Source organism: Apium graveolens, chromosome 1 (assembly GCF_009905375.1).
Source record: "Apium graveolens cultivar Ventura chromosome 1, ASM990537v1, whole genome shotgun sequence".
NCBI lineage: Eukaryota > Viridiplantae > Streptophyta > Magnoliopsida > Apiales > Apiaceae > Apium > Apium graveolens.
Window position 1 is genome coordinate 195596325 of NC_133647.1, and position 132642 is coordinate 195728966.

The 132642-nt window shown below is 33.6% G+C and overlaps 13 protein-coding genes across 18 annotated transcripts; 5 read left to right on the forward strand and 8 right to left on the reverse strand.

Moving 5' to 3' along the window:
• Window positions 1–1576: 1576 nt before the first annotated feature.
• Window positions 1577–4186, reverse strand: LOC141675955 (transcription factor MYB15-like). Its single transcript, XM_074482079.1, has 3 exons — window positions 3989–4186; window positions 3524–3653; window positions 1577–2253 (listed from the first exon to the last, which is right to left on the reverse strand). Exons 1-3 carry the CDS (start codon window positions 4119–4121, stop codon window positions 1839–1841), a joined length of 678 nt encoding a protein of 225 aa, XP_074338180.1. The 5' UTR covers window positions 4122–4186; the 3' UTR covers window positions 1577–1838.
• A 1600-nt stretch (window positions 4187–5786) lies between these two features.
• On the reverse strand, window positions 5787–9575 carry LOC141675929 (low affinity inorganic phosphate transporter 1-like). Of its 2 annotated transcripts, none has more exons than XM_074482078.1 (2): window positions 9293–9575; window positions 5787–7569 (listed from the first exon to the last, which is right to left on the reverse strand). In XM_074482078.1, exon 2 carries the CDS (start codon window positions 7545–7547, stop codon window positions 5946–5948), a length of 1602 nt encoding a protein of 533 aa, XP_074338179.1. In that variant the 5' UTR covers window positions 7548–7569; window positions 9293–9575; the 3' UTR covers window positions 5787–5945. The 2 variants fall into 2 exon arrangements, with proteins under 2 accessions (XP_074338179.1, XP_074338178.1); XM_074482077.1 differs by having other exon boundaries at window positions 5787–7572; window positions 9293–9574.
• Window positions 9576–17244: 7669 nt separating this feature from the next.
• Window positions 17245–20429, reverse strand: LOC141723730 (low affinity inorganic phosphate transporter 1-like). The gene is made up of 3 exons (XM_074525611.1): window positions 20380–20429; window positions 19285–19561; window positions 17245–18829 (listed from the first exon to the last, which is right to left on the reverse strand). Exons 2-3 carry the CDS (start codon window positions 19520–19522, stop codon window positions 17463–17465), a joined length of 1605 nt encoding a protein of 534 aa, XP_074381712.1. The 5' UTR covers window positions 19523–19561; window positions 20380–20429; the 3' UTR covers window positions 17245–17462.
• A 5902-nt stretch (window positions 20430–26331) lies between these two features.
• On the reverse strand, window positions 26332–32737 carry LOC141675971 (isochorismate synthase, chloroplastic-like). Of its 4 annotated transcripts, XR_012556600.1 has the most exons (17): window positions 32543–32737; window positions 31933–32139; window positions 31046–31347; window positions 30375–30492; window positions 30146–30262; window positions 29861–30007; window positions 29548–29622; window positions 29398–29466; window positions 28787–28905; window positions 28637–28694; window positions 28369–28479; window positions 28063–28147; window positions 27459–27556; window positions 27145–27237; window positions 26924–27001; window positions 26739–26766; window positions 26332–26665 (listed from the first exon to the last, which is right to left on the reverse strand). XR_012556600.1 is itself a non-coding variant. In XM_074482081.1 (16 exons), exons 1-15 carry the CDS (start codon window positions 32675–32677, stop codon window positions 26948–26950), a joined length of 1785 nt encoding a protein of 594 aa, XP_074338182.1. In that variant the 5' UTR covers window positions 32678–32737; the 3' UTR covers window positions 26332–26766; window positions 26924–26947. The 4 variants fall into 4 exon arrangements, 3 of the variants coding, with proteins under 3 accessions (XP_074338182.1, XP_074338181.1, XP_074338183.1); XM_074482081.1 differs by having other exon boundaries at window positions 26332–26766; window positions 31933–32136; XM_074482080.1 differs by having other exon boundaries at window positions 26332–26766; window positions 32543–32736.
• Window positions 32738–33336: 599 nt separating this feature from the next.
• LOC141676012 (serine/threonine-protein phosphatase PP1 isozyme 3-like) lies at window positions 33337–36584 on the reverse strand. 2 transcript variants are annotated; one of them, XM_074482084.1, is made up of 4 exons: window positions 36154–36584; window positions 34817–35376; window positions 34052–34270; window positions 33337–33771 (listed from the first exon to the last, which is right to left on the reverse strand). In XM_074482084.1, exons 1-4 carry the CDS (start codon window positions 36326–36328, stop codon window positions 33760–33762), a joined length of 966 nt encoding a protein of 321 aa, XP_074338185.1. In that variant the 5' UTR covers window positions 36329–36584; the 3' UTR covers window positions 33337–33759. The 2 variants fall into 2 exon arrangements, with proteins under 2 accessions (XP_074338185.1, XP_074338184.1); XM_074482083.1 differs by having other exon boundaries at window positions 33337–33742; window positions 36154–36576.
• A 1368-nt stretch (window positions 36585–37952) lies between these two features.
• Window positions 37953–40322, reverse strand: LOC141723737 (uncharacterized). Its single transcript, XM_074525623.1, has one exon. The coding sequence runs from the start codon at window positions 40249–40251 to the stop codon at window positions 38281–38283; it is 1971 nt and encodes a 656-aa protein (XP_074381724.1). The 5' UTR covers window positions 40252–40322; the 3' UTR covers window positions 37953–38280.
• A 5262-nt stretch (window positions 40323–45584) lies between these two features.
• On the forward strand, window positions 45585–46249 carry LOC141723744 (ethylene-responsive transcription factor ERF098-like). The gene has a single exon (XM_074525635.1). The coding sequence runs from the start codon at window positions 45631–45633 to the stop codon at window positions 46060–46062; it is 432 nt and encodes a 143-aa protein (XP_074381736.1). The 5' UTR covers window positions 45585–45630; the 3' UTR covers window positions 46063–46249.
• A 4268-nt stretch (window positions 46250–50517) lies between these two features.
• LOC141714768 (xyloglucan galactosyltransferase KATAMARI1 homolog) lies at window positions 50518–52171 on the forward strand. Its single transcript, XM_074518271.1, has one exon. The coding sequence runs from the start codon at window positions 50518–50520 to the stop codon at window positions 51994–51996; it is 1479 nt and encodes a 492-aa protein (XP_074374372.1). The 3' UTR covers window positions 51997–52171.
• Window positions 52172–53037: 866 nt separating this feature from the next.
• Window positions 53038–54639, forward strand: LOC141723755 (xyloglucan galactosyltransferase KATAMARI1 homolog). The gene has a single exon (XM_074525645.1). The coding sequence runs from the start codon at window positions 53089–53091 to the stop codon at window positions 54481–54483; it is 1395 nt and encodes a 464-aa protein (XP_074381746.1). The 5' UTR covers window positions 53038–53088; the 3' UTR covers window positions 54484–54639.
• Window positions 54640–55093: 454 nt separating this feature from the next.
• On the reverse strand, window positions 55094–57895 carry LOC141676038 (uncharacterized). The gene is made up of 5 exons (XM_074482085.1): window positions 57735–57895; window positions 55941–56055; window positions 55734–55823; window positions 55531–55629; window positions 55094–55435 (listed from the first exon to the last, which is right to left on the reverse strand). The coding sequence occupies exons 1-5, from the start codon at window positions 57800–57802 to the stop codon at window positions 55331–55333; spliced, it is 477 nt and encodes a 158-aa protein (XP_074338186.1). The 5' UTR covers window positions 57803–57895; the 3' UTR covers window positions 55094–55330.
• A 10479-nt stretch (window positions 57896–68374) lies between these two features.
• LOC141676055 (uncharacterized) lies at window positions 68375–71259 on the forward strand. Its single transcript, XM_074482086.1, has one exon. It carries the CDS (start codon window positions 69205–69207, stop codon window positions 70966–70968), a length of 1764 nt encoding a protein of 587 aa, XP_074338187.1. The 5' UTR covers window positions 68375–69204; the 3' UTR covers window positions 70969–71259.
• An 8597-nt stretch (window positions 71260–79856) lies between these two features.
• Window positions 79857–81606, reverse strand: LOC141676071 (coumaroyl-CoA:anthocyanidin 3-O-glucoside-6''-O-coumaroyltransferase 1-like). Its single transcript, XM_074482087.1, has one exon. The coding sequence runs from the start codon at window positions 81550–81552 to the stop codon at window positions 80170–80172; it is 1383 nt and encodes a 460-aa protein (XP_074338188.1). The 5' UTR covers window positions 81553–81606; the 3' UTR covers window positions 79857–80169.
• An 11372-nt stretch (window positions 81607–92978) lies between these two features.
• Window positions 92979–94594, forward strand: LOC141723762 (AT-hook motif nuclear-localized protein 20-like). The gene is made up of 2 exons (XM_074525654.1): window positions 92979–93224; window positions 93406–94594. Exon 2 carries the CDS (start codon window positions 93605–93607, stop codon window positions 94388–94390), a length of 786 nt encoding a protein of 261 aa, XP_074381755.1. The 5' UTR covers window positions 92979–93224; window positions 93406–93604; the 3' UTR covers window positions 94391–94594.
• Window positions 94595–132642: the final 38048 nt, after the last annotated feature.

The window sequence follows — 132642 nt, forward strand, 5'->3', positions numbered from 1 at the left end:
TAAATTGCTGCATAATCCTTTCCTAAGCTTTGGTATCCATATTTTGGTTCGGATATGATTTTTAACTTTAATTTGACCTAGTGAACTATCCATTTTTAGGTTTGATATCCATATTAGTTTTATAAAAGATCCATGTACTTATTATGACCTATTTTAATTATTATGACCCATTTTAATTATAGAAACTTTATAATACAATTTTAAATATGAATTGTTTTATTTATGGTAAGTTATTTTTTTGAAAACCACTTATGGTAAGTTTTTAATACAAATTTGAAGTAAAGTTTAAATTTAAACAGATCTATTTATACAAATAATCTCATAAAATATATAACATAAAAATAACATATATGACGAAAGTAGTTCTTAAATAAATTTATCGTAGATGTAACACACTTATTATATAAATAATTTAATCTTTCATAATCATATTATTCAATTTAAATTATATATTTATTTATTTATTTTATTAAATAATTTTTGAAATCTCCGTTGCAAAACACGGGCTTTAAACTAGTAATATTAAAAGTCACACAGGGTGCGTTGTGTCTTGGAAATTCATCAATGACCCACTGCAATGACGGTGTACATGTTCCACACTTAACCATGACTCCACGATAATTATGACTAATCAATTGTTAATGAGTTATTTGTATAGTAATAATCGTAAATTCCACCGGTAGAATGATGTTAATTTTACTTGTGGGTTTGTATAATTGTAATTGTAATGATTTGATGCTTCACAATTTAAAATGCGACCTATTTTTCACCTGATTGTCCCCTTCTTTTTATGTTTAGAGATTAGGAGTAATATTCGAGAGTATCAATACTCAATAATTCGACAATTCCATACAAGCAATATTTGTTGTAATAGCTAATTTTTTTGTGAATGAACTGATACATAATCAATCATGGGGTGTAATTGAGTCGTGCTGAGTCGAATACTATCAGACTCGGTCCGACCTGGAGTCCGATCGAGCCTTTAATTTCAAAGAGGAAATTCGGCTCGTAAAATGTTCGAGAGGCTTGAGTTCGAATCGAAATCTCGAATATATTGCATCAAATATTAACAAAAGTTTGAAATATGATATGTTCGATTCGATTAAATATATAAAATATAAATTAAATATTACTCCATTCGTCACAATTTATCTGTCCAGTTTGACTTTTGCACGTAGTTTAAGGTGCATTGACCGTATAGTTCCGTTAATTATTTTCAATTTTTTTTTGTGAATAAATATTCAAACCTTAAATTTTTATTCACAATTTTTTTTTAAAAAAATAATTAACGAAACTATGCGGTCGATACACCTTAAACTACGTACAAAAGTCAAACTGGACAGATAAATTGGGACAGAGGTAGTATATATTTATATAAAAATATATATGTAATTTAAAATAATATAAGCTCGATAAAACTTGCCAACCTTACAAACCAAATAATTTGAAATTCGAGCTCGGCTCGATAAATAATTCAAAATATTCGAACTCGAGTTCGGCTCAATTATTCCCGATAAACGAAGAAACAAGCTTTTCAAATTGGATGTATCTAGTCAGTCCATACGTTTTATTCAACTTTTCTAATTAATTTCACGTTTTATTCAACTTTTCTAATTTCACATCACCATAATAACCAAAAAGCACAATAAAAACAACTTCAAATTCGCTACACTGGCTGTATAATTTTCTAATTCAGTGGATGGCACTATCTTTTGGCCATTGAAAACCTTTATCCCCACCATAGAGTCTAAAATCTCTATTTTGTTTTAAAGTCAAATAAGAACACCAAACATCACACTGAAAATTCTAAACTACTAGTACTTTTCTAGTGCAGCCCCTTAAAATTCTGGCAAATCTTGCAACTCCCCAGCTCCACTAAAAAGATTGTCCCAGAAGTCCATTTCAGCATCAGCATTGCCACTTTCTTGAAATTTTTGGAACTCCTCGATGCCCGGGAACCCCTCGGACCAAAAACTTTCGTCATTTTTTCGAATTTTTGAGCTCTCCGATGACTCCATGATACGTCTAGCCATGGCTGACGAGTCTGTGACTGTTGAGAGTTCACTAGCCGAACGTTGTGGGCTGTTCCCGGGATTTTCAGATTCCGCCTGCATATTAGCATTCGACTCTTTTTGGACCTGATCAGGAGTGCATTGGTCATTTTTATTCAGCTTCTTCTTCAAGTGAGTATGCCAGACATTTTTTATTTCATTGTCTGTTCTCCCCGTGAGTTTCGCAGCAATTGCAGCCCATCTAGCAAAAAAACAAAACTACATGTATAAGATAACAATTAACAACACAAGTACAGAAACTGCATAGTTTATAATGATAGTGGATGGTAAAATAAACTGAGCACCTCCTGCTGAGTATTTTGGCACACCGGCCTAAAGAGATACCGTTAATTATTCGGATCATATATCGATTCCACAAACGATTTTAACTTGAAATCCCTAAAAAAATTGCGGTAAAATCACAAATCTACAAATACAAACACAAAATCGTAATTTTCATATTTTGCATCATTAAAGCGGAAAAACTCAGTCAAATGTCGTTCTACTTAACTATCTAGTTTGCGGAAATCTCAAATTTCTTGCCGCATAGGCAAGATCCTCCATCAACTCATATGAAATCAAAATCTAAGCAAAATAATGATTACTAAGAAAACAAGACACACCTTAAGTATTGTAAACTTGTTCTCATCTTTTACAAAAAATACAAACACAGAGTACTTGTTTTGATTAGTATGAAATCTCTTTGAATAGATCCTTAAAAGGCCACATCAACAAACTATTGAAAATGTACATTATTGGTTTCATAACATCTCGAATTCCTCACATATCGAACAAGACAAAATACAAAACAAAAAAGTAAAAACCATGCAGCCTAAATTAAGTGATACTGAATTCAATATTCAGGCTCAGCTTTCTAGATTCATTTTAGTACTCCTATACTACAGTGACATGTGAGTTCCTGAAGTATAATTTTCTTCAAGATTAAAAAAATTGCAAATATATGAAATTTTGATAACTTATTGCACGGATTCTTAGCCTGAACATACACTAGAAAGACCGTTTTTCCAATTTCAAATGTGTCTTAAACTAAAATAAACTATCAAAGTGATCAGTTTAGAGTAATCATTCATGTGTTGTGCTTAGATTGTACACTATTTGCGACTATGATGATGACTCCCCATAGAATATGCTACTTTTATTCCTCGTGTTTTGGTATTTGAATTATATATAGAATGATTTTTAACATATCTTAATATACTCATATATAGGCATATAGCAGTAACTTTAAAAGCTATTTCAAATGTCAAAAAAGAACAAGCATGTATATTTAAAACTTTTTCACACTATGAATACATTTTGAACAATTTCTCAAGATAATCAAGCAAATAGATTGATAAAAATTGTCTTATATTTTCCAACAATTGGGTCATTTTCACAATTCTCATGCTTATAGATAAATAGAAAAATACATCATTTCAAGATGAAATAAATAAACAATATAATTAACATACCTATTGCCAAGCTTTTGATGCATCTCAATGATAGTCTCTTCCTCCTCTTTGCTAAAATTTCCCCTTTTAATATCCGGCCTTAAGTAGTTGATCCATCTAAGCCTGCAACTCTTCCCACACCTTAAAAGTCCTGAAGATTTCACCAGTAATAACAAAAGCTGAGCTCCTATATATGATAAATAATATCGATTTCTTGCATATAAAAAAACGCATACATTTACCAAGTACCAACTCTCCTTGTAACAATAAAGAATAACAATAGTGATTATTTGATGAGTACTTTTAGTTCTTGGATAATTATATTATACATAAATGAAAGATAGAAAAAGTGTCAACGAAGTATTGGTGCGGTGATTGAGGTCGTGTACCCCTTAAGGGAGGTCAGAGTCGATCCCTTACATGTGCTTGTGTTATCAATTAACAAACAAGAAACATAGAAAAAGTGAAGATAAGTGTTAAAAATACCAGCTAGTTTAGGAAGAGCCCTCCAGTTGCCATGACCATTTTGTTGAATATAAGAGATGAGAATTTGATCTTCTTCATTGCTCCATGGCCCTTTCTTCAGTCCCATCTTTTCACAGCAAGGAGCTCTCACCATCTTCAACTCATGTGACTCTCTCTCTTTCTCTCTCTCCTCAAGTTGATATATGCTTAGAAAATGGAAAATGTGGGGATACTATGTGTATTTATATTTGCACGTGTACCGGTCAATATTCTATTGCATTTCATATAATTTTATTTAGATTTTTTAGAAAAAGAAATGTAAAGATTCTAGCTATGAGAAATTGAGAATCCTTTGTAAGTTACATTTGAGTATCTAAGTTCTAACACTAGAAAAAAAAATTATCCGATTCCAGCTCATTTCCTCTTCATATTCCAATCCTATTTCCAAATCATGCTTATCTGTTGTGTTTTTTTAAAAAATTGAATTTAAAAAGCAACACATTATATTAAGATTTCAAAGTTTCATTTGAATCTATTGTATTGATAAACATATTCAATATTTATTAATAAAAGTTGATATCTAGTACTCTCTCGATCCCAACCAATTTTTAAGTTTTATGAGAGAACGCATTTTAAGATGAATATAAAGTATAGTTTCATATTTTTTTAAAAAAAAATTCTTCTTTTGAATAAAAATAGAATGTTTAAACTTTTATTCAGAAAAAGAAATTTTTTTAAAAAAATATGAAACTATATTTTTTATTCATCTTAAAATACGTGTCGGACACTTGCAAAACAATTGGGAGGAAGGAAGGGAGTATAGTTTAAAGCTACCTACAAATATTCAAAAGTATTTGGTGGGGAGAGTTATTCAATTAAGATCGTATCTTGTGGATAACAAAAATATTGGTTAAATAATTTGGATTACTTTTTAATATATTCAAATATTCAATCAAGATTTTATAATTTTTTTTGTGGATTTTAAGCATATGTCAATATTTAATTTGGGTTTATTTCTATGAAAACTTTGAAGTGTACACTAGGATTTTATTTTTAAAGAAATTCGATGGATGATTAAAGATTTTAAAATTTTAGATGTGTATATTTTTAATTTAAGTATTCAATATGTATTACAAAAAATATTTTAAAATTTTTTGATATTTAAAACTTTCTAGATTCCCTATAAATTTGAGAATTTGGTAAATTTATAATATTTTTAAGACTTTCTAAAATTTGATTCGAACTTGAGAGAATACTGATTGAGCCTTCCTAACAATATAAAAAAATATTTATCCTTTTGGAATATGTTCAAAGTATGTGATTTTTTTTAAAAAAAATCCACATTTACCTTCCTTAAAAAATTAAATATTAAATTTTGCACACCGTTAAATTTATAAACCTTTTATCAAAAATATTTTTGATACAGGGCCCAACTTTAGAAGTTACAACAGTTTATGTTACAAACTGAATCTTTTTTGTCAGCAAAAGCCCAACTCAATTTCCATGGATTGGCCCAATTTCTCTAGAAAAACTAAATGTTTACTGACCCTTGTTGTACTTGTGAAGATCCCTCGTAGTTTTGTAGGTAAAATTAACATTATTAGTGTTTATAAACTCAGACATCAAGCTTGATTGAATATAATTGTGATTTGGCTTACGATCCCAAGTTCACAAGTTCGAATTCATTAGGAGGCACGGAAGTAAATCGATTGACATGCTCGGTGGGTACTAGTATGCTAGTATTCTTCCGAATTAGTTGAGGTGGGCGAAAGCTGACCCAGATACCGGATTAACAAAAAAATAAATATAAAAGCATGAGGATGCATACAACTTCTCATATATTTGAAAATTAACATGCACTAGTTTATCAGAAAGACTACAACAATATAGTACAACAGAATTACAGAGAGATTTTTTCTTCTTAATATATGTATTGAAACTTCATGCTTTTAAGTATGCTGCATGCTTGACAACTTGATTAAACTGGGACTGTTCTGGTATGTTGTGGCCTTGGCTCCATATCCTCTTCTTCTACATTTTCTTGAGACAGCTCCTCCAATGATTTTCCATTTGATTCGGGCACCAAGAACGTAAACAACATGCCAAGCGCGTTGATAACGCCAAGAACTATAAGGGAGTTCTTCATTCCAATACCTGCAGGATATCCTTTGTCTGTCTTGGTCTTGTCCTGGCTCTGGGATGCATATAGAAACCCGAATGCCCCGACCATTGCCCCAGCTTTTCCAGATGCTGCTGATATACCATGGCACGTAGAGCGTAGCCGTGCAGGGAAAATCTCAGCTGGAACGACAAATGTAGTTGCATTTGGACCAAAATTTGAGAAGAAAAATGTCAGTGAGTACATAACCACAAATCCTATTCGGTTTTCTTTATGAGTCCAGTGATCATATGGAATAGCTAATGCAAACATGAACACTGTCATAAAAAAGAAGCCCATTAATTGAATCTTGAATCTTCCCATTTTATCAATTAATGCCACAGTAAACCAGTAACCTGGAACAGTACTAAAGAGAGCAATGAGAGTTTGAGCCCTTGCAATCTTGTAAACCTCTTCAATTGCATTCATGGTTTTAGCTGGAGGAAGCCATCCGATATTGGTGAAAATGTCTTTCTGGAAAAGATTGGAACTATAGAAAGCGATGTCCAACAAGAACCATGTACTAGTGGTTCCAAGCAAATGAAGACCATGGCGTCTGAGAAATTCTCTGCTGAACAAACCAAATTGTTTCTTTGTTACATCCTCGACTTTGTCTGGTTCTGCAACTATCTCCATTTGCAACACTTTGGACATATCAGAAGCAGCCTGTTTTGCATTTTTGGCCACCAAGGCCGTGTAACGTGCAGTTTCTGGCATTTTCATGCGCCAATAGTATGTCATTCCAGCAGGAATTGCACCAAACATTAAGATTATCCGCCACACATAATCAGCTTGATCAACAGTAGAACCAAGAGCATTATCTTCATATGCTGGAGCTGGGAAACTAGACTTAAAAGACGCGGACACAATAATAGCAAAAATCCCTCCTGCCAAAATTCCAAAGCCCTGCATTGCAAACACAGCTGCAATGAACGCTCCACGAGTCTTCTTATTAGCATATTCAGACATAATTGTGGCAGAAAGAGGGTAATCACCACCAATGCCAAAGCCTAACCAAAACCTGAAGAAACACAATGTAGTTATAACAGCTTTCGGGTTGTCACTAAAAGAAAGGCCAGACGCAATTGAACAGATGACCATGATCATAAGTGTCATTCCATAGACTCTTTTTCTTCCCATTTTGTCTCCAAGCCATCCGAAAAACAGCTGGCCTGCAATCGTGCCAACGAATGCAACACCGTTAACTGCAGCAGCGACGCCTGGAGGCAGTGATCCGGGCTTCTCATAACCATCTACATGGTAGTAAATCCGGCCTAATAATTTCGTGACAAGGGAGATGCAAAACAAATCATATGCATCAGTGAAAAATCCCATTCCAGCAATAACAATTGCAGTGAAGTGATACAATTGTGTCTTGGCCACATCAAGTGCATTAAGCACTCTCAATTCGTCTCTTGCCATTGCTGTTTCAGATCCTCAAACACTGCTGCAAGGAAAAAAACGATACAATTAATCCTTGTAACGTGATAATTTTATAAAGGGATTTTTGACTAAATATCCCAGTTGCAGAAAATATTTACAAAAATACGGATGAACCTCGTATGCAATCGTTTCAACCTCATGTGCAACCGTCCATAAGCGGCGTCCGTATTTTTGTAAATATTTTCATAAAAAGTGATATTTTTGATAAATTCTCTTCCATAAACCCGAAACTAAAATTACATCATATTAGAGTATAACCTAAAGCACAGCAGAAGCCGAAAAAATGATATCAATTTTTCATGAAATAAAATGTATAATAATTTTAACTCGTAAGTTACTTATAAAATAAGTCAAACGGAGCAGTTCCTACAAATTTTGGAGTAAAATATAAGAGCATTTTTTTGTCCGCCTTCTATGCCGGCATGTATGACCCGGTGAGTCCAATCAATTAATTAATTAAAGTGACTACTGACTAAATAGAGTACCTTGAATATGACATATTGGAAGAACATGTTAATAATATAAATTAAAGTAATATTATAATTTATATTATTATATAACCAGCGGACAAGTTAACGTCACATGAGTACTACTGTACTAATACTTGACAAGGAGAAGTATCTTCTACTATATTATTTCATGCATGTTAAATTAAAGCCATAATATGTAACAGCTGTTTCATAAAGATTCCTGTTTCATAAGGCTTTCATCTTAATTGTTTTTTTATCACGATAAGGTGCGGGAGCGGTACAAATTATACGAAAAGATAGAATCGAACAAGTAATATATCGTATACATGATCTCAGTTACCGTTGCTAGGCCAGGATTTCATTAACATTTTCATCTTAATTGCAAATGTATTAAAAGATTTTGATTATTTTATGGAGATTGGAATGGAAGTCAATATATAAGTTTTGTAAATTAAGATACTCCCTCTGTCCCTCCCATTTATTTACACTTTCCTTTTTTTGATGTTCCTTCCAATTGTTTACATTTCAAAATTTTTCAAAAATAGTAAAGTTTTTATAATTTTTAAATTAACTACATCCACTACTTTCCTCCACTATACCCACTTTATACATATAATATTAATCGGTCCCATTACTTTACTCATTTTTTCAACTTTTTTCCACTAATTTATCATTTTTCTTAAACTCCGCGTTTTATTTGGGAGGGACGGAGGGAGTATCAGAGAAGATAGGGTTGTTAAAATATGTTTGGAGGAGAGTGTTTGTTGTTTAAGAATTGATGTACTAGGCATTTTGAAAAGTCAAAAGAATACAGTGAAGCATCTTCTAAAACAATTAAATGTACAAAAAGTTTGTTGACAGAGAAAAGAGAAAAGTTTCCATTGAGGTAACAAATAAAAGGTGACAGACCAAACAGAACCGTCCGAGGAAGAACTTTCTGGAAAAGCAAAAGCATGATCAGGATTGCAGAGGAAAGATCTTGAAGCCTGAAGCTAAACAAACTCAACAAACTCATACTTCTTGTAAAGTATTACTACTAACACCCAAATACATAATCTAATCCATGAGTATCTTTCTTTCGAGTTCGAGTTTCAGCGCAGACAAGTGTATATGTGTGATTAGTAAGATGGACAAGTATGTCAGATTATGAAAATATGGAAACTCTTACAATTCCTACATGGGTGAATATACTATACAAGAATATGATCATGTACATGAAACAAAACCAAGAGAAACATAAAAACTTTAACTCACCTCAGAGAATTCACAAATGTCTGGGGGAAGAAAATCAATGTCAGCAACTTATGCACACACACACAACTACATATATGAATAGATTTGTGATGAGAAGACTACACACTAGGTGTGAGAGGAGAGGTGTTGTAGGAGTAGCGTATGGAGTATGGAATGAGAAGTAGGGTGCATATTTATATAACTCTGAGACTTTGATTTCAGCATCTAAAAAAGCATATTCTGTTATTCTACATGATTTTGTTAGTATAATACAAATTACAACCTCGACTTGGATTGTTACTAGCTGGGAGTTTATAGAAGGGGATTCACACTTGCCATGATTTATAAAATCTCCATTTGGTCAAATTGCAGGACTTGCATTGCATTTGCAATTTGCATGTCCCAAAGCTTGTAGATATTTACTGTTTTGTTAAATATCTGACCTTTGACTCTGTGTGTGCAACTAGAAAACTGGATAAGCTCCAGCTCTTGAGCCACTATGAGTCTATGGCATTCATTTTTTAGCTCGGTAGAATAATAATATAAAATACGAAAAGGGTCTTCCTCTTGCGGTTTTTAAAGAACTGTTTTCTTAATATGATATTATATTTTCGCAATTTATCATGATATGAAAGAAAAATTAATGTTTCAAAAATGGTACTCGATCCACTCTTCAACACGGCTACACACAGGTCAAAATCCGGACCGGACCGGCCCACATTGAAGATCGAATTTTTTCAAAATTAAGGACCGAGGACCGGAACGACTTTATCCGGTCTTGAGACCGGACCGGAAAAACCAGGTTTGGACCGGAAGCGGACTGGTTTGGACCGGTATAATTAATATTTATATATAAAAAAATTATTTGTTACAAATAATTTTTCCTTAACTTTATTTGTTTATTAGGTCACTGCATGCATAAGTAGTAATTATATATACATAAACATCATTGTTAACTTCGTCTCTGTTTTCAACTGAGCCCAACAAACAAAAATGAAGCAAATGAACACGTGACTTAACGTACAAAGTCTTTCAACTTTTATAATTAAAGATTAGAATATATTCTGCCTCATTTTTCAACTTTTATAATTGTCTTTGTTTACGGTAAGAGATCCTTTTTTTTGCTAAAGAAGAGATCCTTTTCATGATAACGGTAAACATTACGAAGTACCAAACAAAATCTATACTATATTGTAATCGGAATAATATTATAAAATTTGATATATGTATTTTGATTGGTTTGAAGTGATCAGGACCGTTGGATTTAAATACTAAAAAAATATTTATTACTCAAATTTTCAGGTTCGAACCGCCAACAACAAATATTTATATTATTATTTATATGCTAACCAAAATTCAGGTTCAAATCCTGCCAATAACAAATATTTACATTATTATTTATAAATATACTAATAAGGTAATGATCCAATTTTTTTATTGAAATTTTAAATAACATAAAAATATTAATGAAGTCATGTATATGGCACAGGTTGTAAAGTTATGTGTTTAATTTGCTTATTAAAGTCAACATTGTAAACTTATGATACTCCCTCTATTTTTTCTTATTTGTCGCTTTGACTTTTGCACGTATTTTAATATGGTTTGACCGGCTAGTTAGAAATATGATTTTAAAAATTTTCTTTTTGTAAATTAAAATATAAGTTGTCTACTTTTATTTACAAAAATAAAATTTTATAAATGATAATTTTAACTAGCCGGTCAAAGTACATTGAAATGTGTGCAAAAGTCAAAGCGACAAATAAAAAAAACAGAGGGAGTAATTATCTAATTTTTCAGTACATCTATGCATACTTTTTGACATATGATAATTTTTTATAGGTTGTAAACTGTAAAGAACCTATGATGCAAAAGTCTGAATCAACTATTCATTTCAACATAAATTAAAAAATAACGCAAAATTAACGTAATTTATAAGCAATTTACAAGATCATTATTTTTTAGTTAAACTTATAATCTCAACACTTGAGCTTAAATTTATTTATAAATTTATATAAATATCCATTTTAATGAATTTAGGCAATCAAGACGTCATGCATCGGTTCCCAAATTTGAATACTTTGTTTTTTTAATTTTAATGTTTGTCAATTTCATAAATTACCCCAAAAGAAACTTCAACTTGTCTCACCTTTATTTTGTGTCTTTTTATTGTGATTGTCTTTTCAATTTATATATTTTTCTGATTCAATATACTCAAAACTAAAAGTCAGTCTCCCAGTGATATTGATTGATTATTAATGTGTACGCGTCAAATAACTCTCTGGCCACAGGAGGTGCTATTCTGGTGGGTCGATCGACATCGGACCCTACCCGGAACGAATTCTGGAAGGGTTAAAAACGGGTCGGATTCCATATTGACCTCAATAAAAAAGGGTGATGACAATCAATCCGTCAATCCAGTTAACTTGAATCCGACCCGCTTAATTCGTAAAATTATATTTAAAGTAACATGTTAAATTCAAAACAAATTTTTAATTTACAGTGCAAAAGGCATGTGTAATTTCCAGAGTTCTGAATTTAACATTTCCCTATATAAAATATATATTTATTAATATATATTACCCCTAATAAAATTTTTCATATAAATATAAACTTATAAAGGTTGAATTATATTTTGATTATTTTTTATATTTTCAACTAATTGTATATATACATTTTAATTAATTATTACGCCATTAATAATTTTGTAATACAAAATATTATTTTTAAACTTAAAAATATATTTTGTTCATTATGTATGCAACACAAACTTAAAATTTTATAAAAGTGCAATGCTTTGATAAATAAAATATTTAATGATATTATTAGTAGATAAAATAATTTATCGAATAAATGAAGTAGCAGGTCGGGTCGGGTGACTTGTTTAAAAAATGGTCGGGTCAGTGTCAAGATTTTGCGGGTCAAATTTTTTTCATGTGTGTCGACATTAAAACTCGACCTAAGACTATGAGATCGGGTTAAAAACGGGTCGATCCCAAATTGACCCAAATAAAAAGGCACGTTGCGGTCAATCCAGTTAACCCGAATCCGACACGCTTAATTCACGAAACTTTTATTTAAAAAATGTATTTATATATATATAAACTTAAAAATGTATTTTGTTCATTATATATGCTGCATAAACTTAAAAAATTATCAAAGTGTAATGCTTTGATAAATAAAGTATTTAATTAAAAATACTAGATAATTTGAATAATTATATTATTAGTAGATAAAATAATTCGTCGAATAAATAAATTAGCGGGTCGGGTAGGAAAGTGACCTGTTTAAAAAACAGGTGAGGTTACTGTCAAGATTTTGCGGCTAAATAAAATATCATTAATTTTGTAGTACTAGCCTAGGCGTATTAAAAGAATTTTACTATTTTTAATTAAAAATTGAGATCTGGAAATAAATTAAGCTACTAAATATTTTTTGCTCATCCTACATAGAGACGACAATGGTTTGAGTTCGGATTGAGTATCATAAATTTCGAATCCAAATTCGCAAGGTTTCGTATAAAATATTTTGTATATGATTTACTCCCTCCGTCCCTCCCAGATGTTTACATTTGGGTGGGGCGCGGAGTTTAAGAAAAATGATAAAGTAGTGGAGAAAAGTTGAAAAAATGAATAAAGTAGTGGGACCGATTAATATTATATGTATAAAGTGGGTATAGTGGAGGAAAATAGTGGATGTAGTTAATTTAAAAATTATAAAAACTTTACTATTTTTGGAAATTTTTAAAATGTAAACAATTAGAAGGGACATCCAAAAAGGAAAGTGTAAACAAATGGGAGGTACGAAGGGAGTATGATTTATGATTTATGAAGTCAACACAAACTCAAAGTTAAATACTGTAGGAGTGATGTTTGGGTTAGATTCTATTACAGTCAACTTTTGGTTGCATTAAAAATATATAATTGGCCCAACCTCACTATTTGGGGTCAGTATTATTGGACTTTTATCGTGTGTCATATTCTAAATATCAAATTTTATATACTTTTCAATAATTGACTTACTTTTATTTGTGAAAACTTTAGTACTAAGATAAATAATGAAATTTATAGGGTGTGCCGTAGGGCACACGTTAAGAATTTGTGTTTAATAAATTATTAAAATTTTATTGAAGCAGAATTTATTAATAATGATGGATTATTATATATACAGAAGTGTCCATCAATATAATTATATACGAATTTTTAGCGCGTAACGCGTGTACTTGGACTCACGCTAAAAAAATTGAGAAAACAAAAATGAATTAAAAAATGTCATTTAAGAGTTTATTGTGTACTCAGCCTTCACAGATGAAAAAATGAAACTTACTTGTCCCTCCCATTTGTTTACAATTTTTGGATATCCTTTCATTGTTTATATTTCGAAATTTTTTAAAAATAATAAAGTTTTTATAATTTTTAAAATAAAATACATCCACTATTTCTCTCAATTATACTCATTTTATATTTATAATATTAATCGGTCACACTACTTTACTTACATTTTAACTTTACTCCACTATTTTATTATTTTTTTTAAACTCCGTGCTCAATTTAAATATAAATATTTGGGAGGGATCAGAGGGAGTATTATTTTAACGTCATGGATCAATGATTGAAGCAATTAGTGAGGCAATTACAGATGATAGAGAAAATATTTTGTTTTCAATTCAAATTATGAAAACAATGATTTTTTAAGCTATAGTTTTTGTAAACTAATCACCCTTGCATACACATCATCTACATGTAAGATATTTTTTAATGTGTTTGTTTACGCGTTGTATTGTACTCTCTCCATCCCATTTTATTCTTCCTCTTTTGACTTTCGGTAATGTTCACGGTAAGTGATTGATTACTAATTTACGTCTAATTTATAATATCAAACATAGTCATGAGTGATCTCGTTGGATTCGTATTTATCAGTGCTTTAATACAGTGAAATTTTTATATTTAATAATAATACGAATTTAAAGATATTAACAATCAAAAATATGCATTGACAAACGTTTGCAACACAAACAGGAAACGTTTTTAGGGACGGAGGGAGTACGTTACATCGGTGAATTTATTGATATAGTATTACGACCTCCTTGTCCGCCTATTTGTTTGGCAACTTGTCGGCAAATTACTGGAATTTTGGTGATGTGTATGGGGTTGTTTGTTTTTACTTATTAGAAATATATACATTATTTTATATTATAAAATTTAGTGATTTTTTGAGAAAATCCAAATTTTTTAAAAAAATTGCTAAAATATTTTCATATTTTAAAAAAATTCCAAAAATACCTTTTATTTGTAAAAATAGTATTTGACAATTTGCACGTGTAATTGAAATTTAACAAACTCATAATTATATCATTGTTGAACTATTTTTTCTTGGATAGACAAGGACAAGATTTTTTGAAAAGTTATATATATGTGATAATCCCCCACTGTTATTTTGACCAATCGACTATAAATATATCACCATAAATTTTTTTATCACTGAATCAATATTATAAAAATTTCACAAATCTGTAAATTCGGACACGATGAACAACAAAAATCAAACTCTCACGTGGAGACTAATCAAAATCCAAATAAATTAAAATTTTATTGAAGAAAAACAAGAATCGAATTATGAATAATAAAAGAAATTGGGGTTTTTTATTGGTGAATTCCGATGAAAATCCATTCGGAAAATAGAGGTGGATACTTCCAAAGATGAGAAAATTTCATGGATAGATAATATTTAATTAAATGATAAATTTACATGTAAACCATAGCTAGAAAACATTTATGCATATTTTAATGAAATTATAAAAATAAGTTTTGTCAATGGCAGTGTTCTAAAAATATTCGATTTTATTAAAAAAAATCGATTAATTTCGGATTAATCCTTAAAAATTATTTGATCGATTTATTTTTTGAATTCCGATGAATATTTATAAATTATATATTTCATAATAAATAAGGTAAACATATTAAATATTAATAAAATATTTAAATACATTTAATTTTTATTCCGATTAATCCTTTCTAAACCGATCATACACTCCCTTTTTGCGGCAACAACACCAAATTAAACAAAGTCCCTAACACCAATTCAACCTTCGTACATACCTATGTACATTCGTGTAATAAAAAAATTTAGATCAAACACAAACTATGTTCCCACTTAAAGTTTGTTTGTGTGTGTTTTCTTTTTAGTTAATCTTTTTTGGTGTGCCTTTATTTTACATGTTTTGTTAAGCTGAGGATGCTGCCGTCTTTTCGGTTCATCCATTTGTCACAGTTCTATGTTGCGTTTTCCAATTTTGCGTATCACGTACGTTATTAGCCTTATTACACGATAGTATTTGTATTTTTGTCAAATGGGCGTTTGCATGCATTATTCGGGCACTAAATTTCAAATAGAAAGGTAATTAAACTTTTCTTAAATGATTTGATTATGAAAATGTCAAAGCCTAACTATGGCAGTGTACGGTAATTTTATATATTAATAATTTATTTTTGTTCAGTTTCAATTTAATTCAATAACATTATATTTCAATAATTTGCCATTTTTAAAAATTGTCTATATAATTTTTAAATTATATTAGAAGTGACCAGTGTTATAAATTTCGGAAATCGGAACTATTCGGTTGATGTACCGACTTACGATTTATCGGACGATTTTTAAAAAACGGATGATTAATCGGCGATTTATCGGGAATCGGTCAAATCGGACAAATATTTTTGACCGATTTTTGAGCGATTTATCGGGAATTTTTGAAAAATCGGCCGAGTTTTATAACAGAGGAAGTGACTTATAAAAAAAAGGGACAAGATTTGGCAACTACCTGTCAATCTCTATTTCTATTACAAAAGCTCTTTATATTGCAAATTATGCCCTTCGTACTTAATAAGTTAATATTACTCACCATCATTTACTTGGAATTTACCTTTGTTAAAATTGTTTTAAATTTAAATTTGATAATATAAATATACACTAAATAATAATTAAACAAATTAAAATATAAATAGGGTTCATAAATAGAGTAGGACTTGCCAGATAAAAAAATAATAAGAACGATTAATCGGTCACAGAGTCTACTAGAGCAGTGGTCCGTTCATAACTGTTACAAGAACTTACTCCATCGGTTCCAAAATGATGTTCCCATTTTGACTTTTTGTACTGTTTATAGTAAGCGATTGACTACTAATTTACGTCTAATCTATAATATCAAACATAGTCATGAGTGATTTTGTTGGATTCGTATTTATGAGTACTTTAATACAATGAATTTTTTATATTTAATATTAATACGAAATTAAAGATATCAACAATCAAAAGTATGCATTGACAAACGTGTCCAACACAAATAGGAAACGTTTTTAGGGACGGAGGGAGGGAGCAATTTTATATGAAACCATAAAAGTCAACTTCTAAAGAAAGTCAGATATGTGTGCACAGTTTGTAAAAGTTTAACAAGTGTGTGGGCTTTTTTGATGTTATCTTGAGTAAGGATAGGGTATGAGTTTGAACAACGATAGTGTAAGAAGAGTGACATCTAAAATTTTTAGATTTTCGCAAATTTCGAAAATCAATATTATTGGGTTGAAGGGTGTGTGTAGTCAGAAATTCCGGTCACCGATATCAAAATTAAATACACTACTATAATTATTATTTTCGATAAGGTCAAAAATGGAATTTACACTATATTTTTTTAGAGAAATATTTTTTTATACATATATTTTAGAAAAATTATAAGTTCGGCGGAGTCCGCCCTCACCGACTATATATTGACTACGTCCGAGGTGCTGATTTACAATCTATTAGCAATTTTTAAAAATTGACCCATTTTATAATTGACATAACATCAAAATTTTATTAATTATTTTATATTAAATCTAAATATTTTCGTCAAGATTTTAAATTATTGTACGGAAGTTATGGTCCATTCAAATCAGAAAGGAAATAAAATCAGTGTAAGAATATATAGGCGACAAGAACCCTTACAAAAACTAATTAATCAAGTGTACTTTTTTTGAAGCCACTAATGAAGTATACTTAACACAAAGGATGAAGTTACAATGTACTTGAACAAATTTTCACACTTAATTAATTAACATAATATAAAAATCAACCGCAACCATATAGCTGGCCTTTATTAATTAACATTCAAACATGTAACTTCCACACACACATAGCAGCACAGCAGCTCATCTTAACTTGTTCACACCGGGACTGTGCGATTAGGAGCCGTTGCAGGAACATCATCTTCTTCATTCTCCCCTGACAATTCCTCTAGCGATTTACCTTTCGGTTCGGGTACTAAAAATGTAAACACCATTCCCAGAAAATTAACAACACCGAGAACAATAAGCGAATTTTTCACTCCGATTCCTGGAGGATATCCTGCATCGGTTTTCTTCGGATCGGGACTCTGTGATGAATAAAGAAATCCATAAGCTCCGATTATAGCTCCCGCTTTACCTGCTGCCGCGGATATTCCATGACATGTTGATCTCAATCTGGCTGGAAAAATCTCAGCAGGCACAACAAAAGTTGTTGCATTAGGCCCAAAATTCGCGAAAAAGAAGGTTAGTGAATACATTATAATAAACCCTATACGGTTGGACTTTTGAATCCAGTGATCATAAGGTATTGCTAGTGCAAACATGAAGACTGTCATGAAGAAGAAGCCCATTAATTGAATAGCGAATCTTCCAACGATATCGATGAATGCCACTGTGAACCAGTATCCAGGGACTGTACTGCATAACGCAATGATGGTTTGAGCTTTGGATATTCTATAAACTTCCTGGATAGCATTCATTGTTTTTGCTGGTGGTATCCATCCAACCGCGGTGAAAACGTCTTTTTGGAACAAGTTTTGGCTGTAGAAAGCAATGTCTAGTAAAAACCAGGTAGAAGTTGTTCCAAGTAAGTGAAGTCCATGGCGTTTTGCAAATTGTTTTGAAAACAATCCGAAAGAATTTCTAGTGTCTTGTGCAATTTTCTCTATTTTCGCCTCTTCTGGCTCTATCTCAACCTGCAACACCTTAGCCATATCATTAGCTGCCTGTTTAGCATTTTTCGCGACAAGGGCAGTGTAACGTGCAGTTTCAGGCATTTTCATGCGCCAATAGTACGTTAAAGCAGCTGGCAAAGCCCCAAACATAAGTATAATCCTCCAGATATAGTCAGATTCTGGGACTGTTGAGGCTAATGCATTGACTTCATAAGATGGTGCTGGATATGCATGGTCAAACGCTGCTGAAACAATTACACCAACAATGCCACCAGCCATTATTCCGAACCCTTGCATGGCGAAAACAGCAGCAATGAAAGCGCCACGTGTCTTTTTATTAGCGTATTCGGACATAATTGTAGCTGAAAGAGGGTAATCACCACCAATGCCGAACCCTAGCCAAAATCGAAAGAAGCAAAGAGTAGTCATCACACCTTTAGGACTATTCCCAAAGGAAAGTCCAGAGGCAACTGAGCAAACAACCATGATAAGTAGAGTAAGGCCATAGACTCTTTTACGTCCCATTTTGTCTCCGAGCCACCCGAAGAAGAGTTGACCTACTAGGGTACCTGTAAGATCGAAGAAAATTGACTTTTAGATTGTCGTTGTTAGGTTTTTTTAGAAAATTTCTTAAATTGATGAATAGTGTTTTATTTTAGTTTAGAATTTACACTAATGATCTGAAAGTGCGGGCTGTTACAGTACCAACAAGGGCGACTCCCGTAGCTGAAGATGAAACGCCAGGAGGTAAGACCCGACATGGCATGGGTGATGTGACACATTGAATTAATTTGGTGCTATTAACTTAAATGCAGGGGTTCAATGTATATTTAGGGAACAAATATGTGACATGTGATATTTATAACTATTTTAGTAACTAATTTTGTACTTTTAGCATTTTCCAACTGACTTATAGATTGTCGTTGTTAGGTTTTTGTAGAAAATTTACTAAATTGATAAATTGTGTTTTATTGTAGTTTTGAATTTAGAATAATAGTCCGAAAAAGTGTGGGCTGTTACATACCGACAAGGGCGACTCCGGTGACTGAAGATGAAACGCCAGGAGGTAAGACCCCGGGTTTTGGAGCACCTACTTTGTGGTAGTAAATGCGTCCGAGTAACTTGGTGACCATGGAAATGCTGAAGAGATCGTATGCGTCGGTGAAAAATCCCATTCCGGCTATAACAATTGTAGTGAAATGGTAGAGTTGAGTCTTGGCAATATCAAGTGCATTAAGCACTTCTAGCTGCTGTCGGACCATGGCTGGCTAGCTTAGTAATTACTCAGATGCACGAACTTGCTGTAATAAAACACAACGAAATCCCTGATTATTCATCTGATTGTTGTAATTTAAGTGATATGTAATTGTTGCAGAGAGATTAAACTTTATCCACTTAAGATTTAGTTTGATACACAATCAGCACTACATGCATGCATGAGTCTAGTGATATATATGGGGACTGGGGAAGTAGTTCCCTTGGCACTTCCTAACACTATAAATTTTTTACTAAGAACCTACTCCCTCCGTCCCACCCAATTTTTTATATTGGGAGACGTGAACTGACAAGCAATTTTTCTTTTCATAAACTGTAATACTTAATTTTTTTATAAATAAAAATATAATGTTCAAATTATTATACAAAAAAGAAGATTTAATTTTTTTTTACGAAAGTACACTTTATAGTAGTCTTAAGATACGTGTCAAGTGAAAAAAGCGGTAAAAAAATGTGTGAAACAGAGGGAGTAAATATAAGAGTAGCTATCCGTGATTTATCCCTCTTACTTTACGAAATATCGAGTGTTCAAATTTTAAATTAAATTCAAACTAACAAAGTGAGTGTGCTTGTGTGTTTAATTATAAAAAACATATCGAAAATTTATATCCTAAATATGCTTTAAAGCAAAAAATAACATTTACAAACGAAAAAATTGGCCACTTTTTTAGAGAAATACTAGAGTTCCAAATATCATTCCCGAAACAATTTCCGAACGTTATTGAAATTATTGTTAAGTATGCAGCACCCCTCTTCCTGAAGAGAGGAGGGAGTATATACAATAGTAAGTCAAATACATACAATTAACTTACAAATTAGTGAAATGCTTAATTGAAATGTATACCTGAAGCTCCTGAGTGATGCTACAATATAGGCCTGACAGATATGATGAACTGAGGATATTTATTATTTTTCTGGCCTGGGGGTCTTATATAGGCGGATAATTACTTTCCTAATTGGTAATCAAACAGCATATAATTAGGCATTTTAGGATATTCCTTCCTTTGTCAACTGCTTCCTTCCGTGTAACATGTATAATTTAAAACTCCATTAGCATATAAATTAATGATTCATTTGTGCATAATTATTAGTTATAAGTACAAGCTATGTGCATTAGCAAATGGTGCATATTTAATATGTTTGACAAATGTAATCAGTTGCATCTGTTTGAGGATAATTTATCAGTGATCTATTTCATTTAGCAAAAAATGAACTAATTTATTACTGATTACAAATATTTATGTGTATGAACAAACAGACCGTTAGGAGCGCTGTCAATACCTAAAATAAGTCGTACTTGTTTGTTAATTATGTGAAATCAAATAGGATAGGTTTTGTATATGTGATACCAGGGTTTATAAAATATTATTGAAAGCATTCTCAAATACCAAGACGTTGATTGGTTATTACGAATTATCTAATAAATACTAATAAATAATGTGATCTTCGAATATTACTATGAATTCTACCTATAAAATTTTATGAATACCACAGTTAGGGTTGGTAATTTGAGTCGGGCCGCTCACGAGATTGTCCGACTCGAACTCGTTTAAATAAACTCGACTCGGCTCGTTTTAGTTAAATGAGTCGAGTTCGGGCAGAGGTCTTGACCCGCGAAATTAAACGAGTCGGCTCGTTTCGACCCGTTAAATAAAACGAGTCGAGTTCTGGTAGAAATTTAGGATCAATTAAATGTAAAATTAAATGAGTCGGCTCGTCCAACTCGTTAAAACCGGCTTGTTTGGCTAAACGAGCCAGCTCAAATCGACTCGTGTAATTCAACGAGTCGAATTAGATCAGAGGTTTAGACTCAATTAATTAAACGAGTCAACTCGGCTCGACTCGATTAACCTCAACTCGAATTACGTCCGACTCAAAAATCGGCTCGTTCGACCAGAATTACAGCCCTAACCACAGTTTTGGATGGAGCATGTATGTGCATCTCTCATGTATAATAACGTATGCAAATGCATCCGATAAGAGTATCTTCGATGTTACAAAATTATTAGCTAAAAGTTTATATGACATGTCAAAATTAAAAATTATAAATATTATGTAAAATTTTATGCACGCTAAAAGCATATTCAATGGCGTTATCTAAAATGATTGTCTAAAATAGTATAAAATAAGGAATATGTAAAATTTTCCGAACATGTAAGGTAAAGTACTATGCTAGAATTGGCTATAATGATTAGTTATATTTTAAAAATATCAAGTGATTATTATTTCAAGTCTCTGTTATAAAAATCGGCCGATTTTTCAAAAATCGCCGATAAATCGCTCAAAAATCGGTCAAAAATATTTGTCCGATTTGACTGATTTCCGATAAATCGCCGATTAATCATCCGATTTTTTAAAAATCGTCCGATAAATCGTAAATCGGTACCTCAACCGAATAGTTCCGATTTCCGAAAGATATAACACTGTTTCAAGTTGATATATATAAAATATTTTAAAATATTACCGTTTCGATAAATTTTAGATAATCATAATTTTATATTATTAAGCTAACAATTATTTGAGATACTCTAGGAATTTATTTATATTATTTTACTCCTAATTTAAAAAAAAAGATATATAATCTGTCACTGTAATAATATTAAATTGGGCTTATTTTAAAAATTAGGTAATCAGGACCGACCCTAAAAATAAGGTCAACGCGTAGGGCATTACTACCTCAGGACACCGATTTTTTTTTATACATAAGTAGTATGTAATAACAATTTTGTGCATTTGTATATTTACATGCATTTGATTGTATTATTTAATATTAAAACAATTTTTTGATTACATTATTATATATTGATTTGAATGTATGTAAAAAAATTCCTTTGCAATTTTGAAAACTAGGGAGCACTATTTTCAAAATTCGCTCAGTGTACCCAAAAACTGTAAATACTGTAAATATTATGTAATGTTCGAACGATTTGAAAAACTAATGAATATCAACTTTTTGGGAAAGAAAATATAAAATAGAATTCAAAACTCCAGTTTGGGATAAAGATAATATATTCTCTCTTCTATGCAGACATTCCCAAATTTATCATATAAAATATTTTTGTAGTATATTACTTAACCTCTTCGAATTAGGTTCTTTGCATTTTTAAAGAAAATATTTAACACGTATTTTAAGAATTTTAATTTTTTTTATTCAATTTTTTAATTAAAGATGAGTTATAAAACTATACACCCTCCGTCCCGCTGAATTATTTATTGTGAGACGGGGGATCGGTATGCATTTTAAGGCTCCCGTAAAGTATGGTTGCCTAAATAATTTTAAATATTTTTTGTTCTTTTAAATAAAAATATAATATTTAAAATTTTATATAGAAAAACAAAATTCTAAAAATAAATTATAGATCTATACTTTATAATAGTCTTATAATATGTGTAAAACATGAGTAAAAAATATGTAAATAATTCAGTGAGACGGAAGGAGTACTACTTATTAAGAATCTTAAATACGAGTCAAGCAGCGAAAAAAGTAAAAAAAAAATTGAAAGCCGGGGAATTGGAGGTGGGGGTTAATTTTTTTATAAATTCTATTTCCATCCTCTATTATTTATTTTTTTCACACATTTCATTCCATTATCCCAGATTAAGCACAATACTATAAGATACAAATACATATACTTAAATACATATACTTAAACAGGCTGGTCACGATCAAACAACTTTTGCGGCAACCTGTATAAGCAATGTGAGATCCGGAGTGAACCCTATAAAAGTCAGCCCTTTAATTTGAATTTGTTTAATTTATTCAAGCACCCTTTGGGCAGATGAATAGTCATATTTAAATATAATTACAATAAAAAAATACATATGCCATCACGTAGATAAACAGAGCCGAGACGAGTTCTGTCTGAGTTGAACTTAATTTTTCTAAAGAGTCGAACTGAACCGAGTTCAATAACTGAGCTGAAAGTGATGTTTAAACTCGTCTCGTATCATGAGATTGTTCACGAACAACCGAGCTGAGCCGAACTCAAGCCGAGTCGGTTGTCCAGTAATAGTTTACACATATTTTTCAATTGATCAACTTTAAATTACTATTTATAATTTTATAAGTTGTATCAAAATCATATACTAGTCTTATTTTACAATTATATACGCGCGCACACTCACACTCTACATTTATTTCTTAATTTATATCATTTTATTTTTCTAGACAAGTTTTAGAAATAGATCCAATTCTATTCTAAATTATTGAGACATTCGTAATTTTAGAAATTGTACATTTTTTTTAGGTTGTCGATGTCAAAGGTATATTATGTTTTAATGTTCTACTTAAATTTGATTTGAATAAATTACAAGTTTTCAAAAGTATTTATCAAAATGGGAAGAATTAGAGATGAATATATCATATAAATAAAATTTGATAATTTTCTTACTAAAGAACTAAGTGTTTAATTTAAAAAATAATCAAAAATTCGAAAACAATTAAATTAATAATAAATAATGAAATAATGCACTAATTAAAATATTTAAATGATTACTAATTAATTATAACTTGTTATATATATATATATAATTTATCCGAGACAAGTCGAATTATCGAGTTTGAGCCGAATTCGAGTTAAACGAGCCGATTTCGAGCCGAACAGACAAAATGCTCTACTCGGCTCGTTTAGTCATCAAGCTCATTCTTATGTTCAAGACCGATTCGTTTAAGAAAACGAGTCGAGGCGAGTTCAATTAAATAAACTGATTCCAAATCGTGTTCATGAACGACTCTGTTCATTTGCAGGTGACCAGATGAATGTACTCATCGGTATCCTACTTTTACTATCTTCTCAAAAATTTATGTATATTAAAAAATATTGATACTATAAAAATTTCTAGATTCATATTCACACCTCATTAATTTTTATATAAATCTCAAAAAAGGATCATTTAGGATAATTGATCACATAATTATTTTAAAAGTTGGAAATAAAAGTATTATGAGAAAAAAATTTCTCTCAAAAAATATTAGTATTATGAGACGGAGAGAGTAATAAATTTATTTTCCCGTACATTATACGACTTGTTTTATATGGATTGAATATGGCTATTAAAATATAAGTTCAATAACCTTATTTGTTTTTACTCATATCTATTATACAAATTTTACATATATGTAAAGTGATATTTACATTGAAATCGACAAAACACGAAAATAAATTTATAAATTATTATAAAATATATTATTTTTTCGAAGGTGACAAGTTTTTAACAGTGAGAGTAGTGGAAAACCCAATGATCTTATATTAATACAAATTATATATATATATATATATATATATATATATATATATATATCTTACGCACAAACCAATAACAATATTAGTGTCAGTTAATTTATGTTTTGTAGGCAAGGTATCTCAAACTTTTAAAAGTCCACTCTTAGACTTTAGACTTAATTAATATTACAAATCAGCTGGAAAATGACTCATATGTTAATTTTTTTTAAGATTGAAAATGACTTAGCCATGTGTGTTAGATAGATTCTTGGTTAGCTTTATAAAATTATACATGGCTGGGTGATTAACATTTATAAATTACAATTAACATGACATATTAGCTTATTAGCAATAATATTGATGTATGTAAATATTTCAAATAAATTTACGGTAACTTTAAATGTATAGGTTTGTTATAATAATAATAATAATAATAATAATAATAATAATATACGAACTATAGGTTTAGTGATCGTTTGTGAGTTTACGACATTGCTAATTTGGTTAATAAAATTATGGAAAAACTCCTTATTTTTTCATTTAGAAAAGTAAAACATGTAGATTTGCCAATAAAAAATGTCTGATGACCTACTTATTAACTGGATAACAAAAAAAAGGAATGATCAATATACATTATATTTGGACTTTATAAACTGTCCAAAATACTTATAGACGTAAAAACCGTCCGAAATACTCGCAAACTGTTTTTGTGAGTATTTTGGACGGTCATCGGCGAATTTAGATATTTAATGTATTTTTATCATAAAATAGGTAATATTTTACGAAACCCATAACAAAACTGAATGTAAATTATTATACAAAAGTCTCAAAATTAAAATAGGAGTTTATCTTATAATTTTTAAATATTATGGGATAAGATGATTATAAAATTATAAACACAAAATTATAATATATTTATATGCAATTTGTGCCTAGTGAGTTCTGTTAATGTCAACGAACACTAATCTACACATTCTATGGATTGTAGACTTGTAGTATTAACATACCTGGACCTTGATCCATGGTCCACAGACAATAGACCCAGGCTGTAGGACCTTGATAGGCCCTTCCTACAAAGTGACTAGTCCAGGCCCATTAAGTGATCAAACTTCATCTTCCACAGAAGCTTAGCCTCAGGCCCATTATGCAGATGTACTGAATATTTTGTTTTGGTAGTTCTGAAATTATCAAAAAAAATAAAAATGAACCTCAGTATTATATAATAAATTAAAGTCGTATTTTAAAATAAGAACTCTATTTTTGGAGATAACAAATTGGGTATTGAACTTGACAAAAATATTGGGTATTAAAAATGTTATAGAAAATGATGCGATATTATAAATTTTTATTGGTAATATATGTATTAATGCATCCATTCATTGAGATCACATTTTGTAAACTTTTTTTTTATTCAAATTAGGAGCTATAGCAATTTTCTAGAACCAGTTCTAAAAGCTCTGATATCATATTAAGAAATCAGTTTTTCGAAAAAGTTAAGATGTTAGATGTTAGAGGACCGCTCTTAGCAATATCTTATATTATTATTCCTACACATAGGAATTATCACACTAAGCTAGAAGGAATATCTGTACACTTATACACGTCTAACACTCAATTAACCTTAGTACAATTTCAACCTGGGGATATATGCAATATGCATCTCCCTTGTCGACTGTAAATAGTATCAGAAATTGAAAAAAAACCAACTTTCCATATCCTAACTGCTAACTGATCACCTCTGTAACTAGCAGTGGAAGATCAAGACGACGGAAGCAGACTGAAGAATGTCGAGATTTACCACTGTCTGGTTGAATGACAAAGAAGACAATGAAATGAATGGCTGGTTTGCTCTTAAGAGTTGGAAGTTCTTCTGTTTACGACAAGGCTGAACCATCAACTTTTGGTTCCCTATACAAAATTAGCTTAGTAGCTACTTGACATATTTTCTGAAATGAAAGTGTCAAAGACCGCAACATTGTACCAAGATAGCAGCTTGATTAGTCGATCACCTGTGAACCAGAATTGATTTTGTGAGAACATAACAAAGAAACTCCTAAAAAGGATGAAAAATAAACTGTAGTTTTTAGAAGATCCTGGTGCTTTCTAATTATTTAGGTTCTTTCTGAGGTTTTTTCTATTCCAGTCATAACGCCTACTATAACCAACCTTGGGCAGTTTACAATCTCCGCTTCATCCTCGTTTTGCATCGAGTGAGAGAGCTTCTAGTTTCATCAACTTGGTGAACTGCAGGACAAGTCACAGTATTGGGAAGGAGCTCTTAGATCAATAAATAAATAAATTTAAATCGATTTAATCAAGTGCTCAAGTTTCGACTAGGTTTCCAAATTGTAGATATAACTAGTGCAAAACATGCATGCTGGAACAACCTGAGATGTCTTCAGTTCCAGTTCTTCCCACTCTTGAGATGAGTTACTTCCTTCTACTATCCCAGTTCCAGCGTAAAATAATGCACCATGTCCCTATTATATCCACATTGTTTTAGCAACAAGATTGCTGAGGAAGTGCAGTTGGTGAAAGTGAAATTATAGAACATTTTGAACAAAACATCTCGGTTTCCTGATTTTGAGAAAATTCTTAACACAACTGATGTTTTATCGGCAACTTGGCATGACCATATATTGAACTAAAATTATAAGAGATTGCAAGTTTACAGAAGAAAATGAGGCACTACTTAGCTCACCTTTTCTACCAAGGCTGACCTTATACCGACTGCAAACTCACTCTCTCCTCCTCCAAACCAACCAACAGGACCAGCATACATTCCTCGGTCAAACATTTCTGTACAACATTACTAATTAGAAGAAGAGAGTAATGAAAAAATACATATGAAGGGTGGGAGTCACCGATCAACATGACAAAAGGGAGCGAATTAGGCTGACCAGGTGTAAACATAAAAGTTTTGAGCTAAAAGTGAGAAACAAAATGTAAAACAAAGAATGGAGGAGCAGCTGAAGTATTATTATTAAGCTACAGATTGCATCTTGTGGTGAAGAAACCTCGTTAACAAATCACACACCGACTTCTTAGCTTAATATTAATCACCTCTGGTTTATCCAGGTTGTGCATCCAGTAAACTATCAATCTCTAGACCAGCTGCATTCGGTAATAAGAGGCCATCTTTTATGCATGTGATTATATTATAGTAGTACTGCACTAGTTATGTTCTCTAACTCAGAAATCTTTAATTGTGCATCGAACAATAATGTCTGTTATGTAATAGGTTATCTCAACTGAACTGGATTAAATTAAGCAAAAATGACAAGCTGATGAAACGGAACACATACCTGTTTCTGTTATTAAAAGTCTGGCTTCTTCTGTCGGGAACCCACAAACTGCAGGACTTGGATGAAGAGACGACAAAATGTAGAACTGGAAAGGAAAAACAATTAGAATTCAACAAGCATCACACAAGCAAATTGCTAACATTTAACGTTTCCTATGGTAAAATCAAATAGCCTATCCAGGAACAGTTAAAGCAGAGAAGAGTATTGTCCAAATTATTAAGCGAGGACAAGTTTATTAAGTTGACAAGTATTACTTGAAGAAACATAAGTAAACTGGAACATGAAATACAGGCACTAAATTTTTACCTCGTCGTCTTCACTTCTCAGTCTCCCAGTCAAATGAGCATAGAGATGCTGAACTCTTCGAAGTTTTCTTATAGCTTTACCTGGTTCAATGAATACATTTGCACATACAGCCTACAGAGCAGAACAATCACATGAATTAGTGCAAGTAAAGTGGTAATCAAAAACTAACAACATAATTGCTTACAGTGAAGCATTTACTGATTATCAGCCGAAAAAAACAAAAAATATGTAGACCTACTGATCATGGTGTGTGCAACTGTACACTTGCCTCTAGTTTTCTTCTTATGCACTCGCGCACTATAGTAAACTCGTGGTGGTCCTTGCGACTGCAAAGAATAGAAGTACAAAATTCATTGAAATTTAAGGTGATCAATTACAGTAAAACACATGGCTAAACATTTTATCATTGTACTAAGACCTGGAAAGTAGCTCTAATTCAATCTGAAGATCAAGGGCCTCCGAGTCTCCTCTAGCTCGGGTTCCAGCTAAAGCTTCACTACATATACTAAGCGAGTCTCGATGAAACAGTTGCTCTGGCTGTTTACAAAGTTTTACATAAGAGATTAACAATACAGCTATCTTACAATTAAAGCACCAAGCAAACACAGAAAATTTCTGGACACAAATCAGTGAAGTAAAAGAAATGTCAATTGTCGATAGTGCTTAATAGACAGCAAGATGCAAATATCATATATGCATGTGTGGTGCCGTGGGATCTCAATATGTGTTGAGTCACCTTCAAAGGTACATGAAGGCATAAAAATAGGTCATGGTATCGGTTATTATTACCAAATGACATAACACAGATCATTTAAAATTGTTTAGTAAGTTAAATCTAATTGTGATCAAGAGTTATCTGAATTGCTAAGACCAGTTACTGGTAATATATTGATTTTCCTCGTCATTTCTCTCCAGAAAAAAGCAAGAGGAACAATTTTACAACTTAGTATCGTAATTTAGTAGTGGTGCCTCCAGAAAGGACACAGGCCTTTTACATTCAGTAAGTTTTCACATGTTGAGTTTACTTACAGTGTTACCAATAAATGCTGGTGCATCAGGAGGCTGAAGACAGAACTGATAAGCATTTTCTCCTTCAACCTAGATATATTAAGAGTGAGAACATATTTAACAGAACAAATCCAAGATAGATGGTTATATGTGTCTGAGAACAAGCAACACCTGTAAACAAGCCAACCATATTAAAGGGTCGATATCAGGAGTTGTCAAAACTCTGCTGCTACGTGCAAGTACGACCTGATTTTCAGCGAAACACTGAGTAATTAATAGCCAATTTTTTAGAATAGTAACTAGAAAGAGGTAAATGATGAATAGGAAAGTAAATGAATGAATACAAATTCACATGTATGACCATCTTGATAATAGAATACAGGAAAGAATAGATATTTGCTGTAATTCGGTTTATAGTTGATAGGAAAACTAATAGACCGTAAGGCACAATTAGGTTGATGTAGAGTAGACATACTTATACTACCTTTATGAGCGATGAGTTCTTCCTGCTTATCATCTGCAATGCCCTATTAACAGAAAGATCCCAATAACTCTTACTTGGAACATGATTATTGCTGACGATGAATGTATTAGGAACTTCTTTACTTAACCTCACAATAGCAGAGGAAATCTGCAACATCCCATAAATTTAATAGATTTTTACACTTGCACAGATTCATCGAAAGTACTTCATTTATATATATTTTCAGTGTATTCCACTTTCATTTTGCTAAAAAAAAATGACACTTTCAGAGCAAGGCTAAGGAACCTGTCGCATTGTGTCTTGAAGTTGGGATATCGCCATTCCAAATGTCCAGAATAGTGCATCATCCCATGCAATAGTTGTAGCAAGTATTGAGCTTCCTTCAAATTCATCAAACTCAACCTGTTATCCAGAATCCAGCCAATGTATCATTAATGAACACTTTTAAGAACTTCAACATGTTGACATGTCATATATGCCAAGTATAAAATGTTGACTGGAAAAAGTACTATACCTGTGGAACCATGAAGTAAAATGAACCAAAAGCCTTCCACTCAGATGATATATGAGCCGTTGCATCAAAGCGGATACCCCCATAAGCACGAATCAACGGGCACTTCTTAGAAAGAAACCTTATAATCAAATTAACATACCAAAAGTTATAGGCTCCATAATTATAAGTCAACGAAAGAAGATTCATAGGATATAATGCATTTTACAACATTGCAAAATTGCAATGTATAACAAGCATGCCTACCCATTTCCGATATGAAGGAAGTTATACTGCAGACAAGAAATTCCCTACTGAATATACTTTGATTCTCTTCATAAAAGATAGAACACACACACGCACAAGCGCTCAAATTAACAAAATTAGTCTTTCTCATTTCTAAATCAGCTTGAAAAATGGTAGAATTTACACTTGATGTGAATTTAATAGATGAGCATTATTATTATGATGTGGATTAAAAGTCAGACCTGTTAGTACCTTGCACAGCAAAAATTGAACTTAAGTTACACATAACTTATATGTTTAATACTAAAAAACTCGTGCTTAGTTAGTTAGTTAGTTAGTTAAGGTCACTGACATTATTCTCATTTATAAATACAACCTCAGCATAAAATTTGAATAAATAATAAAAGCAATAGGATGTTTAAGCTGTCTAGATCAAAATAGAGAAGTACCTCTTAATGGAGCGCCAATGATGGAAGGAGAAAGGACTAATGTGTCGAAAAAATACTGCACATCCCACACCAGCAACACTAACAACACTATCATCATTGTCACTTAAGTTTTCATAATGATGATTACTGTTACCATTAACATGATTCTTATTGCCATTAATATGGTTGTTGCTGAGAAAATCATGAGGAGTGTTGCTGTTTTTGTGGCTTCGTCCTGAGAAAAAACATCGAGGGAGCAACTCATCTTCTTGCTTTTGGGCTCGCAGCCAGTCTATTGCCTCTATTTGTTCCTCTATTCGCACCTACACCATATTATTTTTTGCAGAACACAAAAAAAACGATCTTCGTTACAACTTTGCAGAGTGTTCTAAAAATCGGCCTAGGCACATATGTGCTAGGCGGGTAAAAAATGACTAATTTTCGACACAAATTTTCAGTAAATGGTTTTTTAGTTAGGCGGGTCTTGGCAGTAGAAAGAACTAAACAGAAATAATTTACTACAATTTAAAAAGGATCTGAAGTAGAGGGAATTAATGACTAATTTCGGCAAATGTTCTAAAAACCGGCCTACACACCTATGTGCTAGACGGATAAAAAAATGACTAATTTCGGCAAAAAACTTTAGTAAATGTTTTTTAAGTTAGGCGGGTCTAGGCAGTAGAAAGAATTAAACGGAAATAATTTACTACAATTAAAAAAGGATGCAAAGTAGATAATAAAAAAACAAGGATATAGGAGGCTAAATGGGAGGGTGAGAACCTACCACGTGTCAAAAAACCAATCATCTCTCATCATAACACAACAAAGGCATTACAATTTGCAGATAAATAAGTGTGTTGCAGATGATACCTTAGCTAGCTAGTGTGAATAATTACTGGAATATGTACCTGGAGTCGAATAATACCGGAGTCGAATGGAGGTGGTTTTGATCTGAGTTGATGTAGAGCTGAGTTAAGAGAGTCCATAGCCAATGCAGGAGTTGAAACAGGTGGAAATGACAGGGTTTGTATAGTCCCCAGAGGAGTAGCAATTGATGTTTCTTGTTTCGAACAGCCATTCATCGAAAGCAATGGCCTTAACTGGTTTCTTCTCTGCTACCTCCATTTCATATCCAACACAAGTGGTTAGTCAGTTAAACATTCACAAATACATGTTCAAGAATCTTTATAAACTAACCAATAAGTAATAACCACTTGGTTTATTGGTTTAACGGTATCTCCCTCGCTCGCTCCTCTTGAGGAGGTCGAGAGTTCGAATCTTGTCAAAGACAAGATGTCCGAGTGTGTGTTAATCATCAAAAAAAGGAAGATAAACATTCACAAATATATGTTGAAGAAATTTTACAAACCAACCAATAACAACTTTTATTGGTTTAGCGGTATCTCCCTTGCTCCTGTTACAGAGGAGGTCGAGAGTTCGAATCTTATCAAAGACAAGAGGTGCGAGTGTGTTAATCATCGAAAAAAGAAGGATAAACTTGGTATAAGATGTACATACATGATTATTGTAGATATGGATGGAATGTCTTGCATGAGGAGTTGAAGTTGTATTGGAAGTGGACATGGCAGGGGAAGCAGACCTTGTGGAGCATTTCATAGCTTCAAGCTCTAACAGCCATGACTTCCCTGCCATGTACACTGTATGAGACAATAGATGTACAAAGAGATGAGCCAATTGGATATCTTTTGATATTCTAGTTTATCTTTATAATAAATTAGTTTTGTATTTTAAACATTTTTTTTTTGTCAGGTCTACGTGCACCTAGATGAATTATATCGAGATACAATATCCGTTCCCGGGATTTCTTTTCTAATAGTTTTTGCTTTTGTGTAAAAACTACTTACATTTTCTAAAGCTATGCTTTAACTTTTTGCAGTTTAAATTATATACATTCCTTTTGTAAAGCTATCTAAATGTTCTTGAGTAAATATTGCTTTATAAATTTTATGATATAATGCATAAAACTCAATGTATTTCTTCAATTTTAGTTTCAAAATGTTAAATTATATACTAATCTAATTCATGATTTTCCAAATAATGTTTCACAACTTTTTAAAGGTAAAAAGGTACTCTCTCCGTCTCCCACTATACGTTTCCTATTTTGACTTCACTATTTATGATAAGTTATTGACTATTAATTTACGTCTAATCTATAAGATCAAATATAGTCATGAGTGATCTTGTTGAATTCGTATTTATGAGTACTTTAATACAATGAAGTTTTAAAATTTAATATTAATACGAAATTAAAGATATTAACAATCATCGGCAAACGTGTCCAACACAAGAGGTGTCCAACACAAGTGAAAACGTTTTTAGGGACGGACCGAGGGAGTACCAAATACAATAACATGACATAACTTACAAATTCATGTACATAGACTAACATTCTGTTGAGCAAAGTCTATTTTCATGCATACTGAGACCATGGCTTGTCTTCTCAAAATTGGTTTTCAAGATTAAAACTAATGATTATTACAACAGCCATCCTACATAGCTTCTACTCTGTATGGCCTTACTGTGGTTCATCCCCATTATTTTATTTATTCGAGACTGCTTCAAATGCTTTTATCCTCCTGTACAAAAAACTTCCGATTCCAGTAACATCTGCATTCTGTCCTAGGCACCAGCAGCTGGATGATTCTCTTTCCCGACGATAGCTAGAACATTTAGTCATATACTTGTGCCAATGAATGACTGGAAATGAGTTGGAGTTATATAAGAAACTAGCCAAGGTAATAAAAAAAAATTAATTATCGAGTTGAATCATTAATATGCTACTGAGCAGAACACAAAAAATGTCAGAAACAGATGTAGGTGGTAGGTGCACTTCTGTTTTGAGCCTAAGAATATGCTCTTGCTTAAACAATAGGTTCTATAGTAAATTAAATTTTCTCGATGTATGCATGATAGCTTACCATTAATAATTCTACAAACTATTCTTATTCATCAGTTCAGAAATTTTTCTGTAATTACTATATTCAAAATTAGTCAGTAGAAGATTACCTTTGTTTTGGTGAATGGATTTCCTCGCATTGTACTTAAGCTCCCTAACATAAACTTCGGATTCTTTTCTTCAGGCTTTAGTATTTGGAAAGAGCACAACAACGTTTCATCCACGCTCATCAAAACACCAGCATTATCAAATTCTCCACAGTAGTTGGGGGCTGAGAATATAGTTACAAGTTGTCTATCTGCAAAAAACTCATATCCATCTTCGACTACCTGCAAACATGAATTGATAATGAGATACTGAGGGTTACTAAGAGAGTAACACAACACGAGGAAATGAACCTGTGGATAATGGTTACTGAAGTGACATTCTCTAGTTGAGTTGCTGAACTAAATTTACTTTCTATTTCTTGATTTAAAGCGAAAGTGTGAAAAAAATGCAACAAATGAAAAATAATTACTAAATTTACTTATGGAAATGTTTGCAAATGCAACAAATGAAAAAAATGTGTCCAGTATGTCTGCTGCTTCTCTTCCTCAGAGAAGACGGAACACAACCATCTTTCAGTCATCATTCTGGTTTGTATCGCCCCACTTAATGGCTTTGCACCCTTCCATCTTATCTGATCACATCAATTTCACCAAAAAATCTTTTTAAAGAATCCCAAATAGAACCTTGTAGGTCATCGTATTTTTTTGCAGTGCTTTATAGATTTTTTAGCGGTATTTATGTGATCAGGTAACAATTTTCATGTTTAAATCAGTAACAAGTAACTACGAGTTCATATTTTTGCTCTAATGATACAGAGAAATATATACCTGGTGAGCACGGCATATAAGGTCAAGATCATGCTTTTGAAGAAACTCTGTCACCTTATCGGCACCAAAGGTATAGGATACTCCTCTATCATTTGCTCCCCACCCTTTAAGATTCCTACTAGGATCTGACCACAGTAGATCGCAGAGTAAGCCACTCTCTGGAACATTAACTGGACGCTTTAAATTCCTAATTTGATCTAAACTGTTTAAGTCAGGTGAAAGACCTCCATGCATACACAGTATCCTCTCATCTATGAGGGCTGCCACGGGAAGGCAGTTAAAAGTATCTGTAAAGAGTTTCCATATCTTGACATTGAATCTTCGCTTACACTCATCATAAAATCCATATATGCGATTTACAGAATCACATTCGTGATTGCCCCTCAAAAGGAAAATATTTTTAGGATACTTTATCTTGAATGCAAGGAGAAGGCATATGGTTTCCAAACTGTGCTTTCCACGATCTACATAATCGCCCAAAAATAGATATTTGGATCTTGGAGGGAAGCCACCATATTCGAAAAGCCTCAGTAGATCAGAATATTGACCATGAATATCCCCTAAATATTTCAAAAAGTAATTAAAATTAGACATTAACTTTCTTAAGACAGACACTATAAATAAAATTTTAGCACCAACCCTCTCACAACCTAAAACTGTTAAGAAGACATTTAATTAGGCGCAGGAAATTACATATACCTTAACCATTAATTAAAATTTTAGGGGAGATGTACAAGAAATTTTAGGATGTAAGCCTTCTCTGAAAGGACTCAAAATTCATAAAAATACACGAGGAACTCTACATCATTCGGTCCCAATACGAAGCAAGTGAGGTGACCTTTCTGGGATGGACCAGTATGAAACCCTCAAGCTCAAGAATGAAGAACAAAGACAATAAGTGATGCTACTTCTAATGCTTTTTCCTGGTCAATTTAAAAGACCCAAGCAACTAAAACAATTTAAGAAATGAGTCAAAGTAGAAAGTATAACTCAAAATACTGTAAAACTAGAAACTAGAACTCTGTGTCTGTGCAATAAAGAAGCTAACAAATCCACAATTAACGAGTCAGAATTTATGCGAACAAGTTACAAATATGAACTGAGATACTGACTGTGCAAATAAACTTCTGCTATTAGAAAATCTTGTATGTCAATTCAATTGCCATGGTGAGCTTAATCAAGTCAACTTCAATAACTATCTTAAGAGTATGTATTGGCCAAGTAGCCAAGAAAACACAATTAAGAATATTCAAACACACCTCAAGCATAAACTGAACTTATCAACATCAATACATCAAATAAGCATCATGAAAAAAGATAAGTTGATAAAGATATACCACAAATTTTGATAGGTGCCTCAAGGTCCAAAAGAGTGGGCTGTTTCAAGAACAAATCTTTAGAACAAAGGCAAAGCTGCTTGATCTCTGACTCTTTTAGCAGCACTTGCTTCCCTGCTCTTCCTCTAACTTGTAACAATCTGTTGATTATATCATCAAGAACCAAAGTTTCCATCTTAACTTTAATGAACTTCTTGTACAACAATTGATCAAAACCTTGAAATACAAATATATATAAAGTCAAGTAGGGCTGGACATAATATTGTAACTGGCCTTGTTCTTGGTTGTTAGCATGCTAGTTGGGTAAGAAAAAATAGAAATTTTAATATTGAACTGATCAAAAGGGCAAAGAGGCAAAGAAAGAATAACAAGTGAATAGATTCTTTTCATAATACAGCAGCAAAGAATATGTAAAAGATGGAAAAGTCAATGGTTAGTGATTCTATATATGTAAATTGTGCTGTATTAGCTTTGTGTATCTATCAAGATTGCACTATCTGTTAGGCTGAGAATGACAACCAGTGGTCCAATTACCAATTGTATAATGACAGAGAAAAGTCTTATAGTAGAGAATACTTAAATGCATTACATTTCAAATATGTGTTTATTTATGTGTGCCACATAAAGTTTGTCACAAGCAATCAAGGCCAAGTTGATGTGCAAGCAATTTTTATTTTTATCTTTGGTAGCTAATTTGTGCAACCAAGTTTGACATGGCCTAAACCTTTGATAACATTGACTGGTTCTTTCTCCTAAATTGTCTTTGTTCTGATATATATTTTACTCACCCCTGCAAACTAAAGACATTATAGGAATTTGATCGAAATCAGATAAGATAAATTTTATCACTTCTGTGGTTCATCAAGATATCAAACTGCTGACCTGAAAAAAAACTGCTGACCTGAAAAAAACTGATTCATCAAGATATCAGTGTCCACAGGTGCTGCTAATTGTTCTGTCCAAAATCTTGCAAGGCCTCGTCTTGTGCCTGATGTGGCTATGGTCGATGTGATCGTGATTTTTTTACTGACGGATGCTTGAAGTTATATATTTTTCTTTAGAATGTTCGGTTTGACTATTTAGATGATTGAACTGATGAACTCTCACCATTGCTAAGTAGTGAGTAGTAAACCAATGGCTTCATTAGTTCTTCAAGAACTTTTCTAGATACTTGATTCAGTTATTGGAGGCCTTACTTCCTCTGAACCTTCTCCAGTAATTAGCTTTCCAGTTTGAAACCTAAAAAGATCGTTATTCATTAAATCCAAAAATATTCAGATAGTTCTAGTTATCTGAAATAGAAATGAAAACAGAAATCACCAACTTACAGTGGATGTCTGGTGGACGTTTCACTGCCAACTTGCAGTTGCAAGCAAAATTCGAATAGCTCTACAATGAACTGAAGTTTGTTCTAAATTTAAGCAGTTGTTTCCAGAATCCTTCCGTTTAACATTGATGAAAAACAAAACATAACAAGTTCTGTCGAGAACTTCTCTGACTTGATTGTTTAATGAGGAATGCCAAACACATAATAATGATTCAAAACTGTATTAAGCACCTATTTTTTCAGTCATAAACTAATCTCAAACAGTCATCTCCAGAAATGGCAGCCTCTAAATCTAAGACCATGTTTACAAATGTTATATTCGAGTCCCCTGCTGTTTTGCAGTCCTACACATTCTTTGGATTCATAGAGTGAAAGATGTTACTAAAAATGGCAGCTGGTTTAATTAGTTTCATTGTAAGTTTAAAATTCGTAAAATCTGAAACAGAGTAGAGAAGCAGTAGGACTTTACTACATAAAGATGAACATGATTATTTTGTTGCAAATTTCAGCTTCTGAACAAACAGAAAATAAATCACTGGAAATTATCAGAAATAAAGCACATGCATACTCGGATGTTTACATGCTGGTAATGTTCAAAAACTTTAACTGAGAAATCAGCCTTATTAAGTAGTACGACCTAATGGCTAGCTATTATGTAACAAGTGGCGTTTCGTTTATGATATTCCAACCCGGTTAACTGAAATGAGAATGAGATTTTAATACAAATACAAATTGTATTAAAACCTTATTCCTATTAACTGGGTTGAAATCCCATAATTCAAACGGCCCCTCAGTCTCGATCAATCATCATACCAGACTAGCTTTTCATACTCTTTACGGGAAAGAGCAACTTGCATTGCCATCCTAGGATCGATAGCCCCATCATGATCCAAGAACATGGTGAACAAATTCTTCGAAAATCCACTAAGCAAAGCTACTCCAGTTTGTTTGGCTGTCACCGGTGTGGCACACGTGCCACTGACATTCCAAAACAGAATTTCAGGAACATCATAGCCATTTTTCTTAAACTTCTTCTTAATGGCCTGGTAATCAGTCTCCCATTTATTCTGCGATGCTTGATTGAACTCCATATGACTGAAAACAAAAACCCTCTTAATCATTTCCTCTTTGCTCAGCTTTGCAACAAGAGCAACATTCAGTATCTGATCAAACACTCTCCGGAAATTTGTGTTAGGTCCGTACTGCAGGCTATCGAAAAATTTGCACTTCTCTAAGAGACTATTCCCCTGGATCAAGTGAAGCTGCGGGTTCTGACTGAATGTAATGACTTGACCCTTCCAAGGCCCTTCACTCAACTCCGAAAGTAATAAACCAAGCCCCAGTGTGACATTCTTCGGAAGTGCAGTTATATAAGCCGAAACATCACACACTGCAATACTATTCGATAATTTACCTTTGTCTAACATATCATCCACCATCCTTTTCCATTGCAACTCTGCCACAGTCTCTTTCCCCTCACTCTCACCTTGCAAACAAGTCTTGATTATATCATGAGGGAACAATGCTCCTGCTGCGATTTTTGCCTTCCCTTCTTTGACATCCTCGAGATACTTAGTAAACCTTTCTTTGTCATGCCACATAAACACATCAGTGTAATTCTTCATTGCAACAGATGCAACTCTGTTGTATGCAAGTGAAGTCCATTTTTGTGCACTCATATAAACCTCAGGCAACTTAAGCACCTCACGAAGCGGAACCAGTACTTGTTTCCTCAGCCTGTCTCTAACTCTATACTCATAATGTGCATCCTCAATTCCTTCGTACTCAGGGTAAGATTCACGAGGAAATACTTTCTTCGCGATGCTTCCACAAATGTAGGTGTACTTATCGTAAAATGAATCAAGTGAAGGACACCATTTTGCTGCTAAACTAATTTTATTAGTCTTACCTGAATCAAAGCACTCCATATCCGCCTTCAACATATCAGCAAACAAACTCGAAACATTTTCATACAAGAACTCAAAATACCTATCTCTGTTGTATAACTTCCATAATTTCTTAGCTCTTTCAGCCCGCTTCTCCTTGCGTAAAATGCTAGCCATTTCCCTTTCCACTTTCATCTTCATGTCGTTTGCTTCAACTCTCCCTTCTCTCGGCAACAATTCTCTCAATCTTTTGTCTTTCGCAACGTCTTTCTTACGAGGCTTTTTAGTACCATAAGGCCTCAGATTATTCCGCGCTACACATTGCCTTTTCTTCATCTCCCAAATGCTTCGAATATGTGCCCGTGCTTGTGCACCTTCAAGTAGCAAAAACAATATCTCAAGCAAATCCTTAAGATAACCAAACGAGGCCATGGCCGATAAATTACAAGCTAAATTTTTGTTATGATTCTCATGCAACCAGAGCGCGGCGGTGTAGAAATTCTCCTTATCGGCCTTGCCCGTGCCCTTAACGCCTCGAAGATTACAGATGAGTTTCAGAGTAGTAAGTGGATCATGATCCCATGCCTTCTTCAGTTGAAAACTTAAAGTATGACTTGGAGTGTAATGTGGAACAACAACTTGAAAGAAGAAGTCCAAGCATGGATTGCCCGCGCTCGAATACGCGGGCGATCTGTTCTTGGTTAAGGCCATTCGAGGGTTTTTGCGGTAATCGTATTCGAATCGTGTTATCGTTTGAGTTTGAGATGCCATGCATCTTGTTTGATGTTCCAAGTGTTTGGATGGACAAAAACCTAGGGTTTTAGGAATGAAAGTTTGGTGTTGAGAAGTCAAGGTTGAAAAACCTCGTTTTAGGAGTGATTGCATGGCTGGTTATAAATTCGGTTCCGTCTTAAATGACCTGATTTGTTAGAGGCAGTTATAGTGAAAAAACAAAAGAAGCGGAAGAGTTCTGTAAAATGGGTAGGGTTTAACCTATTAGGGTTTAAGCTATTGGTGATTAGGCCGGACATAAAATGATAAGATTATGATCCGAAAATTTTTCTTTCTAATGTTTATCCTTTTGATATTTTTTTTCCTAATTGTTATGAGATATTTTTTATTTTTTTGCCAAATTGTTATGAGATATTAAGCGTATCAACGTTTGTTATATGGTCAATCTTTCTCAGGTAAAAATAAAGCCTAAATACAGTTAAACCTCGATAAAAAAAATAATCGATAAAATAATAATCTCGCTAAAATAATATTTTTGGAAAATCCCTAGAGACCCCAAATTTTTACACCAAATAATTCCCCAAATCCGATGTTTCATATGAATATTTGACAACCTTCCTAATTATAATATGAGATCCCGCGTGCATTTATATGCGCCCACCAATTAAAATCAACTATGTGTCAGCCACGGCATTTGGTAAATCTTTTGGGGAAGAAATTTGGGGTACCTAGCACTACTCAATATTTTTCCCCGATCCCAACATAATAGACATAGTGTATCTTTATTCTCGATAAAATAATTAACTCGCTAAAATAATATTTTTTTTAATCTCGCCCCTCTCAGTTTAAAGATGTTTAACTTTGGTAAATATAAATATTAAGAACCTTGCAAAATCAACGCCTGTGGAAGGTGGAGTTACCGGAGATCTCTCTAAGTTTATTTTTTGATTTAAGTAAATAGATTCCGGTTGTCATTTCTTTATAAATATTATTATGGATTTGGTGTATTATTACGAATCCCACCATACCATATGTAATGAGAACAAATTTGCATCCATTGCGGGCCCCAAACTTTGCTCATTAAAAAAGATAAAAAATGAATTATTTATATAGAAAAAATAGAAAGTAATTCTAAAAAAAATCTATATTTGTTTGCGATTATATTATATTTTGAATTTGTTTTTATAAAAATACGATTTACGATCGAAATCAACCACATACAACTTCTTTTTGCATATTTTGAAAGATAACTGAAATTTTTTTTTGCATTTGAAATTGTATCGGACTGCATCCGATTGTAAAATCGTATTTTTGCAAAAAAATTATAAAATCAAATTTTTGTAGATAAAAACTTTAAAAAGGTTATATTTTTACAAAAAAAGGTATTATTAAAAAAATCTCAAATATCAATGTCAATATTTATGATGACTTGTAAAACCTAGTTGTCAAATTATTTACAAAAAATATTTTATTCTTCAAAAACAAATCTTTAATAATTTTCCAGCATAAAATTCAATTTTTTTTAAAGCATAATACCTCTGTTATAGAAATCGGTCGATTTTTCAAAAATCGCCGATAAATCGCTGAAAAATCGGTCAAAAATATTTGTTCTATTTGACTGATTTCCGACAAATCGCCGATAAATCGTCTAATTTTTTAAAAATCGTCCGATAAATCGTAAATCAGTACCTTAACCGAATAATTCCGATTTCGAAATACGTAAAACTGCATAATACAAACAATGCCTATTTGGGCTCCATCCATAATAAAGGACCAAATTTTCACATTGGACTCAGTCCAAAATGAATAATAGAAATTCTATTTTCTTTCTAAAAATAGGCATTATTATTAGGTAGTGCGTCCAAACGAACTTCCATTTTTAGCCACACATCGAATTAGTAGTTTGGGACACTCAATACAACCGGCTCCACACACATGTACGGGATCATTGAACCCACAACTCGGAAACTAATTTTGTAGGTAGCCCTGTATCCTCCTACATAATTCACCATAGCCACCATCGACTATTCCATGAATCGTTGCCTCCGTAAATGAATTTCGATAAACGAATAATTTTATTGAATAAATATTTTTTGAAGTTTTTTTAAAAATATATAATCTAAACAGTGTTACAGATTTCGGAAATCGGAACTATTCGGTTGAGGTACCGATTTATAATTTATCGGACGATTTTTAAACAATCGGATGATTAATCGGCGATTTATCGGAAATCGGTCAAATCAGACAAATATTTTGACTGATTTTTGAGCGATTTATCGGCGATTTTTAAAAAATCGGCCGATTTCTATAACAGAGAATCTAAAATGTAATTCGATACAATCTCAATTGTAATAAATAAATAAAAATACATTTTCAGTATAATTACATATTTGGTTATTTTTTTGTTACAAATCGTATTTTTACAATGTTTTTAAAAATATCATAAAATTACAAAAAAAACTTAGAAAAAGTAATATATTGATAATTTTTCATACTTTTTTGGATCTTAATGACCATAATAATATTTTTTGTTAGAGATAAATAAATAATTTAACGATATAGACTAAAATTCTAATTTATAATATTCATTTATCGAAATGTAACTATGGACCTATTTGGCGACCCCGATTTAACTGACTTATTAACTTATAAACCCGTAAATACTTATCGGCGAATGTTTATCGACCCCACTTATAAGTCGAATTTATAACCTGATAAGTTGAATATTAGTAATGACATATTTTTTCTTAACTTATTTTGTTTTTTAGTTTTTTTATTAACTTTAGTTTTAAAGTATATGTTTGTGGTTAAATTTAAAATTCACAAATTAAGATGATTGTATTAAAAAAATAATTTCTTCTAATTCATTTAAGTAAAAAAAATTTAACTTATAGGTAAAATTATCCAAATATTTATATAATTTATAAATGTTCATATACTTATCATTTATAAGTTAATTATATATTTTAAATAATAAATTATATTTTAAAATTTCCTAAAGGGTGTATAATGTAACTGTCACCTTTATCTATATCTAAGACAACTTTGACCCATTTTTAATGCCCAGCGAAGATGGCGCAAATTGCAAACAATACAGAGAATTAATACTCGAATTATAAAATCATTTTTGGAAAATGCTAGAAACCCCAAATTTTTATCTCAAAAATTCTCCAAATCTGATGTGTCACATGAATGGCCGGTAACTTTCCTAATAATAAAATGGTACCCGCGTGCACTAATATGCACCCACGAATTAAAATAAGCCATGTGTCACTCACATCATTTGATAAAAAATTTGGATAAGATATTTGGGGAACCTTGCACTGCTCATCATTTTTCCCCACAAATTAATAACATGATTGATCGAAAGTAGATTAGAGAAACGTCAAATCTCAAATTCGTTCCCCAAACTGTTTTGAAATTATGATAAAAAGAAAATCATGATATATTTTCAAATAATTGTTGATCATTCCTTTTATAAATAGATTAAATTATGTTTTTCGACAGAAAAAATACGCTATTTTCATATATATATGAACACTTCCCGATTAAAATTTTCCACGTGTAATTAATAATTTTAAAATATATTTTAGTACTTATAACATTGTTGATCAGTGGAATTCTCTAGAATAGTGGAATTTTAGAAGAATGTAATTTTTATTTTTGGAATAAATTAGAAGAATATGTTGATGAGTGTAATGCTCTAGATCGAAGCTGGTCAAATTCTAGTCTAACATTATTTAAAATACAAACAAAAGTAAGGAAAAAAGGTCTTCAAGGTCAACGGTCAACTGTGCTGTTTCACAAGACTAGGAGACACCACACAATCCATAATACAAGTTGTGAATTACAATTTACAAAAAGAAACCAATTCTTAGATTCGACCCTCGCTCTTATTTATTAGAACATATACTCATTTGTAGGATATGAATTATACTGTAATTATTAAAATTTAAAATAAAAATTTAATCGCAAATAACGTAATATTGATAATTTGACAATTTGGCATCCAATATTATAAATTGATTTATAGTTAATCATGACAAAATACGGTGACATTTGAAATTAATTTTGAATAACAATTGATTACCCGTATCAATATTCTTTATTTAAAAGAGTAAAAAGTATTTTAGTCATTGATATTAATTATTGAATTTCTAATTTAATATTTGTTACATTTTTCATATACTTATATCAATTATGAAAAAGAATGTTGTTAATTAATTATGAAAGGGGTACGAGAGCTAAGGTGCTCGACTAATACACTAGCTCTTTATTGGCGTCAATTATGAAAACTAATAATACTAAAAGGAAGATATCAAAATTTCTTTTACAATTTTTTTTGACAAACAAAAAATAAATTTTATTAATTTAAACGTAATACAGCTGGGACAAATTCCAAATTTAATAAACATAATAAAAAATTAAGAAATTTAAGTTCTTTGTTCTCTTTCAAAAGATACTTTATTGTGCAACCCAGCTTAAGGAATCAGGTGATGACCTCGCAAGTGAGGTAAGCATGATGCCAGTTCCTTTCACTCTGTAATCTGTATTGCATTATATTATTATTAAATAAAATAATTGTAGTTTTTGTTGCTATCATGTTAGCATTTGTTGTAGCAAATAATGCTTGTTAAAATCCTTGTAGTGAAACTTAATTTTTTTCAAACTTACTTCAAGAACAGCATACAATGTACTAAAACAACCAGGGAACGTTCTAGAAAAGCTTATAAATGATTATTTTAACTGAATAAAAGTTGCAACCACAATTAAAAAAATAAACAGTTTTTCTGCAGTATGCCAAAATGCACCAAAATTATAAATTTTAATGGTTAATAGGTGCTCACGCCCACACAGCCAAAAACCCTAAAATAAAACCAAATACTCTCTCAGTCCCTTCCAATTGTTTACTGGGAAAGTATCTGACACGCATTTTAAGGTGCATAAAAAGTATAGTTATATAACTTATTTTTATAATTTTCTTTTTCTGAATAAAAGTTGAATGTTTTACTTTTTATTCAAAAAACAAAATTGTAAATTTTTTTAACAAATTATACTTTATATGTACCTTCAGACACTTTTTAAAAAATGTAAATAATTAAAAGGGATGAAGCGAGTATTGATATTGTTTGTGTTTGACCAATCTAGTAGTAAGATTGTAGAAATGAACAAATACTTAACACGTGAGTATCACATTAACAATCTTAATTCTTTTTGGCTTCAATTACAAAAGTTAATGCACTAAAATGTACTTGAAAGCCATCACCTTGACCAGAGCCAGATACATTCACTGACTCACATTTTGGTCATCATACAATTCACAGTTGCCAACCTAATAAGGTTCTCTACCACGTGTGCACAAACTACATCCAGATACTTGTCCACGTCAATTTGTAGGGCCCACTTTTCAAACTAAATTTTACCAGAATAATTTAGTTGCTTTCATGTTTCATGCACTTTTTGCAACTATATATAGTGACTATTACTTCCTTCCAACTTCAACAACTTGAGCATGCTTCTCTTGAACAAACAATGAACCAGAATAATGATCCTAGTAACAAGACTGAGCTCCGGTATCGAGGCGTCCGGAGGCGGCCGTGGGGGAAGTATGCTGCTGAAATACGAGATTCAGCTAGGCAGGGTGCTAGGGTTTGGCTAGGGACTTTTAACACTGCAGAGGATGCAGCTAGAGCTTATGACCGTGCTGCATATTCTATGAGGGGTCACATGGCAGTGCTGAATTTTCCGGAGGAGTATGGTTTGCAGAGCGGTAGCCTTTCGGATCATTTTTCATCGTGTTCATCCTCTGCTTCTGGTTCCAGTTCTTCTTCTGCAATGCAAGGAAGTACTGAAGAAGGAAAAGATGTAATTGAGTTCGAGTATTTGGATGATCAGGTTCTCGAAGATCTTCTCGATTTTGACCAGACCAAAAACAACAATACTAACAGAAGGAAGAGCAAGTAAACTTGATTGTCAACATACTTTTCCTCTCATTTCTTCAATATCAATCAGTCCAAGTCATGATTGCATGATGAAATAAACTTAAACATTTTTTCTTAAGTTCTGTTATCTCTCTTCTTCTATCATTCTATTCTTTTAATATATAGTACCTCTGTCCTACGGGTTCTCAGTGTTTACTATTTGCACCTATTTCGAGCTTTTTATAAAATATAGTTTTATAATATTTTTTTTAATTTTTTTTTGACTACAAGTTTAAACATAAAACTTTTATTCAGAAAAAAATTTAAAATATATTATTGAGTTATGTTTTAAAGAATCATTGAAAAGGTGCCGAAAAGTAATGTATAGAATTCAATGTGACAGAGAGAGTAATTAAATAAATAAATTTATTCGTATTTCAGTGACCTCATATATCGCGATTGTTGAATATCATAAGATATTGTCGGGATTTCATGCGATAACTTAAGATCTTAGAGAGACTGATTACTAAATATCGACAGTAATTGAAAATTTGAATATAATCTATACATTTCATATACACGCCCTATTAAGATTTTAGAGTCACTCATTACTTAACATCGACAATTATTGAAATTTTGAACGCAATCCATACATTCCATATACGTATCGGATGCCTGTGGATTGAACTTGTACGATGCAAAACCACATACTCCCAATACGAGACTACAGTAGTGTGTCTGTTGTTAGTTTAAGTTACTGTTTGAGTATATGCATGCATATCAGTTTATGTCCAGAACAAGTTGCAGCTACAAGTATGTCATGATCAATAAGGGCTCTGGTTAGTTTAAGTCACTGTGTGACTAAGAAGCAAGTATACGGGTGCGTAGTGCGGGGATACATGTATTCGGTAAATAAAATAATATGAGGATTCGGGTGCGGGGGATACGGCACATATATTTATTATAAATATATATTTGATGTTATAAATGATGAAATTTATTAACAAAACTAATAGTTTTATGCAAATTGTATTAAATAACTCCTGCAGAAACCTATGGCGCCCCTGATTTGCAAAAAAAGGTTTTTTTTCATAAATATCCAAATTTTATAATATTTTTGTAAAAATATTATAATTTTTAAAAATATTTGTAAAAATAAGTTTTATAATTTTAAAATTATTTTGCAAACACGTTTGCAACTTGATTTTTAAAAATATTTGCAAAATACATTCTGCAAATTTGCAAACTAATATACAACATAGATTACAACTTGAATACCTGAAACAGTTGCACAATTGAAACTAAATGCAACCTATTTATATAATATCATATTTTTGTAAATATTTTGAGAATAAGATGGTATTTTTACAAAAAAAAATCAGAATTTTATAAATCGCAAATAATTTTATAAAAAAATGTATTATTGATAAATTCCCAAAAATATAATAATAAAATAGTAATAATAATGCACGACCGACACTAGAATGATGAGATGACAAAACAAATCAAGTCCTTATCACTGATGTTTTGGTTCTACGTACACCACGACATTAGAGGATCCGGACTAAAGAAGAGCCACATTATTCATTATTCACTGCTCTCTATGTTTGTTCTTTGTTCTTTGTTCTTTGCATTGGGTGTTGCGAGATGGGATTTGGCACGTATTTTTAGACTCTTTTTAATTATAATTTGTAATATATTTTTGTTATGCCACAAAATGTGGTTTATCCTAATTATTTCCAAATTTTTAATATTATTAATTATTAATTCCGATTAATAATTATTATTTAATTCTCAAAATTTATCCTCTCCCTGAAACGAGGAAATAATCAATCACAGTCAATTAATTACGGAAAATATCTCGAAACGATATCTTTCAAATCAAGAAAGATATCACAACGCCAAGATTAAATCAAATAAAATTGGTAATCAAGCACATTAATCCCTAAAGTCTCTTAGGGATAAGCCCAATTTCATAGAACTGTGTAGGCTTGATTCAATATAAGTTGGTACGCAGATATTTTGGCAAAGGGATCCGATACAACGAGATAAATCAAGACACCTCCCAAGTCCAGCCACCCTATTTTTTATAAACCCTGACTCCTAAAATCAGCCACATTCATACGAATTATGCTCTACTATTTCGGCAACCTCCGATTTCGTGTGTTACGAAATTCCTCCAACAACAATTTTAATTATTTTTTCTTCGAAATAAAAATGTGATGTTTAAATTTTTATTCAAAAAAAATCTCAAAAATAATTATGTAGCTATATTTTATAATAGTCTTAAAAAGTGTGACAAATATAAAAAAAAAATGATAAAGAAATGAGTGAGACGGAGGAGTATTAGTTTTCGTGGTGTGATTTTAAGTGACCAACTAATTCATTCGGGCGAGACATCTTTATGTATAGTGTGGGAAGAATGCAGAATCAATTTAAGTAAATTTATTTATAGGTGTTTAAGTAAATACATAACTGATGTAACTTGTGTACCTTAAAATTTTGATTTTGACTAAGGTCCCGTAAATTTTAGATCGCCCGTGAACGGATACACAAGAAGGGACTAACTAGTTAACATTGATGAGGCAAATTCGTCTCGGATTTGCATTAAAACGTGATGTCTCGATGACTACGAGGTAGGGGTGTATGCGGTTCGTATCAGATTGTTTTTGGGGTAAAAGTTGAATCAAATCACGAAGAGCGATTTTAGAAAATTGTCATCCGCAAACGTATTTGCGGTTGCGGTTAACCGCGTCAATTGCGGTTGCGAATTTGCGGTTATTGCGGATCGATTTGCGGTTCAACCACTTATTTTAAAATAATTAATAATTTACAAAAAATAAATTCAAAATATTAATAAATTCAAGTTTAAGTTACGTGATAAATTTACATTTAAAAATAAAATACAAACTAATGCTCCGTGTGAAGTAAAGATATTAAAAACATACAAAAAACATGGAAGCGAGAGAAAAGAAAAAATAAAATGATAAAAAAAATTACATGTTGATTACATTTTCCATTTGTTTGGTTATATATCTTATAATGATTGTGAATCTTATGAACGAAATTTTAAAATTAACCTAAGATTATATAATAAATGCGTATCCTTATTAATTTATATGATATGAACTACATTTTTTGAAATATATTTTATCATAAATATATGTTGCGAGTTGCGGTTGCGATTTTCAAAAATTTAAAAAATCCAAACCGCGAATGAACGGTTTTTAAAATTTAAATCCATAGCATTTCGTGATTATCCACAATATATAGTTCAATTGCGAGCGGTTGAACGATTCGTTTGTACACCCTACTCTACAAGGCCACAAAAGTTGCTTAACAGGAATGACCCCACTCATATTAAGGCAAGGGTTTCCACAATAGGAGGGCAGATCAGCTATGGTTGCTCGCATTGTTTATGTTGGACAGGTATATTCATTATTCAGTTTGGATCAGTTTGGATGTGTATTAGTGAGGACCATTAACATGATCAGAACGGGGCACCGGGGACACGTCGCCCCAATAAAATCAAATTTTATGTTTTTTATTATTAATATTTTTGAAAATATATGAAAGTGTCCCTCAAAATTTAAAAATATAAATGTATTTCCTTAAAATTTATCCAGTATTAATTTCACCCGAAACCAATAATGAGTTCAAGTTTTATAAATGCGATTCGATTTTTAATGATGCGGTTTCGATTACAAGGAAAGAGAAGAACGGAAGATAATTTTTAGGCCACAAGTCCTCGTTTGACATTATCTTTCCGACAATTTACTTAAAGTGCCCCAGCAATACTTCTTTTGTACACTCCGTATAAAGGTTTGTTGCGAGATCTTAAACCAGTCTCCGAATTACCGAAAATCGGACGGGACCTTGGACGACATAAAATAATCTAGTAAAAATAAAAGTATGATAAGTCATGATTACGATTTTTGCAAAAAAAATATGTAATTGAAAATTTTGGTCATGCCAATTGTGGTATTAAAGAGGGTTTTTGAAAAGATTTTATTTATGTTACGGAAGTTCAATTTATTATTCGATAATTTATTCCGGCCGATAAAAACTACCTAAAATTATTTACTACATATTTCATGTCTCGTAATTTTCGTCAATTCAATATCTTCTTCCGTTTACTAATTTTCTTTTATAAAAATAACGTAATTCCCATGATTCTCGTCAATTCAGTATCTTCTTCCGTTTACTATTTTCCTTCTATAAAAACAGCTTAATTCCTTTTTCTCTTGTACTTAACTTTTACCTCTCTAAGCAACAGATTTGATAGATCCTAGAATTCATTAAAAATATTTCATGGGATATGCTTCCAGCAATAAGATGTCAATTTTACATTAACCTTCCAAAAAAAATTGTATTCTTGTTGCATTGAAACTTCATGGACAATTAATCTCTCTGATTCTTGTTAAACACACAATTAGGCCCTGGATTAATTTTGATCCAGCAAACCTCAAACATTCAAGTTTTAGTACAGTTTTTCATAATGGAGAACTGGACACTGCTAACTAAGTACTGCAAGAAACCACTCTGGTTTGTTTTGCTTACTCTTTGTGTTCTTGCATTTTTCAGTCATCATTCGTATTTCTCATACGATACTAAACCGTTGTATTCTAGAGTGTCGAAAGAAGTAGACACTAGAATATCAAAAGGAGTATACAGGGAAGAGGGTTCTAGGCATGAATTTGACGCGTGCATTGGTCGATACATTTATGTTCATGATCTTCCAAGTAAATTCAATGTTGATATTTTAAAGAATTGTACGTCGAGTGTTAAGTGGTATAATAACATCTGTGAATACATGTCGAATTTTGGTCTAGGCCCTGAACTGAAAGGTTCTGGTAAAGTTCTCCAGAAGAAAAGCTGGTATGCGACGAATCAATTTATGTTAGAAGTCATTTTTCATAACAGGATGAAAAAGTACAAGTGCTTGACAAATGACTCAACATTGGCATCAGCAATTTTTGTACCGTTTTATCCTGGCCTAGACGTGGGACGATACTTATGGGATGATGCAGGTTTTGACAGAGATGCTAATTCTATTGAACTGATGAAATGGCTAACGGAGAAATCAGAATGGAAAAAGTTGCAGGGTCAGGATCATTTCTTCGTTGCTGGGAGAATTACATGGGATTTTCGGAGACTTACTGACATTCAAACAGACTGGGGAAATAAACTGATGGTATTGCCTGAGGCCAAGAACATGACAATTCTTGGGATTGAGTCAAGTCCATGGACCAGTAATGAGTTTGCGATACCATACCCTACTTATTTCCATCCTACGCGTGATTCAGAGGTATCCCGATGGCAAAGCAAGATTAAGAAAACCAAAAGGCCATACCTGTATTCTTTTGTGGGTGCTCCACGGCCTAAATCTGAAGATTCTATTCGGAGCATAATTATCAAGCAATGTGTAGCTTCCAGGAGAAAATGCAAATTCCTGGATTGTAATGTGAAAAGTTGCCAGAATCCTGGTAATGTCATGAGTACACTTCAAAAGTCCAACTTCTGTTTGCAGCCTTCTGGAGATTCATATACGCGTAGATCAACATTTGACTCGATCCTAGCAGGGTGCATTCCTGTTTTCTTCCATCCAGGGTCAGCTTACATTCAGTACATATGGTATTTTCCAAAGAACTATACAAAATATTCAGTGTTTATACCAGAGAAGACATTAAGAGATGGGACAAAAAGTATTGAGACTATTCTGAGAGCCATACCAAACAGCCAAGTGAGAAGCATGAGGGAAGAGGTCATTGGTTTGATACCACGCGTTACTTATGCAGATCCTCGGTCTAGTTTAGAGACACTCGAAGATGCATTTGATACAGCATTGAGAGGAGTTATTAAGAGAGTAGAGATAATCAAAAAGGTAACAGAAGATGGGAGGAATGCTAGTGTTGTTGAGTTTCTGGAAGAAGAGCACATGATTGAAAAACAATTGGATAGCCTCTTTAGGCAATGAGCACAGATAAACTTTTCTATTCATTGAGTAGCAAAACAAGAACATTCTTTCCATACTCCAACTTTGCATCTCCTTCTATGCATTCTGAGCACGAAAGGCTCGAAACATTCAAAAAAGGTTAGCACAATGGTTTCAGAATTGTTCATCATCTGTAGCATCAGATTTTTCATCTGTCATTTTTGTAGTTGATCTAGAACTCTAGCTTATCAAGATTGTTGAGTTCACTGAAAAAACTTAATTCAATAATTATTGAGATCTTACCAAGATTGTTGAGTTTTCTCAAAAAATTTATTTGATAGTTATAAAGACTTGTAAAATACTGAATTTCTTACCCTTGAATAGTGTCTTTAGTTCAAGATCCGACAGCCTAGCTACAAGCGAGCAAAACTTGAGTCCAGGCTCCCGAAAAATTTCACTCTCTTGATATAAATCATGTAAATTGAAATTGACTGGGCAAATTATTTCGAACAATTCAAAAATCTCTGGATATCGGTGGAGAGAAGTTTTTATTTAGACAAATATGACTTATAACCTTACAAATGAGTATCGGTTCTTAGGAAATTTTTCGGGGCGGACGATAGATGATAAACTATTGACCACTTGAGCTATCCAACCATGCCCGAATAGCATGTTGTTTAACGGTTTTCGCACGTCAATGTTTACTCTTTGCAAAATCGTATACTTCTTTCTATTTGAGTTGTTACAAGATAACTTATGTTGTTCTAGACACCAACCACATAGATTCTAGTTCTAATACTCCTTAAAATTTCCAATGAATACTACAAATGATTGATTAACTTGTAAAAATCTAGAGTAAATCACAAGATATTTAAAAATACTTGGATTTTGCAATCTAAAATCTTAAAAAGTAATTGAATACGCACAAATATTAAATGCTGTTGGTATCAGATTTTGATGGCTAATCTTGTTTGGCATTTCCGTTAAGTAACTTAGAAGTTGAAAATCGCAAACATTTTTCAACTAGAAGCTCTTATATTTACCAGCAAATACGAGAGAGAGAGAGAGAGGGAGAGAGGGAGAGAGGGAGGGAGAGAGAGGGGGGAGAGAGAGAGAGAGAGAGAGAGAGATCTAATGGAGAATGGTACAATTCTAACAAAATACTGCAATAGACCACTCTGGTTTGTGTTGCTTAGCCTTTGTGTTCTTGCATTTTTCAGTCATCGCTCATCATTTTTATCTTATACTAAACCTTTCGATACGAAAATGGTGAAAGAAACAGACCCTGAACGAAGTGCTAGACGTAGTTTTGATTCGTGCCATGGTCGATACATTTATGTTCATGATCTACCTAGTAAATTCAATGTTGATATTATAAAGAATTGTTCGGCTCTTTTAAGATGGTCCAAGAACTGCGATTTCTTATCAAATTCGGGTTTAGGCTTGGAAATTGAAGATTCTGGTGAAACTCTCCAGAAAAGAAGCTGGTATGCGACATATCAATTCATGTTAGAAGTCATTTTTCATAACAGGATGAAAAGGTACAAGTGCTTGACAAATGACTCGACACTGGCATCCGCGATTTTTGTACCATTTTACCCTGGTCTAGACGTGCAACGATACCTAAAGGATGATCCAGCTTTAAGAAGAGATTCCAATTCTATTGAAGTGATGAAATGGCTAACCGCGAAAGGAGAATGGAAAAAGCTGCAGGGTCGAGATCATTTCTTTGTTGCAGGGAGAACAACGTGGGATTTTCGGAGAAGTGGTGACAGTCAATCAGGCTGGGGAAGTATTTTGTATGAACTTTCTGAAACTAAGAACCAGACGATTCTTGGAATCGAGTCAAATCGATGGAGCAAAAATGAATTTGCAATACCATATCCTACTTACTTCCATCCTAGGCATGATTCTGAAATATTCCAATGGCAAAGCAAGATCAAGAAGATAAAAAGGCCATACTTGTACTCTTTTGTAGGTGGTCTACGCCCTGATTCTGAGAATTCTCTTCGGAGTATGATCATAAACCAGTGTCTGATTTCCGGGAGAAGTTGCAAATTTTTCGATTGCCAGATTAGTAACTGCAAAAAGCCTGTTAATGTCATGAACATGCTTCAAAGGTCCAACTTCTGTCTGCAGCCTTCTGGAGATACGTCTACTAGGAGATCAACATTTGACTCCATGCTAGCAGGCTGCATACCAGTTTTCTTTGATCCGAAGACCGCTTACATACAGTACAAATGGCATTTACCAAAGAATTATTCAAGATATTCAGTGTATATACCTGAGAAGAAATTAAGAGAAGGGACAGTAAGAATTGAGATGGTTCTGAAGAACATATCAAATGACCAGGTGAGCAGCATGAGGGAAGAGGTCATAGGGCTGATTCCGCGCATAATTTACGCAGATCCTGGGTCTAGTTTAGACACACTTGAAGATGCATTTGATGTAGCAGTGAGGGGAGTCATTCAGAGAGTAGACAGAATAAAAAAGAAAGAAGAACATGGGAGGAAACCATCACAAATGTAGTTTGTCACAATAGTCTAATGGGATCAGGTCTAGAGCATACAGGTTACGTATGGTAGTATGATATGTTACAGATATCGTTTGTCCTGCACCGTATGCCTTTTCTAATGTCAGTTTTTTAGCTCAACTTCCTGTAATCTTGTTGGTCACTTGTCTTATATCTCCTTCTGAATTGTTACAATAATTTGCATAATTTCGAGTTTTCTTTGTCAAAAACTCGAAATTAACAAGCTCTTTGTTATGAAAAGAACATAACAAAAATTTTACAATAGTAACCAATTTACTTCAGTGGTGCAAAAAAAGTTCAGTTGAAAGATGAGCATTTCATTTAAAATATGAATGCAACAAAAGTCTAGCAAAAGTAGTACAGTAAGTTGGAAGATGCAAATTTGTTGGTTTGCATAATTTCGTTAGTTATTTTTAATATTTCAATATCCTTTTTCAAAATGTTCACGTCCTCGCATCAAGAAACAACCTCCAACAATTAGTTTCCGATAATTCAACATCAAATTGTATTTCTTAGTTAACAATTGTGAACACATCTTATGATTGATGGCTTCTTTTAAAAAAAAGATAGCTAAACTATTGAACTCCATACAGAAAACTGCAGAACTTCACAAAGAAGAGAATCTCTAAAATTTAAATTATAATTGTTCAATCTCTCTAGGAAAATATTTGAACCTGAACTAAAAATACAAAGGAGAGAAGGCGTGTATTTGGGAATCAAATTAGAATACAATTGCGAAAGAGAAAGCCTCGGCCTAATGTATGGGTACAAAAATAAGTCCTGAGAATTCAGGAACATGAAAGTTGCAACCTCCATCCTCAGCATCTTATGCCATTAATTTCTTTAGTTAGTCTTGCTTTTGGCAGCCACCTTTTTCTTGAGTGTCCTTCTCGGCAATGAATTCTTCATTCCGATGAAGAAGAAAAGTGCCCCGAGAAGAGCTAAATTCTGCAAAAGAGCAACAATTTGCGTTGAGTATTTAGAGATTCAGGCTTATGGTGAATGCAATTCAAGTTGAATGTCAACAAGCTATAGTTACTAACCTGTGTGAACTTAACAAAAAGTTGAGCAAATTCTGCCTTGTCAACATCGTAGTTATAGAAGTCGTACAAGATCGGTGTCAAAATTGCCTGTTGCGTAAGCTAAAACAAAACAAACAAAAAAAAAACACAAGCAAATTGGTAAGGTGGTTCCGTCAATTAGTAACTCAGCTATGAGGCAGAATACAAGCACAGAAAAAGCTTACCAAAAGAATCGCCCCAATAGTGCTTCCAAAGATAAATAGGAGCCCTCCAACACCCTTAAAGGCAATCGCTGCGGCAACAGCTAATTTGATCTGTAAACCCAATATATAAGGAATATCTTTCCAATTATTTGTTTGCGACAACAATCAACAAGATACACAACTCAGGCCAACAGGATTACTAGGATAATATGAGGAACAAAATCTTACTTCGAAATCTGGCACTTTCAGCCCTGTTTGGGTAGTAAAATGCTTTGAGACAGTACGGAATTTTGGGGAGAGGGACTTTGCTGCTGCTCCTCCATCTACACCAAAATCTTGATACCTACAAACAGGAAACACAAGAACTCAGACTAATATGCATAGTCAACGGAAATGAAGTATTTACTAGCAAGAACCAGTAAAACACCTCCTGTGTTTCGAAATATTAGGCTTTTCAAGAAAAATTAGGGGTCTATGATCATTAAGCTTTGTTCAAACAAACAGCATCAAATGATATTCATTCTAGGAAGAGCATCAAGGCTTTCATTAGTGATGAAACTAATGTACTGATCCATTGTAAATCCAGTTTCATCGTATATGCAGAAATACCGCATATTTTGCTACGATAACATAATTCAACAGGCTTCTCATATATCAAAATTTAGTTGCAACACAGACTCATATATCATCATATGAATGATAACTAACACTTGTTTATCTTCTTGATATCATAATTTAGTTGTGACACAGACTCTAAGTAGAATGAGGCTTCCAACAATGTAATAAATAACAGGTAATAAGAGACAACAAAGTAAAAGATGTAAAAGGTAATTATGTCAACCTTGCAAGAAATATACTTTTCAATAGGTGCAACACAATTTTAGTTAATACTTGTGTAAGTTCCTGAATCCTGATTCAACGATCAGATATCCACACTATCCACAATTCCCAACCTAAAAATTTTTTTTCAGAGCAATTTACTAATGCATCCCCTATGCCTAAATACAATAGACAGCAAAATACCAAATGGTCTAATAAAAAAGCATTCATATGTACAAATAAATGATCCTTCTAAAGCACATGCACACCTAAGAATGGCTAAACAACCTTCATTCTTAAAAACTGTACATATTCATTGAAAGAGAGGGGCCGGCATTACTAATGTCCCCAGACGGCAGAAAAAATAGTTTTACCAATGACAACACACAACATGGCCAATAAGAAACCCAACTAAATAACAATTTAGTTAAATTAATTTATAAGAAGCAGCTTCCTACACAATATAAAAATGACTCGAAAACATAAACAAAGATCGCTGCTTTAAAATAACAGATAGCGTCTAACTTTCTTTCAAATCTTGCTTCCAAATTATCAAATTCTTGTCAATACTAAATCTCCCTTCTTAGCAACCATACTTTCACTAAAACACGACTATAACTACCATCCTCCGAAAAGCACTAATCATCCATTTTAACACCCCCTTTAAAGGGTAAACAAACATACCCTCTACATGATCTACAATAAGTCATCATCAAAAACAACCCTTTCAGTCAAACTTCAAGAAAAGACAGTTCAAGAAACAAACCCCACATTCAACAGAAGTTAACAAAACCGACATGAATCTAGTAAAAAGGCACAAACTTTACAGTAAATAATCTAAACTAACTTCAACACTATATTAACTTAAATTCCACTAAACAAGTAATAAATCCATTAAAATCTAAGTAGATCTAATACAAAAAACCCATTAAAGTAGTCAATTTTAAACAAACAAGCATAATTTTCAAGAATTTATAAGTCTAAACAAGTATAAATATATAAATAAGTAGATCTGAGAGAGGGGGGGGAGAGAGAGAGAAGGGGGAGAGAGGGAGGGAGGGAGGAGAGCGAGAGAGAGAGAGAGAGAGGGAGAGCGAGAGAGAGAGAGAGAGAGAGAGAGAGAGAGAGAGAGAGAGAGAGAGAGAGAGAGAGAGAGAGAGAGAGAGAGAGAGAGAGAGAGAGAGAGGAAAAGGGGTTGCTTACTCTTGCCAAGCGGAGAGAATGAAGACAGAAACAAAGAGAACTCTGCCAAGGAAAGACAAAAACGCCATTGATGAAGAAGGGGCTTTCTCTCTCTAGATTCTCTCTCTAAAAGTGTGAGTTTGTGAGAGAAAACAAAGGGGGCGCTGTTTGGAAAACAGGGAGATGGAGAGGGCTTTTATATAGGCCATTTACTTTTAAACTGCTCGAAAGTCGAAATTGTTGATTTCGAGTTGTGTATTTTCTAGCTTTGTCAATTAATTCATCATCATAATTTTAATAATAACTCCTAAAAATAAGTGAATTATAATTTATATCAATTTCAACCGAAGAGTACGTGATAAATACTTATAATTTGTAACTAGTATATAACCCGTGCGATACACGGTTATTTTTATTATTAAATTTTAATTTTAATATATTGTTATAGTATTTGAACCTTATACCTCTTAAAGAATACTTTTTTTTTATAATTTTAATATGTTACTGCCAAGATTCGAACTCTTGAATAATACTAATTTTTAAAAATAAATCTAACGGTTATGACCATCAACCACCCACAACCAAATTTTTAATATTTCATTTTTAATATAATAGTATAGATTTTAAGAATAAATCTAATAGTCAACAACGACCGACAACCAAACTTTAATGTTTCGTCTTTAATATAATAATATAGATTATTTATAAAATTACATATTTAAGAAATTATTTTATCATTTCAGCTTGTGAGTTGGTGATCATGGGTTTGATTGTTGATCCGCACGTGATAAAATATCTCGAGTTTAAATAGCTTATTCTTTTTATCGTTTATAGGCATGAATTCGAGGTTTTCAATTTGATAATTGCTTTACTCCGATATTTGTAGGAACATAAATTTATTTGAGAGATATATAAAATAATTTTTTCAAGAAAAAAGGTATATGAAAATTCTAAATTTCATGGTAAAAGGTTTATTTTTTTACTTTTTGTAAATTTTTAAATTTTATCGTTTGTTTTGATTATTTATGATAATTATTACTCCCTCAGTCTCGGTCAATTGTATCATTTTTGAAACAGTGTTCAGCACGCATTTTAAGATTAATATAAGATATAGTTCTATAATTTTTTTAAAATGAAAAATTTTGAATAAAATTAGAATGTTTAAATTTTTATTCAAATTTTTTAAAAAATATATATATAATTATATTTTTTATTTATTTTGAAATATGTGTTGGACAATTTTTTATAACTAATAATAATAAACGGGAGGGATAGAGCAAGTATTATTTATACAAAAAAGATTATTCTTCAAGTAGACCTCAAATATTATGCTTGTAGCTAGGGGTGTACACTGTTCGGGTTGGGCGGGTTGGGAAAATTTAACAACCCAACCCAATTAATTCGGGTTTTTAAAATTTCAACCCAACCCAAACCGTTTAAATTTGTAACACAAACCAATTTGTATACTTCAGTTTGGTTCGGTTTGGATCGGTTTGATCGGTTTATTAAATATACAAAATTAATATAAAAAATTATTATAAAACATAAGGTTTCAAAATTTAAAACACTTGAAAATAGTTCAAAATAATATTACAATCCTCCATATTGAATAGTCTTAAGCATCTAATTTTCGACATCAAAAGTACTAATTAAATTGCTTACGCTTTAAATATTGAAATGAATCATAAATGCAAAAAATATAACACTAATCAAACATCTATTGTTGTTACGAAATGAACTATGAACACGGATGTTATAAGTTATATTTAGAGTTAGAGATATATGGATTTATGTAAATATCATAAACATAATTTTGGATTAACTTATTAGCATGTACATATATATTTTATTCGGGTTGGGTTGGATTGGTTTAAAATTATCGAAAACCATATCCAACCCAATTAAATCGGGTTGACATTTTTTCAACCCAACTATATATTGGGTTGAAAAAATCGATTTGGTTCGGCCGAAATAGGATCGGTTCGGTTTGAATTGGTCGGGTTGGCCAAACCGTGTACACCCCTACTTGTAGCCGTTGTTGTACCGTTAAAGGACATGCATGTGCAGGCCCATTAACCGAATTTTTTGAAAAAATAAAAGAGTAGACTAAGATATTTGAATAGGGGGCCAATAAAGATCCCCTAAAAATATATTTGATCACAGGGAGAAAACTGAGCTTAGGGGATATTTCATAATCAACCTGCCTCGTTCAATTTTATACGTTTTTTTTTAAACATCTTTCTCAAATTCAAATTCATTATTTTCTGATATTACACTTATTTTATATATTAAATATTAATCAATACCATCATTTTACCACCTTTTCTTAACTTTTCTTATTAAATTACTCCTCTGTCTCTCTCATTTGTTTACACTTTCCATTTTGGGATATCCCTTTCAATTGTTTTCATTTCAAAAATTTTCAAAAATGATAAAAAATTTATAATTTTTAAAATAACTAAATCTACTACTTCTCTTCACTATATCCAATTTATACATATAATATTAATTTGTCTCCCTATTTTACTCACTTTTTTATCATTTTTTTTAAACTCCATATCCAACCAAAATGTAAACATTTGGGAAGAATAGAGGGAGTACTCCTTCTGTTCCAACCATTTTTTACAATTTCCTTTTTGGAATGTCCCATCCGATTCTTTAAATTTCAAAACTTACCAAAAATAATCAATGTGTCCCACCACTTTCCCACTTTTCCTCTCTTTTCATACTACTTTTACTCCACTATCTCCTTTTTATATATTAAAAATCAATGAATCCCACCACTTCACTTACTTTTCTTCTTATTCACTACTTTATACATATTTTTTAACAAACTCTTTCTGCCCAAACCAAATATAAAAAATTGGACGAGACGAAAGAAGTATATTTTTTCTTAACTTCCGTGTCACGGTCGATGTATACAGATGGGCTACTAGAGTGCTAGGCTTGGGTTTGAATTGGGTTGTTCAATTATGGCTGGCTACCAACCTCCAACTCCCCCATTAGCCAGCCAAGCCAGCCATACATATAAATTTAGTAGTATTATATTAAGTCTACTTTACTGTCATAACGTGCTTTTGCTTCCACTCCAGCAGCACCTCTTTATTTACTAACCCAACCACCAAATTCAAAACCATCCCCACGTTTAAAACAAATCGATAAAATTGCGTTCTACTTTTGACAAATCTTAAAATAAGTAATTTATGATTTAAAATTAATAAGTGGTTTAAAAGTGATAAGTAGATGATACTTTTAAGTTAGTTAAGTGTTCGGTTAATTTTATTTATAAGTCAGAATTTTTTTAATTTAAGTGAATTAAAATAAATAATTTTTTTTTTTTTTGCTAAAACTTATAAGTTATAAATTCGACTTATAAATTGGGTCGACAAACACTCATCGATAAATACTTACGGGTTTATAAGTTAATAAATCACTTATTTAGTGGTGGTCAATAATTTTAAATATGATTATCTATATTCATGACTTTTAAATTAACTTAACATTTAAAAACATAAATTTCAAAACTAAAATTAATAAAAAAGTGAAAAATCAAAATAATTGAGAAAAAGTACGTCGTTACTAACATTCAGTTTATCAGCTTATAAGTTATAAATTCGACTTATAAATTGGGTCGACAAACACTCATCGATAAATACTTACGGGTTTATAAGTTAATAAATCACTTATTTAGTGGTGGTCAAACACGCCCATAATCAACTGTAATTTAATCGTTTGATTATTTATATAACGATTAAAGCCAAAATACAAGTTATGTAATTGTCCGTAATGCAAAAACGGTTGTAGGAATGAATTCTGTAATAAACAGTACTTAACCATCTAATTATCCATTTAACGGTCAAAATTAATTAGAAAAAAAATAATTTGGTATAAGTGTTCGCGATGCGGAAACGATTGCCAGAGACCGGGACCCTAAGCAACCTGTGTAGGCGATCACATGCCTTATTAAACCCATGTCCATGCGATGTTTGTTATTTTTTTTATTTTCTTTATCAATAATTTTTTCTCTTCGTCGAGGATATTCTGACCCAGTAATTAGGTTGTGTTTATTTATATAACGAAGTTGTTAGTCTTTAGTTATATATAGGATTTGTTAGCCTTTGCTTTTAAAACCTTTCGTGTATTTTTTTGGTTGGTTTTTCCCGTATAAGAATTTTAATATGTCCGTGATCGTGGAACTGAATTTTTTTGGTTACTAATTCACATATTTTGTTGTTGCTCGTTAAAAATGATATAATAAGTAATGAGTAGTGTTAGGGATCCAAAATTGGTTACAAAAAATAATTTTGAGATGACATGGCATTGGTGATGTGTCATTTTGGACTGCGTGAAGATAAATTCTATTAATTGTATGATTGTACAAAAAGTCGAAGACCAATCATAATACTTCACGTAACATTTTGGAATGATTTTGGGAACCAATTTTTGGTATCTTATTACGAGCAAATGATGCTCACCGATGCAAAATTTACTCAATCATGGTAATATGAATGGTCAAAATTTTGATTTGATATTTATCTTTTTAATGTCCCGTAACAGCAACTCAAACTGTATTCACATGTTAGTTAAAATGTATAGGTGTCACCCTAATATATATATTAGGTAAAAATAATGTCATTTTAACCATATTAGCAATAATTATATATATCATCTATCACATCTTCTATATTTGTTGATCATGTACTCATTAGCTAAAATATTTAGATCATATCAGCGTGAGCTTTCTAGCTTTCTGACATATTTAAACATATAACTATACATACATACATACTTATATTTATATTACATTTAATATATATGGATAAAAAATCTTATTTTATATTTAATATTTTTAGCTTATATAATATTAAGTATAAAAATATTATTTTCTTATTAACTAAATTTATTAATTATTTTGACATACAATTGCATATTTATAAAAATAGTAATAAATCCAATATGATAAAATATAATAAAACTATACATTTTATAATATATAATAGATTTTATTCATTATTATTTTTTCATATTTAAATGTGTTATATATTTTGAGTTTTAATATTTATTAAATTGTAATTATATTCAACATTTTTCATTACATTTATATTTTATTTACACTTTTATTAGATTAAATAGTAAATAAATTTATTTTATCATTTAAAATATGTATTTGAGTATCTGAAAAATAGGTAAAAATAATATTTTTGAATATAGCTAATCATTATAGCTAATACCATTAAAATATATGTGTGCCTGCAGGTTCAACAAAATTATGGATAATGATAATTTGGCTAATCATTTTAGCTAACCGGTGATTGTAGATGCTCTAATTGAAAAAATTGCCTATTGCGAGATTCATTAGATATATATAAGTAGAGTTAATTGTTAAGTCAAGTAGTTTTCGCTTCACTCAATAAATTGTTTAATTTTAATTTTTGAAATCCTTCGTATTGTGTTCATTATAAAAAAAATTATATAATTATACGAGATAAGCGAATAACAAACTATATGGTAATAACTCGTTAAATAACAAATTAAATTTTACGAAAAAACATATTTTATCAAGTCTGTTCAATCTCCTTAAAAATTTAATAGCATGATAAATTAAGAATTCCAATGTGTCAAATATAAATGACTTTAATACGATTGGATTATGCTTGCATGCTTGATCATCCTTAATTTTACATTATTTAGAGCATCTCCAACCATGTAAAACCCTTAGCTAAAAATCATTAATACATATTATAAATAAAAAATATAGAGATTATGTAAAAAATATCCATCCCCAATGATACATTTCCCTTATCTATAAATATAGTCAACCTCTTAATGTTGACTATATTTGTTAAACCCCTACAAACCTGTAAAAAATTTGTAAAAAAAAATCTAATCATTTATTACCATATTGAAGATATATATTATATTTATAATAACATAAAATTTTAATAACATACTATTTTTAAAATATAGTTAACCAATATAGCCAATACCATCGAAATACAATATCTTACGGATTCAACAAATTTTATATATCGTCTTACAGGTCCGGTTTATCCAATCAATTATAACCAACACCGTTGGAGATGCTCTCACGGCAATAATATCCAGTTTGGAGTAATACATTGCATATTTGTCACAGGCTTTTTCATGGAAGTTATGTGGGCCATTTTTATACCTTCTGCACTTGTTGGGCTTATATGTAAATAGATGGCCCATTATAATGGGCTTCACATTTTACTCTTGTTGGGCATATCTCGATATCGAAAACGTCATTTAGAGGGTTTTTCATGACCTGAAGTTGCATTCCGTTTCCGGTTTCCATGCTCCATGATTTTATTTATGTTGGTTTGGTTCAGAAGTCGGTATGAGTTTGAAATCAGGAATCGGGTTATACTGGTATGAGAATGAAGAATGATTCATGTTATTACGTATTTCGTTCAGTGCTGGAATGAATCGGTTTGTTTTAAATATAATCGACATTTTAATTTGAATTCTAATATTATGTGCAAGTGTACATTATACATTGAAACTAAATTTTTACACAATTTACAAATAAAAATTTATTAAAAAAGTATATGATTAGTAAAATATAATTTAACCAATTAAATAATAATTTAATATTTTTTAATAAATTAAATCTTACAAATTGGCATTAGAGAAATATTATTATAATTTTATTTAAAATTAAATAATATATCAAATTTAAATTATGTGTACATAAATTACATTTAATCGTAGAAATAAAGATGAATAATAAAAGTAAATCTAATACCTCATACTCCTTCTCCATACCCACATTTCATACCCGATACCCAAATTATTAAAAGATTCAAAATTTAGATAATTAAAATATTAAAATACCCTCTTACTACGGTCCATAGGCCGATTTGCTGCGCCGGTGCAGAACCTATAGAAAATTGGGAGTTTTGAATAGGAGTGATATATGTGGATGACTAGGTATTATTTTTTTAAATATTGTTTTTAAAATTTGTCTTGATCTATTAATTACTTTGTTATATTATAATTTGAATTACTAAAATTAATTTTGAAATTATTTGATTTCCTACAAAAGTGGTAAGAAATAAATTGAGTATAATTAGAAATTAAGTTGGATAATAATTCACAGAGTTTGTAGTAATATTATATACATGATTTTATTTTTTTAATAAAATTATATTTGTTTAAACTTTGTTTTGGAAAGTGTTAACATACTTTTTAGAAATGTGTTAACCAACCGACCAAATAAACGATGTTTCGCTTATAATAGTATAGTATAGATAAATTATCAAAAAACTTAAACTTAAATCTATTAATGTTTTACCTTGGCTCACGTGATTTGTAGGTTATTGCGTAAGCCCGTAGGGTTTACCCAGTGTACACCCGAAGGTAGGGATGGGCATCGACTCCGGCCCGACCGATCCCGCCCCGATCCCCGTACCGAAACAGGCGGGGATTTGAGGATTTTTGCGGGTACGGGCCGGGGAATGGGGACGATTTTAGAAAAAATCGGGGAATGGGTCGAGGACGGTTTTTTATATTTTCCCGGCCCGATCCCCGACCCGATTTTTTCCCGCTCTACAATATTTTATATATTCTTATTTATCTTCAAAAAATATGTAAATGCTAAGGACAATTTGTATTTTATGTTGTTAGAGATATTTTTAGATACTATATTTTTCAAAATATAAGGTCATAATAAATACGAATAATATGCTTTGATTTTACATAAATATTTCATGTATCAAAATATAAAATTATTAGAATTTGCAGTTTAATATTTAGTTTTTTTTGCTACTTTTTTTCTATATATTGCATGGAAAAATTATTTAACAAAAATTTTGATTTAAATAAAATATCCCCAATTACCCGCGGAGATACCCGTTCCCCGTTTGGGCCGGGGCCGGGGAATGATATAGTAATGGGCCGACGTCAATCCCTACCCGAAGGGTAGCGGCTGCGAGTTATCTACAATTAAAAAAAAAATCTATTAATGTTTTGAATTTATTTTTTCTTGTAAGTTATTAACTATTTTATAATAAGTAGTTGAACTGCGAAACGATCCGCAATAATCACAAAATTATAACCGCAAATAACGCGGTTAACCGCAACCACATTTACGATTGCGAATGATTTACGGAAGATAATTTTCTAAAACCACTCTTTGTAATTTGGTTCAACTTTTACCCAAAATTAATCCGATGCGAATCGGGGACACCCCTTCTTTTGATACACATTGATTGCGTTTAGTTTGTTTGTCACATCTACACAAGAGTGAGTAATCAAGAGAACGAGCACAACTGTAGCCTTACTGTTAAATGTTAACATCAGCTCCTGGTACAGGTCCGTGAACAATTCCCCATAAACATGAAATCTTATTTATTTCATACTACTACTATTCAAGTGGTCACAAACTGAATCAAAATATGACTAATCAACGAATCTTGTGTCGTGTGGTCCAATTCTTTGAGAATCATTTTATGATATAAGTAATATTCTATTTTTCTTAAAGTATCAAGTATTTATACACTTTAATATCTTCCTTTTAAGGGTTAATTGGACTTTTCACCCTACTAGTATGTTTCAAAAACAAATTTGTACCGGAACTTTAAGAAATTCAGTTTGCACTCTAATACTTCAACTTTGAGATTCATTATGCACCCCTTTTCAGAATTTTATTGAATTGGGTAGGGGTAAACCGGAAATTCAACAATATACTTAATCAAAATAAAATTTAGCTTGTTCAAATATTATTAAAAAAATTATATTATTTTATAGCAACTATAAAATAATAAATTTTTAATTTTCAAATAACACTATTAATTTTACATTTGATTATCATTTTTTTAATATCAATTTCAAAAATTTTATTACTCTACTTAATTAAATTTAGTTATATAATCAAAATTATTTGTTAAAATATTTTTTTGTAGAATTATAAAATACCAGAATTAATAATATAAAATGAAATCAAAACTCAAATTACTATTATCATTTAAAAAATTAAAAACTTACAATTTTGTATCAAAATTCAATTTTTAACATTATTTTAAAAGATATGAAATTAATTTACTTAATATTTTTGCTGAATTTCCGGTTTTCCCCTATCCAATTCAACAAAATTCTAGAAATGGGTGCATAATGAATCCCAAAATTGAAATATAGGGGTGCAAACTGAATTTTCTAAAATTCTGGTACAAATTTATTTTTGAAACATAATACTAGGGTGCAAAGTGCAATTTACTCTATTTTTAAATAAAAAATTGATTAGTTTGGGAGAGCTGCACGTTAGCTTTGTGTTAAGACAAAGATGATTCAGTTGTACGAACATTAGCCTCTCAAACTATGTGGCCCTCTTATTTCAAAATCCTGCTCCCTTCGTCCTAATATGTTCTTCCTATTTTGACTTTTTATATTGTTAATGGTAAACGATTGACTACTAATTTACGTCTAATCTATAAGATCAAATATAGTTATGAGTGATTTTGTTAGATTCGTATTTATGAGTATTAAATTTTTATATTTAATACCAATACGAAATTAAAGATATTAACAATAAAAAATGTGCATTGACAAACGTGTCTAATACAAACATGAAACGTTTTAAGGGAAGGGTGAATTATTTGTTTACCCTTTCCATTTTAGGACGTACCTCCCAATTGTTTATATTTCAAAATTTTTGAAAAATTGTAAATTTTTTATAATATAAAAAGTAACTACATTCATTACTTCTCTCGACTATACTCATTTTATACATATAATATTAATCGGTACTACTACTTTACTCATTTTTTTAACTATTCTCCGTTACTTTATTATTTTTCTTAATCTCCGTACTTAACCCAAATGTAAACAAATATGAGGGACGAAAGGAGTATTTATTAGCTAGTATAATATTTTCTTAAAAGATAAAAAAATTATAAAAATATGTTGAACATGACTCGTGAGTATATCCAATATATATCTTAATGTTAAAACAAATATTTGCGGACAAATAATTACAAGGGATATTTTTATAGTGCCACTATATATAATTGATTTTTTCCGTTGGTATCATCAATTTATTGGCTCCTACTCGTGATAACCATCTATATTTGATTTTTCACTTCAGATGGATACCCCAATGTTATGTAAAATGTAATACAATTAATTTTGAACCTGAAAACAAGTTGTATATTTGAAATCTTTTAAAAAATACATGAATTGACATTTAAATCTTGTAAAATGGAGTTAAAATAAGTGAGATATATTTAAACTTCATAACCAAACCAAACTTGACAACTAATATTTCACTCATATTTTCTCCATTGTACATGATTAAGAATCTATTTTTTGTATTTTTTCACGAAGAATTCAAATATACAATTTGTTTTCAAATCGAAATCAATTATATTAAATTTTACCTAATACAGGAATATTCGAAATGAAAAATCAAATATACAAAATTACCGAGAATAGAAACCAATAAATTGATGGTACAGAGAGAAAAGACCAATTATACGATGGTACCATATACATATATCCTAATTACAATAATCAATTATGAGAAATACAAATCCGTATAAACAGACCAAGAACAAAATAAAGGAATTAGAAACTTCTTTTTTACAGATAAGCCAAATTACTCCTTGATCCACTCCTTCTGACTCAAATTACACTTCTTTTACTTCACTCACCAGTTTCACATTTTCTTTCTTGTCTTTTTCAGTCAACTCCAACTAGTTCTGACCATGTTTTTCTGTACTAAAACACTTCAAATTCTTTACTACTAATAAAAGTTTTTTCAATTTTGTTCTCATGCTGAGCTCTAATCAGTCCTAGTTTTGCTAAAAATTGTTCCTTTTTACCTTCCAAGTGCTTGTTTTTTCAAGATTCTTACATGGGTTGAGCTATAATCAGCTATGTTGTTGCTAAAGATTGATACTTTTTCATTTTCTTGGTTCTTGATTTTTTGATTTTTTTTTCTGGGCTGAGCTTTAACGAGTCCAGTTGTTGCTAAAGATTGTAAAGATTGCAACTTTTTTCATTTTCTTGGATGCCCATCTTGATGTTCTAGCAGATAGTAGTATAATTTGATACGGGGGTTTGAATTTGTTGCTAAAGATTTTTTCCTTTTCTTGGAAGCCCATTTTGACGTTCTTGCAGCTAGTAGCATAATTTGATAAGGGTGTTTGAATTTGTTGCTAAAGATTGTACCTTTTTCGTTTTCTTGGAAGCCCATTTTGATGTTCTTGCAGATAGTAGCATAATTTGATAAAGGGGTTTGAATTTGTTGCTAAAGATTGTACCCTTTTCATTTTCTTGGAAGCCCATTTTGATGTTCTTGCAGATTGTAGTGTAATTAGATATGGGGGTTTGAATTTGTTGCTAAAGATTGCATCTTTTTCATTTTTTTGGAGGCCCATTTTGATGTTCTTGCAGATAGTAGTTTAATTAGATATTGGGGTTTGAATTTTCTTTAAAGATCTTTAATTTTTGTAGCAATTATAAATTCAGTATGGTGGCTGAGCCTTGGCTAATGAAGATGAGGAGCCAAGTTAGTGCAAATGTGAAGCAAGCCCTTTTACTTGAAGCTCCAAAAAAAGGTAATAAAAAGCAAGAACTTAAAGAAACTATTGGAATTCTTTCTTTTGAAGTTGCTAATGTGATGTCGAAAACTGTTATTTTGCATAAGTCTCTTGTTGATGATGAAATTGTTAAGCTTAAAGGTGAGATTTTTAGTTCTGATGGTATAAAGGCCTTGGTATCAAATGATGAAGCTTATCTTTTAGAGCTTGCCTTGGCTGAAAAGCTCGATGAATTGAATCGAGTGGTTGAGGTGGTTTCGAGATTGGGGAGAAAGTGTTCTGTGCCTGCATTGCAAGGGTTTGAGCATGTGTATGGGGATATTGTAAGGGGAGTGATTGAAGTGAGAGATATGGGGTTTTTAGTGAAGGATATGGAGGGAATGACCAAGAAAATGGAGAAGTATGTGAATTCGACTGCGAAATTATATGGTGAAATGGAGGTTTTGGGTGAGTTGGAGCAGGCAATTAAGAAGTTTCAGCGAGTCCAATATGAAGAAAGTCGAAGGGCTTTTGAGCAAAAATTGGTATGTCAGAAGCAAGATGTGAGACATCTCAAGGATATTTCACTTTGGAGTCAGACTTATGATAAAGTAGTAGAGTTGTTAGCAAGAACTGTGTGCACAATATATGTTCGAATTTGTCATGTCTTTGGCAGACCTGTTACGAGGGGAGAGTTTGCCAGTGGTGCCGTTTCAGGGTCGAAATTCCACTCTGCTCATCTAAAAGAAGAGTTTGGGATGAAATCAGGTCAAATTGATGTAACATTTGGGAATTCTGGTCCAATTAGTAGAGCGATGAGTAAGACTTATAGTTATAATCACTCGGGCTTAATCGAGAAAGGTTTGGCCGATAAAAGAGAGTTGAAATTAAGACCTCAGGTTGCATCACAGCGTGGTGATGTGTCACTGTTTCGGGCAGAAAATCATTTAGCATGTGGTTTTGGTCCAGGAAGGCTTCTCTTGGAGTGCGTTAGTGTGAGTAGTTCCGCATCAAAGGTAGATGACAACGATGATGATTCTGTTGAACATGATGATAGAGATAGTCAAGTTTCGGGTTGTTGTAGCATTGCTAGTGGAGTGAAGAGAGGTAATCTTAACCAGTCAGATTGCTTTAGTCGATCTTTGCAGGGTAGTGTGGCAAACAATTCGAAATCTGGTCCTAAGAATAGGTTAAAGACTTATGCTCCCCAAAGCACGGTTGGAGGATCGGCACTAGCCTTGCATTATGCAAATGTGGTAATTATCATAGAGAAGCTACTTCGATATCCGCACCTGGTTGGTGAGGAAGCTAAAGACGATCTATACTACATGTTACCAACTAGCTTAAAACTGTCCTTGAAGATTAGTCTCAAGTCTTATATCAAAGATCTGGCAATATTTGATGCTCCCATTGCTCATGGTTGGAAAGAGAGGCTTGATCAAATACTCAAGTGGCTTGCTCCTATGGCACATAATATGATAAGGTGGCAAAGTGAGCGTAATTTTGAGCAGCAGCAGCAGATTGTTACACGAAATAATGTTCTTCTGCTCCAGACACTGTATTTTGCAGATAGGGCAAAAACAGAGGCGGCTATTTGTGAGCTTCTTGTTGGGTTGAATTATATATGTCGCTATGAGCATCAGCAGAATGCGTTATTGGATTGTGCAAGCAGTTTTGATTTCAAAGGCGAAATGGACTGGCGGTTGCAACAGTGAGTCTCTCAACACGTGTCTTAACTGTCAAATTTGAATATATGAAGAGTGGTGTGTTTTCTTAAGTTCAAAGACATTAACTTTTAGATGATAGTTCATCCATCACATTTAGAGTATCCAGGATTCGGATATTAAAGACATCTGTTTTCGTAAAATGGAGTTTATTTATGTACTTTCTTGTAACAGTGAGAAGTTATAGGCTCCTGATGTACATAATTCCATTGTACGAAAACAAATTATCTATCACGCTTGTAGAATGTTCATGACTACATGTATTCAATCTTATATTTGCTATTTCTTCTATTTTCTTTCCTGAAACAAATTATTTAAGAGCATATTTCGAAGGAGTGGAATTTTGCTGGTATATGGTCCAAAGGAGATTTAGATATACTTGAATATGTAGTTTTTGGCTGCGATCTTCTACTTGTAACGTGTGCTACTGCATAATGACAATGGAACCAGAGGCTCAGGCGTAGGCTCTAATTTTGCTAAACTTCGTAAAAAAGTAGATTTTTTTTCCTCCACCCCCCCCCTGAATTTTTAAAAATTACGTAATTTTTTGATGCCCCAGTAAAAATTGTATTATCCCCAGGCTTTCCGAAGTTCTGATTCTGTGGCTGGTTGTTTGTAGTTGTCTTTTGAGAGGCAAAAAAATGATTAAAAACCTGCATTTTGATTGAGACAAGTTGTAGGGATTATGAATGCAGCCTAAGGGTTCACCATTGCGAGCCCCTTTCCCTTGATAACTATCTAATATCCTGTCGATTAAGCTATCTGATGAACAGATAAAGAAGACAGAGAATGATCAGGTGTTGCCAATGTATTCTTCTTAATGCATGCAGTCTGCAGGTATGCATCAAGATCATTTTCTGCATTTTGTTGTAGATATTCTTGTCGTCGTCCAAGCTTCTTACCATTGGTTTGCTAATTCTTCTCAGTACCGAAAAACACAACCTTCTAATGGCTTCTCTTTCAAGTCTATTGCAGTTTACAAGATGATCCTCAACTACACTATTCAAAAGTGCTAGGAGTATTTCATATGAATCTATTTTTTTTACACAAATGCTGCTACTGCATTTCTTTTGTTTAAACACATACAATATAGTAATCATGTAATGACATAAACAATGTAGTACTAAACGAGGCAGTACTTCCTCCTTTCTTTATACATTACAAAAATCATACTCACTATTAGCTTAAGCAAAGGTGTTTTCAAGGTAAATACAATGTACTCGTGTATTTTTAACTATGTACGTAATTAGGAGCATTCTTTTCTTCTGTAAAATAACATAAATAATATACTATACATTTTTTTTCTAGAAAAAGTTGAAATATTCAATACAATTTCCCACATCAAATGATCAAAAACTAAAGATCTAAAGTCCCTGCTTCTTTTTTAACACAAAACCCTAGCAAGAAGCAATAATATAAAATTTTAGTACATTATTCTTGACTTATTAGGGTTCAAATCCAACGTTTGGTATTGTAATTGAAGTAACTCTAAGCAGGTGTATTCTGCTCTGTTCTCTTTAATTGCGAAGTTTCAAACTTTTCTTATATATTTGTGTTATTCTATCATGATTGAGCAATATTGGCTGTTTGATGGTTAAAAATTGAATCTTGATGCGCAGAACAAATTATACTTGTGTTCCCACTTAAAAATTTGTCGAATTTTTCGAAGAAAGATTGTTAGTTTATCATTATTGAGCAAGAGTGCAGCTGTTTCATGGTTAAAGATTGATTCTTGACCTTTAGAAAAGATTATACTTGGTGTACCCACTTAAAAGTTTGTCGATTTTTCGAAAAAAGATTGTTATTTTATCACCATTGAGCAAGATTGTAGCTGTTTGATGGTTAAAGATTGATTCTTGATGTGTAGAAAGGATTATACTTGTGTACCCACTTAAATTTTGTCGATTTTTTGAAGAAAGATTGTTAATTTACTGATATTGGTTTCTTGAATCAGGTGTTCTTGTAATCGGAGATGGATGATGAAAGTAATGACAATAATATGTGTTGACGGAGGAATTTGGTAGTAACAAAACTTGAGGTTCGTAGCCGAAAACAAGATCTGTGATGTCGGTTCTTCGTCGGAAACATGAACAGTAAACGGCGGACCCGATGAACAGTATTCGTCGGAAAAGATGAACAGTGTTTGGTGGTGGTGATTATTGGGGGTTGAGATTGCTTAGGGTTAGTGGTGGCTCCTTTGCGCTCTCGCTTCTGACCCCTTACAATTTGCCTACGTACCCCTATTTATAGGGGATCAAGCCCACGTAGTTATTGGGGAACAAGAAACCTAATGGACCTAGATTTCTTATCCCGAGGCCCAGTAGGAAACCCACTGGAAACCTTCTTCTACTAGCTTTAGGAATGTCCGCCGATGAGGCACAACCACAAAGGCCCAAGGCTCGTCCACGGCTTCGAGACTTCACGGATGAGGAATCTCCCTGACCAAGGATAACCCTCCGCTACCAGCTGTTTCCCTAATCCGCGGACGCATGTATAGCCGTGGTTCACCCCAAATGTTGGACGCATCCTTGTCCCCCGATAAGGAGCCCCTACCAGATTGCAGGACAAGTGATCCCAAGCTTTTGGGTGCAAAGTGCAGGATACTCCGAAGTCTCTCAATGAGGACACCCGTTGACTACAGAGACAGAGCTCCCAAAGCACACACCAGATTTCACCCCGCATCCCCAATGAGGACATCCATTGACTACAGGAGGAGGCCTTCAGTCCAGGCATACCCCTGGAGGTCTCTGACCACGGACACCGCCTTTCCTGTAGATATGCTACAAGAAGGAGTTCTTCAATAGAGTACCTGCATCAAATATGTTAGTAATAATAATCTCCATCTTTCTTGAATCTTCCAAAGAGTTCGTCCAAGTAGCATGTCAAAGTTACATTTTGTACCAAGTAGAAGTTAAGGGCGCGCCCTTACATTCCTGTATGTTGGCGTCGCCCTGTGTCATCAGCCTTTGATCTTATCCTATATCATTCTACATCATAGGGCGCGCCCTAAATTATTCATCGTTAGAGCTTGCTCTAATTCTGTCCAAGCCAAAGTGTAGGTCTACCAAAGCAATCATGTCCGAATAATCTTTTCAAGGAGACTTCATTGCCTAGGGCGCGCCCTAAGGCTCACCACAGAACAGATTTCAATTAAGGAATTCCTCTACTCCTTTTCAATAATTGGGCGCGCCTCCTCTTACCATGTGTGAGGGCGCGCCTTTGAGGATAATAGCCACAACCGTTAATCAACTACTCAATTAATGGGACACGCCGTCTTCTTTATGGAAAGTCAACCTTATCATTTCCTAGATTTCAGGCGTTTCTCCTTCGATTTTGCCTATCTTATCAATCTCAATCTGAATATCGTTTATACCAATTTTTGGGCATAACAATATGTTAATATTGAATTCGGAAAATTATTGGACTTGGAAACCCCGTATGGAAGATCTTTTACGTGTAAGGGACTTGTATGAAACTACCAAGTCGAAAGATGCAGTGAATGGTATTGATGATCTAGAATAGAAAATATTGAGTCGTAAGGCGGTGGCTATAATTAGGCAGTTTGTTGATGATTGTGTGTACCAAACTGTGGCTAATTACACGAATGCGTTTGAGATTTGGTGTGAGCTTGAGAGTTTGTATGGACGGAATGCAATTTTTTCATGATGAAAAAGCTTTTAAAGATGAAGTACAGAGATGGTGAGAGCATGGGAGTGTACTTGAGTAATTTTCAACTCTTGGTTAATGAGTTAGTTGGATCGAAGGTGAATTTGGATAATGAATTGCAAGCTTCGTTACTGCTGTCATCGCTTCCTTGGAGTTATGATAGTTTTGTTACTTCGCTGAGTAATTATGCTCCGAGTGGCAAGTTGACAATGGGGATTGTCAAAGGTAGTCTTTTGAGTGAAGAGACTAGAAGAAGAGAAATGAGCTTGTCAAGTAAAAATAAAGCCTGGACAGTATTATTGGGTACGATTGATTGATTGATTGGAAAGTTCAAGACCGAGGTTGGGGAATAAGCAAGAAAGAAGATGCTCATAGAAGAGACAAGTCTAGGGGGAGATCAAACTCAAACTTCAAGAGTAAAGTTATCTGTTAACATTGTCAGAATCCCGGTAATATCAAAAAATTCTGTCCAACAATGTAATGAGATAAAAATCACGGTGAGGTGCACAAACAATAGTCTGATGATGCAATGGGGAAAGACCTCAGTTGTAACAAGTGAGAATATGCTTTTTGCATTGGTAATTAAGTTTGATTGTGTCTTGTTTTCATATTTTTAATTCTAGTGGGTGATTGATTCAGGCACTTCATATCATCTTCAGACATAGAGTACCCTGCATCCTTCAGTAATCACTGCTGGCGATAATGGTTAGGTGAAGACAGGAAACAAAGGCATATAAAAGGTTATTGGCTTATGATGCAATGTTTTAGGCAACTCTTTCACAGACTAGTGTTGCTAGGCCTTGAGTATGTCCCATATATGAGGTCATATTCGATTTCTTTTAGGGTGCTTGATGATGATGGTTAAGTCAGTCACTTTTTAGTGATGGAAAATGAAAGCTGACACAGGGCAATCAGATCATTGTCGAGACTACAAAACAGAGAACTTTGTATTTGATGATAGTTTGTGTAAAGGAGACGCCCAGTTTAAACATCTGCATTTTGTTTGAGATAAGTGTTTGTCTAGATGAATGATGCAATCTGAGGGTTTTTCATGACTCCGCGCCCCTTCAGTAATACGAATTTCATTACATTGCTAAAACTATCCTTGTAGTTGAACTATGTAGTGAACAGATAAAAAAACATAAGTTGTTTGGAGTACTGCCACTAGTACTATTGTTCTTCTAGCTGCTTGTAGTCGTTAGAATTATTTTGTGCATTGTGCTTAGATTGTAGTTTTTCTCGTCGTTGCAGCTTTAACATCTTGTTTAATTACTTGATCTGAAATTTTAAAAACATAGACATGTTAGTAATTTGTCTCTGAATTCTAATGTCTATTGTAAGGTGATCTTCAGTAATGTTGTTCATCATTGTTCTTTCAAGATTTATATTTTACATATAAGGATGGAGCCTGAAGGCTATGTTAGACATATAGTAACCATGTTGTTGATGGAGGAATTTGGTAACAACAAAATTTGAGGTTTCTCGCCGAAATTAAGATCTATGACGGCGGTTTTTCGCCGGAAAATCAAGCGGTGTGTGGTGACTGTATGTTAATTGGTGGCTGAGATTGATTAGGGCAAGTGGTGGCTCCTTTTCCGCTCTCAACTTCTAACTCCTCTCAATGTGCCTACGTACCTTTTATATAGGGATCAAGTTTGACGAAGTTCTTGGGGAACAAGAAATCTAATGGGCTTAGACTTCTTATTCCTAGGCTCGGTAGAAGCCCAACCAGAATCCATCTTCCGCTCGCTTTAGGAATGTCCAACTATGAGGCCCAAGCCTCGTCCGTAATCATAGGACTTCACGGATAATGCATCTCCGTGCGCAAGGATAACACTCCGCTACAGCTATCTCCCTTGGTTTACGGATGCAGGTATAGCCACGGTCCACCCCAAATGCCGGATGCGTCCTTGTCCCCCGAATGAGGATAACACTCCAGATAACAAGACAGGTGATCCCAACCTCCTGGGTGCAAAGTGCAGGATGACTCCAAAGTTCTCCAACGAGGACACCCGTTGAATACAAGAACAGAGTTTCCAGAGCACACACAAGAGTTAACCCCGCATCCCCAACGAGGACACCAGTTGAATTCATGAGGAGGCCTTCAATCATCAGGCATACCCCTGGAGGCCTTCAAGCTTTTCACGGACATCCCCCTCCTTGACCGTCTCAAGGAGGGAATTCTTCAAAGAGTACCTGCAACAAATACGTTAGTGCAAACAATCATCCATTGCTCTTTCCATCATTGCCTTATCCTGAGGTTGTTCTTGTTTTCCTTATCCCAGGTGAGGATAAGCTCATTGCGTCGTCCTGTGCGAGGACAAGCCCGGAACGAGGACAAGCCCAGAGCGAGGACAAGCCCGGAGCGAGGACAAGCCCGAAGCGAGGACAAATCTTTTGCCTTGTCCTGAGTGAGGACAAGCCCGAAGCGTGGACAAGTCATTTGCCTTGTCCTGAGCGAGGATAAATCCGTTCATCCAAACAAGCCACGTAATGCATTCCTCTTGACTAGGGCGGGCCATACCCCTCGGACGCGTCCACTTATGTTGTGTTGTAGATTAAACCCAAACATAGTCCATATCTTGCATTTCATTAAATGTGGGCGCGTCCTAAGTCTAGGGCGCGTCCTCCCCTCATGTGTTGTGGCTTAACCTTAGGATAATGATATCAACGGATGATCGTGTCAACGGATGATGCAATCAGTATTTGTCACATCAATTGATCTTCGATAAGGAAAAGGAAACAGGAACTCAAGGCGGTGAAGGACTTTATCTCAGAAGCATTGTATAGGTTTTCTTGTTGTTAATAGAATAAGATTCCTTATACATTGTGTAGCTGTGCTCTATATAAAGCACATATTAGGTTCATGCTATATGCATTGCGATATTGTTATATCTTTCGCATAACATAGCAGCTATGAAGGATATTTGTTCAAAATCCTTTCGAGAGAGTACATTTGTAATCAGTTTTTATCTGTTAATATAAAAACTGTTGATTCTGTTGAAACTTTGTCGAATTGATTGTATGAACTGTATTCACCCCTCTACAGTTGATTAAGGGCCTAACATTTTCTATTTCAAATGATAATAGAATTATGGAATAACATACTTAATAATTTCAATACTCAACTTTTTCCAATCAATTAAATAATAATTTCATCTACCTATACATATTTTATGGATGCATTTTATATCCATTATACCTTATATATTTTAAGTACTAAACGATTATAATAACCATGATTAAATATGATTTTTTTTATATTATGAACAAATAGATTTTATATTTCCAAAATAGCCACGAGTCATTTATAGTTTTATTTGATTATTCAATTTTTATTTGTAAAATATCACATATTTTTGTGCAAGACATGCGTGAACGTAACAAGACTAAGTTATATTGGCAACCCTAAAGTTAAGTTGCATGATAATTCTATTCTCGACATCCCGTAAAGGTAAATAAGATAAAGTTGAATGATAATTGTATTCTCGACATCCCGTAATGGTAAATAAGGTAAATACATGGCAATGAATACAGTTGTGGAAGGGTAGATGAGGTTTGATCATTTTGTATCACATGTAGAATGGCAGATGAGGTTTTTAATCTTTGCCAAACAGAAGTAGGTGAGGTTGTTTTGTGTGTGTGGTGGGCTGATACGTCATCCTGTGAATTGTGACGTATCCTTGACCAACATATTTTTATTTTATGGCCTTTCATGTATTAAAAAACACCTTCAACTCTAATAAAAGATTCGGATATACAACATTGTATATCTAGGTATCTGTAATTTATCATACTGATATGCAGGATCTTTAACTAATATTCCATCTTTTCTGATCCTTCACTTTAAAATACAAAAAATTCTTCATCATACTCCACCTACCCTCTTGTGGTCCTCTATGATAATGAGGATTGTTATTCTTTTTTTTTTATTAGGAAAATATAATTTTCAAATTATATTTTATTAAATTTTAATAGAGTTACTAAACTGGGCACCAAAATTTAGTTTCAAATAACGTAACATCGATTACTTGACAATTTAAATGATTTTATTGATTTAATTTATGTGAATGAAGGGTGTCTATTATTAATTGCATATAGCCAATATTTGGGAACTCTGACATTATACTGTTTAATGTAAAGACCAAATTGTATATTCATGTTTTCCTCCTAGAGGAAAGGTAGAGGGGTTGTTGTGCATGTAGTGGTTGATTACCTTCTTGTGAAAGATAAAGTAAGGCAATTCTTTCTAGCTAATCAAAGTGGAGAATTTTGAACTTTGATGGAGTATGATTTGTTTAATATGCATAATTATGCACGTGCAAGATCTATAATTTAAGTGCAATAATTGTGTATTTCTGTTAGAGCCGACAATTTCATATACGACACCGTAGCACAACATGAAAATTACGGGTTTGAGTTGACATTTTTGGTACACGAACACAAAAGTACACGGATGAATTTATTGTCGGTTTGGGGTTTATCCTTAGGTACACGACACGAAACGAAAGTATACGAAATAAATAAATAAATATATTTATTTATTTATATGATATGAATATATATCTTACAATAATATTTTACATATAATTTTTACAAAAAATAGATATAAAATAGATTTAAATTCAAATTTTACAAGACTTAACTACATTTCAGTTTGTATGACTTATTGATTTTAAACTCTACTAAGTAAAAACAAAATATTTAAATATAAATTATTTTTATTATTAATTTTAAATTACACGAAACACGACACAAAATGTACACGAAATTAAAGTACATGAACATGAAACGTAACGAAATGAAATGATTGTTTAACGGTTCGAGTTTGAGTTAGGCATTCATGATATGAAACACGAAAGTACACGAAACGAACGAATTGTCAGCTCTAATTTTTGTTATGGAACCTGATTCAAACATGCAGTTGGGGCTAATGATCTGTCCACTATAACTTTTCGTGATTGTAGGCCGGACCCTGACCTATTAATATATTCCCACTTTGATATTTTTCCAATACCTTGAAAACAAAAATCCCCGTCTTACTCAACTATCTCAGTTCTCACTCCCCCATATGTAGTCCTTCCTTGTGGTGAGGAGCATTGCTGTTCCTATCATTTGATTCAGAAAAAATGTAATAAAACAGAACTGTATCATATAAATCGGAACCATGCCGGCTGCAGTGACTGTGTCGGTTTTAAAGACCGGAAAAATCAGATAATTTGAATGAATTTTATACGTCATTACAACTGGTTTCAAGAACTTAAGGTTCAGATACATGTATCGTAGGACCGAAACGTGTAAATGATAATATTATAACGGAATTAAGAAAGATTATAATAAACGTAAAGAACGAACATGATAAACTGATCATGGCATATTCTAACAGATGATCCCCTGATCGATCTTTTTATTTACTGATTAATCCGATATCACTGGATTAGTCTTATTACACACCATGCTTTAGAGCCATTCTCGAATACCTTGACATGAATCTGGAAACAATCAAGCATGCTAACACACAAGTGCTTAATGCAACTGAACCTTTAAAACCTCAAACAGAGAACTGAATTTACTCATATTAGCCTTGGACAGAGCAATTCCAACTTCCATTCCACCTTTCAAGTCCCTACTCTCTGTCAAACATATAGCAGTTCCTCGATCAACTGAGATTTTTTCGATCTTTTCAGGCCTTCCCCATCCGAAATCCATGTCGTATAGATCCACTTTCGGTGAACCTACAACAATCACATTGACATTTGATTCTGACATCTCTTCCCATTCAGAAATCCACCTCTTTGCATCTCTCAGAACTTCTTGATCCAAGTCTTTAATCTTTTTTCCGATCGCTTTTGCTGCCACAACAAGTCCATTTTCACTTAGCAAGTCACTCTCCATTGCTCCTGTTCTGCCAAATGCTACACAGTTTCCAAAATAGGTACCTGGAACTGTGAAATCGAGACGAGTAATGCCACCTGCAATGAACCCGAAATAAGCTGGTTTTTCGCTAACATTTGCACTTGTGTTGCCTTGACATTTCATTAAACAAATCCATACTAATGAGCACGCTAATACATATGCTGAAAGAAGTATTGGCTGTGGTTGATTCATTTCCTTGCATTGCGCGATGATCATCGTTTTAATTCTTTGCAAATCATCGATGCTCAACATGAACGTGGACTGAACCATGTCAGAACTATCGTACATTTGACCCTTTTGCGAGATTGTTCTGTTCCACCATTGATTTAAAAGAGTTGTTTCGAGTTCCCCGTTAGGATCAATCATTACATTTCTATCGAAACACGGTGGAGAACTAATAACAGGTACTGCAAACTTTTTTTCTTGCAGTGACTTGCAAGTTGATGCCCATGTCTTCATGAAGATGTTAAATGTTCTTTCATCAGCAACTACATGCTGAAATGAGAGCCCGATCGACATGCCCGTGTCACGAAAAACCGTGATTTGGACTGCCAATGACGGCACAACTGTCCTATTTTTCGACACGGGTGATTCCAAGTCCGGGACTAGTGACAACAACTTCGAGACATCTTTCTGACAATTACTAGACAGCTGCCTAAATGCATCTCCATCACTCTCTGCAACACTCATCGACACATAGTCCCCGTGGCTGTACACAATTTGCGGCTTTACGGGGCGTAACGGGGTCGAAATGTTACCAGAAAACGGTGCAAAATGTTGGAGAGTTGAGGCCAAAGAGTGTTTAAGAAAGGGAATGATATTTTTGGTAAGAGAAGTATAGTTTGAGAAGTTGTAGAAAAAAATGGATTGGTTTGGTGAAAACAGAAGCCATGGGATGTCAAGAAATGTTAGAGGCAAAGATATTGGAGGTGTGTTTGGTGGTGGAGAGATATGGCATTCATCAACAATGTTTATTTTGATGCTTGAAGCCATTGAAATCGGAGAGAGAGATGTTAGTATGATATATATGATTACTTGAGTAGGCTTAAAAGTTGCTATGGTCAAATGGTTGAGGTATTGAAGAATCTTTTTGGTAGGAATGACAAATTTTAGCTTATTCTTTAAATGTAAAATTGTAGTTTAGTGCTTTGAATTTAATTTCGTATAGTAATTTGGTGGCTGAAAACTTAAATTTACAAGAGGTTGGTTAGATATTACTTTATTCTTTAAAAAAGTGTTAAAAGATATTTTTGTGAGAAAAATAGAAATAGCATTTCTTTTTCAGAACTGTAATAGCCTGACTTTTCGGACTATTAATTCTAAAACTTCGTTACTTAACACTAACTATTATTTTGGGTTACCAATTGATTTTTTTATTTAAGACTAATATATACATAAATGATTTCTTTTATATACTCGGCCTAAGGTCAGGAGACTCCTCATGGTGAGTGAGTTACGATCACCATAAAATTTGACAAACTCCATCTAGGATTGAGACACTCCTCTAAAGACTTGCAAGCTTGGTTTAAGATTGAGACACTCCTCAGTGTAAGTAAGTAACGATTATTATCAGACTTTTCCAACCATATAATACACGCATATATATTAAGTGATTTATTTAATTATGTAATGGTCGAGATCACTAGATATTTATGCACTAATATTCATGTACCGAGTGTCGGGTCAGTAATCTCAAACTAATAAAGGCTTTAGATTACTAGGCACTAAGTCTCCTAAGACTTAATTACTCGAGTATTAGTGAGGCCAACCAAATCAAGTATATCACTTTATTTTTCTTTTATTTTTATTTTTTTACCAAAGACATTTACAGCTCGTATTTCTTCCAAACTTAAGCATTTAAGTACTAAGTTAAAAATAGAATAATCAACATTCTAACCATCAACAACTGTCAAGAAATATGATATCTTAGTCTTGGTTATAGCGCATAATAAAATCGTATAAAGAAATAATAATATCGGTAGCTCGACTTATACATACAAGTAACATTATTAATGAGGTGAAAAAGCAAATAAATGCACAACATACGGATCATTAATAAAATTACGATGTACAAACATAACTTCGATCCATAAAAATATAAGAAATTTTTTATGATCCTCACTTGCTTAATAGTCCTTGAAAAATCAAAATAGTAAAAAAAATTGTCAGAATAACCATCATAGACGTGGTATTTCATTAGTAATCAAAAATTTCGCTAAAGAAAGGCTAGCAGAGCTTGGACTTCGGGGTGGAAATTCATAAATTTGACACAATTTTCACTAATTAAAATGATCAAATTCATGAAAAATAGTGTTTATTATGTACCATTAGACATATTTTAAAAAGACTTACATAAGACTTCATGATAAACGTGTCTTGGATATATAGCCTGCAATAAGTTTGAAGGAAAAAATAGTCGAGGAACTTTCTCGGGAACAAATTAATTAATACTTCTCAATGAGTAAATGAAACCAAATCAAACGAAATCAATGCAAAACATTTTCAAATTGGGGAATAGACACATGCCTATGTTTTAATTCGAGCTGAGTCGACTCGAACTCGACTTATAAAGTGGGCTCGACTTTAATCGAATTTGTTAATGAGCTGGAGCTTGATCATATTTTTGAACTCGATTAAAAACTCGAGCCGAGTCGAGTTTTTTTTAGCTCAACTGGACCTCGATCCGATAAACTCGAACTCGGCTCAGCTCCAACTCGAGCTCGAGCTCGATTATATTTTTTCTATTTTTTAAATTTATATGTTTTTGCTAGTTACGTGTCTTACAATTAACTAGTAAAATTAATTTTACATACTAATTTGATAATTTTTCATATATTTACGAGTATTATTATATTATTAATATATTTGGTAACAAATTTAAACTAAATTATTTTTTTATAATATATTTATTTGTTTTAAATCTTAATACGTGTAATGAAATTCTGATGACTAAATCATATTAACTTATGTGATTGAACTTCAATTTCTTCACTTAACTGTACAACTTCTCATTCACTATTTTATATTTAACGATCAAATCAAATTAATTCCTTTAAGCTAATTATACATAGCATATGATACTTACATAATTATATTTATACGTAGTGATGAGTAACTCGATTAAAAGACTTTTACATACTTAAATTCAAATGTTCAACTAACAATATAAATTATAATAAAAATAGATTTTTTAATAAAAAAACCGTTAAGCTGATATTTATTAAATTTTATTAGCATTATTAAAATGTATTTGATATCTCAATTATTATTTTGGTTAATCTTTTGACTATTCGATGCATCAATTACTCGGTTAAGTTCAAATGCTGATTATAAATATAATTTATAAGCTGTAGCCCCTTGTTGCAATTGTTAAAAAGTATAAGATCCTATCTGGACCTTAGGCTACCAGCTCGATCGTTGGAAGAGGGAGTTGACTCGCTTGAGTGTTATACGTGCTGGCGGCTAAAAACCGCTGTTTATGACCTTGAATGTATGATGGCTTAACCCCAATAAGAACTCGTGTTCTATGCTTCAGGAAAGGCTTCAAAGCCTGGGTTTCTTACTGGAATAGTGTAAGAACCCAATTTTTTGACATCGGTAAAAGACCTTTATGAATAGTAATGTTGCGGTTTAATAAAAAAATTTGCGACCACACCATATACGAGTTTTTAATTTAAGATTCCGAGTTGATATTGTGATTATACATACCAAAGAGTGTATGTAAACACTATTAGTTTTCGAAAAAACGAACTTTGAAAAATGATTGTATCTACGAACCATCAAGAATTACGGGAATCATAATATAATTACAAATTTAAAATCCTACGGATTTATATCCAAGAACGATACTTCAAAACATAAAGAATGTATACGAAAGGATTTACACCGCGAACCGTTTACGAGGAATTATTAAGTAAACAAATAAGCGACCAAGCAAACGCGTAAACGAATAAATAAACGTATCGAACCAAACTAAATAACCATGGTAAGAAACTAACCATGGCTAGGTTACCAAATAGTAACCTAAACTAGGAAGCATGATGACCTAAAGCTAGGAATAGTAAAGCTAAAACCTAAAACTAGATAGTTAGCTTGTAAACCTAGGAAGCTAGCAAGATATGCCCTAAGATATGCCAATATTTTCTAGTCCTAGGTTATATACTAAAATATATACAATTATACAACACAATTTTTCAAGAGAAGCAATCAAGAAGCAACAAACTCTCTCTCTCTCTCCAAAAACCCAATGCAGATTTTCACGAACACCATGGAAAGAAAAATTCATATATCATGTTCTACTCATTCAAAAATCACCAAATTTTACACAAAGCTTCATCATATAATGTAAAAGGTACGTTCAAAATTTCATGGCCATTGGATTAGTATGTCATAGTCAAATCCTTTCTCAAAATTGGTGGTGAATAGTAACTCCGAAAATCTCTTTTTATTTTCTTGATTTTCATGTCATGATTTAGGATCCTTAAGTATAACCAATCTCTCCCAAGGTTCAACCATAAAGAAGAGGACCTCCCAAGCTACCAATAAAGGTATAAACCTTCATCCAAACTTTGTTTAAGTTTTAAGTTTGAAGAAAAGTAAGGATCTTGGATATAAGTATGGTTTTGATGATTGATTTGATATTATCTTGATGTTTAGTTAATTAGTTTTTAGGTTGATGATTGTTGCCTCAAGAACATGATGTTCTTGAGAGCAGTTAGTGTTGAGATGATGATTTGATGATTGTTGATGGTGGTATAATAATTTAAGACGTAAACGAAACTCGGATCGTAATCGTAACCTCGTTAAAATGAACAAAACTCAACTTAAGTTCCTGCAGAAGTTCCCGAATGTATAAACTGTAGTTTCTTGAAAAGTGAGACTTTATTATGATAGAAAATGTTATGAGGATCGTTTAGGTGCTTGAATCGCTTGATTTCAATTTACGGATCAAAAGTTATGACCGTTTTAGTAAAAGTGATTTACACGACAAAAACTGCTACAAATTACGAATTTTGTAAATAGAAATGACCGACTTAAAAATATTTAAAAATCATGAAATTTTTACAGAGAGTAAGAAATAGAGTTTATTAACTTCCATAAAAATTTCAAGTAAAAATGTTGATTTTTCAATTTTATGAAAATGTCGGAGCCGAGGTCGCGTCTAAATTTTGTCTAGATCGCGCACGCGAAAACGGTGCGTCAATTGAGTTAACGGTTTGAAAGATATCAATGTTTTAGTGAAAGCGGTTTGAATAGTAAAAATCCGTAGTTTACCGAACTTTTGAAATATTTTTCATCTAATTAAATTCATTTTATCAAAATGAAACTTTTATGATAAATATTATAAGCACTCAAGAAGCTCCTCGAGGTGGTTTCGTATTAAAATATTAATTTTACGATTTATTAAAAATGTTAGAGTACGAGTCGCGTAATGGAAACATTCGGTAAAGTCAACTCTAGAAAACCATTTTGACCGTCCGTTTCGACCAAGGATCGATACTTATTTTGAGTCGGTCGAATATTGAAAATTATGAAGTATTGAACTGATTAGAAATATAAATCGGTGATGAGATTAGGAATACTGATTAAGATTATGATATTTGTTGATTAGAAAATCCGGAACGAGAGCAAGTCAGAAAACGTATCTTGGACTCCACGCAAGTTTTCAAACCCTACCTTTTTAGAACTGTTGTGTTGTGATTGCTTTTAAACACTGCGATATATGCATGATAAATGTTTTACGGTGATTTACAAATTATTATATATTGAATCATAAGATATGATGATTTTGGTATAATAAAAGTACCGGATTTGAAACGATATATTTAGACCGAAGATTGGTCGGTGTAAGTTTATAAAAACCCGGAAGTATTCCAGAGTTGTTATATTTCAGAAATGTTAACGCTAGAAAGTAGCGTGACATGTATACTGTAGACCGAGAGTCGGTCGGTATGTATATTATAGTAAAAATCCGGGAATCATCTTGGTGATGTTTTGGACGATCAAAAGTCCGTATTTATTTTATTTCAAGGGACTCGATGTCCTCTTGCGAAATATTAAACTACCTCGAATTTTATTTAAAAATGGTTTCTAAAGATCGTATTCCCTCAACTCTATTTAATTACCCGAGCAATGAATATTATTTCAAATATTCATTTAAAAAGGGAGAAGTATTCTCCAACGTTTATTTTATTTTAAAACCAATTATTTTATATATATTAAAGATTAATATAATTACTTAAACTTAAATTAGTTGAGGATTATTATTTCAAATATTCTTTTAAAGAAGAACTATGCGAGGTTTAATTATTTAATAATTATCATTTAATTATTCAATATATATTAAATGATTTAATATCATTTAAAAATCATAAAACCTAATTTAAGATATTTTCTGAGTTTCAGAAATTCATATTAATATTTTCAGATCGTCAAAGAATAATATCTCGACGTATTTTAAATATTTTGAATATAGTTTTAAAAGAAACTCCCCCTCATTTATCTATTTGTTGACAACGGTCAACTCACATTATCTTAGTACTTCCTCCGAAAATTCTCTGAAGTACATATATATATATATATACATATGAGATGAGTTGTACCTATCACCAAGCAAAACGCTTGGAGAACTTCGATGTGATTCGAGTTCTTGAGATATTATAGGATTTCTTAAAAGGACAAGGGAGGGGGTAGACTCTAGTACTATGTGTACTAGGGAGACTACCAAAGGTACCGCAGGCGAAGGTACTCTGTGTACTCAGGAACTTGTGAAGTATGTGTATACCCGAAATAGGACACGTAGCCCGAATGCGGCAAGGGTGATAACCGAGATACAAAGGTGTCGTCCTTCTACTAGTAGAAAAGGTTACTATTTTCCGTATTACGACTGATCATCGTATGTGGTGGCTCCAGTGAATGTCCTATTTTTCCAATTGGAATTGAGATGCAATACCGTAACCCAAGCCTAGGTGCTGGGTTTACCATTAAGGTATTCGCGGGATTATAAATCCACTAAAGAATTGTTTTCGAAAGAAGGTGTATATCACCAAGGAAAACTATTTTGAATAAAACATATTTAACATATATGGTATTATACTTGAGTTTATCATACAGTCATTTCACACTGTACATTATTATGGCCAGGCATTATTGCTCACTCTTGCTTTCTTTTAAATGTCACAACACAACAGATAACCAGTATGCCGGTGTGGGACTTAGTCGCTTGCAGTCGTGGGGAGAATCCCTGGCAGCTTTGTCTCTAGCAGGCCAGAGTATCAGATAGGTATAAGATATCAGTCGTAATTATTGTAACTTCATGTAGAGGTTATGAATAATTGTTTGATATCCTGTAAAGTACATTTGAGTTTCAATAACAGATGATACTTGTTGTACGTCATTTCTAAGGTTATAACTTGTGAGTGTGTGAGATTGAGGGTCTGTGATATGGAATTATTGGATTATTGAGTTAATGCAGGTTACACATGATTAAAGGATTGCGTGACGACCCAGGAATTTGGGGGCGTTACAAATAGCCTACACGCCCCGTTTCTAGGCTTATAAAATAGTCACCTTAAGATTTTAGAGTGACTGGTTGCTATTTATGATATTAAGAGCTGTGGTTCGATCCGTGATAGGTTGATGATGAGTTATATCGGGTTGGTTTTAGATGGGGACTTTCATACAATTATTCTGCTGATTTTGATTGAGACTCTAATACACACTCTCGTTCTCTCTTTGATGATATTGGCTCCTTGATAATATTGTTTTTTTTTCTTTTTTTTACCTCTCATCTTCCTTTCTTTTCGTGTGTTGATGATGGAGGTACCTCTAGGCACATCAGTACACTTTTCCGCCTTATGTTTTATTTTATCTGGTGTTCTAGGCATATTGACCCTATGAGGGATTGTTTAATTTATTTAGTACTCTAGGCACATTGACCCTTCGAGGAATTGATTGTGTTGATATATTTGTTGTTGGTAGTGATATAAGTGTTGGTTGTATTTTTGTCGTCAATCGTAGCGAAAAATATCGTACGATTGAAAGGGAGTGTTGAAGAGTCAAGATCATGTTAGGGTTTTCCTCTATCAGCTTAAGATTTTAGATGGACTGGTTACTTAACATGATATGAGAGCTCGATTTAGGGAAGAACTCGGGTTTGAGTCTTGCCATCCCCATTTGTTTAATATAAATATTTGTTGTTGTTATATTGGTATTGGTATTGGTATTGGTATTGGTATTGGTTATCTATGTTGTTGTCAATCGTAGCGAAAAGTATCGTACGATTGAAGGGGAGTGTTAAAGAGTATAAGATTATGTTCGAGATTTCATCTACCACCTTAAGGTTTTAGAGCGACTGTTTAATTAACAACAATTACCGAAAACCATCCTAGTAAATATATTTATAAATCTACTAATAATTTTCGGCTCATGGTGCCAATTTTGAATACGTATAGATCTACTGGTTACTTAACATCAATTACCGATAACCATCTTAGTAAATATATTTATAAAACTATTAATAATTTTCGGCTCGTGATGCTAATTTTGAATACGTTTAGTTCGTAATAAAGATAAAACACACCTATAAAATACAGTAAAACCTCTATACAGTAATATCGTTAGGACCGAGAAAAAATATTATTATACAGAGGTTATTCTTTAGTAGAGGTTGACATATAAATTTTGAATTTTAAAAATTAATTAAAAAATAGTTTTTATATATCTTGAGTATATGAATTTTAAAGATCATAACTTTTAAAAATAAATTATGTAACATAATATCAAATGCATGAATTTTAAACAAATTATTAGAAAGGTGATCAAGCTGATTAGTGATCATGGACCCGCAAACTAAATAATGTAAGGACATTATATATTATTGGATATATATTTATCGCATATACAAATATCTGTGTGTGTATATAAATATGTACATACCTATATATATATAATTTATGCATTTTTATACTTATAAAGAGGAAAATTAATAAAGGATGGACTTGAAAAAAGTGTAGAATATTACAATATGGAGGTTATTCTTAATTATAACTAGCCCGAGTTGGGACCGTAATATTTTATTACAATTGGGAGGTTATTACTATATAGAGTATTCCTATATAGAGGTTAATGGATGATATTTGAATATTGTTTTACTCATCCGAAAAATATTTAGTGTGTTATTCTGAAATTTTATTGTCATTTTAAATGGCACGATATTTTTAGGTTGACTTAAAAGTAAAATAATATAATCAAATAAATTTTGTGAAATCGAAATCAAAACTCGGAAACTCGATTTTAATGTCTATGGGCTCGAAAATTCGGTAAACTCGACAACTCGTTAAAAAACTCGAAAACCAGCGAACAGCTTGAACTCGACTCATTTATTTTACGGGTCAAGTGCAAATATAATTTTTAGGCTCAATTATTTGTGGGTTTGACTCGACTCAACTATGTAAATAAAAATTCAAATTTGAAAAATATAAACTTAATTCGACTAGACTTGAATTACACCCCTTCCCAGAGTCACAAGCTACCTCCACGATAGGATTGACCTCCGCAACTTGTTACAACTTGCGACTTGCGGTTCTTAGTTGTATTTTCTATATCCAATTATATTAGTAATAAGTGCATGTTGCATTCAGCCCTTCAGGGGCCGATCTAGAAACCTTTTTTAGGAGGGTAACTGCTAAATTTTAAAGAAACACCTTTATTTTAAATTTTTGTAAAATCACTTTAATATATTTTTGAAAATTTTATTATTAAAAAATGTTAAATTTGTTCTAATGGAGACATGTGGGCGATATGGCTGAGCATAAATTACCCAAACCGACCGAAACCGCCCAATCCAAACCGACCAAACCGAATTTTAGGGTTTACTAACGGTTTGGTTCGGTTACGGATTGGCATTTTAAAAACCGAATTTTTTCGGTTTGATTTCGGTTTTTACCTCCAAACCGACCGATATAACCGAACCGAACCGAATATTTAAATGTATTAGTAAAGTGCAATTAATAATAAAATTATTATGTACAACATATGTATAAACTAAAACATATAAAAGAACTAATCATAATATATTTTATTCTAAGATATAAATATTAATGTATGTGTTATATTTTCACTATTTTTATTTTTATTCAATAAAAGCATAAGAATTGGTCGCATCTTTTTCATACGTCTTCTTGTCTTTTTTTTTCAAAGTCATTATTTTTATATATATTCTTTTTAAATATGATTATAATAGAATATATAATTCTATAATATGGTACAAAATTTTGATTCTTATTTACAATTTCAAGTTTAATTTAATTTCTAATTTTATTTTATAGGAAAACGGTTTAAACCGAAACCAAACCGAACCGTTTTAAACGGATTGGTTTGGTTTAGTTTTTTCACATAACGATTTGGTTTTGGATTGGATTTTAGGGAAACCGCTAATTTCGGTTTGGTTCGGTTTGGACCCTCCAAACCTTCCAAACCTTCCAAACCGACCGATGCTCACCCCTAGTGGGCGACCATAAGACTTGCTATATTCAATTAAGATTGTCTACGACCTAGTTGTTCGTAAACAAACACGAGCTCGGCTCGTTTTGTTTAAAATTTGAGCTCAAACACATAAAATGTTTGTTAAGAAAACAAGTTTGATCGGAGTTATTAATGTGTGCGGCTCAAATGGCTCGTTAAAATTTGAAAAAAATGTAAAATAACATGATTTTTTTAAAATTTACACTACAAGAAAAACGGGTAAATATGACCGGTTAAAAATCGGTTGTATTTAGTTAAATACGACCGAAAACGGTCATATTTAACTAAATACGACCGGTTTTTGGACCGGTCGCATTCGCTCGAGTCATATTTAGTAAATCGGTCGTATTTAATATAAATGTGGCTAAATTCGACCGATTAAATTCGACCGAAAACAGTCGAATTTATTTTTCACCTAAAATTTGAAAATCCCGCACAAAAAATTGAATTTTTGAAATTTTTTGAAACGTCCGCCTAAAATATAAATTCGACCGTATATGGTTCAAAATATTATTTAAAATTTATATAGATCTTGACATCCTTACGGTTGGATCATTCATAAACATTTTGCAAAAAAATCGAAACATCGGTACGTGACTAAATACTAGTAAGAATAATCGGTCAAACTACTAGTTGACTGTTAAAATAATAAACCGAATACGTTAATTTTTTTCTAAATTTTTTATCTTATCACTAAAATATATAAATCTTAATATTAATTTCGTAAACAGCTCGGTTCGCAAATAACTCATACAAAGTTAATAAGTTAATAAACATTGTTTACTGAATGCATTCATAATAGATAAATACAATTGATTTCTACTAAAATTACAATTTTTAGAAAAGCGGAAAATTTCCCCCACTTTTGCAAACAATGTTTTAAAAGTGCAGGAAATTTCCCGCCATTTCTAAATATCAAATTCGGCTGAAAATGGTTGAATTTAGGAGTGTCAAAAAAATTAGCTGGCGGGAAAATTCCCCCCATTTTTGTGGTAAGGCTAAATTCGACCGAATGCGGTTGAATTAGGAGTAATGCTAAATTCAGCTGCATACGGTCGTACTGCTAAATTCAACTGCATACGGTCATATTTGTTGCTAAATTCGACCGCGTAAATACGATTGTAAATAAATACGACCGCATTCGGTTGAATTTAGCCGTGCCCCTTAAATTCAACCGAAAGTGGTTGAATTTGACCCCGGAATTGTATTTATAAGGTTGTATTTAACCTTGTTTTCTTGTAATGTTAAAAATAAATTTACAATGAATTTACGAATTATTTAAGCTAACATGATTTGAGTTCATATAAAACAAGATTGCGCTAAATTTTTAATTATCAACAATTTACTGACGTTGAACTTAACTCGACTTATTTTTTCGATAAAAAATAATATTCTACCGTAGTTAAAGAGTTCGAGTTTAAATATATATATTTTTTATAATAAAAAAACTCAGCTCAACTCTATTCATAAAAAAATATATAAATCCGACTCATTAATATCTCGCTCGGCTCGTAAACGCCCGTGAATCCACCTAATGCTGCATTAGTCACTCACACCTCTCTTTCTTCACGACATTATCGAAGAATGAGTGACTATTTTGAAATACCACGAAGAAAAGTTATAATAATACAAATTTCGGATATTAATTTATAACGGACATAGCTAAAGTGAACTTGCAAGTAAAATAATAGAAACGACATTGTTGATTTTGAATGTCTATAAATTTCCAATGTTACAAATCTCTCTACTTGACCGCCCATTTTGGTTGTCGGGACGCGAGACAGCGACATGCGTCCCACCTGCCCACTCACCCTACCCCACTTTTACCCCAAAACCCTAATTCTTTATTTCCTATCATCAACTCTTCTTTATAACATTTTATATCAACAAAAAGTTCTAAGAGAAATAAAAATATATGCCTCAGCTCCCCAGCCACTAGTTCAGCTCACCAAAGAGAAGAAAAACACACACATACACACATTTTTGTGCTGAATATAATTTTATTCTAGTACTTTACCTTTCAGCAACAAATCAGGCTATCTACGACAGAGTTTTTTTTACTGAAATTGTCGTAATAAGAATATTTTATTGCAGTCTTTGCCTTGATGTTTTGAATGAATCTTTCTATTCCCCTAAATTAGGTTTGAGTCTGCTTTACACTGCTTCTTTTGCTTGTCAATTGATTCTATCCATTTCATGGTTTTTGCATCTTTTCTTTAATTGTTCTTACATATTGCCACTCCAATGATCACTTGATCTACATTTTTAATATTGTAAACTTAATAAAATTGCATCTAATTCTCTCTCTCTTTTTTTGTCAAGATCCTGATTGTCACCATCACTTGTTCTTTCTCTAAACAAGAGAATTCCACTCCAAGAAACCCTATAAAAAATTGTGCTGATTTTAATCAGTTTCGGAGAAATTAATCGAATTTTAAGGCTGGCAAATCCTTGGTGGGGAGAACAGGGTGGTTTGTTGCCGGGAATTGATCCTGCAGCAGCTGCTAGAGCTCAAACAGTAATGATGAACAACAAACGACAACGCGAATTATCGGTTAATGAAGATGAAGATCATCGGAGTCAGGATAATGAAGACGAGTTCAATGAAGGAGCGGTTGTAGTTGGCTCCAGAAGACCTAAAGGCCGTCCTCCAGGTTCGAAAAACAGGCCAAAACCACCTATTGTTGTGACACGCGATAGCCCTAATTCTCTTCGAAGTCATGTAATGGAAATTGCAAGCGGCGCTGATGTAGCACAAAGTATAGCTCAATTTGCACGTCGTCGGCAACGAGGCGTTTGTTTGCTAAGTGGAAGTGGTTCGGTTGTTAATGTTACCTTAAGGCAACCAGCTGGTCCTGGTGCTGTTGTTGCACTTCATGGAACTTTCGAGATTTTATCGTTGACCGGTGCTTTTTTGCCTGGTCCAGCTCCGCCAGGCTCGACCGGGTTGACGGTTTATCTGGCAGGCGGGCAAGGACAAGTTGTAGGAGGTTGTGTGGTTGGTTCACTTGTGGCAGCCGGGCCGGTTATGGTCATTGCTGCCACATTTGCTAATGCTACTTACGAGAGGTTGCCTCTAGAGGATGATGAAGAGTCGGGGCAGACTATGAGTCTGCCCCCAAACAACGCAGGAGGTTCCCCTCCCGCAGTTGGAATCAGTTGCACGGGAGGCCAACAACATCAAGGCCTCCCAGATCCGTCTTCTCTTTTAATGTACAATATGAATCCTAATTCACTGCCTAATGTTGGGCAATTGAGTCGTGATCCATATGCTTGGTGTAGTACTGTTAGGCCTCCTCCATATTGAAGAGAAAAAGGAGAGAACTTAATAAAAAAAAAGGTAATAAATCAATTCGAGTATGAAAATTTCTGTTTGTATTGACAAAAATAGACTAGCTAGACTCATCAAGTTTTGGAGAATGAGAACTTACATGGTTCTCTAGGCTCTAGCTATATCAAACTTCTTTGTTTTGGCTTCTTTTGAGATTGGAGTAAATAAATAAATGTTTCTTTTGCTAGATTTGTATATCTTGCAGTTAAATTATTAATATTCATATAAAGTGGAAATAAATTAATAATAAGTGCAAAAGTTCTCTTACATGTTCTTTGTTTATACTCCTAATGGCTTTCAAAATGTAGTATATTTAATTATAATCATACAATCATATTCTTGCAAGGTTATTATACTGAAATCTCTTTCCAAACAATGAAGTACTCCCTTGTGCTATTTAATTAATACTGTATTCTGTATGTAATATTCAGAGACTACATGTGATTTTATTGGGTTCTGAATCTTCTGATCAACGGCAAACATATATCACTGCAAGAAATAAAGAAATAGGGACTTTTCCGACCGTCATAAATTTAACCGACAAAAATCTGAGCCTAAAATTGACCGTTCCATGTGACAGTCGCATTTAACCTGAAATCGATCAAAAAAAACCGACCGGAGCTTCCTACAACAAATATATTATACTGTGATTTTTTTCCCTGAAATATAAAAAATAGAGTCGCTAGTGTGAATAAAAGGGAAGCTACATGTATATATATCACTACAACAAATCTGGCCATTTACGACGGTTTTTTTAACTGAAATCGTCTTAACTGAGCCATTTACGACGGAAAAAATTTGTCGTTTTTGATCAAGTAGCAAGTTCGTTTTTTCGTCACAAGATAAAATTGCGTCGTAAGTGAGGAAGTAGGGATCCACATTACTGCGATATGATATGTTACAGACTTAAAAGAAATTGTTTGTCTTGGATATTATTTGATAATATTAAATAATATTATTGTATTGTTATTAATTTAAAATGGTTAAATATCAAAGTAGTCAATCAACTAAAGGTCATATATCAGTTTAATCATCAAACTTATCTGGGTATCGTTTGAATCACTCAAGTCATTATAAATATCGAAAATATAACTCAAAATATGTGTTTGAGAATTAAAAATTATTTTATGGAGTTCAATATATTTTTCTTGAATCCTATTACAACCAAATGAAAATGTATGAATTCTAATATTTTATATAATATAGTAAGATTTTTAAAAATTTATCTACTATTTATTTTTAATTTTGTAGTCATTTTCTTTATTTAAATAAAAATAATTAGTAGATATAATTTTAAAAATCTCACAAAATCATCTAAAATACTATGAATTTATAACTTTTCATTCCGTTGTAATAAGATTAAAGAAAAAATGTTTAAAACTCCATAAAATAAATTTTAATTCTCGAGCACATATTTTGAGGTATCTATTTAATATTTATTATGATTTTAGTGATCCAAATGATATCCTGTTAAGTTTAATAATTAAACTGATATATGACATTCAGTTGAGTGATCACTTTAATATTTAATCCTAATTTAAAATTAAAGATTATGAATAACAGTTAGTTTCTGCAGCACCTAGTGTCACACACTGACTAAGATGGATTCGTTTTACATGCTTGGAAATTGTGTTGTTGAGCAGCTTTTGAGAAAGTCCCTACATATTTTACGTTTACAGGGAAGACACGTCAGCATATTTTTTTACTCATTGTTCCTAACGAGAACTGATAGTGTAGTGGAGTTGTTAGCAGATTGCGGGCTGCTGACAAAATCTTTATCCTCCCTCCGTTTATTTTAATAGTCGCTTAATTTTTGTGCACTCATTTCTAGGTGTTTTGACCGCGTAGTTAAAATAATAATTTTTAAAATTTTCTTTTCCTAAATAAAAATATCTAACTTAAACTTTTATATACAAAAAAAAAAATAATAATTTTTACTATGCGGTCAAAACATCATGAGATGTGTACAGAAAAATCAAGAGACAAATAAAATGAAACAGAAGGAGTAGCTTGAATTCGTTGTCCCAAAATACAAGTACTTTTGATTTTTTATCCGATTTTTCAAATCATTATTCTATAAATTATTTTTTAAATTTTCTTATTTTAATTCAAGAATTTTTCTTTAGGAAGAGAATGCAAACCTATGATTTTTAGACTGCTTAAAGTACGGGTAAAAAGTAAAATGGACTTATATTTTTGGGACAGAGGGAGTATTAACTAGCAATATTATCAAAACGTTTTAAAAAATATTCTTAAATGTTAAATGTAACATTTTAATTCGTATTATTAATTTACATATATATGTATATTAATTTCTCGAGCACAATTAATAAAAAATTAATTTTTAAAATTTACATTTAATTAAATATCCTCAATTTTACACTTAATTTAAAATGATTTTGATAACTCACACTTTCAACTATAAATCTAGTCTATATATTATATTAAGTAATTGCAATCTTACTAATTACTATATGTTTTAATTATTTTCGGTATAAGTGAAAATTTTATGTCACAAAAAAGAATGTTCCATTCTTTTCTTTTTTGCGAGAGATGGAGAGCCTGATTTTCCTCTCCAACAATAAAATATTGAGAGAAAGTTGCGATCCCTTTATTTTCGGGTTGTTAATTTATCTTAGATTTTTATCGAGTCAATGTTGCATGTGTTCAATCCCAAAAGTTGATCATAACATTTGTTCAATGATGCAAGAGTCTATTTCTAATTCGTATAGTTCGTGTTCAATCCCTTTAAATGTTGATAGTTTTATATTAGTCTTGTTAGGCACGGATTTAGGTCATCCCACCCTCCCCAAATACTGTCATACACGGTATTATTGAATACAATGATGATGAATGTAAAATCGGTGTGATTTTGTTCCGCCTTAACAGTCGTATAAACTTAACAAACTTCTTGTTATCTTGTTTTAACTTCAAAATTATACTTGATCCAAAGAAAATCGTTACAAGTTGATAAATTAACTTATGTAAACATTGTTACAGATTTCGGAAACCGGAACTATTCGGTTGAGGTACCGATTTACGATTTATCGGACGATTTATTTATCGGCGATTTATCGGAAATCGGTCAAATCGGATCCATATTTTTGACCGATTTTTAGCGATTTATCGGCGATTTTTGGAAAATCGGCCGATTTCTATACAGAGTATGTAAACTATATATATACATATTTTGTTACACTAGTTATCGTTCAAAAAGTTGAATAAGGTATACTAACATCATTAGCATCGTTGAAATTGAGCTACTAACTATTAACTACTTTATAAAATGTTAATTATGCATATAACATTATAGTGGGGGCATCTGATTTTATGTGAAGCGGGTCCTCTGTGTTTGCCACTTCCAATTTTAGAGTGTTTCTAGTTCATTTATTAGAATTGAAGATTTTCTATTTAAAGAATTTCCTAATATTTTGTGTATCGGTAAAAAAATTAGTTTTTAAGCCGATAAATAATTAGTATATATATATTAGTTGAGTTCTTGTCCCATTCACGAGATATCAAAAATTTAATTTTTGCTGTGTATTTATGTAATTAATTAGTAAAAGAAAAATCTTTATCGATGATTTTACAATCGATAAAAATGGTTAGATGCAAAATAATTGTGACTTAATTATCAATTGATACTGATCGTTTATCGGTGGAAAAAAAGATATTGATCGTTTTAAATGTAGTCGTTTTGTGTTTTCCTCGTTTGTGCAATTCAATGATTGTTATTTCCTCACAATCGTATGCTAATTAATATTATAGCGCTTGTCTCATCCGATCGTTTATCAGTTCTTTATAAGAGAAAATAAAGAGGGATCTTCCTCTCAACGGTATTTCTAAACCTTTTTACCGAGACACTATTCACCAAGTAAAATTACACACCGATAGAGGGGGTCGGATTTATATTTCAAAGACTCACATTCAAAATCTTATTTTTCCTTTCCACAGATAGAGTTTTTTTCTCTTTCCGCAAAACAAAAGAAAAATTCCTAGGCCCTTAAAATATAAATTTGAGGGTGCTTTTGTCATGGGATAGTTAAGGCTTATCTAAGCCCCGGTTATCAGGGATTAAGACCCTTTATACAAAAGCATAGTTGATAAACAACAAGGGTTGAGCTGAAAATAGTATAGTTGTTAAAGAACAAAGACTCCTAAAACCAGGAAACAGTAGTACTAGAGGTGGAGACAAAATAAACAAGCGGACAAGGGTTAGGTTTTCAAGATTATAAGGACCCAGCTCTTTAATCTAACTATGCAGATTGAGTCACCGTACACGTCTCACTATGAGCTACCAGCCATCTTTTACAACTTGCAGATTCGTCGAGGTGCTCTGCAGTTGTGTTACAGCTGAGAAAATATGTTTGTAGGGTTCCCTTGTTTTCACATTTCAATAGTTTTCTGTTTTAACTTTCAGTGCGGGCATTAATCATCGATGGCTGATGGGATTTGCATATTTGTTTCATGTCAACATTCGGGAGGCAAATTACAAATAAAAATTTAAGATATTTATTTTCTGTTATACCAGCTCGTCCAAAAATACAAGTTCAGTTGACTTTTTACGCGTACTTTAAGGTGTATAAAAGTCACGGTTCCGTGTATTTTTTTAAAATTTCTTTTCTAGATTTAAAATTTAATATGTATACTTTAATTGAGGAAAAAGAAATTTTGAAAAATGATTTGTAAAGCTATCATTTTTATTCACCTTAAAATACGCGTAAAAATCAAAGAGGCCTGTATTTTTCGGACGGAAGAAGTAATTGAATACATTCAAACACACACATACACCATATCTGAGAAAATTCAAACTGTCGACATAGTATATCGACGAAACGATGAAGATACTAATAGATCGACGAGTAGTATGTTACGTAGCTCAAATATTTTCTCAAAATTATTTCCATATAACGCGTTGTCGTATTTGTCATATTTTAATTTATGAGAAAAAGTTTCTGAGACGGGGACTGTTTTAAGAATTCTAGCATTTCATATTTTAAAAATACTTTTTCACGTATTTAATATAATCACGTAACCTAAAAATGTCATGTTTAAAATAATTATTTTTCTCAATTTTAGCTAAAAATATTAATTTTGATAATATTTTCCCTGATTTTTGACGAAGTAATAAATTTTAAATTTTAAACTAATTCAGATATACAACTTTGTTTGTAAATATATCTGGACTGGATCAATTTAAGACCCATTTGGCGACTCGACTTCCGAAATTCAAATCATAGCTTAAAGATAATTGGGCCAATATGTAAATAGTGCCCATGGTGTTCGAATAATTGGAAGGCCAATATTTTGTTGTCTCTTATATCAACTAGACCATATCCATACGGAGTGCACTTACTTTCTGACCCAAAACAATGACGAAAAACCAAATAATTAAGAAGGCCGCTGGGCCACGCAAATGATCATAGTTCACGCATTTAAATTTAACAAATAAAAAGACAATAGTTAACTAAAAGTTTAAACATTGTACAGTTAAAATTGTCTTGTCATTTGACATGGTCTGTTAAGTATTATTATTTCATCGTCTGATTATCATATTGTGTCTTTGTCTTTTACCATGGTGCTACCTGATAAGCTTTTGTAAGCTATGAATACGATTACTTTGGAAGACGAGGAGGAAGGTGGGTTTGAAATAGAGGAGGCGATATCAAGCGACAATGGGCTGCAGTGTAAAGATTAAATTAACGTTCAAAGAATTAAGCTGATAGTTATCTGTATGAAAATACAACTGGGATTCTTATTTTTTATTATTCAGAATTATACAGGACTTATAGATATGATAACTGACACTCACAAAACACCTAAAGACCAGGGATGTTCACCTGGTTTTTCTCCACGCACACAAAACTGGACTCCTACTAAATAGCAACTACATCAGACCAAGTCTGATACTACAACGACTACTTTGTTTATTCATATTCAAAACAAAACTAAGTAAAACAAAACAGGAAATAAGACATGTTTAGATTAAGACCCAACATACTCCCCCTTAATCTAAACGCGTTCCAGGTTCTTAACTCCGAGCAAACTTCTCATCTTTTCAAACTTAGCTGCAGACAGAGCTTTAGTCAGTATATCAGCACGTTGTTCACTTGTACTGACATGTTTGATCACGATTAACCCCTGCTCAACACAATCTCGAATGAAGTGGTAGCGCACATCAATGTGCTTGCTTCTTCCATGGAATACCGGGTTCTTTGCTAAATCGATAGCCGACCTATTATCAATGTACAAGACAACTGGACCTGGTTTAATGTCAGTGATATAACTAAGAACCCTTTGAAGCCATATGCCTTGACAAGCTGCAGTCGTAGCCGCCATAAACTCAGCTTCACATGACGAGAGTGCAACACATCGCTGCTTCTGTGAAATCCAGGAAATCAAACTTTCATCGAGATAAAAAACCACCCCACCCGTACTCTTTCTGTCTTCGATACTCCCAGCCAAGTCACTGTCAGAAAACCCAGATAAAAGATAATTGCCACGCCCTTTGGTATATGTCAAACCATAATGTAATGTACCTTTCGCATAACGACATATCCTCTTTATCGCATTTAAATGCAGCACAGTAGGATTCTGCATATACCGGCTAACTATTCCCACCGCATATGCCAAGTCAGGACGTGTATAAACCAGATATCGTAAACCTCCAACAAGACTCTTGTAATAAGTCGAGTTAACTGGCTCACCAGTTGTGTCTGCATCAATATGTAGCTTTGGCTCCATAGGATATTTCACTGCATTACACTCACTCATTCCTGCCTTCTGGAGCACCTTCTTCGCATACGTGGTTTGTTTTATACTGATAAAACCATTCCCTTGATCAACCTCCAAACCCAAATAATATGATAATTTTCCAAGATCAGTCATGTCAAATTCACTACTCATCTCCCCTTTGAATTTGACAATACTTGTAAGACTAGTTCCAGTGATTATCAAATCATCAACATAAACGCCCACAAGTAATGACTCATGACCAATTCTTCGAATGTAGACAGCATGCTCAAAAGGACACTTAACAAAACCCAAGTTTATTAAGCACTTGTTCAACTGAGAGTACCATGCACGAGGTGCTTGACGCAGCCCATATAAGGCCTTTAACAATTTATAAACTTTATGTTCTTGACCCTTGCGTACGTAGCCCTTGGGTTGTGATACATAAACTTCTTCTTGGAGAACACCATTCAAAAAAGCAGACTTAACATCAAGATTATGGACCTCCCATTCATTTTTGGCAGCGAGTGCTAATAACAGGCGAACCGTCTCCAACCTGGTTACAGGTGCAAAGACCTCGTCGTAATCTATACCATGTTTTTGTACGTAGCCCTTTGCCACCAGACGTGCTTTATGTTTGATCACCTCCCCGTTTGTGTCCCTTTTTAGTTTAAACACCCATTTTAGATCAATTGCTTTTTGTCCTTTTGGTAAATCAGTGAGCTGCCATGTGTTGTTTTTCTCAATAGTGTCAATTTCCATATTCATTGCAACTCTCCAGGCTTCTTCTTTGACAGCTTGCTCAAAATTTACTGGCTCATCTACTCCTGACAAGAGTAGTTCGTCTTCGATCTCTACTTCTTCAGTGGTATTGTAAATATCTGTAAGAAGTCTGTAGCGTTGTGGCTCACTGTCACTACTGGAAACACCACTACTGAAAGCACTGGAGTTGTCACTCGCTTGAGCTTCAGGTCTAGAGCTGGTACTGTCTTCGGTTTCAGGTGTCTGTGAAGATGACACAGCTGTGATTGGTGTCATTGGAGACGACTCGTTGTCGAACACATGATCCTCTTGTGTGTCTGGTGCATTATTTTCGAGCGTGAACTGTCCCGTTGCTTGTGTACCACTACTATCATCTAATTTCTGCCAAGTCCAGCCTTTCGATTCATTAAAAACGACATCCCTGCTTATATGTATACGTCCTGTGTCTGGATCGAATAAACGGTATGCCTTGGTTCCCGGTTCTCTACCAAAATGAACCAACAATTTACTCCGATCATCGAGCTTGTGCGTGAAATTAGTAGGGATTTTCATGTAAGAAATGCAACCAAACACTTTCAAATGGCTAACATTTGGTTTTTGTCCATACCAAGCCTCATGTGGAGTGATGTTTGAAAGTGTTCGAGTAGGAAGTTTATTCAAGATGTGAAGTGCGTGCCTGACAGCTTCTCCCCAGAACTTTGCAGGTACTTCCCTTTCTTTTAAAAGACTTCTAGCCATGGCCATCACTGTTCGATTACGGCGCTCTACAACACCGTTTTGCTGTGGTGTGTAGGGCGCGGTATAATTTCTTGATATGCCTGTCTCTTCACAGAAGGATTCAAAGTCTCTGGAACAAAATTCTCCTCCACGGTCAGTGCGAAACACCTGGATTTTCTGGTTTCTGTTTTCAACTTGTAATTTAAACTTCTTAAAAGAAGTCAGTGCCTCATCTTTTATTTTAAGCATAAAAACCCACATCTTACGACTGTAGTCATCAACTAGTAACATGAAATATCTATTACCAGCTGGAGTAGGTGGTGAAATAGGCCCACAAAGATCCCCATGTATAAGTTGTAATGCATGCTTAGCAATAAAAATTGAGTGAGAAGGAAAAGGCTTACGAGATTGTTTAGACATAAGGCACCCACTGCAGATTTCTCTCGGCTGATTGATTGAGGGAAGTCCACACACCATTTGTTTTTTCGACATCAGATGAATTGCTTTGAAATTAACATGCCCAAGGCGTGAATGCCATAGCCATGCTTCTTCCTCCGCCTTTGTCAGTAGACAAGCTTCTTTTGTTTCTTCAATCTGAACTTTGTAGAGACGATTGACAGAACGTTTTACATGCATAAGAAGGCGCCCACAACTGTCATAAACCCACAAACTATCCCCGTTAAGTACCACACGATTCCCTTCTTCAGAAAGCTGGCCTAAGCTGATAATATTACTTCGCAATGTAGAAATGTAGTACACTCCATGTAATACTCTGATTTCACCATTTTTACAAGCAATCCTGATCGAACCTTTCCCTTCAATTTTGACTAGAGAACCGTCACCAAATTTTACGTGTCCTCTCACCGATTTGTCCAATTTTTCAAATTTATCATGGCGCCCCGTCATGTGGTTACTAGCCCCATTGTCTAGATACCAAGTATTTTCCTCTATCTCCTTTGTGTTAGTGTTCGCACCTTCAGTCAAAAGAATTACTTCATCTGCACAAATTTCATCCATCACCATCAGAAGTGCAGGTTCATCGTCATTTGTTTGTGTGAGACTAGCTTCTCCTCGTTGCAGTCTGTTCCTTCTTGGTTTTCTGCATTCGGCCGCAAAATGTCCATAAGCTCCACAATTGAAGCATTTAATTTTGCTCCTGTCAACTCTGTCACGTCCACCTTGATTATCTCTTCTCTGATGATAATCATTTCCAAACTGTGACCCTCCTCGATTTGATTTCTTCAGCCACTCTTCGCGTGTAAGCAAGAGTTTTCCACTATTATTTTCACGTTTTGACCATTCCTCCTCCGTCAATAAGAGTTGTTGTTCGTTTCTGCTACTTCCCTGTCCAGATAATCGTTCCTCATGTGCCTTTAGAGAGCCAATTACTTCCTCAACAGACATCGTTCCTAGATCTCCAAATTGCTCAATGGTTGAAGCAATTTGTAGAAATTTGGTTGGAACCGCCCTGAGCAGTTTTTTCACAACATACTCCTCTCCAATTGTCTCTTCAAGTGCCCTGATGTTTGCAACCAGGCCATTTAATTTCATGCAGAAATCGTCTAAATTCTCTGAATCCGTCATGCTTAAGGACTCAAACTCAGCTTTAAGTGTTTGAGCCTTAGCCATCTTAACCTTCTCCGCACCCAATGACAGTGTTTTAATCGCTCCCCAAGCATCTTTAGCTGTTCTTCGCTCTGCAAGTGTCAACAGTAGATCTTCTGGGATACCTTGATAGATTATGGCCAAAGCTCGTTTATCCATCTTATCATCCACGTCGGCCTTTGGATCTTTGGGCTCTATTGCATCCCACACGCCGTATGCTTGCATAAAAACTCTCATTTTCATAGCCCATGCAGTGTAGTTAGTCTTCGTCAGCATAGGATAGCTTAAGCCGATTTGTCCTTCCTTGCTCTTACTTGATTCTGTTGCCATGCTTGTCGATAGAGTGCTCACCAGGTGGAAGAAAGCTCTGATACCAGATGTAAAGATTAAATTAACGTTCAAAGAATTAAGCTGATAGTTATCTGTATGAAAATACAACTGGGATTCTTATTTTTTATTATTCAGAATTATACAGGACTTATAGATATGATAACTGACACTCACAAAACACCTAAAGACCAGGGATGTTCACCTGGTTTTTCTCCACGCACACAAAACTGGACTCCTACTAAATAGCAACTACATCAGACCAAGTCTGATACTACAACGACTACTTTGTTTATTCATATTCAAAACAAAACTAAGTAAAACAAAACAGGAAATAAGACATGTTTAGATTAAGACCCAACATGCAGGTGCAAGGTTTCAATCCCAAATTATGTGTGGTGGGTAGATTTCTCTCGGAAGGGAGGGTAGATTTCATGGCGTTGCAACACACAATGGCGGCATTATGGAGGCCTGGAAAAGGTGTTTATATGAAAGAACTGGATACAAACCTTTATTTGTTTCAGTTTTACCACGAAGTAGATGCAAAAAGAGTGATGGAAGGATGCCCATGGTCGTTTAATAGGCGTGCGTTGATCATGGCTAGACTAAAGGAAGGGGAAAATCCGAGATGTGTAGAGCCTAATACCATTGATCTATGGGTACAAGTTTACGATTTGAAGATTGGTGTTATGCCAGAGAGAATATTAAAAGGCATTGGTGATTACGTTGGTCGATTTGTTGATAGCTGCCCAAGCAATTTTAAAGGAGTGTTGAGGGAGTACATGGGGATTTGAGTATCTGTAAATCTGGATGCTCCTTTAAAACGTCGTATGACGTTAAAGATGCCTGGTGATGAGTGGTTCTGGGTGAACTTTAAATATGAGAATGTTCCATTGTTCTGCTTCATTTGTGGTATCTTTGGACATTCAGAAAATTTTGCAATAAATTATTTGAAGTTCCAGAAGGTGAAATTATTAAGCCGTATGGTCCTTGGATGTGTGCTCCATTCAAGAGTCATGTAAAGCCAATTGGAACACAATGGTTGCGTACTGAGTTTGGAAATGGAGGAACTAGTTCAGAGATGGAAAACCGTAAGGGGAGCACGGGAGAAGATGTTGATAATCAAGATCCAGAAATTACTCCTAAAAGCATGCAAGTTGTTAAGCACAGAGGGAATGTAGGGATTATAAACCTTTAAAATGCAAAACCATGAGCGGGAAAAATAATAGGCAATATCTCAACAGCTGCTCCTTTAATTTCGGGACACTTAAATGACAAAGATACAATAGTGATTGAGTCAAAAAAATGGAGAACAGACGATGGGTTGGGCTATAAAAATAATATGGGCTTGAACAGAGATGTGCTAATGGGCTCAGATGAAGATTCTTTGACTGGGGAGCAACATGAAAATTTAGAATATATCGACGTCTCAAAAAAGGATATATGGCGAGTACTCATGGGGGTGCTCGCCTATTATTATGAGTCTAATAAGCTGGAACTGCCAAGGTTTGGGGTCTCCTTGGAAGCTGTAGTTCTTTCAAGACGTTATACGTCAACAACGACCTGCATTTGTGTTTCTCTGTGAGACGTTGAGTAACAAGAAAAAGATGGAATGGGTACGTACTCGTATTGGTTTTCATGGAATGATAGTAGTGGAAGTGAAAGGGAGAAGTGGGGGTCTAACTTTGTTGTGGAAAGATCAAGATCAAGTTCAGCTCCTAAGTGTATCAGATAATCATATTGATGTAGTTGTCTCAGTAGATGGGGTGCAAACATGGCGAGTAACAGGGTTCTACGGTGAGCCTGACAGAAGTAAGAGGAGACGGACTTAGGAGCTTCTGAAAAATTTATCTAGAGATTCTAATTTATCGTGGTGCACTATCGGAGACATGAATAACATTTTGGCCCAATCTGATAAGAAAGGGGGTGCTCATTATCCTCAATGGCTAATATAGGGATTTAATGAAACGTTGGCGGAAGCTGGGCTAAAAGATATTGATTTGTATGGTCATGCGTTTACTTGGGAAAGAGGTAGAGGTACGGACTCCTGGTTAGAAATTCGGCTGGATCGAGCAGTGGCAACAGATACGTGGTTTTCTCTATTTCCTCATGCCAAATTATACAATTTGGAAGGCTCGTCCTCAGATCATAGTGTTATCTTTGTTGACTTAGTTCGTAGAAGCTCGAGAAAAAAGAAGGAATTATTTCATTTTGAAAACGCGTGGCTGACAGAGCCACTTTGCAGTACTATTATCCGGGATAACTGGGAGGCCAATGCACACTCAAGCATTCAACATAAAATACAACTTTGTGCAGAAAATCTAAGTGTCCGGGGGAAGGAAATAACGGGTTGTTTTAATAAAAGAATTCGGGAGTGCCATGAGAAGTTGAAGTCCCTTCGTAAAAAAAGAGATGCTCAGTCATTGCAAGACTATAGAGATATAAAATATCAACTCTATTTGATTCTGGATCAAAAAGAAATTTTATGGCGCCAACAGTCTAAACAACTTTGGCTCAAGGCTGGTGATAAAAACATGAAGTATTTTCATGCAGCGTGTAATAAAAGACGGAGGACAAATAAAATTGTTAAGCTCAAAGATGATTCAGGTGAGTGGATTGACTGGAAAAATGGGTTAGCAAATCTAATTCAGTCCTTTTATACAAATCTTTTCACTGCTGCACAAGTAGAGTACGAAGAGGTAATAGACTGTGAGCCTCATTTATTATCCCATGACTAGAACAGTGAGTTGAGCAATGAGGTGACTCGAGAAGAAGTGAGGTTTGCAATTTTTCAGATGCATCCCGACAAAAGCCCAGGTCCTGATGGGATGACCCCGACATTTTTCCAAAAACATTGGCATATAGTTGGGGAGGATGTATATGAGCTGGTAAAACACTTCTTTGCTACAGGAGAGGTAATGGATGGACTGAATTGTAATATCCGGGAAAATTATGTGAATATTATATGTTAAATAAATAAATATTATGTGTTTTATAAATTAAAGTAATTATTGCCATGATATTAGATGTTGTAGTTGTTATATGTGTTTCGTGCGGGCCAGAAAATTTTTCGATTGATTAATATATGTTTAAACTGCAATGATATGATTTTATCAGCAATCGGGACGCGTATTTATTAGCGTCTTTATTAAGATACCTGTTTTATTTGATTTTATGCACGTTTAAATGTATTTTATGTGTTTTCTGGTAATTTAGGGATCGTTCCTGTTTTTCAAAAATCAACGGACCGGGACCCCTCCGGGACGTCAAACCCCACAAAATCTGTGTTTTCATTTTTATAAAATTATTCGTATTTCAAATACCCATTATTTTTGTATTTTCGAATTATTCGTAATTTTCGGGGAATTTTGAAATTAATTTTGTATTTTATCGTTTTTAAAATTATTCCCCGTAATTATTATTTTGGGGCCCTAATTATTATAATTAAGGGATAAAAACACCCTTAATTTATTTTGGGGATATAATTTCAGATTTAATATAAATAGCTGGACTGTTAATTTTTTTTTTATATAAAAAAAGTCAGAAAATTCATACAAAACAAGAACATTCTTGGGGGTATAATCTTGTTCATCACAAAGAATTGATGTTTCTGAGCTAACCAGGAAACCAAATCGGACGTTCTACATATCAAATTGATCCCCGTAACGAGCACGTTCTGTTGATACTAAAATCACGAATAGAGGGTGAGTATTTTATAAAATCGATTCTGAGTTCATGTTCTAGAATTTCGTTTTTGAGTTGTGTTGATTGTTGGTTGATTCTGATATTGCAGATAGCTTCAACATGATTAGGAGAGTTGATTTATGGGTTTGGTTGATTTGTTTTAGTCCTGAAATGAGTTAACCAAGTTCTTGGTTTTATACGTTTTTAGTTTCAATTTTTCTCAGGTTATTGTGATTGATTGCTGTTTATGATCTTAGAAATTGATTATTTGTGTTACTAGCTTCGATTTGCCCTATAAATCTTTGAGTTTTGTCCAGAAATGGCGATACTGAGTTTTGGGTCGGAGTTTTTGTTTGAACTCACTGGAAATTGGCAAGAACTCGACAAACATCGTCGAGTTGTAATTGTTTGGGGCATTTTCCGTTTGCCTGGAGGGTGGGGATTGTTTTGGGATCAAAATACGGATAAAACCGTATCGATTGTGTTGATTTTGGGGCTGCCAGGCCTGGTTTCCGGTGACCGGAACCGGCACCGTATTCTGGGTTTTCCAGAATCCGGTGACCGTGTTCTTGGTCCACCGGTCACCGGCCCCTTCCTTTGCCGCCTTTGATCTGTTTTCCGGCTATATCCTTTCTGATTTTATGTTTCTGTTTTTTTTTTGTTTTAAATTTAAATCAAAATTCAATTCTAAATTCTAAAAATCAAATATTTTAACTTCAAAATTCTAAATTCTTAATTATTTTAAATTCCTAAAATTATTTTCTTTAATTATTTTCAAAAATACAATTTGATTTAATTATTTATAATTTATTTTAGTTAATTATTTATGAATTTAATTAATTGATTAAAAATCAATTAATCAATTAATTTTATTAATAAATAGTTAAATAAATGTAAATTATTTATAATTAATTCAAATAATTTCTAAAAATTATTTTTAAGGTTTTAAAAATTATATTTTGGTATTTAAAAATCAATTAATATTATTATTAATTGATTTAAATCTATTTGATTCTTATTTTATTCATAATAATTAAACCGTTCGTCCGTTTAATACGAAACGAACGCGTACAGACTCAGAAAAATATTACGCTTTCAATAAAAATACTTTTGAGTCCTAATTTCTTTTGTATTGCAATAATATTTGATTTGTGTATCAGTTTGAGTCGGTATTTGATCGGTAAATGTTATTATTGACTTGATTTTAATTCTGAACGCACTAAGACATATGTTTTAATGATCTGACTTATGTGTTACATGAGATATATGATTACGTGTTATATGAATACCATGATTACATGCTATGTGATATGTATGCTATCTGTTTACAGTTTTAAAATGCCATGAATAATTATAAACGATCGGGTAGATGTTAAGACGTATAGTTACGTCGATTGAGTTTGGTTCTGTCAATTAAGATAGTCCTTTTGTTTATAGAATCAAGTAGCAAGGAGTGCAGTCAAGTGTTAGACGGAGATAGTAGCTAGCAGTTATAAGCAGAATTATAGTAAGAAGTTGTCGAGCATACCAGGCAAGTACCCCTAACTTCACTTATTGTTCAAGTGACGTTTAGTTTGAATCATATTATGCAAATATTATATCTTCATTTATCATTCAATTGATATTGACTCTGAATTATATTCTTTCAATTTCCATACTATTCTAAGTTTAGAATAGTTAAACGTTTTATATTTCGCTATAAATTACTCTATACAGTGGAACATTGAATTGAGATTAGCGAATAACTAATTGTTCTAGTTATTTCGCCATCGATTGTTGAGATAACTCTGGACCATGAGGAATGAAGGGTTATATGGTTAAGGATGTCCTTTGATTCGGATCCTTTGATCAAAATGTTTTATGGATTGGATGAATGCGTAAGTGACCGGGACGGACGGTCCAGCGGAGGGCTATTTCTATGTGTTGTATAAAATATTATGACACCATTTTTGCCACAGGCAGGTATATTGCCTTTTTATTTGAGTACTCGTATTTTGGGGACATGTTTCTATGAATCATGACCTTGTGGTATCACACGGGCTGATCAGCATGTGATAGTACATCCATCGGAGTTAGATTCCAATCTAAAAAATTATTGTTTATTGTTGATAGCTTATGAAGCTTTCATTATTGATCAAATATTACTGATTTTATCCTGTTGTTCAGTTATTATCAGAATGTGGTTTATCATTTCAAGCACATTTTATATTGCTTGCTGAGCATTTCTTTCGCTCATACTTGTTTATCAATCTAATCTTTCAGCTAAGCCAGGGCAGGCTTGAGATCCAGGTTTGATCAGAAGTCGAGTGCTTGTAAATAGTTGGTGTGTATTCCAGGTAGACTATTTTGGGACGCCTGAATAAGTCTAGAGGTTTGTAATAAAATTTGAATAATTTGTAAAACTAAATAGACTTATGGTTTGTAATAACATTTGGTTTGTATTAGTGCCTGTTCCATACTATAATCTGTGATCGATCCAGTTGCATGCAAGAGGTCATATTTATTATATTATTCCGCTGTAATTATTTTATTTTGGTTTATTGGCTAGTGACCCCCAAATCTAGACCCCGGGTTTGGAGGGCGTCACAGGTTGGCATCAGAGCTACAGGTTATGGTCACTGAAACAGGCTTAGGATTGTCATAGGTGAGTCATAGGAAGATAACATAAGATAAGCGCGTGTAGTTTAGCTCTTATAAGGTTAAATTTAGGTTATTGGGTTGGGTTATAGTTAAGTTGTTTAGGTTTCCTGTTTTGCGTTTAGCCTTAGGCCTTTGTCTTATTGCCCTGCTATTTTGTTGGTTTTGAGAATGGTTAGAAGTGATGAAAAGAGGTTGGAAGGTTGTGTTGCAACCCTATCCATTGTTTGTCGGTTTATTTGAGATTTTGAGGAAGGGTTTCAAAGGTTTGGATAATTCTTAGTAAATTTTCTTTGTGTTGTTATTCTCATGATAATAAGCAGGATTATGTGATAATCATGTCGCTTGTGTTAATATGGTAGCAAGTTTATGATATTTTGGGAAAGAAATAATGCTTGAGAATTTTGATATGCTAAGGAATTGCTACATAGTTGACACAATGCTTGATATATTATTATATATGTTGCTTGTTTCTTACCAGAATAATGGCACCAAAGAGAAGGAATAATTCCGGAGAGGATCATACCGAGAGTTGTACAGATCCAGTGATTATCCAGATGTTGGGACTGATGCAGCAGCAGATGTTACATCTTACACAGCAGCAACAACAGCAGCAGCATCAGCAAGCAGCAACACCACCTGCAGTGACTTTTAAGCAGTTTCAAGCTGTGAAGCCACCTGAGTTTAAGGGAAGTGCTGATCCCATGGAAGCCAATGCATGGCTCAAGGAGATGGAAAAAGCTTTTGAATTAGTCGGAGCAGGAACTGAACAGAAGACCAAGTTTGCAAGCTACTTTATGAAGGGCGAGGTGAACTATTGGTGGGAATCCACACGAACATTGGAAGGAGGTGAGTTTATAACTTGGGAGAGGTTTACTGAGCTATTTTTGGAGAAGTATTTCCCGAGGTATATGAAAAATAAAATGGAGATCAAGTTCTTGAACTTAACCCAGGGAGATCTTACTGTTGCTGAGTACGAGGCTAAGTTTACTGTATTAGCAAGGTTCGTGCCAGACCAGGTTGATACAGATGAGAAGAAAGTAAGAAGGTTTGAACAGGGATTGAAATTTTGGATTCAGAACATAGTGGCCATGTTTGAGTTGACTTCATATGTGGCAGTGGTTCAGAAAGCAATGGTGATCGAAAGTAAGAGTGACATGTCTCAGAAAGGAAATGATGGGAAGAAAAGGAAGATAGAAACCTCAGAAGGAGGTCAGCAGCTAAGTAATTTCCAGAGTCGGTTCAACAAAAGGCCAGAGTTTCAGGGTAATAGGAATATGGGATTCAGAAGACCACAATCAGGAAATGGAGGACAAGGCTACCGTTTTCAGAATTCAAATCAGCAGAGGCCTAATTGTCCATCAGTACCAGATTGCCAGTTTTGTGGTAGAAAGCATTTTGGAAATTGTAATGCCAATGTGACGTGTTTCAAGTGCGGCAGGAAGGGACACTTTGCTAATATATGTCAGAATCCGACTCAAGGTCAGAATTTGGGAACTGGTTGTTATAAGTGTGGGAAGCCAGGGCATATTTCCAGAAATTGTCCAACACAAGGTATAACAAGTAACATACCAAGGCTTACAGGTGCTCCATCTCAGAGTGTGCCAAGGATTAAAGGACCACCAGCTCAACCCAAAGCCAGAACATTCAACATGTCTATGAAGGATGTTATTCAGAGTTCAGATGTGGTTGCAGGTACGCTTCCAGTCAACCCCGTAGATGCTAAAGTTTTACTTGATTCTGGAGCTACAAGGTCATTTATTTCTCAAAGTTTTGTCGATAAACTGCATTACGAAGTTAAGTTATTAGAACAAGCATTAATGATAGAATTAGCTAATAAGGATCAAGTTTCCGTCGACCGAGTGTGCCCGAGATGTGATATTGAGATAGGAGGACATCATTTCCATGCCAACTTGATACCTTTTAAGTTGGGAGAATTTGATGTTATTTTAGGAATGGTTTGGTTGTCAGAAAATAACGCTCAGATTGATTGTAAGAATAGAAAAGTAAGACTTCAGACCTTGGATAGTAAGAAGAAGGTGATATTCCGAGGAAATAAGCAAGAGAAGAAGTTCTTAACGATAGCTCAAGTGAAGCTATTGCGTCAGAATTTCGAGGCATATTTGGCTCATATGATAGACACCAGCAAAGAAGTTCCAACACTAGAAGCAATTCCAGTTGTCAACAAATTCCCAGATGTCTTTCCAGAAGATCTACCAGGATTACCTCCCGATAGAGAAATTGAATTTGCGATTGATCTAGCACCCGGAACAGAACCAGTTTCTAAAGCTCCGTACCGAATGACACTCGTGGAGATGACGGAATTGGCAACTCAGCTACAATATCTTTTGGAGAAAGGAGTTATAAGACCCAGTGTATCCCCATGGGGCGCACCAGTACTGTTTGTCAGAAAAAGGACGGGAGTATATGACTGTGTATCGACTATCGAGAACTAAATAAGCCAACTATTAAGAACAAGTACCCGTTGCCGAGGATCGATGATTTGTTTGACCAATTGCGAGGCGCTGTATGGTTTTCTAAAATAGATTTAAGATCCGGATATCATCAACTGAAGATCAAGCCTGAAGACATTCCGAAGACCGCATTCAGAAACAGATATGGGCATTATGAGTTTCTAGTAATGGCATCTGGATTAACCAACGCATCAGCAGCTTTCATGGATCTGATGAATCGAGTATTCAAGAAATATTTGGATAAATTCATGATCGTGTTCATAGACGACATCTTGATCTATTCTAAAACAGAAGAGGAGCATGCAGAGCACTTGAGGATAGTTCTGGAGATACTGCGACAGGAGAAGTTATACGTAAAATTTTCCAAGTGTGAATTTTGGTTAAAAGAAGTACAATTTCTTGGGCGCGTGATTAGCAATAAAGGAGTGAAAGTGGATCCAGCGAAGATTGAAGCCATAATCAACTGGGAGAGGCCCAAGACACCAACAGAAGTACGAAGTTTCATGGGATTAGCAGGTTACTATAGAAGATTTGTGCAAGATTTTGCGAAGATTGCTACGCCATTGACAAAGCTCACCAGGAAGAATAAGAAATTTGAATGGGATGAGAAGTGTGAAGAAAGTTTCCAAGAATTAAAGAATAGATTAGTATCTTCTCCAGTACTAGTCTTGCCAGATGAACAAGGAAATTTTGTGATTTACAGTGACGCGTCATACAAAGGATTGGGATGTGTTTTGATGCAGCATGACAAGGTGATAGCCTACGCTTCAAGACAGTTAAAACCACATAAAGAGAAGTATCCAACCCATGATCTGGAATTGGCAGCTATAGTGTTTGCATTGAAGATTTGGAGGCATTATCTTTATGGAGAAAAGTACGAGATCTACACGGACCACAAGAGTTTGAAATATATCTTCACCCAGAAGGAGTTGAACATGAGGCAGAAAAGATGGCTAGAACTAATCAAGGACTATGACTGTACTATTAACTATCATCCAGGCAAAGCAAATATGGTGGCTGACGCTCTGAGCAGAAAAGAAAGGTTAAACATGATAATTTCATCCGAGGAATTGATTAAGGATTTTGAGAAGCTTGAAATAGAGGTCAGTACCCCAAGTATGTCTACAGAGGTATTGTGTGTAATGTCTTTTCAACCAAAACTATTAGAGAAAATAAGAAGATGTCAGGAAGAAGTAATGCGCCATGAACGAGACAGTTTGACAGGAGAAGAGTTAGGGAGTCAAAAGGATGATAAAGGAATATTAAGATTTTCTTCCAGAATATGGATACCCAACGTAGCCGAGTTGAAAGATGAAATTCTTCGAGACGCTCACAATTCTAGATATTCAATTCATCCCCGGAGTACGAAGATGTACAGAGACTTAAGAGAAAACTTTTGGTGGCCAAGCATGAAGAAAGAAATTGCAAAATGGGTAAGTAAGTGTTACACTTGCCAGCGAGTCAAAGCGGAACATCAAAGGCCCAGTGGATAGATACAACCATTGGACATTCCAGAATGGAAGTGGGAGCATATCGCGATGGATTTCGTAGTTGGATTACCAAGGACCAGGGCAAATCATGATGCTATTTGGGTTATTATCGACAGATTGACGAAGTCAGCGCATTTTCTTCCTATCAACGAAAGATTCTCAATGGATAAATTGGTTCGGTTATATCTTAAGGAAATTGTGACACGATATGGAGTTCCAGTATCCATAGTTTCAGGTAGAGATCCTCGATTTAATTCAAGATTTTGGAGAAGTTTTCAAGATTGTCTCAGAACGAAGCTGAATATGAGTACCGCGTATCATCCGCAGACAGACGGTCAAAGTGAAAGGACGATTCAGACTATTGAAGATATGCTAAGGGTATGTGCACTAGATTTTGAATGGAGTTGGGATGAGCATTTGCCATTAGTTGAATTTTCCTACAACAACAGCTATCATGCCAGCATTGGAATGCCGCCTTATGAAGCTTTGTACGGGAGAAGATGCAGATCTCCAATTTGTTGGGAAGAAGTTGGTGAGAGAAAGATTTTGGGTCCAGAATTGATCCAGCAGACGAAAGAGAAAATAGAACTCATTCGGAAAAGATTAACAACAGCTCAAGATCGTCAACGCAAATATGTTGATCCTGCCAGAAAGGATATGGAATTTGAAGTTGGTGAAGCAGTGCTATTAAAGGTTTCGCCTTGGAAAGGTTTATCAAGATTTGAAAAAAAAGGAAAGCTGAGTCCGCGTTATGTTGGCCCTTTTGAGATTTTGAAGCGTGTGGGAAAGGTTGTTTACGAGTTGGCGTTACCATCTCACAAGCAGCATATGCACAACATGTTCTATGTGTCGATGTTGAAGCGTTATTTGCCTGATTCGAACCATGTGATAGAATACGAGCCAATCGAGATTCAGCCAGATTTATCTTTTATAGAGCAACCAGTGCAGATTTTAGATAAGAAAGATAGAGTGTTTAGGAATAAGTCTGTATCTTTAGTGCGAGTCTTGTGGAGGAATCCCAAGGTTGAAGAGTCGACTTGGGAATTGGAAAGCGAAATGCGATCCAAGTATCCTCATTTGTTTTCCTAGGTTGATTCTGAGGACAGAATCCTGTTAAAGGGGGAAGGATATAATATCCGGGAAAATTATGCGAATCTTATATGTTAAATAAATAAATATTATGTGTTTTATAAATTAAAATAATTATTGCCATGATATTAGATGTTGTAGCTGTTATATGTGTTTCGTGCGGGCCAGAAAATTTTTCGATTGATTAATATATGTTTAAACTGCAATGATATGATTTTATCTGCAATCGGGACGCGTATTTATTAGCGTCTTTATTAAGATACCTGTTTTATTTGATTTTATGCACGTTTGAATGTATTTTATGTGTTTTCTGGTAATTTAGGGATCATTCCTGTTTTTCAAAAATCAACGGACCGGGACCCCTCCGGGACGTCAAACCCCACAAAATCCGTGTTTTCATTTTTATAAAATTATTCGTATTTCAAATACCCATTATTTTTGTATTTTCGAATTATTCGCAATTTTCAGGGAATTTTGACATTAATTTTGTATTTTATCGTTTTTAAAATTATTCCCTGTAATTATTATTTTGGGGCCCTAATTATTATAATTAAGGGATAAAAACACCCTTAATTTATTTTGGGGATTTAATTTCAGACTTAATATAAATAGCTGGAATATTTATTTTTTTTATTTTATATAAAAAAAAATCAGAAAATTCATACAAAACAAGAACATTCTTGGGGGTATAATCTTGTTCATCACAAAGAATTGATGATTCTGAGCTAACCAGGAAACCAAATCGGACGTTCTACATATCAAATTGATCCCCGTAACGAGCCCATTCTGTTGATACTAAAATCACGAATCGAGGGTGAGTATTTTATAAAATCGATTCTGGGTTCATGTTCTAGAATTTCATTTTTGAGTTGTGTTGATTGTTGGTTGATTCTGATGTTGCAGATAGCTTCAACATGATTAGGAGAGTTGATTTATGGGTTTGGTTGATTTGTTTTAGTCCTGAAACGAGTTAACCAAGTTCTTGGTTTTATACGTTTTTAGTTTCGATTTTTCTCAGGTTATTGTGATTGATTGCTGTTTATGATCTTAGAAATTGATTATTGGTGTTACTAGCTCGATTTGCCCTATAAATCTTTGAGTTTTGTCCAGAAATGGCGATACTGAGTTTTGGGTCGGAGTTTTTGTTTGAACTCACTCGAAGTTGGCAAGAACTCGACAAACATCGTCAAGTTGTAATTGTTTGGGGCATTTTCCGTTCGCCTGGAGGGTGGGGATTGTTTTGGGATCAAAATACGGGTAAAACCGTATCGATTGTGTTGATTTTGGGGCTGCCAGGCCTGGTTTCCGGTGACCGGAACCGGCACCGTATTCTGGGTTTTCCAGAATCCGGTGACCGTGTTCTTGGTCCACCGGTCACCGGCCCCTTCCTTTGCCGCCTTTGATCTGTTTTCCGGCTATATCCTTTCTGATTTTATGCTTCTGATTTTTTTTGTTTTAAATTTAAATCAAAATTCAATTCTAAATTCTAAAAATCAAATATTTTAACTTCAAAATTCTAAATTCTTAAATATTTTAACTTCAAAATTCATTTAATAATTATTTTAAAGTCCAAAAATTATTTTCTTAATTATTTTAAATTCCTAAAATTATTTTCTTTAATTATTTTCAAAAATACAATTTGATTTAATTATTTATAATTTATTTTAGTTAATTATTTATGAATTTAATTAATTGATTAAAAATCAATTAATTTTATTTATAAATAGTTAAATAAATGTAAATTATTTATAATTAATTCAAATAATTTCTAAAAATTATTTTTAAGGTTTTAAAAATTATATTTTGGTATTTAAAAATCAATTAATATTATTATTAATTGATTTAAATCTATTTAATTCTTATTTTATTCATAATAATTAAACCGTTCGTCCGTTTAATACGAAACGAACGCGTAAAGACTCAGAAAAATATTACGCTTTCAATAAAAATACTTTTGAATCCTAATTTCTTTTGTATTGCAATAGCATTTGATTTATATATCAGTTTGAGTCGGTATTTGATCGGTAAATGTTATTATTGACTTGATTTTAATTCTGAACGCACTAAGACATATGTTTTAATGATCTGACTTATGTGTTACATGAGATATGTGATTACGTGTTATATGAATACCATGATTACATGCTATGTGATATGTATGCTATCTATTTACAGTTTTAAAATGCCATGAATAATTATAAACGATCGGGTAGATGTTAAGACGTATAGTTACGTCGATTGAGTTTGGTTCTGTCAATTAAGATAGTCATTTTGTTTATAGAATCAAGTAGTAAGGAGTGCAGTCAAGTGTTAGACGGAGATAGTAGCCAGCAGTTATAAGCAGAATTATAGTAAGAAGTTGTCGAGCATACCAGGCAAGTACCCCTAACTTCACTTATTGTTCAAGTGAAATTTAGTTTGAATCATATTATGCAAATATTATATCTTCATTTATCATTCAATTGATATTGACTCTGAATTATATTCTTCAATTTCCATACTATTCTAAGTTTAGAATAGTTAAACATTTTATATTTCGCTAAAAATTACTCTATACAGTGGAACATTGAATTGAGATTAGCGAATAACTAATTGTTCTAGTTATTTCGTCATCGATTGTTGAGATAACTCTGGACCATGAGGAATGGAGGGTTATATGGTTAAGGATGTCCTTTGATTCGGATCCTTTGATCAAAATGTTTTATGGATTGTATGAATGCGTAAGTGACCGGGACGGACGGTCCAGCGGAGGGCTATTTCTATGTGTTGTATAAAATATTATGACACCATTTTTGCCACAGGCAGGTATATTGCCTTTTTATTTGAGTACTCGTATTTTGGAGACATGTTTCTATGAATCATGACCTTGTGCTATCACACGGGTTGATCATCATGTGATAGTACGTCCATCGGAGTTAGATTCCAATCTAAAAAATTATTGTTAATTGTTGATAGCTTATGAAGCTTTCATTATTGATCAAATATTACTGATTTTATCCTATTGTTCAGTTATTATCAGAATGTGGTTTATCATTTCAAGCACATTTTATATTGCTTGCTGAGCATTTCTTTCGCTCATACTTGTTTATCAATCTAATCTTTCAGCAAAGCCAGAGCAGGCTTGAGATCCAGGTTTGATCAGAAGTCGATTGCTTGTAAATAGTTGGTGTGTATTCCAGGTAGACTATTTTGGGACGCTTGAATAAGTTTAGAGGTTTGTAATAAAATTTGAATAATTTGTAAAACTAAATAGACTTATGGTTTGTAATAACATTTGGTTTGTATTAGTGCATGTTCCATACTATAACCTGTGATCGATCCAGTTGCATGCAAGGGGTCATATTTATTATATTATTCCGCTGTGATTATTTTATTTTGGTTTATTGGCTAGTGACCCCCAAATCTAGACTCCGGGTTTGGAGGGCGTCACATGAATGATACTAACATTATCCTAATTCCGAAAAAGAAAAACATTACAGTTGTTGGTGATTTGAGGCCAATAGCTCTCTATAATGTCCTCATGAAAATCATTACCAAGGTAATGGCAAATATGATGAAAATTATAATCAATAGTGTGGTGTCAGACACACAAAGCGCCTTTATTCCTGGTTATCTGACAATGTCATGATAGTATATGAAATCATCCATTATTTAAAAGGGAAGAGAACTGGTAAAGATGGGTATATGGCCTTAAAACTTGATATGAGTAAGGCATATGATCGCATAGAGTGGGATTTTTTAAAAGCTTTTTTAATCAAAATGGGATTTTCTCAGTGGTGGGTTCTTCTAGTTCTCAAGTGTGTTACTACGGTTATTTACTCGATCAACCATGGAGAGTATGAAATGGGGCCGATTTATCCATCTCAAGGGCTTAGACAGGGCGACCCGTTGTCCCTCTATCTTTTCATCATATGCGCTGAAGGATTATCCTCGCTGTTGAGAAAATATGAAGCTAAGAAATGGGTTATTGGGGTCATAATATGCATAAAGGTGCCTATTGTCAACCATATGTTTTTTGCTGATGATTCATATTTATTCTGTAAGGCTAAACCAGAGGAAGCTTTGAAAATTCGGGAGCTATTAGGAATTTATGAAAGGGCTTCATGTCAGCAGGTGAATCAAGGAAAATCCTCAGTTTTCTATAGTACAAACGTAATGCAGTATAACAGGCATTCAGTGTGTCATATTCTGCAAATGACTGAAGCAAATGAGTATTCAACTTATCTCGGGTTACCAAACATTATTGGCAGAAACAAAGCAGCTATCTTGGGTTATTTAAAAAACAAGGTTGACATGAAAATCAGAAGTTGGGATGGTAATTTTATTTCACGCTTTGGTAAAGAAATTCTGGTGAAACAAGTGGCACAAACTATGCCAACCTATGCCATGAATGTTTTTCTTTTGCCTTTGGAGATCACACGGAGTATTGAAAAATGTTTAATGAAGTTTTGGTGGAGTTCATCACAAACAAATAGATCGAAGATAAGTTGGATGAGTTGGGACAGACTGGCTAAACACAAAAATACATGAGGTATGGGGTTTAGGCATTTTTGTGATTTTAATATCGCAATGTTGGGTAAACAATTATGGAGATTAATCACGAACCCTCAAAGTTTGGTATCAAGACTTTATAAAGCCAAATACTTTGCTAATTCTGATGTGCTTCAAGCTGATTTAGGCCACAATCCCAGTTTCATTTGGAGGAGCTTATTGGAAGCCAAACAGCTTCTTATTGATGGTACTAGATGGCGAGTTGGGGATGGAAGACATATTTGGATTCTTGGACAACCTTGGCTATTAACAGAGGACAACCCGTGTATTACTTCTAACCCTGAACCCCTGCAGAATCAAATGGTGGTTTCTCTCATGTGTACTGATAAGAAGGAATGAGACTTATAGGTGGTGAGAGATGTGCTTAATGAGAGGGATCAGATTTGTGTACTGTTGTTCTCATCTCTAACTCGAATCAGGAGGATAAGCTATATTGGAGGCTAGAAAAGACGGGCATTTACTCAGTAAAATCGGCATATAGATATCTTCAACTACAAAAGAACACTGAGACTGTTGAGGAGAATGATAAAATTTGGCAGCTTCTTTAGAGCATCAGAGCCCCGCCAAGAGCTCTAAATCTGGTATAGAGAGCACTGTCAAACTGTTTACCGACTCTATCTCAACTAAACTTGAAGCGTGTTCCAGTATAGGTTACATGCCCAGTTTGTCAAATGGAGGTTGAATATATTATGCATTGTTTAGTGACTTATCAATATACAAGACAGTGTCGGTCTATATTGTTACCAGGTATTCAAATTTAAAAGGTTGCTTGCTTCAAGTCTTGGTTGACATTCATCCTTAGCTTAGTTGATGGTAGCAAGCATGGAAAAGTTGTATCACTGTGTTGGTCACTGTGGAGATCAAGGATTGACCTCGTCTGGAACCAAAAATCTATGAAGACTAATAGAACTGTTGCAGCAGCAAAATAGTATTTTGCACAATGGAAAGTAACCCAATGCAGGTCTTTTACTACTCCTCTCCAGCCTCAGGTTGAGGGAGATGGAGCTACAATTTGGGTCAAGCCCCATCCAAACAAAGTCAAAATATCAGTTGATGCAATAGTGCTAGAAGATATGAATGGAATCGGTTTCGGATTAGTGGCCAGAGATTCGAATGGTGAGTTGGTTGAAGTTACAACAAAGTTTCAAATGTGTATGGTTTCTCCGATTGTAGCTGAAGCCATGGCATTTAAAGAGGCCCTAAGTTGGATGGATGAAAAGGGATGGCATGATGCTGTAGTGGAATCAGATTGCTTGAATGTGGTGCAGGCAGTTAGAAGTAAAATCCCCATGAGATCTTATTTTGGCTTGATAATCGAAGAATGTCGTTGCATTTTACAACGATTGAACAACATTGATGTGTTTTTTATCAAACAGTCTGCTAATATGGTTGCTCATCAGATGGCAAGAGAATCATATTATCTGTCAGGTCATAGTTTGATAGGAGGTCTGTTCCTATCTCGATTCAAAATTGTATTTCTATGGATTTGAACGCGTAATAAATTCCCATCTTTTCGTCAAAATAAAAAAAAATAAAAAAAATGAAAAGACAATAGTTTCTAAATTTTTAAAAATAAATTTAAAATATTTGTACACAGCCTTTCTAAAGAAAAATGCTTGGTGTACAGAATGATGTACAAAACTTTGTTATAATGACATGTGGTGTGTTTTAATTTAAATAGGCCCCCTGTATTTACATCAACAAAACCAATTAAAACACCCCACATCAAATGTCATGTCATTATGTACAAATATTTTGAACAAAATTATGTACACCTAGCACTACTCCTAACAAAATAGGTTCATTTTTATCTATGCAGCAAACCACTTAAATGATATTGATTGGCGCATAGCGATTTAGTCAATAAAAATTAAAATTATACTTTCTCAGTCCCTAATAGGTCAATTTTGACTTTTGACCAATGAACTTAACCAAACTTTGACTAAAATTTTCATATACTGTAAAATTGAAAAATTAAAAATAAAAATATATATCATTGAAAAGCACATTTAGTCTATTTTAAAATGTAACGTTCATTTTTTAAAAATAATTAATCGATAATTTTAAAATTGGTCAATTTAACTCCTAAAAAATTAATATGTACGTGTAATTAGGAACGGGAAGGAGTAACATGCATTCGTTTAGAATCTGTTCATCCCATCCTGAAAATATGAATTTACTTTTCATTCGTTATTGAATCACAATGATTCTATTACTACACTTGCATTTTAAAATCCCAGTTATTAGTCTTAATTCAATATTTTGATCATCACATTCTTAACATTTTAGGATATGTTCATTTCCTTCCTTTTTTACCATCCGGAAGGACCCAGCCGAGATTATCAACATTCTTAACCTGCAAGGCACCTCAGAATTCAGATTATCGATCCCAGCCGAGATTAATGAAGATAAATCTAGCTTCAACACATAAAATAATAATGAATTCGAATCTGAATTGTGAGGAGACTCTCAACAACACAACAAAGTGCATGGCTTACGCATGATGCATGTTAGGGCTGTAATTCGGACCAAGCGAGCTGAGTTTCGAGCCACCGGCTCATTTAACTAGATTAGCCTATTTTAACGAGTCGGGCGAGTTGCTCGTATAATTTTAAACATATAATCGACCAAAATTCCTACCCGAACTCGATTCGTTCACTACAAGAATGTCCAAAAATGCCAACAGAAATTAACGACGAAAATTAGTCTATTGTAACTTACTAACATATTGCCAACAGAACCCAAACTAATTAAAAGTCAAAAAAATAGTGACCAATACCTAACGGAATGCTAACAGAACATTTACCAACGGAACATTTTATTGGCAAAATAGGCGCCAAAAGAGCCCGCGCAAACCCACCAACGGAACTGGCAACAGATTCCCATCATAAAGTTTCTAACGGAGTAGTAACAGATTAGTAATGAATTGGAACTCTGCTCCGTTAGTAATCCATTGGTAATTCGTAATAAAAATAAATCGGTTAAAATGATAACAGTTGTTGTTGTCTTAGTAAATGTAAAGTGTTAATATCAACCTACCCGGCAGTAAATGCAGTTCTCGCCTACTTTCCAGATCTTTTATTCAAAATACATTCCACATTCATTTTCTATTTTTCTTCTTCAGCTTTGTTTACTTGGACATTCTCACAAAACTCATAAATCAAGAAATAAGATTTATTTGTGATATATCAAGGTTAGTTTTTCTTCAATTATTTTCATAATTATAACCTGTGTTTTGGGCCATATTTAAGTATGTAGTTAACTTTATCTTGCAAAATATGTTTATATTAATGTTGTTATTTTGCATATTACTTTTAGCTTAATTAATTTTTTGATGATATTCTTGAGTTTAGAAGCTTCTTAGTTAATTAGTAAATTGGGTGAATGTCTCTCATCAGCTATTATTTTTTGCTTAGCAAAAAAGAAAATTAGTGTCTTTTTATGTCTCCAAGAGTTGTGTAATTTTGTTGGTTTTAGTGGTCAATTGGGTCTCATTTGCTTTTTGAAAAGCCGGTCTTATATAACTCTCGATTAATACGTTTACCGCTTCTTTTGGCCTTGATGGCCTCCACAATCTGTTCCAGTTTTTTAAAAGAATTACAGTTTTCATGGCCTGCTAAACCAATTTTGGAATGGATATATGGGTTGTGATTGGTGTACGCCCAATTATGTTTAGTTGGATAGATTGGTTATATCTCTGTAAGCCCAATCATATAATTTGTAAAGGCCTTTTGTATATATACTAACTTCTAGTTATGAAAATTTTAAATTACGATTTTTTTTGTAGGTTACAGAAAAGTTATTAAATATGGATATGGATCGAGGTTGGATGTATCAAAGGATCGACAGTGGAGGTTACCTAACTCCGGCTTTTGTAAGTGGGTTGGAAAACTTTATGCAATATGTGATATCTCGATAAGAGTCTATGAATGGGACAAATATTCAGTGTCCATGTTTTAAATGTGAGAATCGTAAATTTTGGAATGCGGAGACAGTAAAATTGCACTTATTGAAAAAAAGGTTTGTATGAGATTATTACGTGTGGGATCGACACGGAGAGCCATATGTTGCTATACAAAGTGGAGAAGAATCATCCACACATTACTCCAATTCTTGAGTTATGGTGTATGTATACTTATAGTTCTTTTAATCAATTCATTATTTCACTTTCTTTATCGAGGGGTTTTGATTATGAATTTTGATAGAATTTTCCTAGGGTTTGAATTTGGGAATGGATTGGTTTTGGTATATAATGGTGGTGGTGGTGTGTGTATATTTTTATTATTTTCCTTATATATATAATTATAACTCTCTAACACTGAATCATTGAAATTGCAGCTGTTGACTACTGAAAGATGTCATGATGATAAGGGTGTAGGTGATAAAGCTGTTGGTGATAAAGTTGTTGGCTTTTCTCAGTTCACAAGTCCAAAAAAACGCAGCGGGGCTACAAGTGATGGTGATGATGGTTTTGCTAAGGTTAACTTTGGATTTTATTTTGAGATTTTTTTCATGCATGGTCACAGATTACCTAGTGAACTGTATTACTTTATTAATGTGATGATGGTATTTCTTTATTGCAGATTGTGAATAAAAGAAAATGTGTTCTGAGTACAGGTTTTGGCAAGGAGGATGGTATTAATCGTAATAGTCAGGGGACTAAGACAGCCATTGGAAAAGCCGGTTACACCGACCAAGTAAGTCAAAAGATTCCATTATCACATTTTTTGTATGAAATCTGCATTTATTTCACTATGCAAGTCATTTTCTATATTTGTAACAAATATTCTAAAATCTGTCTTTTATTGTTTCGCGTTGAGTTAATTTGGGTGCATCTGTTATCTCTATTTAATAGTTAATTTGGGTGCATTCTAAAATCTGTCTTTTATTGTTTCATATATAACTAGCATAATAACCCGTGCGAGACACGGGTCATTTTCTAAAGTTTTTTTATGCATGCAATTATAATGTTTTTAGTTATATTCTTATTTGTAAATGTTGTATAATTTCTAAAGTATTTATCTCTGTATCATTTTCATACAAGACATTACTAAATTACACAACGTTTCCAATATATCTTATTAAGAAAAATATATGTATTCTTGTTTGTGTTGTATAATTGTATTTAATGAATGAATATAAAAAGGGTAGCTAGTGTACGTTTAAAATGAAATAAATAAACTTAATATGTAGAATGTCGTTGGTATGTTTACAAAAAAAAAGTTAAAAACTAACATATATGTTGAATACAGAGTTGACCAAAAATTTTGAATTTCATTTATATAAACTATATAACTGCTCTATATTATTACTGAGTTCTCTACTAACTTACTGTTAACTTACTCAATTTAAAAAGATAAAAAATGAATAACTGAATTCAGAATTACTTGCAATCATAATATAAAATAATATAAAATTTACACTACTGTTAATATAAAAGTCAATTTTAATGAAAAATGTTAGTTTTTGAAAATTTAACGTATGTATGTTTGGAAAAATGTTAGTTTTTTCACACTACTCTTAACAAAATAAGATTAAGTTATATGTGTCTATATTAGCATATGAATTATCGTATGTTACATTTCTTAGAAAATTACGATGGTTTCAATTATTTATATGCTAAAAATCTGATTTATGTACATGTATAATCATTATTAATATCTAGTGAGATAATTGATTACTTAAATAACATGTATTTATAATTATTCAAAAATTAAAATTATGTAATAAATAAATTGCAATAATTTATATATGGTATTCACATTATCACCGACAAACAATCCATATTTGTTTTTTACGCGACCGAGTATCAATCATGTAACATAAAAATAAATTATATATTGTAAGACTTATTATTGATGTTCATGATTTTTTTCAAGAATTTGAAGGAAAAATTGTAATTATATTGTTATTTTAACTATTTTTAAGTTTCTTTCATTACAAATCTAATATTTCTTCATATAATAATTTGATAATATTGTATACTATTTTCCTAAAATCAAAAATATTTTTCAATTCGATAAAGTTTTATAAATATTAGTTGAATTGGTTAATTTCTTCAAATTATTGATCAATATATATATTTTTAAATAGTATAAAATGTATTGAATCAAATGCTACAATATAGTATAGATATAACTTTTATTTGAATAATTCAAAATATTAAAATAATTCAAAATATTTGTACAATATTATCTTGATCAATAAATATTGTTTATCTAAAAGATTTTTTTTAAAAAAATGCTAGTTTTTTTAAAGTGAAAAATGAAAAATAAATCGATTTAATATATCGTAGTTTTAACAAATCTCGTGAGATCTCATATCAAATTTCAAATATTTTTAAAATCGGGACAAGTCATAAAACACTATTGCGCTATCAGTGAAGTTAGTAATTTTAATACAAATAATCAATTAACTTAATCCTATAAATACCTCAAACACATTAATTTATATTAATATAAGATATTAAAAAAAATCACATTATTGGTAAGATATTCTTGTCGAACTTGTAATTTAAATTTACTAAACGTATAATGTGACAATATTTTTCGGCTAGTCATGTAGTCAAATTTCGAGTATTTTTTGAATAATGGGCCAAATTCTGATTTCAAATTCAAAATAAACTAAAATTCATTGACTTATTATAATTCGAACTTATCTAAATATATAATACCAATCTAGATTATTTATATATAGGCGATTCTATTTTCAATATTTTCTTTAAAAATTATACATATACATTTTAATTACTTTTTATAATAAAAATTGTTAAAAATATATGAGATATATTTTCAAACTAAAAAATAATAATCCATTTATATATTATGCCTAACTTTATATCTGGAATTCAGTTCTTTAAAATTAATTGTACAAATATTCAAGTAACTATCATTTTTTTGCGGAATTCAAGTAGCTATCTTTAAAGTTAAATAAAATATTACTTTAGCACAGTTACATATTATGTGTATGATAAAAAACACATTTGACAATATGGTGTGGTGGTACGAGGTTGTATAGAAGAATGAAGCAATCCGAGTTCGATTCATACAAAACACAACTTTTATATAAATATTAAAAACATAGGTAGTTTAATCTTTTCAATGAGACTTTTTAATCTCAAAATATTATCCTCTTGTTGTGCTATTATATATAGAAGAGATTGGTATCCTCAAATTAATTATATTACTTGATTTGCTTGATTTGCTTATAACTTATATTACTTGGTTTGCTTATCTCTATTTAATGGTTTGCTTCTCTGTGAAATTAAAACTTGCTATAAAAAAATTAACATATAATGAGCGAGGCATTATAGATATACACATAACTGCACAAGTACCAACAGTAACACGTATAATAGAAGTGCGTGTTGTAAATTAAGGGAGGATTGTTAGATTTAGTTTATTGAATCAAATTCATCAGGTAATTAATGAACATGCTTAATAATAATATTTGGTTCAATGGAAGAATTTAGAAAATCAATTAGAGATTATGGTATTTAGTAGTTTCTTTTAGCAGAATTTTTATTTTATTTTTAATTTATATTATCTTATATATTACAGGCCCGAATGAGGAGGTTTGGAAACCATGTTGACAATGTACCGACTCAAATTGGAAAGGGCATGCCGGCTCATACTGGAAAGAGCATAGAAGTTCAATCTGGACAATGCGTCCCCACTAAATCTGGACAGCAAATTTCATCGCAATCTGCACGGTGCGTTCCCACTAAAACTGGACATCTATCTGGACATCGAGTTTCATCTCAATCCAAAGAGCGTGTTCACTCTCAGTCTGGACAACGAGTTTCCCCTAAATCTGGAGAGCGTGTTCCTGGTCAATCTCGACAGCACGTTCCTTCTCAGTCTGAACAGATGGTTCCCTCTCAATCAAGAAAGCGTGTTCTTACTCAATCTGGACCGGATGTACCTGCTCATTCTGTACAGGTTATTGGACAACTCGTTCAAGCTCAAACCGGACAGAGCTTTCATGCTCAATCTAAGTCAAGGTTAGATCAAATGCGAAAGCAAGGCACATCTCAGCCGGTACTTAACTCACCGACACACTCAAGATAACGCAGATCACAATCTGGTCAAACCACACATAATGAATCGCTAAAACTGACTGCTCAATCACGCCAACACACCTGAACCTCAATCAGAACCACGCACAGGTGGTGCTCAATCAGAACCAGTTGAACAAACACCAAGTCCATCACATCCAAGCACACTTAATGTTTTCTCTACAACTGCTAATTATAATTTATACTCTAATATTGGCTCTCAATATAAGTATGGAAGGATACGAGTAGCAGTTATCCAGGGAACGTGTTGACGGAGGAATTTGGTATCAACAAAGTTTGAGGTTCGTCGCCGGAATCAAGATCTACGATGGTGGTTCTTCGCCGGAAAAGTGAGCAGAGTGTGGTGGTTGTGATAAATTGGGGGCTGAGATTGATTAGGGCAAGTGGTGGATCCTTTTTAGCTCTCAACTTCTGACCCCTCTCAATGTGCCTACGTACCCTTTATATAGGGATCAAGCCTGACGTAGTTCTTGGGGAACAAGAAATCTAATGGGCTTAGACTTCTCATTCCTAGGCCCGGTAGATGCCCTTCCAGAATCCATCTTCCGCTAGCTTTAGGAATGTCTAACTATGAGGCCCAACCGCGAAGGCCCAAGGCTCGTCCGTAATCGCAGGACTTCACGGATAGTGCATCTCCCTGCGCAAGGATAACACTCCGCTACAGCCATCTCCCTTGATTTACGGACACAGGTATAGCCACGGTTCACCCAAAATGCCGAACGCGTCCTTGTCCCCCGAATGAGGATAACCCACCAGATAGCAGGACAGGTGATCCTAAGCTCTTGGGTGCAAAGTGCAGGATGACTCCAAAGTTCTCCAAAGAGGACACCCGTTGAATACAAGAACAGAGTTCCCAGAGCACACACCAGAGTTAACCCCGCATCCCCAACGAGGACACCCGTTGAATACAGGAGGAGGCCTTCAGTCATCAGGCATACCCCTGGAGGCCTTCAAGCTTTTCATGGACATCCCCCTCCTTGACCGTCTCAAGGAGGGAATTCTTCAAAGAGTACCTGCAACAAATACGTTAGTGCTAATAATCATCCATTGCTCCTTCCATCATTGCCTTGTCCTGAGGTTGTTCTTGTTTTCCTTGTCCCAGGTGAGGACAAGCTCATTGCGTCGTCCTGAGCAAGGACAATCCCGGAGCGAGGACAACCCATTTGCCTTGTTCTGAGCGATGACAAGCCCGGAACGAGGACAAGCCCGGAGCGACGACAAGCCCGGAGCGAGGACAAGCCCAGAGCAAGGACAAGCCCGTTGCCTTGTCCTGAGTGAGGAAAAGCCCGGAGTGAGGTCAAGCCCGGAGCGACGACAAGCCCAGAGCGAGGACAAGCCCAGAGCGAGGACAAGTCTGTTGCCTTGTCCTGAGTGAGGACAAGCCCGGAGTGAGGACAAGCCCAGAGCGAGGACAAGCCCGTTTCCTTATCCTGAGTGAGGACAAGCCCGGAGTGAGGACAAGCCCGAAGCGAGGACAAGCCCTTTGCCTTGTCCTGAGCGAGGACAAGTCCGGAGTGAGGACAAGCCCGAAACGAGGACAAGCCCGGAGCGAGGACAAGCTCGGAGCGAGGACAAGCCCGAATCGAGGACATGCCCGGAGCGAGGACAAGCCCAGAGCGAGGACAAGCCCGGAGCGAGAACAAGCCCTTTGCCTTGTCCTAAGCGAGGACAAATCCGTTCATCCAAACAAGGCCACGTAGTGCATTCCTCTTGACTAGGGCGCACCCTGCCCCTAGGACGCGTCCATTTATGTTATATTGTAGATTAAACCCAAACATAGTCCATATCTTGCATTTCATTAAATGTGGGCGCGTCATCCCCTAATGTTTTGTGGCCTAAAACCTAATCATTCATCCTTTTGCCCCAATTTGATTCCAATTGACCCGTTCTTGACCTGAAATGATCCATATCCAAATTTTGGCTATAACAACTACCCCCCGAATTCTATATAAAGTTGAAAACAAAATTGGAATTCTAATATCTAAATCCAAGCAAAAATTTGTGTCATCCTTCAATCTCATGAGTGTACGTCCTCTGCATCTTCCTCTATGAAGGCGCGTTCTCAACCAAGAGAGGTTTACCACTTATGCACCACATCTCTAAGCTTACATGAGTTAACTCGGCATAAGAAATAAGAGATATTATACAAAAGTGTGCACCTCTCACAAGGCATTTTATACTTCAAAGTGTAATCTGACGACAATATTGTGGGGACTACCCTCAAGTATTTCATCCCATAATAGCCTTTCTTTGCAAGAGGCACATCTATATTGACAAGGGCATTCATTCTTGGAGGGAGCGTCCTCTAAACAACGAGAAGCGTCTTCCTCGACAAGGTCTCTATCCTTGTAGGGCACGTCCTCACAACGAGGAGCGTCTACCTCGACAAGGTCTCCATCCTTGGAGGGCGCGTCCTCATAACGAGGAATGTCCTTCTCGACAAGGTCTCCATCTTTGGAGGGTGCGCCCTCAGAACGAGGACCGTCTACCTCGACAAGGTCTCCATCCTTGTAGGGCGCGTCCTCACAACGAGGAGTGTCCTCCTCGACAAGGTCTTTATCCTTGGAGGGTGCGTCATCGCAACGAGGAACGTCTTCCTCGATAAGGTTTTCATCCTTGGAGGGCGCATCCTCACAACGAGGAGCGTCTACCTCGACAAGGTCTCCATCCTTGGAGGGCGCGTCCTCACAATGAGGAGCGTCTTTCTCGACAAGGTCTCCATCCTTGGAGGGCGCGTCCTCACAACGGGGAGCGTCTTCCTCGACAAGGTTTCCATCTTTGGAGGGCGTGTCCTCGCTAAGAGGAGCTTCTACCTCGACAAGGATCTTCATCCTTGTAGGGCGCGTCTTCTATAAGAGGAGCGTATGCCTCGACAAGGTCTCCATCCTTGGAGGGCGCGTCCTCTCCAAGAGGAGCTTCTACCTCGACAAGGATCTTCATCCTTGCAGGGTGCGTCCTCTCTAAGAGGAGCATCTGCCTCAACAAGGTCTCCATCCTTGGAGGGCGCATCCTCTCTAAGAGGAGCATCTACCTCGACAAGGATCTTCATCCTTGCAGGGCGCGTCCTCTCTAAGAGGAGCGTCTGCCTCGACAAGGTCTCCATCCTTCTAGGGCGCGTCCTCTTTAAGAGGAGCTTCCACCTCGACAATGATCTTCATCTTTGCAGGGCACGTCCTCTCTAAGAGGAGCGTCTCCCTCGACAAGGTCTCCATCCTTTGAGGGCGCGTCCTCTTTAAGAGGAGCTTCCACCTCGACAAGGATCTTCATCTTTGCAGGGCGCGTCCTCTCTAAGAGGAGCGTCTCCCTCGACAAGGTCTCCATCCTTTGAGGGTGCGTCCTCACAACGAGGAGCGTCTTCCTCGACAAGGTCTCCATCCTTGGAGGGCACGTCCTCACAACGAAGAGCGTCTACCTCGACAAGGTCTCCATCCTTGGAGGGCGCGTCCTCACAACGAGGAGCGTCCTCCTCAACAAGGTCTTCATCCTTGGAGGGCGCGTCCTCACAACGAGGAGAATCTACCTCGACAAGGTCTTCATCCTTGGAGGGCACGTCCTCACAATGAGGAGTGTCTACCTCGACAAGGTCTTCATCCTTGGAGGGCGCGTCTTCATAACGATGAGCGTCTACCTCAGGACAAGGCAACACTTCAGCCATTATGAGGGCGTGTCCTCCCTTGGAGGAGCATCAACCTTAGGACAAGGCAAGGCTTCTAGCATTGCACATCATGAGGGCGCGTCCTCCCTTGGGGGAGCGTCAACCTCAGGAGGATTTTTCAAATTTTAAAAGAATTCAGTCCTTCCTTCCAACCTTTCTCTATTCACTTCTCGTTGTACCACGTCTCCTTCACGCTCCATCATAGCCTCCTCAACAATATTGATCCTTGAAATATTTTCCAATATTAAAAGTTCAATTGTGGGCTCCATTCTCTTCGCGAGTTGGTAGCATTTACTTTATTAGGACTCCGAGTATTCCGCTGATAATCTGGACTCGCAGACCTGTCTCTTCTCTTAATTCGCCCCTTTGACTTGTTGGTATTATCATTCTTTCTTGTTTCGACAAGCAACTGCTCAATTTATTTGAAG

What these genes read in the sequence shown, in the direction of transcription:
- LOC141723762 (XM_074525654.1), top strand. Translation starts at nt 93,605, where the DNA reads ATGATGAACAACAAACGACAACGCGAATTATCGGTTAATGAAGATGAA.
- LOC141676038 (XM_074482085.1), bottom strand. Translation starts at nt 57,802, where the DNA reads ATGGCGTTTTTGTCTTTCCTTGGCAGAGTTCTCTTTGTTTCTGTCTTC. An exon ending in TGAAAGTGCCAGATTTCGAA is followed by an intron (nt 55,824 to 55,940) that starts GTAAGATTTTGT and finishes TTGGGTTTACAG; the next exon opens with ATCAAATTAGCTGTTGCCGC. An exon ending in CTATTGGGGCGATTCTTTTG is followed by an intron (nt 55,630 to 55,733) that starts GTAAGCTTTTTC and finishes GTTTTGTTTTAG; the next exon opens with CTTACGCAACAGGCAATTTT.
- LOC141676055 (XM_074482086.1), top strand. Translation starts at nt 69,205, where the DNA reads ATGGTGGCTGAGCCTTGGCTAATGAAGATGAGGAGCCAAGTTAGTGCA.
- LOC141675971 (XM_074482080.1), bottom strand. Translation starts at nt 32,677, where the DNA reads ATGGCAGGGAAGTCATGGCTGTTAGAGCTTGAAGCTATGAAATGCTCC. An exon ending in CATTGGCGCTCCATTAAGAG is followed by an intron (nt 30,493 to 31,045) that starts GTACTTCTCTAT and finishes TTTGATTATAAG; the next exon opens with GTTTCTTTCTAAGAAGTGCC. An exon ending in ACTTTTAATAACAGAAACAG is followed by an intron (nt 27,557 to 28,062) that starts GTATGTGTTCCG and finishes AATGTTGTACAG; the next exon opens with AAATGTTTGACCGAGGAATG.
- LOC141723730 (XM_074525611.1), bottom strand. Translation starts at nt 19,522, where the DNA reads ATGGTCCGACAGCAGCTAGAAGTGCTTAATGCACTTGATATTGCCAAG. An exon ending in CACCGGAGTCGCCCTTGTCG is followed by an intron (nt 18,830 to 19,284) that starts GTATGTAACAGC and finishes TCGATCTTACAG; the next exon opens with GTACCCTAGTAGGTCAACTC.
- LOC141723755 (XM_074525645.1), top strand. Translation starts at nt 53,089, where the DNA reads ATGGAGAATGGTACAATTCTAACAAAATACTGCAATAGACCACTCTGG.
- LOC141723744 (XM_074525635.1), top strand. Translation starts at nt 45,631, where the DNA reads ATGAACCAGAATAATGATCCTAGTAACAAGACTGAGCTCCGGTATCGA.
- LOC141675929 (XM_074482078.1), bottom strand. Translation starts at nt 7,547, where the DNA reads ATGGCAAGAGACGAATTGAGAGTGCTTAATGCACTTGATGTGGCCAAG.
- LOC141676071 (XM_074482087.1), bottom strand. Translation starts at nt 81,552, where the DNA reads ATGGCTTCAAGCATCAAAATAAACATTGTTGATGAATGCCATATCTCT.
- LOC141675955 (XM_074482079.1), bottom strand. Translation starts at nt 4,121, where the DNA reads ATGGTGAGAGCTCCTTGCTGTGAAAAGATGGGACTGAAGAAAGGGCCA. An exon ending in GGCTCTTCCTAAACTAGCTG is followed by an intron (nt 3,654 to 3,988) that starts GTATTTTTAACA and finishes TGAAATCTTCAG; the next exon opens with GACTTTTAAGGTGTGGGAAG. An exon ending in CATCAAAAGCTTGGCAATAG is followed by an intron (nt 2,254 to 3,523) that starts GTATGTTAATTA and finishes TTTTTTTGCTAG; the next exon opens with ATGGGCTGCAATTGCTGCGA.
- LOC141723737 (XM_074525623.1), bottom strand. Translation starts at nt 40,251, where the DNA reads ATGCAATCACTCCTAAAACGAGGTTTTTCAACCTTGACTTCTCAACAC.
- LOC141714768 (XM_074518271.1), top strand. Translation starts at nt 50,518, where the DNA reads ATGGAGAACTGGACACTGCTAACTAAGTACTGCAAGAAACCACTCTGG.
- LOC141676012 (XM_074482083.1), bottom strand. Translation starts at nt 36,328, where the DNA reads ATGGAAACTTTGGTTCTTGATGATATAATCAACAGATTGTTACAAGTT. An exon ending in GGCACCTATCAAAATTTGTG is followed by an intron (nt 35,377 to 36,153) that starts GTATATCTTTAT and finishes TGAAATATTTAG; the next exon opens with GGGATATTCATGGTCAATAT. An exon ending in TTATATGCCGTGCTCACCAG is followed by an intron (nt 34,271 to 34,816) that starts GTATATATTTCT and finishes TCATGTTTGCAG; the next exon opens with GTAGTCGAAGATGGATATGA.